General features: G+C 38.7%; 2 protein-coding genes and 1 pseudogene across 3 annotated transcripts; 1 reads left to right on the forward strand and 2 right to left on the reverse strand.

Moving 5' to 3' along the window:
• Positions 1–31,717: 31,717 nt before the first annotated feature.
• IL23R (interleukin 23 receptor) lies at positions 31,718–103,948 on the reverse strand (the record flags this gene model as incomplete). Its single annotated transcript, XM_081308352.1, has 10 exons — positions 31,718–32,638; positions 34,275–34,365; positions 37,062–37,164; positions 39,964–40,053; positions 52,822–52,978; positions 61,445–61,590; positions 63,529–63,689; positions 93,129–93,252; positions 100,481–100,777; positions 103,879–103,948. 10 exons carry the CDS (start codon positions 103,946–103,948, stop codon positions 31,982–31,984), a joined length of 1,896 nt encoding a protein of 631 aa, XP_081164478.1. The 3' UTR covers positions 31,718–31,981.
• LOC308656971 (trafficking kinesin-binding protein 2-like) lies at positions 84,382–90,508 on the forward strand. Its single transcript, XM_081308350.1, is given in 4 exon segments — positions 84,382–84,936; positions 84,939–86,266; positions 86,268–86,613; positions 86,616–90,508. Coding segments are annotated over 4 exon segments (2,625 nt in total). The 5' UTR covers positions 84,382–84,668; the 3' UTR covers positions 87,299–90,508.
• A 23,767-nt stretch (positions 103,949–127,715) lies between the features above and the next one.
• LOC308656767 (aldose reductase-related protein 2-like) lies at positions 127,716–128,322 on the reverse strand (annotated as a pseudogene). Its single transcript has one exon. The product of its transcript is annotated as an aldose reductase-related protein 2-like (transcript).
• Between the last annotated feature and the right edge of the window lie 8,954 nt (positions 128,323–137,276).

Raw genomic sequence — 137,276 nt, forward strand, 5'->3', positions numbered from 1 at the left:
TAGACACCGCTTATAGATGGACAAGCCACATGGAAAATGTCATGTCTTAAAGAGGAACAATGCATTTGCAAAAGGTTTTTAGATTGCCACAGGCCCTGCTAGATAAAAATAAAGGGTAAAGAGTAAACTGAGAGATTGAGACATATTTTAAACACCGACACCGGTTCCTGCACCATAAGAACTTGGTTCACAAACTGGCTCTGCTCCTCTCAGCAGCTCAGTGGAAACACAGGTGTTATGGGATTCAGGGATCTTGTGACCCAATGACAGTTATCTGGCCATTAAGGTAGAACTGTTGGTGATACAAAACTTGGGTAGGTTAACAAAGAGGAGAGCAATTCACATACAAGCAAATTTCTCACAAATAGTAAAATTTCTCAAAAATAGTAAAATTGTACATGTATTCTTTTTTTTTTTTTTTTTTTTTTTTTTTTTGCTTTTGTGGTGCTGGAATCAAACCCAGGGCCTCACACATGCTAGGCCTTTTCTAGGAAATACAAGCACCCTACCCGTGGGCTATATCTCCTGTTTTCTCTCTCCCTCCCCCATCTCACATCTCAGTGCAAGTGTGAAGAGTACTATGGGATGTGGGTTTTTGGTCAGCATTAACATCCTTTTCTGCATTCCACTCTCCTAGACCCCAACTATTCCTTTGCTCCATGTTTCTTAACCATAGTAAATTCTCTCTGATTTCCCACGTGAGACAATCCAGAGTCCAGTTCAGTCATTGACTCCAGCTCAGAGCCAGGCTTTATGAACAATGAGCTGTGGTAACTTCCTAGTCAGACAGGGCTCTCCTGGGTCCATGACCAAAAACTAAAACACACTTGTTACCTGCACCCCATCCTCCACCCAGCATGTGAAACGGTGGAACAGGGATAATGAATGTTCTGCTTAAAACAGGAGGACAACGTGAGGCACCAGATGTCACTGTTACAAAGCACTGCTATCTGTGTGAGACATATGCTAAAATGTTTTGATTTGGGCCTGTAGGACCTCAGCTAAATTGAATACAGGAAGAAACTCATTTAAGCACCTCCTTCTACCAAACACTATAAGTAGCACCAAATTTCAACAATTTTCCTTCTATCTCCTTTATGCCTTTCCAGATACACAAAAGCATATAGGTTTTCCATATTTAAGTAATATAGAATATATAAATATTCTATATGTAAACAGATGGAGCTATTGTATCTCTGTGTCTATCCATACATATGTCTTTTCCTTTACCACATAATAAACTTCGTTGCATTAACATGAACAATAACTATAACTCTACAAGTATTCTACACAATGTATTCTATAGCTACATAGAGTGCAATAGCAATAAGTATTCTATATGATGTATGTACTAGGATTTAGTCAACCATTCTCTTACATATAGGTTTTCAGGTTTTTTCCAGTTCCAAACAATGCAAATACTCACCAAAATCAAAATATTCTTGCATATACATATGCATAAATATATGGTGCTCTTACCTGTGTATAGCAGGATCTCACCAGTGCCTTGTTGGATCAAGGGTAGGAGTCTCTTCACTAAAATGGATTATGCCAGATTGTAACCCACACTCCCACCAGCATGCCACATAATCACTGATAGTAAACACTACTTCTTCTGTAATTTTTACCAAACAGATGACATATGGCATTCATTTTGTTGTTTTAAACTGTATATCTTGCAACATCTTTTCTTGTGTCTGATAGTTTGCAAATATGTGTTATTAATACATTAGTCTATCTTCAAATAGTTTTGTACCAATTCATATATAATCAAATAATTTTGCAAGAGTACACATTTATTCATATAGTTTTGTGTTATTTTTATATATTTACTTTCATACGTTGTTAAGTTCTATAAAACATTATTGCTACTTTTAGTTAGCCAATTATGTGCTATGTGTGTGTGTGTGTGTGTGTGTGTGTGTGTGTGTTTTGGTACCAGTATTTAACCCAGAATTGCTTAACCAATGAGCTTTAAATTTTTAAATAACTGATATTGATGGGTTTCTGGGTTGTCTTCAGCTCCTTGCAGCTCCTCTGGATAATCTATCTCAAAGTCAATTGATTAGCAACCTTAATTCCACCTGAAACCTTAATTCTATTTTTTTAATTGTTGATAGATCTTTATTTTATTTATTTATTTATATGGGGCTGAGAATTGAACCCAGTGCCTCACAAATGCCAGGCAAATGCTTTACTGCTGAGCCCCAGCCCCAGCCCCTTAATTCTATTTTTCATGTCACTTAACACAGTCATAGTTTCCGGGAATTGGAAAGTAGAATGACTATATTTATATAAGGATACAGTTTCACATGGGACAAAGCTTGTTCAGGCTTATAATTTGAATTGGCCTTTTAGATGGGTTGGGGATGTAACTCAGAGTACAACACTTGCCTAGCATGTGTAAGGCTCTGGGCTCAATCCCCAGCACCACCACCAAAAAAAAAAAAGCCTTTTAGAGTTACAAATTTCCTTTGCATATACCCATTCCATGTGCTGATCAGTTTCATTTTGATAGGGCCTATGTGTAAAGAAGTCGAGATTCATTTGCTAGACATGTGGCTGGGATAACTCCTTGGTATTCTCAAAACTCCCACCATCCTCTACTTCACTAATCCAGCTGGTTTTCAAGATGTTCATGGGTTGGGACATGGTACCACCCTTCTTCAAGCCATCCAATCTCTTAACTGTAAAGTACAGATCTGTAAATTTGAATGGAGGATGTTTAAGAAAGGAATCTCCCAATTTAATATGAAAAAAAGGTTTTGTGAATGAGTATATGTACATTTTTTCCCCACAGTAAATGTTCTTATTTTTGGATTTTAACAATATAATTGAACAAAATTGATTTAGAATTGGGTTGTTTTTTTTCTTCTAAACTTCTACTTGGTCACCAAATCCTTTTAACCTTTTCATCTTGATATGCTTAGTATTTCTATTGTCACTACTAGTATCCCAGTTTAGAATTCATTGCCTTTGTACTATACTCCTGATCACTCTCTAGCCAATTTAATCTTCCTAAAGCCCATCTGTGACATTTGTTTAGCTGTTCAACCATTCATTCAGCTAACAGTGCCAATGGCAGAGAATGTCAATATGTGTGGACATTTCATGTCTAAAACCAGCATGGCATATGCAAGAGTAAGTTATGTGAGAAATAGAAAGTCTGGCGGTCCATTTTCAGAATATAGTATTCAGCCTTAATTGGAGCCATTTGTAGTCATTTTAATTATAGCCCTTCCCTATGCCCGCCCTAATTTTAAAATTAGCCAATCGCCTAGATTGTACCTGGAGTCCTCCAATCAAGGTGAAGGGCAGAGCTGCGCACTGCGCACCCACTGTAAGCTTGCTAGGCAGGTTCTGTAGCACACCCTTCTGGCAGAAATAAAAGGTCCTTCTTTGTCTTGCCTACCCACTCTCAAGCACAAGTTTGATTTCTTGTGGTACCTCAGTATTTTTAACAGTTATAAAATGTAAGTACTGGCCTGGGGATGTGGCTCCGTGGTACAGTGTTTGCCTAGCATGTGTGAGGCCCTGGGCTCAAGCCCAAGTACCAAAACAAACAAACAAACAAAATAAACAAATAAATAAATTACAGCACTGCTACAGAATTAATCCAAAGAGATGTGATTTCTTGAGATCAGGGAGTCATTCTCACAAAATCAAAATCAGCATGACACAGATAGCTTAGCTGGGTCTGTGAGGATGGACAGGAACTTTGCATGCCCAAAGAGGTATAGAGAAAGATGATGCATGGAGACAGGGATTGTATAGAAAGAAGCAAGAGAGAGTCGATGTGCAGTTGAGCTTAGGGGAGTTTTGAGTAATTTCTGTGGAATAAGGATTCATATATATTTAGTTATAGGCATTAAAAAAAAAAAAAACACCAGGAACAAGAAGCATATTCTGACTCTCCATTTTTCTTCCTGAAAGCAAGAGACAAAACCCCATATGGAAGATGTCCTTTCTATGCCAGAAGAAAAGTAATATCCTCATCATCAAGGAGGGGAGGTTGAGAACAAGAGACTTTGTCAAAATAGAAGAAACCTTTTCTCTTTATCAGCTGATAATTTAGGCATTTGTTATATTAGCAGAAAACTAACACACCCTTCCACCTAAGAACTCCGGTAGTTTCTTGTCCATGTAATCATGCAATTAGCTTTGAGAGTTTGATATAGAGAACAACTGAGGGACTGAAAAAAATTGACATAATCCTCTTTTTAAAGTAAGTCACTCTGGAACTAAAAAGCAGAATGCCTCAAGGAAGAATATTAAGAAATTTGAAGGAGAATCATGTCCCATGAGGAAAATAACGAGTTCAGCTTTGTATGTGTGGAGTGTGCAGCAGTGTGGGGCTGTGAGGTAGGGATGTCTCCTAGGTGGATGACTACATGGCCTGAAACTCTGAAGAGTGATCTGGCCTAGACACACAGAGGTGGAAGTCATCTGCATGGCATGGTGACTGAAAATATGAAAATGGGTGAAATCACACTCAGGAACATTTTATAAACTTATTGGAACCCTTAGAAACAATAGCCTTTAATGGACCTAAAAAAAAAGTGAGATTGATAAGAAGCTATAAAAGGAAGGGGGCAAACAGGAAGAGAAAGACCAGTGAGGATGAAGGAGGAGGTGTCCTTGGCAGCCAAGGAGCAGAAGACAGTTTTGCTTCAGAGGAGAACCTTCATCCACGTACATCATTTAAACGAGATTTACTGGGAACTCACTCCCGGTTCCATTCTAAACATCAAGGATGGAAACAATTTAAACATCAATGACAAAATTCATGGTCTGGCAGTGTGCATTCTAGTAGAGGGAGTACACACTTGGGCAAATGTTTGCAATGAAATATTTAAGGTGTTGGATCCAAGTTTCTATCAGGTACAAAAAGAGCATCGATGCCCACGAGACCAATTCTACCATGTAGAGCAGGTGGAAAGGAAAGGGCTCCTGGGGAAGGCAGCAGAAATGCAAGTACAGGCTGGATCTGGCATCAGGAGGAGAGGGAGAAAGCCAAGCAGTACGTGAGATGAGGGGAGAACATGAAATGTGAGTTATTCTTTCAAGAAATGTGGCTCTGGAAAAAAAAAAAAAAAGCATTTCCTATTCTTTCCACTACTTCTGCTTCTCCCTGCATGTCCGTATTGACTGTGTTGTTTTCTGTATCTTTATGGTTGACATCCTGGGGCTGAGGGAGACACTGTTCCTCCCAGGCTAGCTAATCCTAGAAATGGTAAAGGACTTGCCTCTGAATATGTCTTTCACACACAGACCAAAGTCCCCACATCCCCAATGAACCTCTGTATCCAACCCTCACCCACCAAGCCAGGATTTCCCCTGCCTTAAATCATCCCAGGGAAAGGTCCTGGTCAACTAGAAACCATCTCAGTAACCCAAACCCAATACAATTATTCAGACTGTCCCATCCTAAGCCTGTTCTGACTTATCTACCATGCTTCACCCATTGATTCTCATAGAACCACACAAAGGTTCTGGGTTATGCTCTTCCCTTGCTCCTTTTCGGCCTCCTAACCAACTCTGGCACCCGTCCATGAGGCTCTGTGTGGTGCTATACCCCATCTCTTGGGAAATGTGAGGAGTAAAGCATTCAATGGCACTGACTTCTGCATGTGGTCACTCGGTCACCTCTATAAATTAAACCCTTGGTTAAATCCAGACAGTGTCTCAGCTTTAATACTATAAAGAACAGAAGTTATGATTAAGTGTGTAGTCATTCCTACAGCTGCCATAACAAATTGCCACAAATTGTGTGGCTTCAAATGACAGAAACTATTCTCTCATGGTTCCAGAGGCCAGAAGTCTGGATTCAAAGCCAGTCGTGCTCTCTCTGAACCTTTTGGGGGACATTTAATATCTGAAGTCCCTCTGAAGACTTCAGGGGAAAATCGTTTTTCTCTTCCCAGTTTCTGTTGGCTCTCAGTTACCAGCCCTTGGCGTATGGCTCCATCTGATCTATGCCTGTGTCCCTTTGTGGCTTTCCTATAAGGACACCTGTCATCATATTGAGGTCCCACTATAGTATGGCCTCATCTTAATAATTATATCTGAAGGACCCTCTTCCCCAATAAGGCTACATTCTGAGATCCAGGTGGACCCAAGTTTAGGGGTGACTTCCCCCAATGAAGTCACTCTCCAAGCTGCTGTTGTGCAGAATTTCCACACCAGGCTGCTCACAGACGTATTCATGCTGTTAGCTGAGCTCTGTCCCACAACTCAGCTTTAAGACAGAGCTCTTGGTCTAACTTAAAACATACAGATTTGGTGGAGAAGTCATGGGGAAAATGTCTTCAAAGCAATAACTCTTCAGAGGACATATTTTTAAGTATGAGAGAGTCAGCTTTCTGTCGTGATAACAAAAATACCTGAGATAATTAACTTATGAAGAGAAAAGGTTTGTTTTGGCTCATGGTTTCATAGGTTCCAGTCCATGATTTGGCAGACCCATTGCTTTTAGGCCTGTAGTGACGCAAGAAATCATGGGGGTAGTGTGTGACAAAGTAAAACTGCTTGTATCACATGTCAAGGAATAAAAACAAGAGAGGAGGGAAGAGACCAGGTTCCCACAGTCCCTTTCAAAATCATGCCCCCAATGACCTAAAGACCTTCTGTAAGTCCCACCTCTTAAAAGTCCTACTACCTCCCTATGGTATCACTTTGGAACCAAGCCTCTCATACCTGAGCCTTTGGGGGGACATTTAAGATCTAAATTATAGCCGGGCATGATGGTGCACACCTGTAATCCCAGTTGCTTGGGAGGCTGAGGCAGGAGGATCTAAGCTCAAAGCCAGCCTCAACAAAAGTTATTTAGCAAGGTGCTAAACAACTCAGTGAGGCCCTGTCTCTAAATTAAAAAAATAAATAAATAGGGCTGGGGATGTGGCTCAGTGGTCAAGTGCCCCTGAGTTCAATCCCTGTGCCAAAAAAAAAAAAAAAAAAAAAAAAAAATCTAAGCTATAGAAAGGCATGCTTGTCCCTAGTAGACTCCTGCCTGTTAGAGAAAACCAAGATTGGTGATGGGGCTCTGTGTTCAAGAGGGAGTAGTAAGAGGCATTCAAAAGACACCTGAGTATAATTTACTGTAATTAGGATTCCATTCTTAAAGTAGAGTTTTGCTGGTGATGTATTCACATATGAACCTAGGAAAGTTATGTCCGATTCATTCTACTCCACATACGTATAATATGTCAAAATACACTCTACCATAATATCTAAAAAGAACAAATAAAAAAATTAAAAACAAACCAAAAACAAAAGACAAGCGGACCAGTCTGTGTGTCCTGAGAAAGTCGGTATCTGAGAAGCTGATTCTGATTTCATATTTTCGCATCCAAACTTAACTGACAGATGATTGGGGAAGACAGTGAGAACCTGCAGGACCAAGACTTGGAAAGAAAAGAAATCTTAGATATGAGCCTGGCTTTTGGATTCTCTTTCCCCTCAGATATCTCATAAATGTGGGGCTGAGGAGCTGAGAGTCCCCTGAGCTGAGGGCACAAAGAAATGAAGCTAAATACTAGAGGCTCTCAGCTGGGCCACAGGGCTTCATCCTGGGGGTAAGTGTGAATGAGACTAGACTTCACAAGAAATGGGCCTAGGGCTGGGTTGTTCAGACCCAGATGGCATTAACAGTCCACCTCTAGTTCAACTTCCTGCCAGAAACGAAATTCAGTCCTGTCTGGAGAAAGAAAATAGTAGACAGAGCCTGAAATTGCCTTTGTAATTTTTCATATTCAAGGATGAGAGCTCAGTAAAACTTATTGAGACCTGTAAAAATAAGAATCGACCCAAACTTAAAAGAAAATGAAAGCAGAAGCCTAGAAGATATAATGACTGGAGTCTTTAGATATGGATTTAAAAGTAACTATGTGATTTTTAGTTCTTTTAGAACTGAAGAAATTTGTTTTTAAGAATTCAAATACAAGATAAAAAAAATTTGGGCAGAGAACTGAAATCTATAAAAACAAATCAAATGGAAGTTCTACAAAATACAATTACAAAGGCAGAACATAAAGGATTGCATTAATAGGGGATTAGATGGGACCTAACCTAAGGTAAAATAAGTAAACTGGAATATAGGTCAGAGGAAAATATCCAGATGGACAAATGATGAAAGAATTAAGGGACATATGTGACACAATAAAAAGTTCTAACATGAAACTAGAGTCCACAGAGGGAGAAGAGGACAGAAGCAACATTTGGAGAGATCATTTCTGATAGTTTTCCAAAATAATAAGAGATATCAAGCAACAGACTGAAGAAAGATAAATACAAAGAAGATTATATATTTAAAAGCTCAATATTATGAAAATTTCATACAGAAAGTTTAGACATCAAATACAAGAGCAAAGAGGAAAATATTTTTTTTTCCCAATGATTGGTGTTAGGTCAATTAAATATAGGTATGGAAAACTATATATTGATCTCTTCCTTATACCATACATACAAAGAAATTTCAAGTGAGCTGTGTGTCTAAATATGAACTGTATAACAAATAATGATTTTTAAAGATAACATAATAGAAATATCATGACCTTGGAGGAGGTAAGGATTTTCCAAACAGTAAATAAATGCATAAATGCATTTATAGTTACTATAAAAGAAAATTGGACCACATTAAAATTAGGGACTCCAATACATTAGCAAATACCATTGGGAGGGTGGAAAGGTATTTGTAACATATTTAACCAACAACAAAGAGCTTGAATCCAAGATAGATAAGGAGTTCCTATTAGCAGATAACTCAAAAGAAAAACAAGCAAGAGACCTGAACAGACATTTCTGCAGAAAGACTGTATTAGGGGCTGAATCATGACCCCCTAAAATTCATATGTTAAAGTTCCAACCCCCAATACCTCAGAATGTGGCCCTGTTTGAAAATAAAGTCTTTAAAGAAGTAATGAAGTTAAAATGTGAACATTAGGATAGACCCTGATTCAGTATGACCAGTGTATTTATAAGAGCATATCAGGACACAGAAGTGCCTAGAAGTCCACGTGAGGACACAGGGAGAACACAGCCACCCATCTGCCTGTCAAACAGAGAGATCTCAGAAGAACCAACCCTTCCACACCTTGATCTCAGACTTTCAGCTTCCAGAACTGTGAGAAAATAAATTTCTACTGTTGAAGTTACCCAGTTTGTGGTAGAGCTTTGTTATGGCAACCCCAGCACATGAATATAGAGGGTATTCAGGAGGCCAAAAAAATACAGGAAAAGGTGCTGTACTTCATTAGTCATGAAAGAAATGCAAATTGAAACCATAGTAAGATACCACTCCTTACCCACCAGAATGCCTAAAATGCTCACTATTACCATAATTGTCTACTTGGCTAATAGATACATGTGAAACCTTATCCCAGGCACTGTGAAAAGGTCACGAAGGAAAGCAAGACAGACTGCCCCATCTTCCCCTAACTAATAAGCCAGGAAGGAGGACAAAGAGACTAGTTAACAGAAATGCTATGTGCTAAGTGATGTGATTGTAAATGTGGCTTTGGGGACACACAAGAATATCTCACCTAATATGGGGGCAGAATCAGCAGCAATTGAGGGAAGAGGAGGAAGCATTTCAGGCCTCTCCTGATAAGACTGAACGGAGATACATGGGCTCCACAATAGGCCAATCACTGGTGCTACTGCTGGATCTGTCTGGGAGAAGGACCCAGAGGGTTTGATTTTCCCATACTGTGCAGAGTAATCCTGCTTTGACCCAACTCAGATACAGCAAAGCATAAGGCTTCATGGCCATGTGAGCTGTGAAGTTGAACTGGCCATAGGCTGAGAAGACCCCTGTGCTTGGTTTAATGCTCTGCTGTGAAATGCTGAGCATTAATTTGATGCTTTTTCTTGAAATTCTCAATTTTTGCACAAGGGGCTCACTTGGCAGTAGGGCTTCATACTAGGTAACGGGTCCAGCCTGCAACTGAGAACATTTGCAATCCTTAGCACTTCAGCAGACTCCCTGGGAGTCTCATCTGGTTATGCTGTAGGTAGCTCAAGGCCCTGTATAAAGAATTTTCACAACATGTGCTGAAAGGATTGTTGTAAATGCAGCCTCTTTGGGCCTAGTCTAGACCTACTGATTCAGAATCTGCATTTTCAAAGTTCTCCTGGACAATCTGGATGCATATCAAAGTTTGAGAAGTTTGTGCTGAGTAGAGATAACTCCACTGCTGACTCCTCTGAGAGGCATGTGATTTGACTTGGCCAATGAGAGCCATGCATTCCCTGGAAACAGTGATTAATTAGTTCAGGAACAAGCATGAGACTCAGATTATGCCAAGCAACCTGAATATTAGAGTTTGTGTAGGAACTACTTAGCTGGGACCATCTCTTTTTCCATGGAACTGGAACAGCAAAGGAAGCCTGAGACTAGATTTGTGGCCATCATGTGAAGCCTGGAAATGATGTTTATATTGCAGAAGAAAGCCCAAGAGATAGAGAGAGACAGTCTTGGTGCCGTTGTCCGAGTTCTTGCTCAAAGCATAGCTTGAGGTGAAGTCTATCTTTGGATTTGCTTGTTTCATTTGAGTTCATTTGAATCAGAATTTCTGTTCTTTGGTACCAAAAGAGCCCTGATGGATAAACCCCTCTTCTGTTCATATTTACAGAAGGTGACTCTCAGAGGTAGATGTTTTGTCACAAGAGTATATGTATCACTAGATGAACTTTTGCTTTAATTATCCAGTTTGGATATCAAGTTGCAGATACTACCAAATTTCTATTTTTCTTTTTAATTTAAATGATACCAGTTCTTGATTTTTAAAAATATATTTTCTATTTCTATATGATTTTCTGCTATGGCAGCATATGCAATTCAATCCTAGCTACTTATGGAGAACCAGTCGATTCCAATGTGCAATAATATGTTTCCTTCTGGGATGTCACTTCCTTCAGGCCATTCTCTGAGCCAATGAGCTAAGAATGGAAAGCTCCTGTTTTTATCAGGAATACATGGCTAAAAGCACATCTCCAACCAAAGTTAGCTTTTCCCACCTGTGTTCATCATCTCCTTTAATTGTAACTTAAATACTATTATCTCAAGGAAATGATTAACCAAGTTTTTTTTTTTTTTTTTTTGTAAACACAACTCCAAGTCCTTTTTCCTCAAAGCAGTCCAACTGGTGTTTCATTCATCTCTGACCATCCTGGAGGCAGCTCCAACACGCTGCATAAAGAATTTTGTATGTGCTTGTTGACTTCTGTTCAAGTGTCCACACACTCATAAACAGGCTAACAAATCTAACTAGAAGGTAGACCATTAGAGCTGGAAGGAACTTTCAAGGTTCTTTACTGAACCCCTTTTTACTGTGAATTTCTCTCTTTAAGCCCCCTCCAAGACATAAACATTACAGGTACAACTAATGCTCACCTCAGCCCTTCTGTTCCCTCCCTGCCCAGAAGTTAGCTGTATGATCAAGTTGGTAAATATCACTCCTGTTGCGTGTGTGGGAGACCCTGCCTTTTGGTTTTATTTTCCCCACTGGGTTTCTCCCCGCTGAAGTTAAGTTTCCGTCTCTTGAGAAGAGCATCACATAATCCCTTACCCTTCCCCTCCTCTCCGAAGGGTTCCAAGCCAAAGGGCGCCAAAGTCAATAGTTTTCTTGACCAATCCCCACAGGACACACTGTCTGCTTGCCGGTTCCTGAGTCACCCTGCCAATCAGCACCTGCCACATCCCCAAAGCAACCCTTCTTAAGCTGAAGCTGCTCTCTTCCTCTCCTTTTCTTCCCCTTCCAGCAGCTCCCCAATAAAATCTCTTGGTTGAATCTCGTCTCAGGGGAGTCACTCGCCTTTCATTGGTGCTGTGGCTCAGATGGGGCTCCCCTGCCTTTAAGCAGGACCCCCATCCTACCGTAGATCACTACCTGAGTGGAGACCAACCTGCACCCATCTTCTCGATGGCCTCCTTTGCATCCACCATCTGTCTATAAATTGGTGAATCTCCCTCTCCGAACTCCTAAACCCACTGAGGCATGGTAACAGGGAACTGGCCACCTGTCATCCAGCAGCCCCTGTGGTGTCCCACGGGGAGGAATACACCCCACCCAGACCTTCACGGTCACAGTGGTCCTCTTGGAGCCTTTCCCCTTCCTTATGGGTCTTGGCCGGCTTGAGAACTGGCAGCCCCCCCACACACCTCCTTGAGCTTGGGTCTTCTGCTCCCCTCTAAACCTGGTGACCCATAGCTGGCACGGCCCTCCGAGTTCCCTCACTGGCGGATATTGGTGATGACCGAATCATCCCTCTGAGGTCTCGTTCTGATATTTGGCTCGACTAGGATGCCTCTCCAGTCAACATAGCATACCCTTCCTCATAGTCCATGGGGGGCACCGACTCCCCTCTCAAATGCCTCCTCAACAATTTGGACACCCTCAGTCTAACTCCGGAGATCAAACCCAAAAAATTGATAAAATTCTCTACTCAGGATTGGCCCAATTATCCCTTAGATACCCAAAAGGCAAGGTCTCCCACACACCCAATAACTCCACTGTAAATTTATGAACTTTTTAAAGTATCTGAAAATATTACATAAATAAAATTATATTAAATATTTTATTTTGTGGTGTGCTCTTCCACTCAATGTTTATTTTTTTTTAAATATTTTTTTAGTTGTAGATGGACACAATGTCTATTTATTTTTATGTGGTGCTGAGGATCAAACCCAGTGCCTCACAGGATGGAGGCAAGTGCTCTACCACTGAGCTACATACAGCCCCAGCCCAATGTTCTATTTTTGAGCTTACCCACATTGATGCCTGTGATATATTTCCACATGAGCATTAGAGAACATGGAAACAGCTGTTCACTGCAGCACTGTTTTTAACGGGAAAGAAGCCGAAACTGTAGAGGAACCCCCTCCTCCACAGAAAATCTTAATTAAGCTTCTCCAGAAATCTTTACCATAATTGCTCTTAGGACTATCAGCAAAAGAATCTCTACAAAAGAGTTCAATGTAGTTAAGCTTCCCATTTCCTGTTACTCTATCTTACTTGGCCAGGGGCTTGAAAGAGATTAGCACTCCAAATGCTGAACACTCCTTAACTAGTTTTTCACATACATTTGTGGACTATCTAGTATAACAACAATATATATAATAGTTTGTGGAAATATGTTTGCAAATGCAACTTGTGTTAAGAAAGACAGATCCTTCAAAACATTACATAGTTCTTGATATATCATATTTCACAGTTTGATTTCCACTATTGTTATGTATTAAAAATAAATAAATAAAAATACAATAAATAAAAAAAAAAAAAGAAAGACAGATCCTTTCAGGCCTCTGGCCTTGGGCCTGAGCTTCACAGAGATGTTTACATTTCAAAGATAAGATGTTACCAACTGGCTCCATGGTAACAGCGGGCAGTGGGAGGGAAGAAAGGGGAGAAGAAGCTCTCTCCTTCTCAGGTGTTGTCCTTGAAGGGTTAACTTGCCCAGAACAGTGAAAGAAAAAGCTGCTTTTGTGTGAACTTCTGCAGATTGTGAACTTCTGAGCCCCTCCCCTTATACACTGGGTATAAAGTTTTGAAACCGTCTGAACTCAGAGTTCAGGGGAATTGATTGATTACAGCGAAAGCTTTGCCCTCTGAACCTGGCTGCAGCCAAATAAATCTGTTTCCTTCTGTCTTCAGTGTCTTGCCTTGTCTGTCCCCTACAACGGAACCACCCAGTGAAGAGGACTGGGATATTTGAGGCTTGTGTGTATAATGGAATGCCAATCCACGTTTAAAACAAATAACTCTTATTTTTTGATGAAAGAGAGATGTGGTACAGAGAGGTTATATGAAAGAACAAACATCACTTAGATGGATAATAGGAAATTTGAACCTGAAACCAGGACTCCTGGGTCTAAGCCTAGAGTTCTTTTTCTATTAATGTCATATTTTGAAGCAGTTCAGATTTCCAGAACAAATGTGAAAATCATACAAAGAATTTCCAAATATATGTCACCAGATTATCTACTTTTAACATTTTGTCCACTTGTTTTATTCTCATTCTCTTTCCTCCTCCATATAATTTTTCTGCTAAACTTTGAGACAGGTTGCTTGTTTGTATTATGGCACTTTAGCTGTAATATTTCAGAGTGTTTTCATGTTAAGAAAGACATAAAAAAAAAGATATACCTTTACAATCATCAAGCCTATAAATAAATGCTGGGAGGGAAAGGGTATGCTTGTACATTGTTGGTGGGGCTGAAAATCAGTGCAACCACTCTGGAAGGTAGGATGTAGATTTCTCAAAAGGCTAGGTATGGAAACACTGTATGACTCAGCTATCCCACTCCTTGGATTTTTTTTCAAAAGAACTAAAATTAGCATACCATAGTGATAAAGATACATCAATGTTTATAGCAGCAAAATTCACTACAGCCAAGTTATGGAACCAGGTCAGATGCCCTTCAACAGAAGAATGGTTTAAGAAAATGTGGTCTATATGCACAATGGAGTTTTATTCAGCCATAAAGAAGAATGAAATTATGGCATCTGCTGGCAAATAGATAGAGCTGGAGAACATCATGCTAAGTGAAATAAACCAGATCATAAAGTCAAGGGTTGAATGCTTTCTGTCATATACAGTAACTAGAGTAAAATAAGGGGGAAAAACAGTGTTGAGGGCATCTAATATAAGGATAGAGGGAAGATCTGTGGAGTAGGAGTTTGAGGGAGAGGGAGGAAGAATGGGAGGAAGAAATGAAGAATGACCTTGACAAAAATTTGCTATGTACATGTCTAAATGTACCACAGTGAATTTTATATATATATATATATATATATATATATATATATATATATATATATATATAAATTTTAATTTTATTAATTTTTTGAATTGATTATATATATAATCAATTCAAAAAATTAATAAATAGAAGAAAAGTCAGTAGGTTAGGGAAGAGTACTGGGTAAGGGAGGATAGAAGGGAAAGAGGAGACCTGGGGACTCAAATGGAACAAATTAAATTCTATTCATGTATGATTATGTCAAAATGAGCTCAACTATAATGGATGACTATAATGGACTCATAAAAGCATTAAAAAAGATGTGCCTTTAAAGATTCAGAGTAAAGATCTCAAATGTAGGAAATTTGACATTGATAGCACATTTCCTTTTATGATCTAAAATATTAAAATTTTGTTGAGTGTCCCAATAGTATTCTTGGGAGAAAATCTGTCACACTCACCCAGGCATAGGGCTCGGTCCAGTATCACATGTTGCATTCAGTGGTGAATCCTTGTTTTCAGATGGTCTACTGTGTAGATGGCTAAATCCAAATGTGTGTAGCAGGGGTGCCTTTCCCAATGCCCTATCACACATACCTGCTGACTTTCATACCCTCTTGGTGTAACTGCTATTAGTTTCCAGGCTTGCAGGGCAATTCAAACCAATAGTTGAAGCAGCAACTCCCCTGGCTTGAGGGATTCCTGGCACTGATGGGTGCCGGGTGCCATGTTGGTCATGTTCAGTGGGAGGGAGGAGACCTATGCTCAAAAGCCAGCTCCACTGCTGACTGGTGATGCTAGGCAAGGGGCATCATATCTCTGACTCAGTTTCCTGAGCTGCAAAATGGTGCTGATAACTCCCACCTTGCAGATTGTGAGGAAGATTAAATAATGAAAGAACTCAGTAACAATTCGTGCAGCCCATTTATGGCAGATGCATTTTCTTCCATCTGTGCACTGATATTTAGTTTGTGGGGTTTGTGTGTTAACAGCTATGACACCCGGTACCCCTGAAGCCTATTCACAGCAGATGTGGGAGTTGACACTTGGGTCATTTCTTCCCTAATTTTATAACAGAGTAATCTGGTTTCTGTGCCAACCCTTATGAAGGTGCTTCCTCTTTTGTATGATCCATCTCCTCAAACTCGGTACCATGCAGAAGAGCTTTGCTTATGCAGCCATAGAAAGGAAGTTTGAATGGATTTGCTTGTACATTTTGGTTAGCCTTACTTTACTCACGCTCTGAAATTCAGACATGTAGTTTAGAGTGTTGTTCCTCTTAAATGATATCAAATGCTTTTATCCAGGAAAATTGTTGAGATTAAAATATGGCAAATACGATCATTTATAAAAGTAAAAACACTGAACCTTTAGTTCTATTTTAGGTTTCCAGGTAGAGTGCATAAGAGTGGATAATGTGATCTTGTGAAAGTGTGGTGCTTTCTTCAAGTTGAATTGTATTTATTGTCAATTCTTCCATCTACCACTGCAAAGAGGTTTGATGAAAGAAAGAGTCATCAGGATGACTAGAGGTTTAACCTCAGCAACACTTTGCTAAAAACAGCATCTTTTTGTGAAGATGTCCCTTTTCAATTTCAGATTTAAGATAAATGAATTTATAATTTCAGATAAATGAATGGATAAAACAAATACTGTTAAGTCATGGCTAATCATTAAAATCATGTAGCGGAACACATCTGGGACACTTAAAAAAGATAAAAACCTTTGCATTTTAATTCTAGGGAGTGGTATTAGTTAAGATTCACAATCATAAATAGGAGAAGCCCAAGTATAAGTAGCTTAAGAATAAAGACTGAATGATAAGTTTTTCACGAACCATCCATCATGAATGTGATTGAATCTTATGAACAAAGCCAGGGACTCAATGCATTTAAGACTATCATTCCAACTCTCCTCTCTTCCCTTTTCTGTTTACTGTTTATTCTTTTGCTCTGACTGCAGACCCATCCTTTTATTCTGGCCACATGGAGAAAAGCAACAGATTCTAAACCAGGTATTGAATATTCTGTCACTGGAGAGAGTCAGCCTCTCTTTCTCAGATCTCATTCCCAAATTCCGATGAAAAGGCTGTTTTAGTCAACTTTTTCACTGCTGTGACTAAAAGATCTGACCAGAAAATTTTAGGGGAGGAAAAGTTTATTTGGCTCATGGTTTCAGAGGTCTTAGTCCATAGAAGGCCGGCTCCATTCCTCAAGGTGAGGCTGAACATCATGGAGAAAGAATGTGGCAGAGGGAAACAGCTCACATGATAAGAGAGCAGAGAGGTATCTTTACTTTTTAGAAAGAAATATATTCCCCATAGCCACGCCCCAATCCCACCTCCTCTAGCCACACCCTAGCACTTCAGTTAATCCCTATCTGGATTAATTTACTGATTGGGTTAAGGCTCTCACAACCCAATCATTTCTCCTCTGAACCTTCTTGCATTGTCTCACACATGAGCTTTTGAGGGATACCTCACATCCAAACCATAATAAAGGTTTTGCTTGGTCCAGCATGTGTCAAGTGTATATGCTCGACTCTACTGGGGTTTCCAGAAGCAGGTCCTGGAAAGGCCTTTGATTGACCTAGCAGGGAGCAGGGTATATATGTTACCTGTGTGTACCAGCTGACTGCAGCTGGCTGATTGGGGTGACACTGATGATCATGTAGACAGGAAGTAAGAGCAGTCCCTAGAAAAGAGGGACTAGGGTAGGGTGTAGTAACACAAACCTATGATGCCAGCCACTTCCTGGGAGGGTAAGGCAGAAGGACCACAAGTTTAAAGCCAACTTGGGCAATTTAGTGAGATCCTGTCTCAAAATAAAAATTAAAAAATAGGTTTAGGGATGTAGTTTAGTGATAGAGCACCCCTGGGTTCAATCCTCAGTGAGAGAGAGAGAGAGAGAGAGAGAGAGAGAGAGAGAGAGGGAGAGAGAAGAGGAACTAGGGAGAGAATAGATGAACAATATTATGGATGGAATGTGTCCCCAAATCCATATGTGGAACCCTATCCTCCAATGTAAGATATTTGGAGAGGGTCCTAAGGGAGAGAATTAACTTTAAGTGAGAATATAAGGGTGAGGCCCTATTCTGAAAAGACTGGTGACCTTCTAAGAAGAAGATGAGACATCAGAGTTGTCCTTCTTCCTCTCATTCCCTTTCTCCTCATAAGCACGGAGGAAGGCCATGTGAGGACACAGCAAGGAGATGGTCATCTACTAGCCAGGAGGAGAGGCCTCAGACACCAACACTTGCAGCACCTTCATGCTGGACTTCCAGCTTCTGGAAAATTGTTGTCTAAGCCACCAACCTATGACATTTTGTGATGAAATGCTGAGCTGACTGCCGTAAGCACTGGAGAGGCATACTCCTTCCCTTCTCTGTAAAATGTACTTGTTTACCTATTACCACTAAGACTAATTCAAATACAAATAGCAAGACTTCCAATAACAGTGATTTATAAGCATCAGTGGCTCTGGGCATTATGGTGCATGCCTGTCATCCAGCTACTCTGGAGGCTGAGGCAGGGGGATTGCTTAAGCCCAGGAGTTTGAGGCCACTTGGGCAAAATAGAGAGAATCTGTTCCAGAAAACTAACAACCCCAAAATGCTGGTTTCAGTTAAAAGAAGTTGAGATAAGTCATCTGGGGCAGCTCCTCAAATCATCAGGGACATAGGCTCCATCTGTCTTTCTGTTCCACCCTCCTCACTGCATGACTTCTACCTCCAGATTGCCTTGTGGGCTCAGACGGCTGCTGAAGCTCCAGCTGTCAAGTCCTTTTTCTAGTCAGCAGGAAAGAGGAAGGGAGAGGAGATGATATTTATTTCATTGTCCATACTCCTCTTAGAAGGACTCCTTGGAAACCCTCTAACCATTTCTATGCACATCTCCGTGAACAGAACTTAGTCACTTGACCACCTTTGCTGCAAGGGAGGCTGGGCCACTTTGGGACACTTGGCTGCCATCAGTAACATAGTAGTTCTGTTAGAAAGAAAGTGGGAATGGACAATTCATCACTGCCATGGTTGTTTTGAGCCAGTCAATGGAAAATGCTGGAAACAAGTGTGGCATACACATAACCATAGCCAGTCTCTGAAGAGACACCAGAGCAGAAGAGGGTCCAGGGCCAGGTGGAGAGATTTAGCCTGGCAGGGGAGAGGCATTCCTCTTTTGTGTTATGGAAGTAAAGAAGAAGAAAGGTGAAGATAAGCTTGTAGATTGCCTTGTGGTGGGGTAAGAGGGCTCCTCCTCCCCAGGTGTGGTGGCTCATACCTGTAACCCCAGTGGGTTGGGAGGAGGAGGCAGGAGGACCACAACTTCAAGGCCAGCCTCAGCAACTTAGAGACCCTAAGCAATGTAGCAAGACCCTGCCAAAAAAAAAAAAAAAGATAAAAAGGGCTGGGGGTGTGGCTCAATGGTAAAAGTGTTCCTGGGTTCAATCCCTGTACCAAAAGGGGGAGCTCCTACTGATTGGCATCTATTATCCCTGAGGAAAAGAGGTGATGAAAGCACTGGGGGTGAAAAATCATAATGGACTAGAATGAAAGCTCCATTTTTAAAATTTAATTCTACTTTTTTTAAACAAGGAGGAGCAAGCAAGTTGGTGGTTGCCCACCCTGGCAGTGCATTAAAAAAAAAAAAAAAAAAAACCCTGATGAGCTTCTAAAAAGTACCTTCAGGCCTGACAGTGGGGCTCAGGCTTTCGTACTTTGGTTATCATACTTTGGTGTTTTTAAGTTGTTCTTTAAAAAGGTATCTGAGTAATTTGAACATTCAAGTAGGATGAGAACCACTGATGGGTTTCTAAGTGGTTAATTGAGCGTGGTTTGTAGCAGAGCCTGGTCTGGGAGTCAGAGAGATGTTTTGTCCCCAGAATGCCCTGCACACATCACCAAGCCAACCGCAGCTTCATTCAGAAAATGAACAGGCTGGATCAAAATAAAATTAGAAGGCATTTAAAACAGTAATATGTAATAAAATGAATCCTTGTGGATTATCTCCTTTTGACTTTTACCAGTAAAATAATCTATAATTTGGGGACCTAGCACATGGGAAGGCACAGATTCGATCACCAGCACCAAAAACAAAAACAAAAACAAAAACAAAAATTATCTGTAAGCAATACATTTCCTTATGCCAAGTTTCCTATTAGGTACAAGAATGTCCTTTTAGAATTCAGCTGTTTTTTTTTTTTTAAAGTAAGTTCTTTAATTAATGTTCTGGAAGGTGATTATACCTGTTTGGCCATTTTCTTTAACAAGCTGCACTATTACACTGTCTGTCCCTGATTATCCACCAGAGAGCTATCTAATTAGTGTGGCAGATAGATTTGCTCCCCCCAAAATGAGGAATATTGTTTGCTCATGGAGGTATTATTAACTGTGCCATATGAAGCCATTTGAAGAAGGGTTTCAGCCAAAAGCAAAAAAAAAAAAAAAAAAAAAAAATAGGTGAAAATGAGTGTCATGTTGAAATGATCTAAAGAGATAAAAAAAGACTGCATTGCTGAGAAGAAAATTATATACATTAGATCATTGCTTTCTCATCAATTATACAGTGGCAGTTTATGAAAAAGCAACAGTGATGATAAAATAATGCAGTGTTATGAAAGAGCTTCAGAAAACATACTGTTTCCATCAGCTTTTTTGCTTCTGTGACTAAAGGACGTGAGCAGGACAATTGTAGAGAAGGAAAAGTTTATTTGGGGGCTCATGGTTTCAGAGGTCTCAATCCACAGACAGCAGGCTCCATTCCTCAGGGCTTGAGGTGAGGCTGAACATCATGGCGGAAGAATATGGCAGAAGGAAGCAGCTCACATGATGACCAGGGAGCAGAGAGAAAGACTCCACTTACTAGATTCAAATATATACCCCATGCCACACCCCCAAGGAACCACTTTCTCCAGCCACAGTCCACCTGTCTCCAGTTACCACTCAGTTAATCCCATCAGGGAATCAATTCACTGATTAGGTTAAGGCTATAGCCCAATCGTCTCTCCTCCAAACCTTCTTGCATTGTCTCACCGGGGAGCTTTGGGAGCACACCCTCACCTGCAAACCGAAACGCACACTGAGGTCTGAAAGCTCTTTGATGCCTTCACGTAATATTGTTTCCTTCTCATAAGTGGCAGATAGAATTAACAGATGAGGCCATTGTTTTGGACTGAGTTCCTACACTGGCCCCAGCAGATCAGACCAAACCAAGATGGAGTCACTCAGTTAAATGCCACATCATCAAACCCAAACTTTAAGGAAGACCTGAAGTCTGATATCTGAGTCTGCTTTAACCCTTACAAAAAATGATCTAAAATAACCTAGTGTTAACCAATCAGTTTTTCCCCCCTATTCTGTATCCTTGTTCCTGCCTTACAAAACCCATTGAACCCACTGTTTTACCCACCTGGTGGAACTCTCATTCCATTTCCCTCAATGGAGGCAGTCCCTATTCATGAGTAATAATTCAAAATCCAATTAGATCTATAGTTAAACTTGGTGATTTTTTTTTTTAACAGAACAAAGCAGACAAAACTCCTGCCTCCTGGATCTTATATTGTAGGGGTGACAATGAACAATGTTAGTGGGTATGCAGCATATTGTGTTTGAGAAGGTAGTGTTGCTGCAAAGAAAGGAGAAGCTGAGGGGAACTGGAATAATGAGAGTGGAGGAGGCTTGCAATTTTAGAGAGGCCTGGGAAGGCCTGGATGGCGGGGCAGCAGCAGTTACTGAAGGCTGCATTCTGGTGAGCTATGCAAAACCCTGGGGAAGTACATTTCAGGAGGGAAATGGCACGTCCCCTGTGGCCAACGTAGTTGGAGCTGATGGGAGGAACCTGGGATGGAAAACCAGGGAGGTAAACCAGGGAGGTCTCATAGGTTGCTGAAGTGATGGAACTCCTATTGTGTGTGAGATGGACATCACTGGCAGGTTTTCAATGGGATCATTCGGTGACTCTGTTGAAGATTGACCTCTGGAGGCTTTTACAGTCCCTCAGGCAGGAGCTGATGTGTTTGAATGAGGGTGGTTGCATTGAGATGGTAAGACATAATCCAATTTCTGAGTATATTTTGAAGGTATGATGGAGAGGTTTTCCTGACAGAGAAGATGTGAGAAGTGAGAGAAAAAGTCAAGGAAGACTCCAAGATTTTTGAGCAACTGGAAAAGTGGAAATATTATTTTCTGAGATGAGGATGAAGGAGTTTAGGAAATATGATGCTCAAAATATGATGCTGTGGCGTACTGAGGGCTTTGAACTGGGGACTCTTGGGGGACAGCAGATGCAGCCACAGGTGTTCTCAGAGCTACACTTGTCTGCCTGAGGACAGAAAAGACTAAAGATTAGTATGGCACCCAGACTAGATTCCTCACAGGCTGCCAACTATTCTTGTCAAGGCTGCACCCAAACAATTTTTTTATCACCTAAGAGGCTTTTTATCTTCATGACAACTTTTATTTATCATTAATTTCTGCTCCCCTCCCATGGCTTGAATTGCCATCATCCCCCAGAAATCCCAAGTCCCTCTTCCTTTCAGGGTGCTAGGGAACTTTCACACACTGAATCCTTCCTCCAGCCTCCTGTTTTGTGGGACTCCCATATGTACATCTGTTATCTAATGTCTTTTCCCCTCTTAATCTGCCTTGTGTCAATCTAATTCACAGCCCAGACGAGGAAACTGAAAGGGTGGAAAGGGTGGTGGAAAACCATTTTTTTTTCTCCCCTACAGGGACATGTGTGAGGTTAAATCTTACATGCTTGATGATGTATGAATGAAGATGTCAAGGAGACTGTTGAATGGATGAGTCTGGAGTTTGACATAGAGGCTGGGCTAACCTGTTTTCATAATGTGTGGATTGCATTTAAAGCCACAAGAATGGGCAAGATCACCAAGGGAGTACTGTGGGGCCTTCATCGTTTCAGTGAGTAGGAACTATGGAGAAGCCATAAAAGGAGATTGAGAATGATTGGCAGAGAAAGGGGTCCTGGCCTGTGAGGTCCCTGGAGGGAAGAAAGTATTTCAACGAGGAAAGAGTCATTACCTTAGATAATTATAAATTATTTTGAAAACTTGTACTCCAATAAAAAGAAAATATCAAAGGCATCAATATTTAATTCTTAAGCCATATTATTTGCCCAGATTGAATCAGGATGATACACACAATTTAAACAGACTGATATCAAACGATGAAATAGAAGATGCCATCAGAAGCCTACCTACCAAGAAAAGCCAGGGACCAGATGGATACACAGCTGAGTTCTACAAGACCTTCAAAGAAGAACTAATACCAATACTCTTTATTTCAGGAAATAAAAAAACAGGGAGCACTTCCAAACTCTTTCTATGAGAACAATATCACCCTGATTCCAAAACCAGGTAAAAACATATCAAAGAAAGAAAACTTCAGACCAATATCTCTAATGAACATAGATGCTAAAATTCTCAATAAAATTCTGGCAAATCAAATACAAAAACATTTCAAAAAGATTGTGCACAATGATCAAGTGGAGTTCATCCCAGGGATGGTAGGTTGGTTCAACATATGGAAATCAATAAATGTAATTCATCACATCAGTACACTTAAAGATAAGAATCATATGATCATCTCAATAGATGCAGAAAAAGCATCCAACAAAATACAGCACTCCTTCACATTCAAAACACTATAGAAAAATTAGGGATAACAGGAACATATCTCAACATCATAAAGGCTATCTACACTAAACCCCAGGCTAACATCATTCTAAATAGAGAAAAATTGAAGGCATCCCCTCTAAAAACTGGAATAAGACACTTCTATTTAACATAGTTCTTAAAGCACTGGCCAGAGCAATTAGACAAAATAAATTAAAGGGATACAGATAGGAAAAGAAGAACTCAAATTAGCAGTATTTGTAGATGATATGATTCTATACCTAGAAGACCCAAAAAGTTTTATCAGAAAACTTCTAGAATTAGTAAGTGAATTCAGCAAAGTAGCAGGATATAAAATCAACACCCAGGGCTGGGGATGTGGCTCAAGCGGTAGCGCGCTCGCCTGGCATGCGTGCGGCCCAGGTTCGATCCTCAGCACCACATACCAACAAAGATGTTGTGTCCGCCGAGAACTAAAAAATAAATATTAAAAAAAATTCTCTCTCACTCTCTCTCTCACTCTCCTCTCTCACTCTCTCTTTAAAAAAAAATCAACACCCATAAATCAAAGACATTTCTGAATATCAGTGACAAATCCTCTGAAAGGGAAATGAGGAAAACTACCCCATTTACAATAGCCTCAAAAAAGAAATAAAATACTTGGGAATTAACAAAAGAGGTGAAAGACCTCTACAATGAAAAAGAACTCAAAAAGCTAAACACCAAGAAAAAAAATAACCCAATCAATAAAAGGGCCAGGGACTAAACAGACACTTGTCAGAAAGTGAAATACAAAGAGTCAACAAATATATGAAAAAATGATCATCATATTTATCAATTAGAGAAACGAAAATCAAAACTACTCTAAGATTTCATCTCACTGCAGTTAGAATGGCAGCTATTATGAATACAAACAACAATAAGTGTTGGTGAGCATGTGGGGAAAAAGGCACACTCATACACTGCTGGTGGGACTGCAAATTGGTGCAACCAATATGGAAAGCAGTATAGAGATTCCTTGGAAAACTGGGAATGAAACCACCATTTGAGCAGCTATCCCTCTCCTCGGTCTATACCCAAAGGACTTAAAAACAGCATACTAGAGGGACACAGCCACATCAATGTTTATAGAAGCACAATTCATAATAGCTAAACTGTGGAACCAACCTAGATGCCCTTCAGTAGATGAATAGATTAAAAAATGTGGCATATATACACAATGGAATATTACTCAGCAATAAAAGAGAATAAAATCATGGCATTTGCAGGTAAATGGATGGAATTAGAGAAGATAATGCTAAGTGAAGTTAGCCAATCCTAAAAAACCAAATGCCAAATATTTTGTCTGATATAAGAAGGCTGATTCATAGTGGGGTATAGAGGGGGAGCATGGGAGGATTAGAGGAACTCTAGATAAGGAAGAGAGTTGGGAGTGGAAGGGAGGAGCATGGGGTTAGAAATGATGATGGAATGAGATGGACATCATTATCCAAAGTATATGTATGAAGACACGATTTGGTGTGAATATATTTTGTATACAACCAGAGATATGAAAAAAATGTGCTCTGTGTAATATGAATTGAAATGCATTCTGCTGCTGTCATATGTAACAAACTAGAATTAAAAAGTTAAAAAAAAATTTAAAGAAGATTAAAAAAAAAGAATCATCAGCTTGGTGAAATCTTCTGCAGCAGGGCTCCCCTGACAGGGAAAGTAGGATGAGGAGAGCTTGGGGGACCCCAGTGACACTGCCCAGCACCACACACTGGGCCTGCGGTCAATTTGAAATTCAAAACCCTGTTTGACCTTAATCCAAGCTCCTAAGGGGAAAAAGCTACTTAGTCCATGTATTGGCAATGTTGATTATATTTGTAGTACTGTGTTCTTTTCTGGAACTTATTTTGCCAGATAGGAATTTCTACTTTTGAGTAAAACAAAAGAAATGAAAATGGGAAAGACAGCACAAAGGTTTATAAAGCGCTTCTGGAAATCACTGTTTGTTACCGCATGGAGGATGGGTTGAATCTGTCTTCTTTTGTGCTTGCAGAACGTTTCTGGGGTTTGTTGTTTGCATTAAAATTGCTTTTCTGCAGTGCTCTGGGCATCAGCACGCGCCTTCCCATCCCTCACAAGGTTGCATATGTTGCCTCTGTGCAATCAAATGTAATCTCCAAAGTAACAAATCAAATAGAACGTGCAATGAATATTAAAGAAAGAAAATGAACCTGCAAATGCTCGGCAGCTGGCAGTTTCTTAAAAATCCTTATCTCTTCATTTGATGAAATACAAGTGATTTCCAATTTCAGCAATTAAGATAAAATAAATCTACATTAAATACCAAAGTAAAATGAGTGCTGAACTTTGCTTAAATCTAGATAAAAAGTGGTTTGAAATAAGTGTCATTTACCATTATCATATGGATAGCAAATTTTGCATATTTACTATGAAATCCCAAGGAACACTCCAAAACCAAGGATCAGGAGTGCAAGGAGAAATTCAGGTTGGCGTTCTTTGATAGGTGGACAGGAGCGGCCCTGAGCTGCCTTACAGTGTGGGTCTCCAGAGTTTTGCAGCCCTGTTTTCTCAGTGCATCTTCTCAGCTCAGCCACTCATCCATCAGCTGACATTCTCAGCCTCGGCTCTCAGACTTCCTGTTCCTTCCCTTCCTGCATCGGATCCCTTTCCTTCCTGCATCGGATCCCTTCCCTGCCTGCTATGGGTCAAGTACTCTGCATGTGCTTTCTTTCGTATGTGATATTGTTTAATCCTCTCAACTAATGACCCTTTTTAAAGGCAGAACTTGAAACTTGAACAGATTTAGGGTTTACAGCCAGAGTCTGAGAAGTGGGATTCTAATCTGTTGGTGTATAATGCCCACAAGTCCCAGTGCTTGATATTACCACTAAATATTTTAGCTTAAAAATATACTTTTGGGTGGATGTGGTGGTACATGCTTTCTCCACCACACTCCTGCGCCATGATTAGTTTGTTGGGAGGCTGAGGCAGGAGAATGGCCTGAGATCAGACTGAGCAACATAGCAAGATCCCATCTCAAAATAAATAAGTAAGGAAGTAAATAAATAGAGAGATAACCAAATGTGATATGTAGCCCAGAAATCATAAAAGAAAAATATAAACAGATTTGCTATGTATGACTTTAAAGCTTTTTTAATATAGCAAAAGAAAATAAAGAAAAAAACAGGCTGGGAAAAATTATTTGGAGCTTACATAACTGAAAAGATTATATATAAAGCTCTCCTGCAAACAACTAAGAAAACAGCTCACAACAGAAAAATGGCCAAAGGTGAATAAAAAACAAGGAATACAAAAGAGTAATGAACATATAAGAAAATGTTCCACTTTGTGTCCCCCCCCCCCCCCCCCCGCCAAATGCAAACAAGTACCCACCACACTGACAAACATTTTAAATACAGATAATGTAGGCAAAGTCTTTTTGGAGAAAAAAATTGATATTTACCAAAATGTAAGTTATTATTTCTTGACTCAGCAAGTCTACATGTAGGCAACTGTCTTCTCCACACTCTCACACCTTATAAAATCTACATATATGTCTAATGATATATAGAAGGGGATTTATTACAGGAATGGGTGTAATAGTGAAAAGTTAGTAACAACCTAAATGTCCATTCATAGAATAGGTAAACACATTACATGCTGTATGGAATACTATGCAACTGTTTAAAAGAACAAAGTAAATCGACTCAGAATAAATCTTCACATGGACTTCCAAGATACACTCTTAGAATAAAAATAGCAAGTCACAGAACAGTACTATATTTTCATCATTTAAATTAAAAAATTAGAAAGAAAAAACACCAGCTTGTTGAGCATCACTAATTTTTGAAGACAGAGATTGGGAAGTAGGGATGTAAAATGAAATTGTCACTTTTCACTCCATTCACATGGGTATTACTTTGATCACTGAAAAATCTATTTGCATGAATTACTATGTAGCTTAAAAGTAAAAGCACTTTCTCTTTAATTCACTATTATATTATTTCTTTCTTATGCTCTTCTAATAAAATTCTCAGGCAGGATGTGAACAGAAAGAAAACAGTAAGGTTTATTGACTTCCTATCTCACACTTTGGTTCCAGTGTTTGACTATTTATGATTTCCTTCCTGTTCTCAGACAGAGTCACTAATTTTAGGTATGCCTTTATGGTTAGAGACAGCACTTTGTTTTGCTTGAATTTTTAAAACAATGGTCTTGGGAAAGAACTGCGCTTCACCTGCACTGCTGCTTAGCTCTGTGGGGCATTTTTGGTTTTGGTTTTGTTTCTCCTCTTATGAAACTAGGTCAGAATACTCTTCCTGACCCAAATAAAAATGGGTTATTTGAGACTAAGTTCTTAAATTGTTGCTAAAGGCTAAGTATGATAATTTAGATAATAATTTGTATTCCCAACCATAAGCAAAAAGAGAATGCATCTTCAGAACATTGATGGAGCTTCTGCATATAAAAGAGTTTCAGTGGTTATCCTAAATGAAGTTGAAAACTGAATTAGAAAAAAGGGTAATCGAGCCCTAACATGAAACATTAATTGGGATTTAATAGTGTAATCTTAGCCGTGGGAAAGAGACATAATGACATTCTATTGAGTCTTTGTTAGAGTCCCTTATAATTTTGCTTTAACTATGGCATCCGAGACAGTTGTGCACAATTCATTCTATGAATCAGAATCCAATTATTTTATATTGGTTTCATGCTTTTTACCCAAGAGAGAATCATAAATTGTTTTTAATCACTTCTTTTATTTTTAAATCAATAGTGTCTGCCAAGTGGGTAACATTTCCCATTAAAACATAAACTCCTATAATGGGTATAATTACTTCCTAAGGAGATAAACAGCAGCAGGAATCGACAATTTCTAGGTTTATAAAATCTAATTATGGCCACAACACAATATTTCATTCCTACTGATCTCAAAAAGAACATAAACTTGAACAAAGCCCAGATATCTATGATAAAGTAATTGGGGAGAAGCAAGACCATTATTGCATACAGTTTAGCCTCTGCTAATAGTCTCTGGGAGGAAGTCCCTTTCCAACTCACCATTCAGGGTCCAGGCAGGTTTGGGGGCATTCTGGTTATCTGTGGCCTGGGTGGCACCCTGGAGGCTGAGATGAAGACTGAGGCTCAGTTCAGAGGCTTAAGCTTCTTGAGGCTGGGCCAGGACCTGGGATGGAAAAGCAGCCCCAGCAACAGATTTTCATGCTGCTTCAGAAGAGGGGGGAAAAGGAGAGGCCCTGGTCTGGGCCTCCAACATCCCTGTTTCAGCAGGAGATTTGTCTGTATCTGCTCTACATTGGAAGACTCTGCAACTCACTGTGTTTGGAGAAAGTGGATGCAAAGCTAAAATTTATTTTTGAAAAATATCTGTCCTGTGGCAAAGTCATGTGCTGTCTCTATGTCAAAGGCAAGATGACAAAAAATATAAGAAAAGAAGAACCTGGGGACACACTGGGACAAGGGACAGCGTCACCTGATAGCTGTGTCCCAAAATGCATGCACCTTCTCATATTTTCAATATTTATTTCTGACTCTGGTTTTTAAAAAAAATTGTCATTTAAAAAAGAAAGTGTATATATATTCCAAGGATACACCCCCAAACTCAACTTCACTGATGCCTCTCCTGTTGCTTCTATGTAAGAAAAAGAAGATAGTGGACAAGAAGCTGGCAGAAGATATCATTGGATATTTCTCAATGATCTTCGTCCAGACAGGGGCTCTCCATTTTGTTCCAACTTTCCTAAGTATTAATCTGTCTCTCTTTGTATTCCTCTCCCTTTCCTCTTGCTGAATGGTACCATGAGGGGGGTTTTCTCTCCCTCTTTCTCCTTAACACACACCAATAGACAGGACATGCCCCTTTAGAACTCAGCAACTTACTAATGTTGCAATACTTACAGAAAGAAAGTTAATAATAGGCCCAAGAGCAAAATGGGAAGAGGAAGAGACTCACACCTGTCCCCAGCATCTACAGAAAATTCTGGCTGAGGAAGGCAAAGGTAAGGAGGTGAAAGTCTAGGAGGGAAACAAGGAAAGGCATTAGCCACTCAATTCTTCCTCAGGGACTTGTTAGTAGCAAGCTGATTTTCACATACTGGCTCCTGAGTTCAAACTGCAAGGTCAACGTCAATTCCAGAGAGAGCTCTTTCCTGACCAACCGCTATAAAGTGGCCACCTGGTCACCCTCCATCACATTACCCTATCTTACCTCTCTACACCACACTTATTTTCTGGCGTTCACCTTCTTGTGTTTTCTGCCTCTTTCCATTCCCTACCTCCACACAAGCTCCTGAGAGCAAGGACTTGTCCTCACTTTGTCTCGTCCCTAGGATATACGTCCCAAGGCTCTAGGGACTTGGCTGGTTTTGATAACCTCCATGTCCCCAAGGTGAATTCCACATAGTTGGGCATTCAATAGTTCAATGAATCCTTGTTAAATAAAAGAATTATAGAAAGAAACCCCTTGATTCTTTGCCAAGTGTCATGGTTAGATATTAGGTGTCCCCCAAAAGCTCATACGTGAGACAATGCAAGAAGGTTTAGAGGAGAAATGATTGGGTTGTGAGAGTTTCAACCCAATCAGTGAAATAATCCCCTGACAGGGATTAACTATGTAGTGACTGAAATCAAGTGGGGTATGGCTGGAGAAGTGGGTGACTGGGGGTGTGTGTGCCTTTGGGGTCTATATTTGGTGAGCTGAGCTCAGTCTCTCTCTGCTTCCTGGTATGAAGTCTTGATCTGCTTTCTCCACCACACTCCTGCGCCATGATATTCAGCCTTAACTCAAATCCCAGAAAATGAAGCCAGCCGTTTATGGACTGAGACCTCCCAAAATCATGAGCCCCCAAATAAACTTTTCCTTCTCTGAAACTGTTCTTGTCAGGTCTTTTGGTCACATCGATGAAAAAGCTGACCACACTAAGATTGCATTGTGATAAAGCAACTGAAAATTCCCCCGTGAATTGGAGTAATAATCTCAATTTCCAGTCCATCTGGAACAAAAGGGTCTAGAACAAAGATGGAATCAGAAGTGCTTCCTCCATGTGAATAGCAGCGTGCTTGTGAGGGACACCACAGAAAGGATAGCAGCTCCCTTCCCACTCCTGGGGCACCAAGAAGAACTCAAGGAGATGCTTGCTGTGGTGGAAGCATGTGCTGAAGATCAAATAATGCTGTCATCCTTGAAGCATCACAAAAGCTGCTTTGATATGCATTAGATAACAATTTTGGTGAAACACAATGAAAATATTTTTCACATGTTATCCGATATTTTCATCAGGACTGGTAAACATCAAAGACGAATATTAGCCAGAAGAAGGAGTACACGCTTGTAATCCTAGAGATTTGGGAGGCTGTGACAGGAGGATCATCAATTTGAGGCCAGCCTTGGCAACTTAGCAAGATCCTGTCTCAAAATAAAAAATAAAAAGGACTGGGAATGTAGCTCAGTGGTAAAGCACCCCTGGGTTCAATACCCATTACAAAAAAATAGTACCCCAACTTGCTTCATTATGATTCTCCCTTTGGAGAAGAGTAAAGCAAAGGCATATGATAACTTACAAGTTAAGATATTAAACAATAGCATTTTATTAGTGATATCATATATATGTATATGTATATGTGATATAAAATATATTCCTTTTAGAACATGTAAAGGGTAACATATTTGTACCTATATGTTTTAGGATAAACAACAGAACTTCACAGCATGGGATAAGCTTTTTTACACTGTGAGTAGTAATGTTTTATTTTGGAGGAAGTAAAGTAGGTATGTAGTGATCAGCTCAGGATGTCTGCAGGAGATATATAATAGGGGGCAATGGCAAGTATGACCAGTGTTTGCCATTCCAGATTTGGACACATATCATTTAACAATCATTTTCTGGCATGTCTAATATATTTGATCAATGTATCCTGGTGATTCTGCATCTGATACACCTCATGGATTCTGCTATAGTGTAAATAATACATTGACTATGCCACAGAAAAACAATGCCACCACTCAAACTTGAATGAAAAATATACCTTCATGGTTTCCATCATCATTCCTATACAATTCTTTTAGTCCAAAACACACTATGTGAAGATCAGATCTCTAATACCTGAATTCAAAGTAGTCGGGAAAACCATATAACAAATATGCTAACACACTGTTCCTCTGTTTCTTTTGTTTTATTAATTTTGTTGTGTGGAGCTATATCTATATATACGCAAGAGAATTTTAAGTGATCAACTGAAAACTAAACTTGCTTTTCCCCCTTGCAAGTGAATAACGTTTTAATTTTAGAGAACTGTTTTCCCGGATTTATTTCACTACCACATCTTTTGTATTATTTATCCTTTCTTCTTACAAAAGAGCTGTTCTACACCTTTCACTGAAGGAAAATATAAAGAGGAAATAGTTGATATTTAAAAAAAAAATAACCCACAGTGATATTCCTAATAATGCTGCTTTTTTTTTGTGGCCATCAGGCAGGTACTACCTTTGTGCCTTTGAGGAAGAATTAAATTTCAGTCGAGGAAGGCTCCAACTTGCTACTGCAGGACAGGTTTCCCACATGGATTCTGACCACCCCACTTACTTTTCCAAGAATGAAATCCTATTGATGTGATTTTCCAAGATATTTTGTGGAAAATAAGAGTTGATAGATGGCAACTCCTCCTCACCCATGATCCCCAAACAGGAAACGAATTCATCAGGCAGCAGGGTCTGTTCCAGGACCAGATCACTGGGTGACTTGTTTTCCAAAAACATGCTGGTTTCCCCCTCCGCTGGGTTTTGTAGGTCAGGAGGACTGCTGCGTTCTCCCTGATTTAAAATGAGGCTTGATTCTTCCAGAACCAGCGTGCCGCTCAGCGAATTCACACTTGACACAGAAAAACCAAAGTTAGGATATTTTTTAAATCTCATATTCCTTTCCAGGTCCAAGGAATCGACTTGTGTAGGGGTTGAGAAGTCCTGTTCATCGCTATTGCTAAGATGTTGTTCCTCAGGGAGAAAATTTGAAATCTGGGGTTTATATCCGGTGTGGAGGTCAGGAAGGTACACAATGGGATTGCTGGTGAACGGTGACTTTGGCAGGCCGTCTCTTGTCTCCAGGGACTCTGTATTTTCCTTCTCGCAATCCCTGCGCTTGTGCTCTCCCAGGAAAAGGAGTTCCCTTATTTCTGTAATCATGGGATCCACATAAAGGACCTGTTCGCTGAAATTGCTAGTCACACATTCACTTTTTTCCTAAGGGGGGGGGGGGAAAGACATGGTTTTATTTTCCAAAAAAAAAAAAAAAAAATTTAAAAGGAGCCAGCTGGATAATTGAATAAGCTCTGGAATGTTCTTTCCCTCAACCTCTCTCCCTCCCTTTTCTCATATTGTTTATCTTCCTGTATGATTTCCTCCTTTTGTCTTTTGTTCTCTTACTTGCTTCCAAATCCTTATGAAATCCTCCCCCAAGAGGTGACAGAAAGAAAGGAAGAAAAAAAAAATAATCCGTGCCTCTTAACATATTTCCCAGTTTAAAAGTGTTAAAGAGGAAGATGGGACTTGATGATTAACTGGCATATTAACGTAGGGCTTTGGAATATATAGGAATAGTTCTTAATATTATGGAGCCCTACTACAAGGGGGAAAAAAGCCACTTTGTTGTTTAAATAAAAGAAAGGGGAGAGACTCCTATTTTGTTTACATATTGAGAGTGAGGCTGTGGTGTGTGCCTGTGCTGAGGCTCTCCAGGTGCACAGCCACTCACAATTCAGGTATGTGGGACCATCAGGAAGGTGGGTGAAGGTTTCAGCCTGCTGACTTTTGAGGGAAGGACTTGAGACCTTCCAGTTGAGTGCCAGCCTCCCAGGGCAAATAACTCTAGCCAACACAATTATAAAATTAGTGCCATCTATCACAGACTGAGCATTTGTGCCAACCCCACCACCCCCGTTCGTATGTTGAAGCCAAAGTGATGTTATTTGAAAGTGGGGGCCTTTGGGAAGTAAGCGAGTCATGGGGGTGGAGACCTCATGAATGGGATTCATGAACAAGAGACATGAGAAAGATGATCTCTTTGCCAGGTGAGGAGGGCAAGGAAATCCTCAACAGGAACTCAGGTGCCTGGCACCTTTATCGTGGATTTGCCAGTCTATAGAACTGTGAGAACAAATGCTTGGTGTTTAAACCCATCCGGCTATGCATTCTGTCACAACAGCTCTGAGCAGACCACTCCTTAATCTCTTGAGCACTGCAACGCTTGGATGACATGTCTGTCCCACTGACAGGGCTTCGAGGCCCTGGCTAGCTGAGCAGATGGCTGGAAACACACAGAGACCCTCTCCCTCTTCCATGGCCAGCAAAGCCCTATCCTCAGTCTTCCTGGTGCACACTCTTCTCTTTGCTGAAATGGAAACCTGCCTACCCCCTGGGGACACCATCCTCCACTCCCCTCATATTAATTGCTCATATTCCCCTGGGTTTAAAATAGAAAGGGGTGTCCTCCATCGGCTCCACCACTTCTCTACCTCGAATGAAACAAAAGCCTTTTTGAGTCTTTGAAGCTCATTCAATTGAGTTTTCTTCCCTCCATCCTTTTCGCCTAAAGACATCTGCCAGTTTCTTGGTCTAATGACCTCAGTACCTGACCCACACTCTTCCACTTCACATTTCTCTCTTGAATAGTATGGTTTCTTTCTTCTTTTCTCCCCTAATCCTATTCCTTCATCTCTTTTAAGTAGAATTTGAAAGATATACGATTTTGTTTCTTTAGACATGTGTAATTATGTTAATATGTGGAGCCACATATTTGAATGGAAATTCTACTCTAATCATTAGACCCCACTCTTGGTCCCAATTGCCACTCTGTCTTTATTTGATGGTGTTTGGTTACCTGAAGCATTTTTACAACATTACTGTTTTCCACATTCGGTATATCTTCATAAAGCCACTTTGGTATCAGCAATAAGATTTTTCTTTTAATTCTAAAAAAATCAAACATGACATATTAGAAGCAGCGTTTTACTTTCTGATTGGTGCAGGCAATCATAGGAGATGAGGTGGTCAACTAGAATGGAATGCATCATAAAAATCAGACTCCCTGATACAGGGACAAAGGTTTTCATCTCTTAAAGTTAAGGGAAAGCTGACTCAGTATCTTTTCAGGTATTCCTCTGGTCTCTATTGTTCTGCTTCTTTCTAATGAGCAGGAACATTTCAAAACACATTAGATTCAAGAGAACTGGGAGAAACCACACACATGTTAAACACAGCAAACCACTCTAAGCAGATCATGCGGGTGGGAAAGTTTGAAAAAGTGACGGATATTTTGTAGAACTTTCTAAGGCAACCATAACTATTAAATACAAAAGAAAAGACTGTTACATTAAAAAACCTATAATTCAAGCTCCCCTAATCTAGATTTTGTAATTATTCCAAATACTATTGAGGCAATTATGAGGCCTTCAAATTTTCTTTACTTGGTTGGAGTAGGAGGTAAGGGAACAACTATGTGGCATGGTGAGCACTGGTTTTCACCTAGACTATGTGCTTATTAAGTATCCTAGGGATGAGTTGATGGAAAGAAGAGAGAGCTTCCTGCCCCTCCAACTTATTCTTGGTGATGCCATTGAGCTTAAAACAATTCACATGTTGAAAACTCAAATCTATAGGGTGGAAAAGTTTCACCAGAAACATGGAAGAGACTAAACTCATCGCAGGCTTATTTTTACATGTTAACAAGGACCTGTAAACAACAGATAGGACTTGGTTATCTGTCTTAAGCAGATTCTCTAAAACTTTTTATTAAGTAACAACCAAAATGGCTGCATGAATGCCACAAGCAAGCCCTGTTCGATCTTGGACTTTGGGGTAAAAATGACTGCTTTACATATATTTAAACAATGTTTTATGATTCAGTTTTTTTACACCTTCTATATTTAAAATTCAATCAAACTAGTAAATTCTTGTTATTGTGGTAAAGTTTTTATATAGCACTTGATATAGTGAGAATGTATTTATATATATTTACTTAGTTTTGGTTTCATTATGTTTAAAATGTTTTGTCTTCTGTTGTCCAGTTCTGTTTCTGATGTAGGGATTTTATAAATAATGTGGTTTTTAAAATATATCTTTATTTTATTTGTTTATTTTTTATGTTGTAACGGGGATCGAACCCAGTGCCTCACACATGATAGGCAAGTGCTCTACCACTGAGCCACAACCCCAGCCCATAAATAATGGGTTATTATATAAATTAACAGTAACTGCTCATATGTAAAATAGCTATATTGAAATTATCTTTGTTTCTTTTATCTTTTAAAAAAGTGTACTTATTAAACTAATTAGGTTAATCAAGAATTTCCTTATTTGTCATTACCAACCCACAGTTAATTTTAGCTTTTTTTTTAACTTGACTTGTTGATGGGCCTTTCTTTCTTTCTTTCTTTCTTTATTTATATGCAGTTCTGAGAATTGAACCCAGTGCCTCACACATGCTAGGCAATGCTATACCACTGACCTACAATCCCAGCTCCAGTTTTTAGGTTATTTTTAATAGTAAACCTAAAGTTATTTAAAATTTAAAACTAAGTAGGACATCTTTGGATAAGAATACAAAATTTAGAATCTTTATGTAGCATTACTTTGAAATTAGGATTAGATTTCAAGGGGCTTTATGATCAAGCATATTTTAAAACTATCTAAAATGAAGTTCCACATTAGTTGCCCACCTTGTCAGGGTATTAGGGATATGCTCATTAATGTGTAATTTAAATTTTGAAATATTACTTAAATTCTAAGGGAGAAGATATGCAAATAAGAAGTCATTAATATACTTTATTTAGAATAGCTCACTTAAAATCTTTCTACTGCATTTTGATAACAAGTTTTAAAGAACGATTATTTCACGAAGCAATTGATGACAAGAAAGAGAAACTCAGTGCCAATTTGGCAAAGAATGCTCCTATGTGTCAACATCTGTGTGTAATTGGATATACTGGGAAACTGCTACATGAAACGACCTGTCTATGAACACATTAGAGATACTCAAGGCATCCAGTAAAACTGAGAGGACCAAAGACCTTGCTTTTCTCAAAATCTCATAATAATCTCAAAATTTCAATAACTAGGCACAGATCTCCACTAACACCATATAGTAGGGAGACAGATTGAAAGAATCAAGAAGGGGCTGGATCCCTCACCACCAACACTACTGGTAAAAAAGTGACAAATGCAAACATCCATACTTCTTTCCACACTGATTCAGCTGATTTCTTTGGGTAGAATTCAAGGTTTGCTTAATGGTTACTCAGAGGAATCCAGGTGCTATGGATTGCTTGGGGTGCCATGGAAAGGCTATGGGGGTTGGGGAGCACGGGTATGGATGTCAATGCTGTCTAGCTGGACTCCTGGCCTAGTGCTCTATGACCCCAGGCAGAGGACAACCTCTCAGCCTTGTTCAGGTCTTCTGAAAAATGGGCCATGGCGCTTTTTGGTAGGTCATTGTGAGGATTAAATGAACAGTATTTGTAAAGAGCTTGGCACTAAGCATTGGACCTTTAATTTTCCTTTTGCTGAGTAAAAAGGTTAATGGGTTTTTCTAGTAAATAACTGAATTGACAACAGTTTGATAGCACATATATATGGCCTAAATTAGAACACAGAAACTACAAAAACCTACCCAGTTCGGAGCGATCTGTTAAATATCCCAATCAAAGAGAGAATTGACAACATAACAGCAAAGAAGACCATGCCCGATAAAAGTCCAATGTCTTGCCTGTTGTCTAATGAAAGGAAAGAAAAATAATTTTAACTAAGCATTAGCGTTCATCTGATGCCAGCAGTATTGTTCTCTCTACTCTGTTCAAAGTGAAGGTCACTGATCTCAAAGGAAGAGGAAAAGCGGAGGCAAAGACCACCTATGTCTTGGGCTATGAAGCGACTGCTCTTTCAGAATGCATGACAAGACCCCAGGAAACAGCCTTATTGGTTTGGGAAAATTGGACTGATGTCTCTGGTATCAGCAGGTTTGTAGAAGTGCATCTCCCCAGCAGATGTGGTCAGCTTGTGCATGCATATTTCATTTAAAAACATTTAGTAATGAACCTCATTTGTTTTGTTTGACACAGGTGAGAATTCCCAATTGCCTGTGACAAGGTCTAATGCCACCATCACAACTGGGATTGTTGTGTTTTGTTTTGTTTTTTAACCTTTTATGTGAGACAGAAAATCTGTGTGCAACTTCTCGTCATTCTTTATGAAATTTTTCCTGCTGAGAAAGGACATTCACTCTACCTAGAACAATAGATGGCATAAGAAAAAAATCAACATTGCTATAGTCCTATACTTATTTTAGAAACAATGCTGTTCTTGCATTTTGGCATTGAGTTAATTTCCTTTAAATAATTAAAATAACTTATTCAGCATGTGTTACCCACCACACTTATCACATTTTTCTCCCTAGTACATGAGAAAACCTGATATTCAAATATAGAAGATAGCTAAGACATGACTTAGATTGGACTTTTCTCTAGAGCCATGCTGGGTTTTGGCCTCCCTGTGGTCCTCTGTCCTCCCTCATTACCTCTTTTCAAATACAAACCAGGAAACACATACTATATTGCCCCCACCCTAGTTATTGCCCTTCTGTGCTTGCTATGCCTTTTGGGATCTCCAGACTGACCAGCTTCTCTCTTAAACCCAATTGGCAAGCAGGCACCTGTGTAGCTTTATCTTCAAATCTCAATGGAATAGGACACTGGTGTTTTCCCAGAGCTAAAGATCCATGGATGAATATTTCAAGCCACTAAAGGGATTATGGACTGCCGCATTCCTTGGATTGAGAGCTCCCCAATTATCATGATGCTGGAAGAAGGGGTCTAAGAAGTGGGGAGGAGAAACCAAGAGCTGAGTTGAACTCTGCCATTTACCAGTTCTGGGACTGTGGGGCATAATTGTAAACATGTTGAGGCTCAGGTTCCCTCTTCCATAAAATAGGGATTTTAATACCTATCTAGTAGAACTGCCTTGAGTTCTTGGCCTCCACAATTCTAACAAAACTATCAAGTTGCATGTCTGTATAGACATCCATAATTAGGAATCTGCACTGAACTTGAACACTTGGCTCATGACTGATTTGCATCTACAAATTCAGGGTGCCTTCACCCTGTCTGGTGTTTCTTTGTAACACTTAGCCACCACCTGGTTTTCTTATTGTTTTTGTTGGTTATTTTTCTCCTCTATCTAGAATGGAAGCTCCACGAAGATTGGGGGCTTTGATATTCTTCTTCTTCTTCTTTTTTTTCACTACTAATTTCCCATCACTCAAACTAATACCTGGCACTTAAGAGTTGTTTACTGAATATTTATTGAATGAATCAATGAAGGTGCAAGGAATATCAACAGAAGCTGTAGAAGTTCTTACACTGGTCCAGTCAGATCTCTATGCAAAGAGATAAATGGTCTACCATGTTGAAAGAGTCATGCCAAAGTTTTTCAGTCTGAAACTTATATTTAGAGTTTTACTTGCCCATGGTTACAGTTTGGATGTGAGGTGTCCTCCAGTAGTGCCTGTGTTACTGCAGAAATGTTCAGAGGTAAAAAATGATTGGATTGTGAGAGCTGTAACCTAATCACTCCATACTAGTTTGAATGAACAGACTGGGTGTAAATTATAGGCAGGCAGGACATGGCTAGGGGAAGTGTGTCAATGGGGGCGTGCCTTGGGAGGGAGCAACTTACTTCTCCTAGGCCCTTCTCCCAAGCCTTATCTTAGGCTCAGAGCAATGGAGTAGGCCATCTATGAACTGAGAACTTCGAAACTATGAACCCCAAATATATTTTCCTCCTCTAAGTCATTCTTGTTGGGCATTTTGGTTATAGCAATGCAAAAGCTACTTAAAGTACCCATTACACAACCTAATCTAATATTTTTAAATATTTTATTTAATCTGATATTTTAAAATATTTTAAAGCACCCATTACACAACCTAATCTAATATTTTTTTCACGCCGAAAACATTTAATTATGCTCATCAGCAGAAACATACCCAGTCATATCAACAAATTAAATGGGAGCTACTTGTGTACGAGAAAGAGCACAGATTTCAGGATTTAAAAGAACAGTATTTGAATTTTTATCTGTCCCTTAGAAGCTGTGTGACCTTGGACTCATTCCTCCATCCCTCAGAGCTTTGTTTTTTCTCATTTACAAAATAGATCCATAATACTTATCTCACCAGATTGTTTTGAAGATTGAAAAAGATGATGTATATAGAACTCTTAGCACATGATAGACAGAGAGTGGTATATTTTTAGAAGTTTTTGGGACTTGAGACCCAGCACCTACCTACTGAGATGAAAATCTGTTCAACTCACTGTAAAAGTTGGCAAAATCCACCTAAGCCTCTCCTTTACTTTAATTTTAAACATATTTTCGTACTTTGCCGAGTATTTTTCTATAGAAAGCATATGGCATATCTTATTGCCCAGAAACTCATGCCTGCCATGTGAATTTTTCAGTGTGGGGGTTAAAATGGGTAGTTATTGAAGACTCTGAAAAAGCCTCCGTGTTGTTTTCTTACCAGAAGTAAGGTGTCCTTTTAAGGTGGAAGAAATGAGAAGGTCAGAATTCCGAGTATCAGGTTGAAAGGATTTTTGTGTGACCTGGGGGACTTAAAAAGAAAAGAACATCAAGAAAAGAACACTCAGGTGGCTCCGTGTCTTCAGAGACTTTCTTCCCTTGCTCAGAGATGATTAAAGTCAACCAGTAACTTTCATAGGCTTGAAGGGTGGAATAAAAGCAATGGCCTGCAAGTGTGTCTTTTCTCTTTTTTTATTTAATTTGGTAAATCTCCAAGGAGGAAATATTGAAAGGACAATTAGAAACCGCTGAGGGTTTGTGAAATTTCAGGGTGTGTCCACTAATTTCATGAGGCTTCTAGGCAACAAATACCAAGGAGCTTTATTTCACTGAGCCAGAAAAATGCACAATAATTGGTTTCTACTTGATTCCTTCCAATAGATGATGCAATAAGGTTTAAATTTCCTTAAGGGCCTTGGAGATGTGTCACTTTGGGCCTTTGTGCAATCTTTGGGAAGCTGTTCGCCCCCTCTTGGCTTCCCACAAGAAGCTCAATTTTGATTAGCAGACACTTTGGGGTTGTAACACAGGGGTGGAATGTCATTAATGACTCCTCTCTGCTCCTTTCCCAATGGCAAGGATCCTGGCCGGCCCTGCCTAGTCATGAGGGCTGTCTGAGGCTTGTTAATGAAGGCCTCCAACCAGGGATGGGTGAACAGTCTTGGCAGCTAACTCACTTTAAGTCAGAACACAAGAGTGCGAGAGAGATCTTGCCAGTCCGGCCCTTTCTGATACTTAGAAGCTGCCAGAGGTGACTTCAAGGACACAATTCTATCAGTTATCCGAAGACATTTCTGAAGATGGTTTTAAGTTCTGCATCTCCAGGAGCCCCTCAAGCCCTTATTTACTCAGTCAGTATTCACATTTTTCTTTTCAAAATATTCTTCTTGGTCCAGGCAGGAATCACAACTTAAGATATCCTTAACTGTCACTGAGATATCACAGGATTATATAATAAGCTATGTGGCCCACAAGATTTTTCTTTGAGAAATAGAGCATACATTTTTAGTGAAAAAATTCCTATGGGTTTTTGGAAATTTTTGAGAAAGGCTAATTTGGGTGCAGGAACAAGCTCTATTGAAGGGCTGTTCTCTAAGAACAATAGGGCAGGGAATTTTAGAAGATGAAAACATTGTAAAAGCCAAAAGTTCTTTCCTGTGTTTTTATTCTGGCTTCTCTACAGCAAAAGAAAAGTGTTTCCTGTGAATATGGCTTCTCAATACTTTACTAAATTTCTTTTTCTCCCTGGTGTAGGGCTCCATCAAACTCTGAAGGGTTAAGGTTGTACCTTAACCGTGGGCAGCCAGGTTCACGCATCTAAATCTCCGGTTAACAAGCCAATGTTCATTCTCGGAGAGCACAGGCTGGAGTCTGTATTTGCCTTAATTTGAAATTTTAACAGTAGAAATAATACCTTAAAATGCAACAAGATTTTCAAGTTGGCAGCCTATAAACATATAAATAAAATAAAAATAATTCTGCAACCTATAAACATAGGTTGCAGAATTATTTTTATTTTAACTTTTGTTATTTTAAAATTTGTATTTTTATTTAAAAGTGATAAATAGTGTTGTTGGTTTCCAATTCAATCGAATATAATTCTGCTTTATAAATTACAGGTGATTATTTGGCGTTGAAACTTCATTTAGTTATTATTTGGCATCATATAAAAATAATTTTCACATCTGACTAGGGCTTTATTAGCCCTAATAAAGAATAAATGTAATCTTCCTTTAGGGTCTATTTGCTATCAGACTTTCAAATCAACCAGATGCATTCATTTAAATTAGATTAAATTAAAGTTACTTAAAAGAGGTGCTTAATTATCAGAGGGTAATTTTACAAAGAATCAGATATATGAAGTAACATAACTTGTAAACAAGATTATCAGAGACAAAATCAAGTCAATGACAAAATTTTTAATCATGGGACTGAAACAAAGCCAGAGACCGTATTCTTCATGGCATACTGCCACCAAGTGGCTAGGTCATTTCTTTTTAAATTATACTTAACATTTTTCATTAAAAAGCAAAATTTATAACAGAGAGAAATATTTTTAACAAGAAAAAAGGAGAGAAAAAGAAAATAATTTCATATCCTCAGTTTGCCAGTTATTTTATAGTATTTTCAAACATTTTAACATATGATGAAAGCATTCCCAAAAATGATGTGCCCAGGAGCATGCACACACATACACAAAAAGATTCCTTTACAACTGAAATACATATCAGCTGTAATGGTCAGGATATTTTCTAAAGTGCTAGAAAAACCCGGAGATATTTTCATTATTTGTGTAGTATGTGCAGTGTTAAGGTCACAATTGGGACAATTCTATTTATGCCACAGGAAGTTAAATATGCCCATTACTTTCACAGGAGTGTACTCAGAAAACCTACCTTATCTCTAATTTGGGGAATCTGGGAAAATTTTTTATATGGTTTATATGCACTGATATTGAACTTTAAAGTTAGCCTTATAGAAGACCATGTGTTTGAAGGGAATTTAGAGTGGTTTCAAACAAGACATGTAGTTTCTTATTTATGGACAAAACTTAAAGCATATCATAACTATATTCTTTAGCCCAACAGATACCAGGCTAAATTAATCAAATCCATTCAAAAGGACCTGGTTTTAGTAATAATGTATTACATTTATTTCTTAGAGGCAATGCCAAATCATCTCCATGGCTTTTCTCTCTGTCTAGTGAGGGGCAAAGTGTGATTTGTTATCCTTTTGAAGCAACCATTTAATGAGTACTAATTATGTTCTAGGTAACATATTATTCTTTACATGCTGTCTCTCATTTAATCTTCATAGCAACTCAATCATGTAGATAATGCTATTGTCTCATTTTATGGATGAGAAAACAAAAACTCACGGTAAGTAACTTGCCTGATGTCACTGAGGTAGAGGTTGAAGAATGGAAATTCCCATCTAGTTCTGACATGTAGTTTGTTTAATTAATAACCTCGGTTCTGCAGCAGGATAGCTCAGGGTGTGGTGCACAGTCAGCCCTCCAAGCAGCCTTCCCAGGCTGGAGCTTAGCATTGCTCTTCTGGGGCCACTCATGGTGGGTAGAGCTGCTGGCCTCTGGGGCTCCAGACCCCACCACTATGGGCTACAATTTTGGGCTAACCCAGTTAGCACTGATTCTTTGAATCTTCAGCCCAGGATTATTTTCTTCCTAAAATCAACTGTTTGATTGTACAAGTAATATGTACTAATTATAGGATGCTCAAAAATATAGAAAAGTATAGAGATGCATTAAACAGCTTTATTTTTACTCTCCAACTAGAAGTAATCATTTTTAATATTTGTTAACAGAATTTTTTTTTGTGTATCTGTACCCTGGTGGAGATCATACTCATTAATAAATGTTGTGCTCTGCCTTTTTCATTCAACATTTCCTTATTTTATTAAAAATTGTTTGAGGGCTGGGGCTGTAGCTCAGTGATAGAACTCTTGCCTAGCATGTGTGAAGCACTGGGTTTGATCCTCAGCAACACATAAAAATAAATAAATAAAAGGTCCATCTACAACTAAGAAAAAATTTTTAAATTGAGACATTATCATTATCATTATTATTAGTATTATTAGGGATATTTGAGATTTTATCATGTTTATACTGAATTTATTCAGTTATAGTCATACTGAGAAACTGTACACCATGGTAGTTTCAAACACCAACTGTGAACTCAAATGAAACTAGATCAAAGTCCTGCATCCACTAGTTGGAGGAGTATGGTTCTGGCAAATTGTTTAACCCTTCTATGACTCAGTTTCCTCATTTGTAAAATTGGATAATAGCAGTGCTTCACATTTGAGGTTTAATTAGATAGTTCATATCTAGCAACTCAGTACCATGTTTTATATCAATTAAAACCCTAATAAGCATTAGTTATTGCTATTGTGAGACTTACAGATTGTTTTCAAATTCTTACTATTATGATTAGCTTTAGGATAAATATCGTTGTACATAAACTTCCTTTCCACATCTCTTGATTTCCATATCTTGGATTATTTCCTTAGGGCAGACTTTTAAAAGTAAAATTACTGGGCCAAAGAGTCTTAACACCTAAGAGGTTTCTTTATTTACCTATGTCTTTGCCAACTTTGTGTCAAAGCCATGGTAATCAAGGCCTGCCTCATAAATGCTTTGATTAGAGATAAGACATGGATCTTTTTAAGACTTTCTTTCAGAAGATTCTAGATGTTCAAGAAGAGGAATCATAGTAAAAATAATAATTAAAGACAAAGGGTGTGTTTTCAAAATCATTGGAGTTTTTTGCTCCCATCCTACTTTTGTTAAATACAAACATCTCTTTCTGGCTTCTCTCTAATCTTTTTCTTTGGTTGTTATACTGTACCACAGTATTTAAGAAAATAGCAATTTCTCCAGGCCAGACCAGTTTAGCCCTGTGATTGGAATTCACCATTATTGTTCAGACAGTGGTCACACTTATCAAGTAGGCACCACAAGCCCAGGGCAGAGAAAATGAAATGTCAGCAACACATTCATTACCACACCTTGAAAAACAAGTCAAACAGTGAATCATGGAGTAGATGAATGGATTATGTCAACCATATATATTAAGGATGACAAGGTGTGCAGAGAAATATTCAAGGGACTATCTTCATTCATATATTCCTAGGCTGTGAGCTCTTTTTATCTTCAGAGAGAAGGGGGTACAAAATGTACAGATGGCAGTTATATTATTAAGGCAAAGAATAAAAGGAGGAAAAGGTAAAAAGCAGCAATCATCTAGAAAATTTCCCTCAGTGGTATGGACCATATATAGATGAGGGCCTGATGTTGAGGTGTAGCAAAACTCAATGTGTGAGAATGGGGAGCCTTCCACACCTACCAGTAGTCAAAGATCTTCCAAAAGTACAGCCCTGCTCTCCAGAAATGCTTGTCCTAATTCCTGAGTCCAAAGAGTCTGATAAATATTTGCCATTTTTTGATTTGCCCAACACCAGGACTTACTTCCTTGTGGACATTCTAACATAGGTCAGAGGCAAGTAGGGCTTTTCTCTTCAGAAGTCTTGGGGAAATAGATACTCCCTCTCTGCACAGCTGGCAAATAGCTTAAGCAGATGACCTAGCTAGTCAGAAGCTAGCTAGTCAGAAGCCAGCTCCCTCAACTCCCAGACTTTGAATGTAGATAGGAAACATGCAGCTTCAGGAAACCACATAGTACCCAATATGTATGCAGTAGCTATAGCTATATCCAGGGGCTGGTGATAGCAGCAGCAGTGGGCTTCACAACACAGGGCAGGCACACGTGCCAGCTGTAGGGTTCTCACCAGGTTCTTCCTAGACTGATTCTGGCTCCTGCTCACACATGCATCTCCTCATGCCCTTTTCACCAGCCTTTCTACTGATTTTCAGCTGTCTTTCCAATGATTCCCTTTCTGCTTAAGATAAGCAGAGTTGATTTTTTTTTTTTGCTTGCACCAAATCACCCCTGGCTAGTCGAAAGTGCAATTGTCAGTGGTGGATGGATTGGTGAGATGTGGTAGAACAAATCATGGCCTCCTAAAGATGTCCATATCCTAAACCCTGGAACCTATGAATTGGCTACCTTATCTGGCATGAAGGACTTAGAATGGGGTCACTATCCTAGGCTATATGGGTGGATTGAATGAAATAATAAGTATCCTTGTAAGAAGGAGGCAGAAGGATGAGAGTCAGAGAAAGAGACTGAAAGATGCTGCACCTGTCACATTGAAGGTGGAGGATGGGGCCACAAGCCAACAAATGCAAGCAGCCTTAGGAATCTGGAAGAGGTAATGAAAATGATCCTGTCTAGAACTTCCAGAAGAAACACAGCCCTGTTCACACCTCAATTTTAGTCCTGTGATACTGATTTTGGATTTCTATGAACTACAGGATAATACAATTTTGCTGTTTTAAACTATTCAGTTTGTGATAATTTGGTACCACAACAATAGGAACCTAAAACAGGAGGTTACTACTTCATCATGGAAAAGCTTAATCTTTATCTTCTGTGAACAGATGGCAAACCTCAGAGAAATTGTGGAACTCTTCTAAGTTGTTTTTCAGTCTCAGAAGCCTGGTGATTTATTAGATTCAGGATCCAAAGAAATTTAAATAAAACCCAAATGGAAAGTCTCAATGTATTAGTATTTCAGGAAACAATGTGTGTCTATTTAACACGTTTAGCAACCAAGAACTACATATTATGCCAATCTTGGACAAAAGGTCTCAAAAGGAAAACATAAAAAAAAGCTGTGGATGTAGCTCAGTGGTAGAGAGTCCCTGGGTTCAACCCCCAGTTCTGCAAAAACTAAATATGTAAAGAAAGAATCTATAAATTTATTGTTCATCTCCATATGAATGAATCACCAAACCTCTCATTACGAATAACAGCACTTTTGAAAAACACTTCATCTGGGTGAAAATGGGAGTTCAAAACACAATTTGAGTCAAATGTATGAAAGATGATATATCATGAGCTATGTAATGCTTTAAATAATCAATAAAAAAAGAAAAAAAAAGAAAAACACTTCATGTGCCACCATCAAATTCATATTGTATTTAATATCACCGCTATTTTGTTCCACTGACATAATATTTGGTTTTTCTCTTCTAGCCACAAACACTCCTGAAGTATTAATGAGAGCTTTCAAGAGTCACTGCTAAGCAGCAACCAGTACTTTGATGAGAACAAAGTACAATGTGGCATATAGCTCTGCTCCTACTTGCCTTCCTCTGGAAAATTGTCAAAAAAAAAAAAAAAAAAGCATAATATGATTTCTCTGGGAAACTTCTGCAACTTGCAATTCGAGCAAGTTAATTAGTCATTATGAAATGTGAATGCCCTTCCCTCAGGCCTAAGACTTATTAAAGGGATCAAAGGCCAGTACCCTTTTTTTTTTTTCCCATTACAAAGGGTTCTGTGTTACAGTGCAGAATTGAAAACCACTCCTACCTAGAAGTGGTTGTTTCACCTTTTTATCTTTGGTTATGGTGAGTTTAGGGAGTTGACTTTCACATTCTCAGTATTGGTTTTCTATGCACTGACAAAAGAATCTTTTCCCCTTTGGGGCATCTTCTGCACTACTTCAAGACCCCAGGGAATTTTATAGTGGCTGACGGGTTGGTGGGTTAGATAGAAGCTCCACCTGCCACAACTCTTCATGGTCCTCAGGATCAGCTGCATTCTCACCTGAAGAGGCAGGGCAGGGTGTAGGCTGAAGAGGTCATTTTACCACTGGTTAACTGGAGCAGCTGACCCACAATTCTGTGCCTCTGAAGATCCTGCTCTGTTGAGGTGAGCAGCGGTGATAGAGACTCAGGAGAAACAGGAAAGAGAGAAGTGGCCAGTTGGCAGCAGAGATAATTACCTTAGATTCTCACATGACCAAATTTTTCTGCTTCCTGAGTGTCCATTATTTCCAAGGGGATGAGTTTGGCAACCAGACCTCCCCATTTGGACCCACCTTTCCTGCCTGTACCCTGCATTATCTGTAAGATACTCTCTTCCCTCTTATATGGTGTGTCTAACTTCTAGAACAGTGGTTCTTACACTTTCCTGAAAAAGTGTCACTTGGTAAGAGGCCCAGGAATCTGCATTTTAAGCAAGCTTACAGGTATTATAATGCAGAGGGCCCATGGCTCCCACCCTCAGAAACACTATGTTCTAGATATTTTACTGGACCAGGACCAGATAGAAAACCACATGGTGAATTGCCTGTGGCAATCTTGTCATGGTCAAGGTCACCTTCTCCTTCACCTCTACTACATCCTCATCTAATTTTCCTTCCTGTGCCTGATTCAAAGTTCCTGGAGTCCTGTGCTTCATTCTCAATGCCTCAACCCAGAGCTGCTTCCACATGTATTCACGACAAAGTAGAAATAGCTGATAACATCTTGAGATTCTTTTCTCATGTTTCTGCATTTTTCATAACAAATCCTACATTAGAAGTGAAGTTCTATTGGCATAGTTTAATTATTAGGTAATGTGTAGGGGAGGATTTGGTTAGGTGGTTTGGGTGGGGTTGACATAGAACCTTCCTAGATCTCTTAGGAAGGTGACCAGCAGGGCTATAAATGATGTGGGTGCTGGAGTCCCACAGACTGAGTTATACCTTGGCTTCACTGTTTACCAGCTTTACAGGTTTGGTAAAATTTCTCAGGTCTCAACTACCTTCCTCCATACTAAGGAATAATAATTACAATCCTTTTATAGGATTGCAGTGGTAAACAGCAATCCACACATAAAATACTTATCATGATGCCCAGTACATAGTTAGCATCCAATAAATGTTTGCTATTATAATTTATTGTCTTGGAGATACCTGGAGTCCAGTCCATCACTTAATTTGGCCTCTTGTTGTTAAACCAGGATAGAATAAAATGGATGTCTAAACCAGAGAAACCTTTTCTTTTTTTTTTTTTAGGGTGGGACAGGAGGGAAATTCCCGGTGTTTATTATATAGGGGTCCAGCTCAGTCATTAAGCTGGAACAGGGATGTGCCTAGGGAATTTCCTGGGGCTTATTGTATTGGCATCAGGTGACCCATTAGGGTGGGGGATCAGGTGCCAAACAGGTAGAGTTCCTTTTTTTTTTTAATTTTAGAATTTTTTTTTATTGGTTGTTCACAACATTACAAAGCTCTTGACATATCATATTTCATACATTAGATTGAAGTGGGTTATGAACCCCCAATTTTACCCCAAATGCAGATTGCAGAATCACATCGGTTACACATCCACAATTTTACATAATGCCCTATTAGTAATTGTTGTATTCTGCTACCTTTCCTATCCCCTACTATCCCCCCTCCCCTCCCATCTTCTCTCTCTACCCCAGCTACTGTAATTCATTTCTCTCCTTGTTTATTTTCCCATTCCCCTCACAACCTCTTATATGTAATTTTGTATAGCAATGAGGGTCTCCCTTCATTTCCATGCAATTTCCCTTTTCTCTCCCTTTCCCTCCCATCTCATGTCTCTGTTTAATGTTAATCTTTCAGAGAAACCTTTTCTGTGTGTTTGCTAAAACCTGATGGTCTAAGGGATTGATTCTCTTTTTCTTCTTTAGTTATAAGATTTTGTTTTCCATTAAAGACCAAATACTTTGAGGAAGAAAAAGACATTAAGTCTTGTAAGTTACTTTACTCTTACTATAAATGACTGGTTTGGTTTTTTTATTTTTATATTATTTTTTAGTTGTGGATGGACACAATACTTTTTTTTTTCTTATGTGGTGCTGAGGATGGAACCCAGTGCACCATATGTGCTAGGGAAGAGCTCTACCCTGAGCTACAACCCCAGCCCCATTTGGTTTCTTTCTGAAACCAAAATTTTGCTTTTTTTCCCCTACATTTTTTATTGGTGCATTATAGCTGTACATATGCTTTTAAATTTACTCCCTGTACCCCTCCCTGAGGATTGAACTGAGGGACCTCTGCCACTAAGCTGCATTCCCAACCCTTTTTCTTTTTTCTTTTGAGACAAGATCTTCAAAAGCTGCCTAGGCTGCCTTCGAATTTGCAATTCTACCTCAGACTCCCAAGTAATCACAATTACAGGTATTTTTTGGTCTCTTTTTCTTTTTTTAAATATTACTGTGTATCAAACACAAAGCTTTTGCCATTATAGGTAAGTGCTTTACCACTGAGTTACATCCCCAGCTTGAGACCAGGTTTTAAAGACCAAAAAATAAAAAATAAATAAATAAATCTTTTTCCAGAAGGAAAGCAATACAGAAGAATGCAGGGGCTGCAGAACAAGTCATTCCTCCTTCAGAATTTGTCCTGCTCTCCTAGCTGGATGTAATTTTGAAAACATGCTGTATTGAGATGAATCAAATCATTGATTTGCAAATAAGAATCTTAGAGAATAAAACAGGAAATTACTGCATGGAGGAAACATTACTGTCTGGATTGCATTTCTTCACAAATAAATTTTATTACTGGGAAAATTTGGTTGGTAAAAAGAGCCTCATTCTCAAAGAAATTGGTCAACTAAAGTAATATAGGAACTATATCTTTTTAGTGTTTTTCAATCATAAGGCAATTTATACGTCAGATGTGAAGTTTGGTTCCTACTGCTTCAATTTATATTTTTATTTATAATGCTATGTAACTTATGCAATTATTATGCTTGATTTTCATTTTCTGTCTTCTTTAGAATGAGACTTCTTCAAGTCAGGGATCTTTGTCTCCTTTGTTTGCTGAGGTTCCCAAGCACCTAGGAAGTGCCTGGCATGCAGCAGAGGCTAAATGAGTCCTTCATGAATAAGTGGATAACTGCCTTTCCATGGATATCTTTTTGTAAAAACCAATAACTACTAAAGATGTGCTAAAAAGCCATTGGTAGCATGCATCAACATTTCAAAACGTGCTTAACTCTTAATTCAAAAATTTCTTTAGACCAAGAGAAATGGGAGTTTATATGCAAATCTATTCAAAGAAGTTTATTGAAAATAAAAAAGAACCTAGATATTGTTTAAATAAAGAAATGATTAAATGAATTACAGTACATTCAAAAACTGTATACGGGGTAAAAATGGGAGTTCATAACCCACTTGAATCAATCTGTGAAATATGGTATATTAAGAACTATGTAATGTTTTGAACAACCAACAATAAAATAATTTAAAAAAAAACTAGAATGCTGTGCAGCCATTAAATAGGGTTTTAAAAACTCTACAAGGGTTTTAAAAACTCTACAAGATGAATTAAGTGAGCAAATCAGTATACAAAACAGTATGTACACCATAGCACCAACCATTAAAAAATAGGTGCATAGAAAAAAGTTAGTATTAAATTCATTAAAATGTAAATAGCAGGTACTTCTAAGCTGTATATTATGATAGACTTGCATTGCTTTTACAAACAGAAAAGAAATGTTTTCAAAAAGATTTAATATTTGTACTTTCCCTGACACATTTTCATTGTTTCTAATTTAATATGTCTTAGAAAGAGATTGTGTCAAGAGAATAACTATGGTTCCCCTCAGCCAACAGGCAGAACTTGTATGAATGAAAGTTTTCAGGGATATTTAATTTTACCCCTTGAGTGATTTTTCTTCTTAGGAAACAAAGGATTTTAAGTTTAGATTGTTGTAGGGTAGCTTTGGTATTCTTAGTCTCTTGTATCTCCAATTGAAAATTTTACCCTTAAAGAAAAACATTTGCAGCCTTTTACTGAACTTGTAGAATATTCATATTGTTTTCCCTTTCACCTTGATGTATGTGCTGAAAAATCTGATGAGGCGGCTGAGGGGTGGTGGGGAGAACACACATGTTTGAGTAATTAGGTGCTATCATGCTATTTAGCAAGCCATGCCTCAGTTTTTGCATTTGCAAAATGGTGTGAATTACATGGTTGATGTAAAAATCAAACAAGCTTATATACAGTAGTACTTTGTAAGTGGTAAGTAAATGTTAGTTATCAATTTGAATAATCTTGCTAAATAATTCTTGATTTCACTTAAAAATATTAAATTATCAACTAAATTATATAAGTTGGTATCTAAAGTTGTAAGAATTCTTAGAAATATCAACTCAAAACAGAATACTTGAAGTTATAAATTAACTTTCAAAAGAGAACTGATGATTCATTATTGAAAATAATTCCATTGATAATGTATTTCTGTATTTCCATCATCTGGGCATTAGGGGGCGCCAAAAGAACTGTTTGGTTACTTTGGCTCTTGGCTCCCTCTACTTATTTGGCAGCCATGAATATTTATAATGTATGTCAAAGTGCTTTGAAAATATAAAACACAATTACAAGACGTTAAATAAAGATGATGTTAACAGTACTGTGATTATAATTAAAGCCTTTTTTTTTTTTTTTTTTGGTACCAGGGATTGAACCCAGAGGGGCTTAATCACTGAGCCACAATCTCCAGCCCTATTTATTTATTTATTTATTCATTCATTCATTTATTTATTTATTTTTATTTTTTGAGACAGAGTCCCTTGATAAATTGCTTAGGGCCTCACTAAGTGCCAAGGCTGGCTTATTAAATTGTGATTTTCCTGAGCTCAGTCTCCTGAGCTGCTGGGATTACAGGCGCACGACCAAGCCTAGCCAGTCCTTCATTTCTGAAAAGAAACATTATAACCTAACATATAAAGTACCTACAGTAGGGAGACAGCTTCAGTTTATGGGGCCATTATGGACTATTACAACAACTATAATAGATTTATTTTATTATTTGCTACCATTAAACTCCATTTAATTATAAATTGTTATTGAGTGACATGAATAAATGTATATGAAATTAAACTAATAATCTTTGGAATAGGAAAATTTCTAAGGATCATCTAGACCTTGTTGAGAACTAATTAATCCCATGTTTAAGTGCTTTATCTCCCAATTGCTTTGCATATAGTAGTATTTATCAATACTTACATTGATATTATTTGATTTGTGTCTCTTTTAGAAGAATATGTATTTTTAATTCTTAATGTTTTTCAAAATAAGATCTTAGATAATTACATGCTTTGCAATCACCCAGTGTTTGTAAGAAATTCTGACCTGTGAGAACCTCCCACCCACTACTTGTGGATCAAACTCTTGGGGGTGCAGGGATTATGAACACCTTCTTAAACAAGTGCCCCCAGTTAATTCTTATGCCCAGGAATATTCAAGAACCAATTTGTAATTTGCTGTCAAGGCAAAAGGATGATTTACCACTTACCTGGAATAGTTTGTCAATTTTGGTAGAAGTTAAGCAGAAAAAGTGTATGCACTTAGAAAAGAATCGAAGGACAGAAGAAGAGACTTGAAGAATTAAATATGTAAGTACACTCACCTGTTTCAGCTGTCTTATAAAAAAAGGGTGAACTCCAGGGTTGCCAGTACTTTTTACCTGTTGCTTGACATCTCACTTGAAATACATACTTAATGTTTGGCTCCAAGTAGAATTCTGATTTTTTTACATATGTGAAGTTGGTGTCAAATTCTTTAATCTGAAATAGATGTGCAATAATAACCAGATGATATATATCGTGTGCTTTTAAAACAGTTATTCCACTTAGCAGCAATGTATGGAGCTGTATTCCAGGACAGCCCCTACTGTATTCCAGGACTCTTCTAGACCCTGGGAAAACAAAGGATGAAGCATTTTGTATAAAATATATATAATCAAATATGTATTTTAAACATTAAGAGTGAAATTAACATTGCATGTGTTCAACAACTCTCTTTCTATATAGGCTCCTCCTAAATTTCATGAAAGTCCAAAATGTAATACATTTTAAATATTGGAATACGTGATTTTAATGAGGAGGGGGGGATGAAGGACCTGATAACTTTTGAAACTGCCCTAATTTAATTATTTAGATCAGTAGTTTTTTAAAAGATGAGATAATTTCACTTGCTCATGATTACTTTTAGAAAAAAAAGTTACTCGTAAGCTAAGCTATTAAATTGGCCCTTATTGCAGATTTATGCAAATTCTGGAAGACCTAGTGTATGTGCATGTGTATATGTGTGTATGAGAAAAGAGAGAGAAACATTTGAGAATGCTGAATTAGAAAAATCCAATGGAAATAAGAAACAAAATACCTGAGTAATAGATTTACAATTTTCTTTTTCTGGGGCATTACAACCAACAATAGAACATAATGAAAAATATGACCCCTGAACCAGTTGTTTCTGCTGGGAGAGAGAAGCCAAGGCATTTGCAGAGAATTTTCAGTGTGCTATAGTAAGTGGTTTACTGAAAAAAGTGAGGCATGATTGAAAGGCAGACATAAAATATGTCTAGAAATGCATTTATGCAATCACAAGAGAAAACAATTGCTAGAGCCTCATGAAAGAGAAAGTTAAAACCATCAGGATAAAAAATAAATACACAATTGAAAAAGGAAGAAAAGATGAAAGCATGGTTATCAACCTCACTCAGGGATTCTTCTTTCAAAACCCAATCTTAACATCAATCTTTAAAACTTGTAATGCATTGAAAATGTAAAATTCATGAAAATATGTTTTGAGGATGCCGGGTTCCCTGAAAGAGATAATTCAAGTTTCCATAACTCCTGGCCCTCAGAATTGTCTGTTGTACAAATATGCCTGGAACCTGGGGTCTCCTGGGATCCAAGAGAGATTTGAATTGTGCTGAAGATTTGACTTTCAAATGCGCTCTGCTTGGGACCAGCTAATCTTGTGAAGGAGTCGTGATTCTCCAATATGTCACTTACTATTTTGTTTTTAGGTAAGTCTTCCTGAAGAAAGAAATGCCCTTAAGTACAGTAAGAATAAATATTACTGTGTATATGTAAAGTATACATGATGTGATGGGATGTTTCACATAATAAAAAGCCTATAGTAAAACAAATTAACATATTCATCATCTCACATTGTTATCCATTTTTCTTGTTTTTATGGCACGAACAGCCAAAACTGACTCAGTTGGCACACATCTCATGTACAATACAATTTTATTACCCACAGTCCTCATGTTCTGTAGTAAGTCTCTAGACTTCTTTCTTCATCCTTCATCTCTGCTACTTAGTATCCTCTGAACTCTAATCCTCCCATCCCTCCATTCCTGCCCTGGGAACAACTGTTTTTGTCTCTACCTTTATAAATTTGAATTTGTTTTTATAGATTTCAATATAAATGAGAAAGAATTTTATACAACTGTTACCAGCTGTTTCTATAATGAGGCAAATCAGGTAACTGCTTAGGGACTTGCAAAGGAGAGATGATGCCTCAAGAGGCCAAAATGATCATCGAGAGAACTAGACCTCATCAGTGTCTATGTAGAGGGTCTACCTCAAGAGCACAGGAAATGTAACTTCATTTTTTAACAACAGTTCATTTCTATTTACAGCCTCATTTCTGAAGGTTGGAGAGTACTGAAACTTTGCTTCCATCAGTTTGAAGCACATCTTTTCTTAGGGTTGCATCTAAGTTCCTGAGAACATTCTTGGTAGGGTAAGAAGCATCTCCAACCTACCCAGAAAGTTCTATAGTCTCTACCTCCCATGAGTACAGACTTAGGACATGGCTCAGGGTACAGGGTCCTCCTCAGTAGCCCACCAGTGTCTGGTTCTTGGTTTCTTCCCTCTTCCCCTCATCTCTAATCTTCCCATCTCACTGACAAATTATTTTAATACAGGGTTTGATGAGGAGAGAAGCAGGGTGGTGAATGGGAAATTTAGCTGTGACTAATCACATGTTCTTCCAAATCTTCTATTTATACTAGCAAAAACTTTTCCCCCATGTATTTTTAAAAATATGTTTTAATTAATTATACATGACAGTAGAATGCATTTTGATATATCATACATAAATGCAGCATAACGTCATGTAGTCATATGTATATAGGGTAATAATGTCTGATTCATTCTACTATCCCTCCTGCCCACATACCCCTCCCCTACCTTCACTCTCTTCTATGTAATCTAAAGTACCTTTATTCTTCCCTTGCTCCTTCCCCCTTATTGTGAATTAGCATCCACATATCAGAGAAAACATCTGGCCTTTGGTTTTTTGGTATTGGCTTATTTCACTTAGCATGATATTCTCCAGTTCTATTCATTTACCAGCAAATGCTATAATTTCATTTTTCTTTGAAGCTGAGTAATATAGCAAAAGCATTTTGAAAAGCAAAAGTCAAGGGTTTGATCCTTTGCAATCTGTGTACAGTTCTATCAACCCTTCCAGGAAAAGAATCAATACTTGATTTTGTGCAGCCTGTGCTAAGAATGGTTTTTACATTTTTAAATGGTTGAAAAAAAATGAAAAGAATATTCCATGATGCATAGAAATTATATAAAATTCAGATTGTAGTTTCTGAAAATAAAATCATATTGGAATACAGTTATGTTCAATCATTTATATATTATCTGTATGCTTTCAGGCTATACAAACAGAGATGACGCGTTAGGACAGAAACCTTATGTCCTGTGAAAACTAAAATTTTACTGTTTGGCCCTTGAATAAAAAGTTTATCAATAGCCTGGTCTATCTTAATTAGATAATAATAATCCAGTCATTACTAATCCATTTACTTAAATTTATAATCTAGACCCCCTGCCTTACTATTACCGAGGTTAGGCACATTAAAGGCAAATAACAGTAATAGCTAATATGTAGAATACTATCCATATGGACTTATCATTATAAAAATAAACAGCAATACAAAAATGGTTAGAATAAAGGCACCCCCATAGGAGCTCATAGATTAAGCAAAAGGACATAAATATATAAACAGTATATAAAAGTATATACCATGTGGCAAATGCTCCTGAAATAGGGACAGGGAAGTGAGCGTGGATTACTGCTTATGAGCTCATCTTAACAGGAGCTTAGGTACAGCAACACAGACCGTGAAAATAACCAACAGGTTACAAGTGTAGGTTTGATGTTCTGAGAGCTGGTTGGGCTCCAAGTTCCAGCCTATAGGTGTGGCAGAGGCCCGGGGATGGTGTGAAAAGAGCTACAAAGTGAGGAGAGAGAGACTGTAGGCATAGAAGTGTCATGGAAGAGTTCTTGGAGAGCAGGACTCAACTTAGGATAAGTGGCATCCTTGGTGTACATGGTGGAAGAGAATTTCAGCGAATGCCAGTCAGAAGCAGACCAATCTATTTAGGAAAGCAGATACACATTCAAGGGAGAATTCGGACTATCTGAAGAGTGAGACATCTTTTGGGACAAAGCAAGTAATACACGTTCAAGGGAAAATGCAAGCCAGCTCCAAGGAGCCAGGTAGCAATGCCCTGGTCTGGGGTGTTACTATTTATAAAGGAACATAGCTAGGGATTGAACTAGAGGTAGAATCAGGGTAGTCACACAATATCACCAGTCTTCCCTGTACTTCCTTGCATATTGTCCTCCAGATGAAGTCCAAGGACATAAGCCAAGGATGTGAGCTAGGTTTCTCATGAGTTGCCTCCTTCGAGTTTCAAAGATTCATGGGCATTTCCTGCATTCCAAAGGTTCATAGGTGCTTCTTTTTTGGGATTCAGCATACCTTTCTTTTTCTGTATCCCCAAGTTCCTATCTCAAAGGGAGTGTTCATGCTTAGGGAGTTGGCAGAGAAGAGGGTTTACAAAGGAAAGGGCAGCTAGAGATATGGTTAGGGAACAAAGACCTTCCTGAAAACCAAGTGGCATGACCTGCTCAAGGAGCAGGTAGTCAATAGAGTCAAGAGCTAGTGCAGGGTGAGCACTGCCAAGATTCTCAGTTGTTTAAAGATAGTGGTGTCCTCACAGCAGCTGTTTCCAGCAGGGTAGAGAGAATGTGGACAACATTCTCCAGAGGGAGATTTCTGTGATGGCCCAGGCCTTTTCCCTGCGGGTTACCTCTGTCTTTGTCACATGGCCTCATGGCTTTTTACACTGAACCCGGGCTTAAATATAGGACTGAAAGGCAAAGCAGTGATTGGGCTCAGGTGCTCTTGTCCTCTGCCATCACCATGAGAAGAGCATGCCCAGGCTAGCCCACTGGTCCCAGGAGGAGGACTTGGAGAAAACCCATGTTGAGACATGTGAGCAAGCCAGCTGACCTGCAAACACATGTCCCATATCAGTGAAGCTCAACCTCGCCGGGCTGGACCCCATGACAGAGAGGAACAAATGCTTACTGTTGTGTGTCTCTTCAGTTTTTGTGGCAGTTTGCTATCCATTATTGTAGCAGTAGATGACTGATATGCAATTTAAGAAATAATGAAAACCCGGGAGAAAAGTACTAAAGTACTTTTTTTAGTACTAAAGTACTAAAACTTAGGTATTTAATTGGTGGAAAGCAGATCTCCTAAAATTTTGTAGCTTGTACTGGGGTCCAGTATTGATTGTCAGCTGATTAACAAATGTGGAGACGGCTTTGTTTAGCTGTACAATTTATAGGATACCTTTAGGTGACGCAAGATGACTTCACTGCTACTGTGCATGCATTTCTTTTAGGAGAGGCTGACTGTGTTGTTTTCTTCAAGACCCAAAGGTAAGGATCACATATACATGTATAACTTCCTTTTGAAGAGGATAATCAGTCCTGGTATAAAACACCTATGTAGGACAATTGTTCTTAAACATAATCAGAACCCAGAAGACAGGATTTAAATAAAACAGAAGCCTCTATTTACGGAAACTGCTCTCCCTATCCTACAGACTGGGAGGGGAGATATGTAGGAGGGAGCTCCTTGCTGTGATTGCTAAGGTGAGATCTACTGCACACACAAAAAGCTTGAGTTAGACTGAATAGAGCCTCCTAATTTTAGGAGCTGGTCTTATTTGGTAATCTAGATTGCACAGTAGCTAGTTTTTCTCAGAGATGCTTATTTTCCTTTTGCTATTTCTGAAACTTTACTTGAATCTTCATTACATACTCCAGCTTAGTCTCAGCTATACTACTTGAGAAGTCAAGAAAGGGCCAAGACTCTGGGCTGGGGTTGTGGCTCAAGAGGTAGAGCACTCACCTAGCATGTGTGAGGCACTGGGTTAGATCCTCAGCACCATATAAATATAAAATATTTTTAAAAAAAGAAAGAAAGGGCCAAGACTAATAAGGTGGGGCAAGATGTTTGTAAATGTTTCCCTCAAATGCAGTTCAATCTGCAAGGATGAAATCTGAGGCTTTGACTTGGATTGGAACCAAGTCATCAAACCAGTAGATCAAACTTCTGCCTGGCAGCCTGAGCCTTGCAGGATTACAGGAAGGACTGGCAGGTTCCTTTTGAGACCTCAGGGTAAGCAGCTTAACTTTAAAGAGGTGGAAAACACCTTCAGTACCCTGCTTTTTCAGACAGATTGCTTGGCACTAGCACCTCTGTAGCAAGGCTAACCTCTACAAGTTAAGATAAAGAGTAAAAATAACAGCTAGCAGGCACTGAATATTGACCCTATTCCATTCTGAACTAGTTTCCTACACCATTTGATCCCCCACCCCCACCCCACTCCACCTCACCACACCACACACATCCATACCAGGTAGGGGCTTTTCTTATCCCCATTTCACACATGGGAATAATGAGGCACAGGGTGGATAAGGAGCTTCTCAAGGTTGCACAACTACAAAGCAGCAGAGCCAGGCTTTGAACTGCAGAGCTTGTGATCTCAGCCACAAGGCTTTCCAGAGATGGCCGCCTGTCACTGGAAGGTAAAGAACAGCCCTCCAGCAATATCTGACAGGAAGCAATGTCACCGCAGAGCTGAGGTAGAAGAGGGACCTGCAGTCCTTTGAGTCCTCTCACTTCTTTTGGCTCTGGCTTTTCTATCCCTCCATCAAGGAGTCAAAGACAACACTTCATGCAAAACCCAGAAGTATTAATGCTATTAAGTGCAGAACAAAGCTTCCTCTTGGCTATTACTGAAATGATTTGGGGAATCTACTAAGAAATGGTAAATCCTCTTTTTCTGTGGCAGTCGTATTTAGAAGAAGCATGGTAGGAGGGATGAAGTATGGATTGAAACCTGTCCTTTCATTTTCCAAATATTCCTTGGGTGCCTAAAGGGATGTAGGGTCTGTGAGAAACACTTAGCTACTGACTCTGTCAGTTTGGAAAAACTTAGCTTGACTTTGAACAGCCTGATAGTCTATTACCTCCTCTTATTTATAGAAAAAAATGAGATTAAGATACTCAGAAGCGTCTTCTGACCATGATTTCTAAAGTCCTAAATGAGTAACATCTTATTAACTCAAAATCTAAGACTCAAGAATTTGGTGCAGGTAGTTTTGAGATTTACCTAAATTCCACAGATGTAATAGGAATCCAGTAGGATCTTCACTTCTTCATTGATCAAACGATGCAGAACATAAACTCAGCAGTCATAATGCCAAAAACTAAAAAGTTCACTTGGAGGATTTAAGCAAGCGTGGACATCAGGAGTTTATTTCTAAACAGGTATCTTTGGGATATGTCATGAAATTATATAGTTTTACCCCTATCTTCTTGACACTTAAAAAATATATCACACTACAGCAAAAATAATGTTCAAAATGATGAAGCTAAAGATGGTAGAAGGCTTGAGGTTATGCTAATGACCAAATTAAAACTGAATTGTGTTTTATGAATGTTTTGGTGTTAACTACACATCATTTTATTTCACTGCCTGAAAACTGGTTACCCAGAGCTGATACAGAACTCTTTCAAAGCCATAACTCCATCCCTTTTTTTTTTTTTTTTGGACTGAATGGCAATTTATTATATTTGAAAATAATGAAATATCATTCTTTTTGAATACACCAAAATTGGAACTTTCCTCTAAGTCATACAAGTTCAAATTAGTGAGTTTTAATTATATTGGTGCTGTCACATATGATTTTATTAAGGAAGCTTATATCTGTGCTTCTCCCCACTTGATAAATTTGCACTTGGTACTTAAGAATAGTTTGTTTTCTAGATATTCAGTTTTTGTTTTAAGTTAATCCAAGGCTGAGGCCTGTATTAGTAATGAGTTTTACACTATGAATTGTACATTTATTTTATTTTATTTTTTTTTAAAGAGAAAGTGAGAGAGGAGAGAGAGAGAATTTTTAATATTTATTTTTTAGTTCTCGGCAGACACAACATCTTTGTTGGTATGTGGTGCTGAGGATCGAACCGGGGCCGCACTCATGCCAGGCGAGCGCGCTACCGCTTGAGCCACATCCCCAGCCCCATGAGTTGTACATTTTTTATTTAAAAAGAGACATTCTTGGGGCTGGAGTTGTGGCTCAGTGATAAAGCACTTGCCTGGCATGTGTGAGGCCCTGGGTTTGATACTCAGCACTGCATATTAATTAATTAATTAAAAGATCCATTTACAACTAAAAAATATTGAGAGAGAGAGAGAGAGAGAGAGAGAGAGAGAGAGAGAGAGAGAGAGAGAGAGATCCTTAAGTCTAAGTTCTCCATTCTGAACAATTTTTAATTTCCCTGGATGCGTGTCAGATTTTAGCATAGAATATTTAAATTTTATATCCAGGATCATTGATGTAAATTTCACCCTAAGAGACAGTAAATTAATTACAAGGAGCTAAAATTAGATCCCTCTTTGGTTGGATATTTGGTTTGTTTAGCAATTTACAAAAGGGATGAGGATCTTTTTCAGGAAATAGCTCTCTGGAAGCATATGGCAATCATTATTAAAGCTAGAGTGGCTTGAGCCCAGTGAGATAGCACTATAATCCCAGTGACTCCAGTGGCTGAGGCAGGAGGATGACAAACTTGAGGCCAGCCTCAGCAACTTATTGAGAACCTGTCTCAAAATAAAATTTAAAAAGGCTGGGGATATAGCTCAGTAGGAAAGCACCTCTGGGTTCAATCCCCAGTACCAAAAAATCCAAATCAAACAACACAAAAACAAAAACTAGAGTAGTTTGAAAACCACACAAATAATCAGAAAATGTAAAATAAATCACTAATAAGTCCACTGTGAATACTGGGAGGTGGCTTTTCTTTTAAACCATTCACTCACATGCTAAAGAATAATGAAAATTTAGCTTACATTCCAAGTTTGGTTTGTTGTAGCCTTATGTCTCATTTCACAGGAAACCTTTTCAATTGTTGTTTCACTATTCCAGTGAATTATGGTCTTGGCTACTGTAGCATTTATAGTTTCAGCTCTTGAGATGATGGATGCAGAAGGAATCACTAGAAAAGGAAACAAAATCTTAGGAATTTAGAAATTGGCCTAGGGAGAAATTTTTATCACTTTTCCTCATCTATAAAATGGGACAGTACTATCATATATGCTTGTTTCCAAAATTAAATATGATATGTATGTTAAGTGTGTGAAACACAATAGGTGTTCAATAAACAGGTGAGATGATATTAAGATCAAAATGATAACAACAACAGTAATACTACTCCTGGTCATAATTTAGAATTATCATTTATTGGCTATAATTATTCCTAAAAAGGGCACCAGACATAACAGCCTTTCTACTTCATTAATCCATCAAGAGGAATCTGCTTTCGAAAAAAGGATATATTATTGCATTCTACCTCAAAATGCAAACTTGCAAAAACATGTAGATCATGGTCAAGAGAACTACAACTCCAAGAATATACAAAGAAATGGCTCTGTTGTTCATCCCCATAGTCAAATCCAGTATTCAGCACATGGGACAGATTCTTAGACAATCTAGTTATCTGAGCTTGTTGTGGTTAGTTGAGAAGTTGAGATATTACTTGCTATAGAAGACTGCAGTCATGCCCAAAGAGAATCTACCTGTGTGGTACCCTAAGAGAAGGTTTCCCATCCCATAGGCCATTCAGCAGGAAAGTTTTAAGACACATTATGATTTTAAAAAAAAATTATCATAAAGTCTAAGGACAGGATTCAAGAAGATTGGAATTAAGCATTCCCTAGCTCTGTAGTCTAAAAATTTTTAATGCCACCAAGCCTTGCTTTCCTTATGTATGAATTATAATATCTTCTACAAAATAGGATGTAAAAGCAATTAGCACATGAGGAGATGCTCAGTAAGTGTTAGCTTATTGAAGTTATCCTTAATAACCACAGGAATCATTAGTGCTAGGACCTTTAAAGGCAGAGCAATTCATACTTGATGCTCTGCGTTCTGATTTTAGGGCTTGGGTATAATCGTAAGAAGCTTAAGGATGATTACTTTTTGAAATTTTTTTAATGTATAAGCATTGTATGCTTTTCCATACTTTTATTTATTTAGTTAGTTATTTTTATGTGGTGCTGAGGATTGAACCCAGTGTCTCACATGTGCTAGGCAAGCACTTTATCACTGAGACACAACCCCAGCCCCACTTTTTGGAATTTATCTTTAGAAAATAATAAAGAATCATGTAAAAAATTAGCAACAAGGTATTCATGGTAATATAGTTTATAATGGTAAAAAATTGAAAACACCAGAAGCCTCCACAAGAAAGGATTAAACTATGTTACACTCAGACAACACTAAAAATAATATTGTAGATTAAGTTGATAGAAATGTTTATTATATATTTTATGTAAAAGAAATAGGATCTAAAATTATATGAAGCAAAACATTCTAACATTTGTTATATCTGACTGTCAGCTTATGGATGTCTATAAAATTTGCTGTAATTGTCATTGTATTTTATAATACGTAAAGATGAAAACAAAATCCCCCACGTAAGCCCCAGATAGTGTGTAGAGTATAACTTCCTAGTATGCTGTACTTCTCACAATATAAGACACATTATAATTTATTGTAATCCTTGTTTCTCCTCCTTGGTAGATTGCAAATTATTACAGAGCACATTCCTTGTCTATCTTACTGTCCCTGGCCCTTAGAAGAACACTTGGAAAAAGGAAGTTCCCAATAGAACTGTAAGCACAATTCACATACATGTATGTGAACTGTAAGCACATACACCTAAGCAGAAATCAGACAGGAAGGGTGTACAACAGCATGGTTGGCTTGCTGTTGGCAACTTTCATCTCCAAGTTGCTTTGGGGAGGAATTACGGATGATTTCTATTTTATCCATCACGATATGCAGAATCTTCTTTCAGATCTAGACTTCATTGACTAGGTCAGCACAAGTAGTTGTCTGTTATTAAAGACACTATGGATTGCTTATTCTTTACCTATATCATCCAGATGGATCTGGAGTGGTTCTGACTCCTCCACGCCTAATGCATTTGCAGCTTGAACCCAAACCAAATACTGCCTGCCTGCTTGCAGTGAGTCCATGGAGATGTTAATACAGTTTGTGGCAAGATACTGTTGCTCTTCTTCTGTCTCTAAACTTAAAAAAAGAAGAAGAAAAAAAATCACCAACTTCTATTCAGTTTGAACTCATTTTTTCAGATTTTTTTTTTGGTAGTCCTGGGGCTCCATCCCACATCCCAAAGTTTTTGATGCCACCATTTAAAATCTGCTTTCAGATATATAATCTTTTACTGATATTAAGCAAATTTGATTTCATTTTCTGAATTTTTAAAAACAAATTCAAATCTGGCAAGGGCCATGTTATGACTTCATTTGGATCTAAACACTTTGGCCTTCATAAGACCTTTTTTTCTCCATTAAAAAAAGTCTGTGTAAATAGAAATATATAAAATACATATAAATACACATATATACAGGTATACATGCATACATACACATGCTTATATTCACAGATTATTATTTTAAAACTGTTGATATAGACAAATATATTATTATTATATATTAAAACATTTAACCTAACAGTTCATTTTTCTCTTCCGATTTTAAAGGAAATTAAATATTTTCATGGACTCCCAAAGAGCATGTGAGGCACACACAGGTAGTGTGCCTACTGTGCCCATTGATCAAGTCAGTCCTGACATGGCTTGGAATAGAAGAGCTGCCCCTTGGAGCAAGGGTTGCACGGGTTCAGTACAGGGATTCTGAAGTCAGACATTTCTGCCAGGAGTAGGGTGAAGGGTGAGGATGACTTTCCTATGTTCAAAAATGGTGTAACTCTACATCATTGGAAGAATGGGAATGGGAACTACAAGGATAGGAAGTTACTCTCCATGTATGCATTCTATATCAAAATACATTCTATTTTCATGTACAACTAAAAAGAATAAATAAAATAAAAAGAATAGGGGGTAGAGATAAATATTAAATGTCATTTCAAATTATATCTTAAGTATATAATTGAATGACTGAAGATCTCTAACGGGCCATTTCAACTTGGAAATTCCACATGTTATACATTCAGGCTAAAATTTAAAATTAGATTAACTGACACTGTCTTTGGACAGAAAGTTTGAACCTGTTTTAAAATCTCTACTCCCAAACAATCACATGATATTTTTAGGGGATAAGAAGTCAAGTAGTGGAAAAGAGAGTGCTGGAAAATTGTTTCTTCTCTCCTTCTGTGTTTTCTGTGATGATCAATTGTCCTTAAACCCCGGCCCCAACTTGTCTCCTCCCTGCCTCTGGAAGGTGGGAGTAACTCTACTCAGCCACGTCAGGGATGGAGACCCACCAGGCATGTGCCGCTCAGTCCCTTCCTCTCTCCTTCTCTTGGGAGCCAGAGACCCTGGGGATGGGCTGCTCTGGTCTGCTTCTCTCATCTCTGGAAGAATAGAGGAGCAAGACTGTGATGGGAACAAGGTAAACCTGTCTATTTTAGGAGGATCAGTATTAGAAAGCTCACTGTGACCACATATCCAAGCTGAACCAGGAAGAGAAGACTTCACAGTTCTTGGCAATATATATCATTCAATATTTAAGTATTCCAAATTATTTGGATATTTGAAATAAATTATTTAACTATTAAATCCAATATTTTAAGTGAAATGTTTTAATATGTTGAGTTTCATCTGCTTATTCCTTTTTTTTTTAAAGAGAGAGTGAGAGAGAGAGAGAGAATTTTTAATATTTATTTTTTAGTTCTCGGCGGACACAACATCTTTGTTGGTTTGTGGTGCTGAGGATCGAACCCGGGCCGCACGCATGCCAGGCGAGCGCGCTACCGCTTGAGCCACATCCCCAGCCCCTTATTCCTTGTTTTTTTCTCAGTTGATTTAGAACTCATAAGGGATGTCTGCAGAGATTAAATGTTGGGCCCCCTCAGACTCAAAAAAACCAACAACTATTGTCTATAATCAGATCCATTTGTAGCATGAAAATGTTTTCAGTGAACTTCCTTTATTTACATTTCTTGAACCTTTTCAACTACCAACTCTTTAGATTTCCTCTTCTTAAACTTCTTATTCAGTTGTTATATCTTAGGTAACTACATCCAAGCTATCACTTCTACTTGGTCTTTAATCCTTTTGCTGTGAATTTTGCTTTTCCCAAGAGATCACTCTTAAAATGGCATCCTTTCCAACACTGAAATTCTCTGAGTCATCATTTTAGTATTTGTCCCTCCTGATTACTTCATATTCATACTGCCCCCAGCTGTCTGAACTCTGTCTTCCAGGTTTAAGCTTCTCCATCTTTTTCTCACTTAGTGACTTCTTGTCCCTGCAACCCTTCATCTGGGTTCCCCTCTCTTCTGATCCTCCCCCCCCCCCCCCCGCCCCAACATTCAGAGTCAACTCTGGCACTTGCTTTTTCCCTAAGCCCTTTTCTCACCTCACTCACCTTCCTGGCTTCAAGTCTATTCCACATACATGGCTCCCACATATCTGTGTTCTGACTAGGAGGACTGGGACCAGAACCAGAGTATATTAACCAACTCTGTTATTTTTTCTTGCAAATCAATACTTGTTGCCAGTTTCTTCATCCGTGGAAAATTCATGCTGTCCTTATTTCTTACCTCACCATTCTTAATAATTTTGTTACTTGTAAGAGCCAACCAGTTACCAAGAAGGGTAAGCATGCTTTAAAATATTCTTATTTTATCTTTCCTGCCTGTTTGGGGAGCTATGGTGATAGTTTAGGCTTTATATTATCCATTTGACACATTTTTTATAGACTTCTAATTGTATTACCCTGTGAAATCTAATAATACATATATACTAATTTAGAAGGAAAATTGCCTTGGAATTTGAAAAACAGTGAAAACTGAGTATCCTAAATTCTTACTTTTAATGAGTGGAAATATTTCACAAATTTGCATATCATCTTTGATCACAGGTCCTGTGCATGGTCTTTGTATTGTTCTAATTATGGTGTTTGTGGGACTGAAGCAGCTCCAACCCTATTTCTTTACCTAACACTGTCAATTGTTCTCTGTCCCAGGAGACTGGCTTGATAAGATCTGTGGGGAAGATAAACTTGAAAATCACTATCATCTCATCCCTAGGGTTCCTTCCACTCTGGGTCCTGTTACTACTGTGTTCTTTTCAGTAATCCCAAATTTCTTCAGCCCCACAGTATCCCAGCCACTTAACTTACATCTTTCAGAATTCAAATGACATTTTTGCCTTAGGCTACCACCAACAAAGTCATCTATGAATTAAAATGCTTCAGAAATTAAATCAATCTTTATCTATAGAGGAGCAAGAGAACTTCTCAGGTTGATAGTCCTTGGGTTGTGGGAAGGGGCTACATACTTGCAGGTACAACAACTATTCTTGTGCCCTTAGGTCAAGTTCAAGTGCATTTTCCAGTACTGCCTCTTTCCTCACACCAGCAGTGAGGTGACTACCAATGCCATGGGGAAATAAGAAAGACATATCATGGTAATTAAAAACATAGGGCTTGGGTTTTAGAGATAGCCCTAATTTCAAATGCCGGCTAGGCCCTTTGATAAGTTGTAGGACTTGGGGCAAGTTATTTAACCACTATATACTTCAGTTTAATCATCTGTAAAATAAGGATGATAGAGTAGCGTTGTTGTTATCCTGAATAAATGAGTAAATGAGAAAAAAAAGCAAGGAGCAGAAGGCTATTGCTTGTATCTAAAGTTAAACTATGGCTGGGTATAATGGTGCACACCTGTAATCCCAGCCAGGAGGCTGAGGCAGGAGGGTCACAAGTTGAAGGCCAGCCTTAGTGAAACCCTATCTCAAAATAAAAAAAATAAAAAGGAGGGGATATAGCTCAGTGATAGAGAACCCTGAGCTCAGTACCCATACCACAAAATAAAATTAAATTATGCTTTGTTTATATAACTGCCTTGTATTCTTTATGAAATAAAAGGGAGCATAAATACACTAACAGGGCTTCAGTTTTAAAGACAGATGTAGGTTCAAATGCCTGTTAGGCCCCACTAACAGAGAACTTATTAGAAGATAGGCTAACCTTATATTAAATAAGAATTCAAGGGGCTGGCGATGTGGCTCAAGCGGTAGCGCGCTCGCCTAGCGTGCGTGCTGCCCGGGTTCGATCCTCAGCACCACATACAAACGAAGATGTTGTGTCCGCCGAGAACTAAGAAAAAATAAATAAATGTTAAAATTCTCTCTCTCTCTGTCCCCCTCTCTCTCACTCTCTCTTTAAAAAAAAAAAAGAATTCAAATGTGAAAATAAGGAAATGACAACTATGGGTAATAGGTAAGTGGGGCACCTTTGAATATTTTCCAGTTAGAGAAAACCACATCCATGTTCTTAATTGGTTTGTGGCTAATTCTTTTATCACACATATTAAGACTTCAAGTCAAAATGGAAATGTATTCTCAAATTGACATTAACTTCGGTTACTAGGTGATTTAATTCTGCTTTTAAATTCTTCCCCATGTTAGCACTTAGACCACAAAGCAGTGTTTTAATTGAAGACTCCACTAATAATGACGGATTATACCTTAGGACTATCATGATATTGTGATGTGGTAAATACTGTGCATATTTGATCTCGGCTTGTTTTCTGGAACATAGCTCCTGAAACCCTTGAGATTTCTAAAGTAATAAGTGTCTTCCTGTGTGCTAATGAGATGACTGAAGAGGGTGCTCCTGGGCAGCTTCAGGAGGGAGGCTGGTTATGGGGGCAGGAATAGGGGACCCACCAAGGGACATCAAAGATGAGAGGCTGGAGCTTTCAGCAACCCCTCCATACCTCCCACCTCTGGGGAAGGGAGCAGGGCTGAAGGCTCCGTAGATAACCAATGGCCAAGTAGATAACCAATGGCCAACAGTGGAGCTTCCATATACCTTCTCAGATGTCTTTATTGCATCTTTTCCATGTGGCTATTCATCCATATCCTTTGTAATATCCTTTATAATAGTAAAGGATATTAAGTAAAGCATGACCCTGAGTTCTGTAAGTCACAATAATAAATTAAAGCTGAGGGTATCCTGGAAACCCTGATTTTTAGCCAGTCAAAAGCATAGGTCAAAGCCAGGTGCAGTGGTGCACACCTGTAATCCCAGTGACTTGGGAGGCAAGAGGATCATGAGTTCAAAGCCAGCCTCAGCAAGAGAGAGGTCCTAAGCAACTCAGTGAGACCATTGCTATAGGCCATATAGCAGAGCTGCTCACCTCATGGCATGGGGAGGAGTGGGGTGATGCCATGAGGTGAGCAGCTCTGCTATATGGCCTATAGGGATGGGGATGTGACTTAGTGGTTAAGTGCCCCTGAGTTTAATCCCTGGTACCAAAAAAAAAAATAGCACAGGTCAGGACTTGGGGCTTTTGACTGGCATCTGAAGTGGGGGCATCGGCCTGCTGGGAATGATCTGGTGTTATCTCCAACATAGGTGGTGTCAAAATGGAATTGGAGAACACCCACCTGGCTCTGCTGGGGAGATAGTTGGTGTATGGAAAGAAGCCTCCTCCCCTATAGATGTGGTGTCAAAACATTGTGCTGGGAGTAGAAAGTAGGAAAGAACACTCTGGTTTGTCCTTGATTGCTCATAGAACTGTACATCACAAAGTTGTTGTGGTTTGGATCTGGAATATTTCCCAATGGCTTACGTGTTGAAGGCTTGGTTCTCCATGCAGCAATGTTCAGAGGTGAAACTTCAGGGAAGTGAGTGGCTCACAGGGGAACTCTAACCTCATCAGTGGATTAATCTACTGATGGATTAATTTGCTGACATTATTAAGAGATGATGGAAACTATAGAAGGTGGGCCTAGTTGGAGGAAGTAGCTCAGTGGGGACATGCCCTGGAAGGTTCTATCTTGTTCCTGGTGCTTGCATTCCATCCCCACTCCTCCCCATGCCATGAGGTGAGCAGCTCTGCTATATGGCCTGTAGCAATGGATCCAGCTAGCCATGGATTGAAACCTCTGACCTAAGAGCCAAAATAACTCTTTCCTTCTCTAAGCTGTTTTTCCTCAGGTATTTTGTCATGGTGACAAAAAAAAAAAAAATGACTTACAGAAAAGTTTTTAAATTTCTCTATTTCTTTCTCTGTGTGTATGTGTGCTAATGCATAGCAGATTACTCTTTGAAGGGAATTGGTTTGGTTTTCAGATATTCCCCATGCACCTAGCCGTAATCCTAATTAATAATTTTCAATAAACACTGTCAAATTATGGCAATAGTGATGGATAACATCATCTGTTTATAGTTAATCACTCATTCAACACACATTTATCTAACACTAACTATATTCCAAGGACATCTTTATACACTGGGGCTACAAAAAAACAAAACAAAACAGATGAAGTTGCAATTCTCATGAAGTACACATTCTGGTGAAACAAATATGTATAAGATACTCTGAGATGGTAAATGTTCTGAAGAAAAATAAGGCCAAATAAAGGTGCTAGAAAGTTCTGGGGGTAAGGGTGTGGATTTATATATTTAGGGAGAAGAGGTAAGGCCCGTTTGAGAAAGTGACATTAGATCAGTAAAGGAACAAACACTGTGGCTCTTGGGAGGAAGGGCATTTTAGGTAATAGTCAAGGGCCCTCTTTACAGTGTCCCACCTTATGCCTTGAACATAGCCCTTGCTGCTCTGCCACTGCAGCTTATTATTACAATGGACATGTTTCTTTCTCTTCCTCTCTTCCTGCTCCTCCCTAATCTCCACCCCCCACCCCCCAAATCTCAGGGGAAACAGGATTACCTTTCTTCCCTATTCTAGGCAGAGTTATCTGTCCCTGAGCACACAACCACCTTAGGAATGAAATTATCCAGACTTTGGGGATGGCACCAGAAGATCTCAGAAATGAATATCTATCTCCCAAATTAACAAGTGAATCACAACTCCAACAGGGAACACATGGAATGTAGCCTTTGAGTCACCTGTTATAAAAGCCCCTTATTTCTACTAATGGGCAGAATCACAGTCTTTGGGACAGGAGTCCCCTATTTCTCCTTTGCTAGCAAAGCAATAAACTTTCTTTTCCCTTTTTTCTCAAAATTATATCTTTATTATTGGATTGGCACTGGGGACAAGGACCGAGCTTTCTGCAACACTGCGAGGCAGGACCTTTGCTTGGCCTGCTCAAGGAATACCAAAAGAGGTCAATGAGGTTTCAGATGGAGGGAGCGGGAAAGGGATTAGACATGAGAACAAAGAGTTCTCCAGGAGGGAGGTATTTAAAAGGAATGTAGAGACACGGAAGTATTCTGGCTTTGATTTCTGAAATGAGATGTTCCAAGCAGAAGGGCAATAAGATCTTAGATGCCTATAAAAAGGATTATCTACTTGTGAATAAGGTGTTACCAGCCTTTGTTATCTACTGCCTAGATGACCTAACTGAATTTCTATCCCATCCTAACTCTGCCCTCTTTGAGGACAGCATGGCTGAAAGTCAGTTCCGCTTCTGGTGGGCTGGCCAAAACTGGTTGGATCTAAGATGGCTGCCAAAGTGACCCCTTGACAATCTCTAACTTTATTATAATAAAATACATGAATAGTCCTCCACCCTATTAACCTGTCTCTGTTCCTCATTTCTTTTACCCTATTGATATAACCTCCTGGCCATGAGCAGGGAGAAGTTGATTTTCAAGTTTATCATCCACTTCTCCTATTCTTGACCAAGAATAAAAGTCTCTTTCACTGCTCAGTGATTCTCAGTCTTCTCATTGACTCCACAATTCCTCGAAAGAAAAAGAATGCAGTCTTTGGGCTCAAAAATCAGTAACAAAGGAACTACATGGGACAAGGCAGAGAATAAGGAACCAGTTAGGAAGCTCTTGGATTGACTGGGTGAGAGGTGACACGGCTTGGCCTAGGACTGCAGTGCAGGTGGTAAGAAGATGTCAGATATCTACAAGGTAGATCCACAAGATTATGGTGCTCAATTAGATGAAAGGCAAGATAGAAATCCAGGAGGACTCCAATCATTTTTATATGAATAATGCTAACGATAGACATGTGGTTTACTAAGATGGAATCAGCAAATCTGGGGAGAGGAAGGCGTTTGGTTTAGAAAATGGTAACTTTGTGATACCTTTTGGATGCCTAAGAGAAAATGCTAAAAGAGATGTTAAGATATATAGCAGCTGAAGCCAGGAGAGATATTTGGACTGGACATATAAATTGGGGAGTTTTATGCTATAAATTTGGATGAGATATTTAAAGTAATGAATGTAGATAAAGATAATAGGAGGTCCTAGGGCAGAGCTCTGGGTCTTTTATTACTTTACTGGAAATGAAGAGGAATCAGAAAAAGAGACTGAGAAAAAGCACTCAGCAAGAAGAAGCAAAAGGGAGCAGGTGCTATGAAAGCCAAAAGAAGGTGAAGAGCCAAGGTAAGTGCTCCTGATATATGAGATAAGGGTGTGAATATACCACTGGGTTTGGCAATGCAGAAACCCTTAGTGACTTTAAAAAGATTTTTTAGTTGTAGATTGACACAATATTTATTTATGTGGTGCTGAGGATCAAACCCAGAGTCTCATGTGTGCTAAGCAAGTGCTCTACCACTAAGCCACAACTCCAGCCCCCACCTTAGCAACTTTGATAAGAGCTATTTCAGTGGAGTGGTGAATGAAGGTGAGAAAGGACCAAAGAAAGAATGAGATGGGACAAAATGGAGACAGTAGAGACAGCTCTTTGGAGGATTTCTGTCATAAAAGGAAGCAGAGAAATAGTATGGTTCTGGGGAGGCATTTAGGGAATATTGCATTTTTCCAAAGAGTAGATGCTGTAGATGCTCAAAAGCTGATGGGAATGACCCAGTCAAGATAGAGAAGGTAATGATGCAGACAAAAGAGGAAAATGGTTGGAGCAATGTCTTCCAGTAGGCAGATCCAGTACACAAGTGGGGAGGAACCACAAGGATGGTTTATCCAGAGTAACAGAACAAAAGATTAAGTCTGTGGGTACAGATGTCAGTGTGTACATAGATGAGGGAAGTTGTGGTATTTCTCATTGGTCTCATTTTCTCAGTAAAATAGGAAGCAAATCATCAATAGAGGTTAAAGAAGGGAAGATTCTCTGGCTTAGCTGGGGCTTGACTTGGGCAGTGAAATGTAGAAGACTAGTGTGCTGCTCTCTGGACCCAGTTGAGATTAGTGGTTACAAAAAGGAACAAAGGAAAGATGGCGGCCGGCGAGGAAACAGCACGTTCAGTATCTCTACAGTAACGGGATCAAAAAGATCCATTAATACACCCAGATTCTACCTACTGATGAACTTCGAGCAAAACTCCGCTGAAAAGAGACCTGCCGGAAATTAGGAGAATTAGTGGACTGAAATTGTTGGCTGGGCTGGGGTTTCGGGGCCGAAAATCCACTCCGCGGGAGCCGCCATTTGCTTTCGGCATGCTGCCTTGAGGGCCCTGTCTACTCGGTCTAACTGCAGCAGCTAGAGACTAAAACGGGGCTGCGTGCCGAGCCCTGTCCTCCGAAGGCTGGGTCGTTCGGCATCCCCCTGCGAGAGGACCCGTGCTCCGGAGGAGGCGGTTGGAGAGCCGCGGCGGCAGCCGCTTGGGCCCCGGGAGCTAGGCACCGGGCCGAGGAACAGCGGAGGCCGCGGCGGCGCTGCTATCTAAAGCCTATTTGCTCAGGATCACTAGGCAATGCTGAGCTGACGTGGAGCTAGGGCGTACACTTTGGGCCCCTCAGAAAACGCACACTGAGCACGTATCTGCGGCGTTTAAGCCCCGGATCGCCTGCTTCTCGTGACTCAGCACTAACGACCCAGCTGAAATAACTAGTCGGCCCACATGATCTCACAGAGGTAAAAAAAAAAAAAAAAAAAACAGAGCACCATAGCCAAACCCAGGGAATCGGGAGTGATGTGGGACTAGCGGCACAGAATTCCCGGCTATCGCCCCCACCAGGGCCGACAACAGAGGTCCCTTGCACCACCTACCAGGGGAGTTGCTACCTGAGGGCAAACAAATTCGCTGGGGGTCCTCAGCCCCAAACCCTACAAACTTAGGGCCTGAGGGAGGCAAACAGAAAGGGTGTGCCCAGACATCCATGAAAACAGGGATCCCAGGAGCAGCAGACCCGACGTGTAGACAGTAATGCGATAAGCATCACAGGCGAGTGGGGCCCGGATTGAGGAACCACAAGAAAAGGACCCAGGCATTCAGGACTGGAGACCCGCACAGTCTGGGAAGAAGAGCTGAGGCACAGTGATTGGCTCCCACCTATCAAGAGGAGAAGCCTGGCCCAGTGGGCATAGCTCTGGAAGAGAACTCACTGGAAGAGAACTCAATCGAGCTTTATGACTGCATTTATTATTAGTAATTTTTTTTATTTTTTTAAAGATTACTATTAGTATTTTTTTTTTTTATTCTCACTTTTTGTAGTTGACGTTGTTGTGTTCTTTAACTTTCTTACTAATGGTTTCAATTTTTTTTTGTTAATTTTTCTTATTCTATTATTATTACTATTATTTTTTAAACTTCAAGTTCCATTTTTTATTACCATTATAATTTTTTTTTCGTTTGTTTTAAATTTCTATTTTTTCATTTTTTCTCTCTTTCTTCTCACTTTTTTTTTCTTTTGTCTTTTCATTTCTTTTCAACTTTCTTATTCCCCCTCTCTTGAACTCCACCTGCCTACACTTGCTCTCTTTAGTGACTTCTTCCCTTCCCTTCTAATACCTCTCCTCCCAAGCATCAAATAAACTTATAAGAGTAAACAGTAACTCAACAGTCAAACAGAACAAGAAGTATCATGAGCATAAAAAAGCAAGGAAGAAAAGGAATACAAACAATGAAAGACAGCCTAAATATTCAGGAGGACCTGGAGTCATCAGAAAAATGGCCATATAAAGAACTCAAGGAACACCTTAGACAGATGGAAAGGAACCTTAAAGATCACATTGAAAATGAATTACAAAAACAGATAAAAGAGGAAGTTAAGCATCTTTATCAGGAGATAGAAATTATAAAAAAAATCAAACAATAATTCTAGAAATGAAGGAAACGATAAACCAAATTAAAAACTCAATCGAGAGTATCACTAACAGAGTGGACCAAGTAGAAGCCAGAACGTCAGATAATGAAGACAAAATATATCACCTTGAAAAGAGTCTAGCCAACTCAGATAGGCTGGTAAAAAACCACGAGAAAAACATCCAAGAGATTTGGGATAACATAAAAAAACCAAACTTACGAGTCATCGGGATAGAAGAAGGTACAGAGATTCATGCCAAGGGAATGGGTAACTTATTGAAGGAAATAATTACAGAAAACTTTCCAGAAATAAAAAAGGATACAGATATACAAATTGTAGATGCATACAGGACACCGAGCACACAAAATCACAACAGACCAACGCCAAGACACATTGTTATGAAGCTATCCAATATACAGAACAAAGAGAAAATATTAAAAGCTATAAGAGAAAAGAGGCAGATTACATTTAGGGGTAAACCAATTAGGTTGACAACGGATTTTTCATCACAGACGTTGAAAGCGAGAAGATCCTGGAACAATGTATTTCAAACACTGAAAGACAATGGATGCCAACCAAGAATCCTGTATCCAGCAAAATTAAGCTTCAGATACGACAACGAAATAAAAATCTTCCATGATAAACAAAAGCTAAAAGAATTTGTAGCCAGAAAACCAGCATTGCAAAGCGTCTTGAGCAAAACTCTACACGAGGAAGAAATAGAAAACAATAACCAAAACCATCAGCGGGAAGTGCCTCAGTAAAGACAGAGGATGGGAGGAAAGCTAATCATGGAGAAACAAACTAAATTAGGGAAAAAAAAAAGAGATAAATAATCAAACATGGCAGGAAGTACAAACCATATATCAATAGTAACTCTAAATGTTAATGGCTTAAACTCTCCAATAAAGTGACATAGGCTGGTAACATGGATTAAAAAAACAAATCCAACGATATGCTGCCTCCAGGAGACACATCTGACTGGAAAAGACATACACAGGCTCAAGGTAAAAGGTTGGGAAAAAATATACCAAGCACACGGTCCTCGTAAGCAAGCAGGCGTGGCCATTCTCATATCGAATAAAATCGACTTCAAGACTAAGTTAATCAAAAGGGATAAGGAAGGACATTATATACTGTTAAAAGGAACCATTCACCAACAAGACATAACAATTATCAATATTTATGCACCAAATAATGGTGCTGCGACGTTCATAAAACAAACTCTCCTCAAGTTCAAGAATCAAATAGACCACAACACAATAATCACGGGTGACTTCAACCCACCTCTCTCACCATTGGACAGATCCTCCAAACAAAAGTTGAATAAAGAAACTATTGACCTCAATATCACAATCAATAACTTAGACTTAACTGACATATATAGAATATATCAACCATCATCAAGTGGATATACTTTTTTCTCAGCAGCACATGGAACCTTCTCAAAAATAGATCATATATTATGCCATAGGGCAACCCTCAGTAAATATAAAGGGGTTGAGATAATACCATGCACTTTATCAGATCATAATGAATGAAACTGGAAATCAATGATAAGAGAAGGAAGGAAAAATCCTACATCACATGGACAATGAACAATACGTTACTGAATGATCAATGGGTTACAGAAGACATAAAGGAGGAAATCAAAAAATTCTTAGAGATAAATGAAAATACAGACACAACATATCGGAATCTATGGGACACAATGAAAGCAGTTTTAAGAGGGAAATTCATCGCCTGGAGGTCATTCCTCAAAAAAAGGAAAAACCAACAAATAAATGAGCTCACACTTCATCTCAAAGCCCTAGAAAAGGAAGAGCAAAACAATAGCAAATGTAGCAGAAGGCAAGAACTAATTAAAATCAGAGCAGAAATCAATGAAATTGAAACAAAAGAAACTATTGAAAAAATTAACAAAACAAAAAGTTGGTTCTTTGAAAAAATAAATAAGATCGACAGACCCCTAGCCATACTAACGAAGAGAAGAAGAGAGAGAACTCAAATCACTAACATACGGGATGAAAAAGGCAATGTTACAACAGACCCTTCAGAAATACAGAAAACAATTAGAAATTATTTTGAAAACCTATATTCCAATAAAATAGAAGAAAGTGAAGACATCGATAAATTCCTTAAGTCATATGATTTGCCCAGACTGAGTCAGGAGGAAACTCACAACCTAAACAGACCAATATCAATAGATGAAATAGAAGAAGCAATTAAAAAACTTCCAACCAAGAAAAGCCCAGGACCGGATGGGTATACAGCGGAGTTCTACAAAACCTTTAAAGAAGAATTAATACCAGTACTTTTCAAGTTATTTCAGGAAATAGAAAAGGAGGGAGCTCTTCCAAATTCATTCTATGAGGCCAACATCACCCTGATTCCGAAACCAGACAAAGACGCCTCAAAGAAAGAGAACTACAGACCAATATCTCTAATGAACCTAGATGCAAAAATCCTCAATAAAATTCTGGCGAATCGGATACAAAGGCATATCAAAAAAATTGTGCACCATGATCAAGTAGGATTCATCCCTGGGATGCAAGGATGGTTCAATATACGGAAATCAATAAATGTTATTCACCACATCAATAGGCTTAAAGAGAAGAACCATATGATCATCTCAATAGACGCAGAAAAAGCACTTGACAAAGTACAGCATCCCTTTATGTTCAAAACGTTAGAAAAAATAGGGATAACAGGAACTTACCTCGACATTGTAAAAGCTATCTATGCCAAGCCTCAGGCTAGCATCATTCTGAATGGAGAAAAATTGAAGGCATTCCCTCTAGAATCTGGAACACGACAGGGATGCCCCCTATCACCACTTCTATTCAATATAGTTCTCGAAACACTGGCCAGAGCAATTAGACAAACGAAAGAAATTAAAGGCATAAAAATAGGAAAAGAAGAACTTAAATTATCACTATTTGCGGATGACATGATTCTATACCTAGAAGACCCAAAAGGGTCTACAAAAAAACTACTAGAACTAATAAATGAATTCAGTAATGTGGCAGGATATAAAATCAACACACATAAATCAAAGGCATTTCTGTATATCAGCGACAAAACTTCTGAAATGGAAATGAGGAAAAACACTCCATTCACAATATCCTCAAAAAAAATAAAGTACTTGGGAATCAACCTAACAAAAGAGGTGAAGGATCTATACAATGAAAACTACAGAACCCTAAAGAAAGAAATAGAAGAGGATCTTAGAAGATGGAAAAATATACCCTGTTCATGGTTAGGCAGAATTAACATCATCAAAATGGCGATATTACCAAAAGTTCTCTATAGATTTAATGCAATGCCAATCAAAATCCCAACGGCATTTCTTGTAGAAATAGATAAAGCAATCATGAAATTCATATGGAAAAACAAAAGACCCAGAATAGCAAAAACAATTCTAAGCAGGAAGTGTGAATCAGGTGGTATAGCGATACCAGACTTCAAACTATACTACAGAGCAATAGTAATAAAAACAGCATGGTACTGGTACCAGAACAGGCGGGTGGACCAATGGTACAGGATAGAGGACACAGAGACTAATCCACAAAGCTACAACTATCTTATATTTGATAAAGGAGCTAAAAACATGCAATGGAGAAAGGATAGTATCTTCAACAAATGGTGTTGGGAAAATTGGAAATTCATATGCAACAAAATGAAACTAAATCCCCTCCTCTCGCCACGCACAAAAGTCAACTCAAAGTGGATAAAGGAGCTAGATATCAAATCAGAGACTCTACGTCTGATAGAAGAAAAAGTTGGTTCCGATCTACAGATTGTGGGGACAGGCTCCAAATTCCTTAATAGGACACCCATAGCACAAGAGTTAATAACAAGAATCAACAAATGGGACTTTCTTAAACTGAAAAGTTTTTTCTCAGCAAGAGAAACAATAAGAGAGGTAAATAGGGAGCCTACATCCTGGGAACAAATTTTTACTCCTCACACTTCAGATAGAGCCCTAATATCCAGAGTATACAAAGAACTCAAAAAATTAGACAATAAGAAAACAAACAACCCAATCAACAAATGGGCCAAGGACCTGAACAGACACTTCTCAGAGGAGGACATACAATCAATCAATAAGTACATGAAAAAATGCTCACCATCTCTAGCAGTCAAGGAAATGCAAATCAAAACCACCCTAAGATACCACCTCACCCCAGTGAGATTGGCAGCCATGATGAAGTCAAACAACAACAAGTGCTGGCGAGGATGTGGGGAAAAGGGTACTCTTGTACACTGCTGGTGGGACTGCAAATGGGTGCGGCCAATTTGGAAAGCAGTATGGAGATTCCTGGGAAAGCTGGGAATGGAACCACCATTTGACCCAGCTATTGCCCTACTCGGACTATTTCCTGAAGACCTTAAAAGAGCACACTACAGGGATACTGCCACATCGATGTTCATAGCAGCACAATTCACAATTGCTAGACTGTGGAATCATCCCAGATGCCCTTCAATAGATGAATGGATAAAAAAAAATGTGGCATTTATATACCATGGAATATTACGCAGCACTAAAAAATGACAAAATCACGGAATTTGCAGGGAAATGGATGGCACTAGAGCAGATTATGCTTAGTGAAGCTAGCCAATCCCTAAAAAACAAATACCAAATGTCTTCTTTGATATAATGAGAGCAACTAAGAGCAGAACAGTGAGGCTGAGCAGGAAGAAAAGACTAGCATTAAACAGAGACATGAGGCGGGAGGGAAAGGGAGAAAAAAAAAAGGGAAATCACATGGAAATGGAGGGAGACCCTCATTGTAATACAAAATTATATATAAGAGTTTACGAGGGGAATGGGATAACAAACATGGAGGGAAATGAATTTCAATAGGTGGGGTAGAGAGAGAAGATGGGAGGGAAGGGGAGGGGGGATTTTAGAGGATAGTAAAGGTAGCAGAATACAACAGTCACTAATATGGCAGTATGTAAAAATGTGATGTGTAGCCGATGTGATTCTGCAATCTGTATTTGGGGTAAAAATGGGAGTTCATAACCCACTTGATTCTAATCTATGAAATATGATTTGTCATGAGTTTTGTAATGTTGTGAACATCCAATAAAGAAAAAAAAAAACAAAAAACAAAACAAAAAAAAAAACAAAAAGGAACAAAGTTGTATTTTTCTACAGTCTCAGCTCTCTGGGCTCATAATTGGTGAGGAAATGGATTTTAAAATATGAACTGCTTATTGAATCCTGAAAGACTTACTGAAACCTAACACCACAGTCTTATAAATGTTTGGGATCATATCTAAGAATTCTGCTTGTTAGAAATAAATATGCGGAGAAGAAGATGTGGCAACTATAAGCAGCCCTTATGAACTGGTAGAGTAGGCAACTGAATTTAAGGGTCTAAAATGACGTCCAATCTAAGCCAGGCATGGTGACACATGCTTGTAGTTCCAGTGACTTGGAGGCTGAGGAAGGAGGATCACAAGTTCCAGGCCAGCCTCAGCAACTTGGCAAAACCCTGTCTCAAAATAAAAAATAAAAAGGGTTGGGAATGTAGCTTAATAGTTAAGCCCCAATTCCTGATACAAAAAAAAAAAAAAAAAAAAAAAAAAAAAAAGAAAAGAAAAGAAAGAAAGTTTAAAATTAGAAAGTAAATAAAATGGCATCTAATCTAAAAATATTTGCCCTATTGGTCTTCCATGGTACCTGAAATTCCCCCATTGGTGGCCTTGTAAAAATGTATAAGCTTGCCAAGCACAGAGATGGTGTGTATCTTTTTTTGTTTGTTTGTTTTGCTTTGTCTTTTGTTTTTGTCTCTAGAGTTTAACATGGTGCCAGGAAGACATGAAATATTAAATGAATATTTGCTAAACTGACTTGCATGGAACAGAATGGAGTGTCATCCATTCATTTCTGTGCAAAAAAATATTTATCAATTATAAGGCACTGCAGGAGACACTGCATGAATTCCTAAGATAAAGAAAGAGCACACGTACATGAAGCTGCTGAGGATAGTGGGAGAGCAGGAGGTAGACGCCAATGAGCAAGTTTAATTTTTTTCTATCGCCACCCCTGACTACTCAGCAAACAAGAGGAAGAGGAAGGTATGGGAATAGCCATTCGGCTGTATCTGATGAAGCCACCACAAAGAAGCTGGATGGTGGGGAGAAAGCTCTTGCAGCAACATAGATGTAATTCTTCTACTTAACACTTCAACCCAACACCAGTAGGCCCTGATGGCCCCTTTGCTGCCAAAGAGGGATCCCCACTTGTATGCCACTGGGTGAAACCAGTGTGTGGGCTGAGGTGACAGGTTTCTCTATGTGACCTTACTGGAACACAGAACCACACGAATTGGAAGTGAAACTTTGCCAATGCTGATCTCTCCCTTTGACCTGAAACTGTACCAACTACCTTAACCACAACATTCATTCTAAGTCAACTTTTTCCTTGAGAGAAAAGATCTTCTTGGTAGTTTGCTAGTGAAATTGACTTTTTCTTTCTCTAGTTGCTTTCAACTCATGAGTTTGTTTTTCATTAATTGGAAGATGAATAGATGTGTGTTTCCTTTTCTGATTTGTCTGTACTTTCAGGCACTCGTGCTTTTAATATGCTGGAGGAAAATGTTCATTCTTATGATAATTTTTCCCATTCTTTAAAATATGATAAAATCTCATTAATCTGGACTCCATCAATTCAAAATTTGGTTAGGTTTGTCAGAGTTCAGTTACAGTTTACAGGTTGCACACGCCTTACCCAAAATGCTTAGAACTGGAAGTATTGGATTTGTGAATTTTTTCATATTTTAGAATATTTGTGTATATATATATATATGGGATATCTTGGCTAAGGGACCCAAGTCTAAACATGAAATTCATTTATATTTCATAAAACTTTTATGTATACAACTGAAGGTAATTTTATACAATTTAAAAAAAAATTATTTTGTACATGAAACAAATTTTCATGATGTGGAATTTCCCATTTGAGATATTATGTTGGAATGTTGAAAGTTTCAGATTTTGGAGCATTTCAGATTTTTGATTTTCAAATTAGAAATGTTCAACCTGTACTATTGAATTTATAGAAAGACAGTGGAATAGATAATTTTAAAAATACATATGACTTTTTCTTATACTTATTTAACTAGACAATGAAGGGGGAAATGTAAGAAATGTTTATTTCAAGTTATTAGGTAGCTAATTATTCTACAAAAATATATGTATCCTCACATGGCAGAAGGGGTAAGGAGAAAGAGATGAGGTAACGAGGTGAGCAGTTTTTCTCTGTCATATGCTTCCACTATGATATGCTGCTGCCTCAGAACAGGCCTGGAGCCACAGGGTTAATTAGTCATGGTCAGGAACCTCTGAAACTGTGAGCCCAAATAAACTTTTCTCCTTACAAGTTGATTATATCAAGATTTGTTGCAGAAATTGAAAGCTAACTAATGCACTGCACTGGGGTTTTATGATATTTGCATCATAAAAGATACCTAAACTAGAAATAAAATATAAAACTCTAACTGGTGCTCTTTCCCATGGTTATTTCTGAACGCATTCTCTTTTGTAAATCTATACTTTATATACTTTTTGAGTGACTTTTTGAGTCTGAAACAGCCTCAGTACTCATAACTACTACGGGTATTCTTTATAAAGTAGATGTGTCCTTCAAAAGCCATGGGCAAATAATTTAAACACATATAATTTTGAAGCATTTAAGGATCTCAACGAAATATATAATTAATAGTCATAAAACACTTAGAGACTATTTTAATGATACTATATAGAAATTAGGTGGTGATCAACAAGTTTGAAATTTTCTCTAATGAATATATTTTCTCAAGTTGTGATATGTCTCTCACAAATTTACAATGCAATTCTATTGTCAGGAACCTGAGAAGGCAGGTGAGTGGGGTTTGCCAGAATATTAGCCTGTTATGGTTTGGATATGAGGTGTCTCGCCAAAAATCTCCTTTGTTAATAATGTTCAGAGGTGAAATGATTAATTATGGGAGCTCTGATCTAATCAGTGATTTATCCATTTGATAAATTAATAATTTGAAAGGACTACAATACTGGGTGGTAGCTGTAAGCAGATGGGGTGTGGCAAGAGAAGGTAGATTTCTGGGACTGTGCCTTGGGGATTATATCTTATTCCTCTGGCTTCTCCTTTCTCTCTGCTTCCTGGCCTCCTTGAGCTGAATAGCTATTCCCAGCCAGGCCCTTCTACCATGGGGTCCAGAGTTGGCCCACCTTCTACTGAAACCTTTGAAAGGATGAGCCTAAAATAAACCTTTCGTCCCCTAAGCTTTTATTTTATTTTATTTTATTTTAGTTGTAGATAAGACAGCATGCTTTTATTTTGTTTATTTTTACGTGGTGCTGAGGATTGAACTCAGTGCCTCACCCATGAGAGGCAAGTGCTCTGCCACTGAGCTACAGCCCCAGCCCTCTAAGCTGTCCTTGACAGGTATTTTGGTCACAGTGACAAAAAGTTGACTAACCTATACCTAATAGGATGACAATAACCAATAAGACAATAATAAGCATTGGCAAAGGCATGGAGATTTTGGAACACACCCCCCCCCAAACATTGTTAGTGGGAAGGTAAAATATTGCAGCTCCTTTAGAAAACATTCCGGAAGTTCCCCTAACAGTTAATATATACACACAGAAATTCTATTCCTCAGTATATGCCCAAGAGAAATGAAAACATATGTTTGTATAAATGTTAATAGAATGTTATTCATGTAGCCAGAGCATGGAAATAATCCAATGCTCATCAACTAATGAATGGATAAACATAATGTGATAAAACTCTAGAATGGAACATTATTCAGCTGTAAAAGGACTGAAGTACTGGCACGTGCTGCACATGGATGAACCTTGAAAACACTGTGATAAGTGAAGAAGCCAGTCACTAAAGACCATCTACTGTAGGATTCCTTTCACATGAAGTATCCAGAGTAGACAAATCCACAGAAACAAACAAACAAACAAACAAACAAAATAGTAGTTGCCAGGTGCTGGGAGGGTTGTGGAGAAATAAGAAGTGACTGCTAATGGGCATGGGGTTTCTTTTTGGCATGATGAAAATGTTCTAAAATCAACTGTGGTGATAGTTGCACAACTCTAGGAATTTGCTAAAGTTGATGAACCCAGCCTAATTCCACCATAAGATTGGGAGCCATCTTGTCACAAAGTCATGAAAAGTTAATTTCTGTTTTACTATAAATTACTGCGATTTCTAAACTCGCTTGGAATGCCTGCCCATGCCTTGAACTCACCCATGACTGGCTTTCCCTGACCAGATAACAACCCTCTCTGAAACCTTAGCAGCACTTCATAAATTCCGGTGTGGGGATCTAAATTTACTCCCTACCTTGAAATGCTGAACCACTTAGATCATTAACCTACTATCTGCCTTTGAATTATACTTGTCAAAATACTGTTATCTGTAAGTTCTCAAGGCACCCCCCACCTTTTGTAACTTTTTATGCTATAAAACTATGCTCCTAGAGAGCTGGGGTACTGTTCTCTAACCCAAGGATTTCGGGAGAGACAGTCCCGGCCAGAATTACAAGCTTGTTTTAATTTGATTTAAAATTGGAGTCCGTGGTCTTTTCTTTGCATTGTGATTTAACAAAAATCATTGAATAGTATACTTAAAATAAGGTGGATTGTGTGGTAGGTGAATTATACTTAATAAAGCTGTTATATAAGATAGAAGATAGAGAAAGAGAGCAAAATGGAAAGAAAGATGAACAAGAAGATGAGGAAGTCCATGAGATACATCAAGTTTCCATAAAATAGTAAAAGTCCTGGGCAGCTTGGGCTGCTGCTCTCAGGCTGCCGCCACTTCTGGGGCTTATTCCTGAGGTATTGGGGGCGGAGGACGGCAGACGCCGGGCCATTCCAGTCATGACTGTCCAAGTGATGATAATCACATGAGAGCACTCATTGCTGCAGATGCTGTTTGACTCATCAGAGAAAATCTGTGCAAAAGAAAATATCCATATGCCTACTTCTATTTCTTTATTAAATGGCTTGATGGATTTCCTTTACTCTGATTCATACCAAAGCTGTCCTTTTCAACCAAAGCAAGAAAGGATCCTGCATGAGTCAGTCGCAGAATGCCATTTTTACATCACCAACAGGTGAAGAAAACCTCATGAGTAGCAATCACAGAGACTCGGAGAGCATCACTGATGTCTGCTCCAATGAGGATCTCCCTGAAGTTGAGCTGGTGAATCTGCTAGAAGAACAGCTACCACAGTATAAGCTAAGAGTAGACTCTCTCTTTCTGTATGAAAATCAGGACTGGACACAGTCGCCGCAGCACCAGCACCATGCATCTGATGCCCTCTCTCCAGTCCTTGCTGAAGAGACATGATTCTAGGTACAGACAGAGTGGAGCAGATGACCAAAACTTACAATGACATTGACATGGTTACACATCTCCTTGCAGAGAGGGATCGTGATCTGGAGCTAGCTGCTCGAATTGGACAAGCTCTCTTAAAGCGGAATCATGTCTTGTCTGAGCAAAATGAAGCCTTGGAAGAGCAATTGGGACAAGCCTTTGATCAAGTTAATCAGCTGCAACATGAGCTATCCAAGAAAGATGAATTACTTCGAATCGTCTCTATTGCTTCTGAAGAGAGTGAAACTGATTCCAGCTGTTCTACACCTCTTAGGTTCAATGAGTCCTTTAGCTTATCTCAAGGTTTGCTACAGCTGGACATGCTACAAGAAAAGCTCAAGGAACTGGAAGAAGAGAACATGGCTCTTCGATCCAAGGCTTGTCATATAAAGACAGAAACTTGTACTTATGAAGAGAAGGAACAACAGCTTGTGAATGACTGTGTTAAAGAACTTCGAGAAACAAATGCTCAGATGTCCAAAATGACTGAAGAATTGTCAGGAAAAAGTGATGAACTGATTCGATACCAAGAGGAGATCTCCTCGCTTTTGTCTCAGATTGTAGATCTGCAGCACAAACTTAAAGAACATGTGATTGAAAAGGAAGAACTAAGACTTCACCTACAAGCTTCCAAAGATGCCCAGCGACAACTGACAATGGAGCTACATGAGTTACAAGACAGAAATATGGAGTGTTTGGGAATGTTACATGAATCCCAAGAAGAAATAAAGGAACTTCGTAGCAGGTCTGGCCCTGCTGCTCATCTGTACTTCTCCCAATCTTATGGAGCTTTTACTGGGGAATCTTTGGCAGCTGAGATTGAGGGGACCATGCGTAAAAAGTTGAGTTTGGATGAGGAATCTCTCTTTAAGCAAAAAGCCCAACAGAAACGGGTGTTTGATACTGTCAAGGTTGCAAATGACACACGGGGCCGCTCTGTCCCATTTCCAGCTCTGCTACCCATCCCAGGCTCAAACCGTTCAAGTGTCATCATGACAGCAAAAACTTTTGAGTCTGGTGTACAGCAAACAGAGGACAAAACACTCCCAAACCCAGGGAGCAACTCAGAGGAGGCTCCAGGGAGCTCTCAGTCGGTGAGCCAGCCAGAACCTTCAGAAGACAGTGATTTGGCTATAGCACTGCATCGCCTCAGCCTGCGTCGACAGAACTACTTAAGTGAGAAGCAGTTCTTTGCTGAAGAGTGGGAACGGAAGATCCGGGTTCTAGCTGACCAAAAAGAGGGGGTTAGTGGCTATGACACCCCCACAGAGAGCCTTGCATCTGTTTGCACCGACCGAGTCAGAGATCACAGACCTCAGCAGTGCCAGTTGCCTTCGAGGCTTTATGCCAGAAAAATTACAAATCGTCAAGCCCCTTGAAGGATCACAAACTCTACATCACTGGCAGCAGCTTGCTCAACCAAACTTGGGAACTATTCTTGATCCACGACCAGGTGTCATTACTAAAGGCTTTACCCAGTTGCCCAAAGGTGCCGTCTATCACATCTCAGATTTAGAAGAGGATGAAGAGGAGGGCATCACTTTTCAGGTTCAGCAGCCTCTTCATATGGAGCAGAAACCTACAGTATCCAAACCAGTAACAGGGATCTTCCTACCACCCATTTCTTCAACAGTTGGACCAGTTGCAGCTCTGGATTCCCTTCGCTATCCTGTGGAAGTAGTGGGAATAGTTCATCGAACACAGCTATGAATTCTCCTGCCATGTCCTATAGACTCAGCATTGGTGACTCCATCACAAACCGACGAGATTCTACTGTAACCTTCAGTAGCACCATGAGCTTGGCCAAACTTCTTCAGGAGCGTGGCATCTCTGCTAAAGTGTACCACAGCCCAATTTCAGAGAATCCCCTTCTCACGCCTCTTCCAAAAGCCCTTGCTATCCCTTCCACACCTCCAAATTCCCCATCTCATTCACCATGCCCCTCTCCCTTGCCCTTTGAGACCCGAGTGCATCTCTCTGAAAATTTTTTGGCCTCCCGTCCAGCTGAAACATTCCTCCAGGAAATGTATGGCTTGAGACCTTCCCGGAACCCTCCTGATGTTGGCCAGTTGAAAATGAACCTAGTGGATAGGCTGAAGCGACTAGGGATAGCCAGAGTCGGCAAGACCCCTGCCAGCCAGGAGAATGGAAAAAGCCAAGAGGTAGAAATCAGCCTACAAAAACCAGACTCTGCTGTTTATTTAAATTCCGGTAGCAGCTTAATGGGTGGACTGAGAAGGAATCAGAGTCTTCCAGTCATGATGGGTAGCTTTGGTGTCCCTGTTTGCACATCCTCACCCAAAATGAGTATCCTGAAGGAGGACTGAAACTCATCATTAACTGAACCCTTGTACAAGATTAGCACATGAAGGATTGATATGCACTGATACAAGCAATCTAGTCTGACTTGAGAGAAAAGGAATGTTGCAGAATGGTTGTGAATGTGGAGAGGGCAGTGGAGGTGTGGAAACAAGATTGGGCGGAGGTCCCTGTGGATGAAGTCTGGTAAATTGAAAGTAGAAATGAATGAGCCATGAGTGTTTGGAGAAAGAAAAGAAAGGTTTAACAATCTTTCAATTGAGTTTTCTTGTCTTGAAAATAAAAAATGAATAGAAATTCAGTAGTATTAGAACACACCAGAAAACTGAACTTGCTGATACCTTTACTTCTGATGAGCATAGCAGGATGGGAAGAGAAAAAGAGCAACTTTGACAGTCACTCAGAGAAAGCTCTTCCAAAAGGTTGGTGTGGTGATTTCAGTCTGTTACTCGGATGGTAGCGAGATGCTCAGATGTTACTCTGCTAATGTCTGGTTAAATCATGCATCCATCTAATGGTGTGCTCATAGCATTCGCAAAACAAGGAATTTTATCTTTTTAGTTAGATCATAAGTTTAGACTCCTTTTTTCCTGTTTTCAGGCCTTTGAGCCACTGTGAGCTCAAACGCCATCCAAATTCCTTCATATTAATGATTATTGAAAGCTCATTTCTAAATTTGTATTTTTATACAATATCCAAACAACAAAAAAAAAATGTGGGCAGGGGTTGGGAGGGATTTTCTTTAAGAAGGAAAATATGGGTAAGTTGGAACCAAGGAAACTTGTTTTTAGAATATTTTTGTTGGATAATACAGTGGCCAGGAAAGACAAACATCAAGTTCATTTCTCGAATTTTCTTGGAGGCTAGAAGGGGTTAAACCAAAAGTGCAATCAATAGGAATTAGGTTATGTTGTATATTTACATGCGTAAAAAATTTTTTGTAAGGAAAGTTGACCACAACTTTTTCCAAAGTATGCTATGCATATTTTTCATGAAAGATGATGTGTATTTGCACAAAAATTCTCAGGCACATTAAATTATTATAAACTGAAGTAAAACCCAGGTGCTTGCTTTGAGACTATATTTTGTTGGTGGTGGTGGTGTTTTTTTTTCCTAATAAAACATACCTGCCTCGTACTTAGTATCCATAGAATTAGAGGACAAACTTTATCATGGAAAAGTTAGCTTCTTTTCTCTGGGGTTCTTTTTTGACAAACTGAAATAGTAAAGTGAGACCATGAGATTAGGTTTCAGTATTCAGCAGTGTGATGAAAGCCTGTGAATTGGGAAGAAGTCTTTCTGTTTTGTGAGTGTTGCTGATCAGGGTCTGTCCCTCATCAGGTGGCATAGCTTTGTATGACTGGGGCTGGAATATAATTACATGAAAAATATGATAGGGAGAAGGTGGGGGAGGAGACTTATTACTTTGTTCATGAAAACAGGAGATGCATCACTTGATCTTTCTGGTGCTTAATTTTCAATTGCTTTGTTGCTTTGTCCTGAATTAACTGAAAGACAATTTTCAATTGCTCTGTCTCCTGTGGTACCACTAGTACACCTATTCCCAGGCCAGGGATGGTCCTTCCTCTCTCCTTTTGAGGTGCCTCCCCTATATAAAGAGCTACAAGCTCCAAATAATTAAAAAACCAACATGCATACCCAGTGGTAAGAATGTATGAGTTTTTCATAATTTTTAGAATCTTTTAATAAAACTTTTCTAAATAAATTCCTCAAAAACTAAGGGTGGAGAGAGAACTCTTCCCATTCTTTCCCCTTCGCTCAGCCGTGCTGATGTCAGCAAGCATACACGCACACAATCAGAAAGGATTCCAGGCAAGTCAGTAAGGCATTAGAACAGAATTGTTGAATTTCCTAAATACTCCAACTCACTTTTTTAAAAATGGCATTTGAATTTCTACTCTGTAAAGTAGCTCTGGGGTGCTTACTTTAGCCAACTCTTAAAGCTTTTTATTTGTTTCCTAAGAAAGTAATCTTCCTGTTGCCTGGACATTTATAATTTCAAAGCAACATCAGGAAGTAGGAAAACATAAGGTTAGGAAGTAATAAAGAATGTTAAATTACCAGATTTATATGCATATTATATAAATCCCTTTAAGTTAAGCTAGATTTTGTAGTGTTCTGTGTTGAGCATAATTTTTTATAATCAATGCCTAAATGATCACTGGAAGCAGAGTGGGTATATTAGCAATCAAATAAGAACATCTGATTAAAGAAAACCAGACCTGGGTTTTTGAAAATTCAATTGATACTGATGTCATCGGAAACCATAATTATATGCTGGTGCATGCTTGTCTCTAGAAATGTATCCTATCTTAAAACTGGGTTTTGCTATTTTTGAAGTTTCCACTAAAATCATTTTTGGTACAGCCTGAGAATCTGCAAAATATAGTAAGAACTAGAGCCTCACAGCAAGTTCTTCCTCAGTTTATCTTATATGCTTTGGTTCTATTTGTGGTTTTTTTCCTCTGGTGTTAGCTGTATCTGTAATTTCGTGCTAGTTTAGGAAATCCCAATCTTTTTTTTTTTTTCCTTCAACAATGTTTTCAGTGATTAATACCTCAGGTATTTCTGAGTATCCTGTTATCTAGTAGGAGAGATAACTTTCTTGAGCTCAGAATTAAAAGTTCTCCTGAATTAGGAAGATCCCAAATCTTAAGTAAATAGCTGAAGGCATGGATCTTTAGGGAGAAGTTAATGATTATTGTTAAAAGTCATTTTTTTAAAACATTTTTGTGCTGTATGCTCTTGATTTGACATAAATGGTCAGACTTTGGCAAGAGAGGAAATAAATTAGAGATGCACAACAGAAACCTATTCTCTTTTATAAAAGGTATATTTTGCACAGTATTCAAAGTTTGTTTTTTTCTGACCATTCTAGTACATAGTTAGTAGTGGGTGGTTCTAACATCTTTGGACATCTGGAACTAGGGCTGTCAGTATTTAATGTGCTGTCCCTTGCACAGGGATCTGTTCTCTATGTGTACAACAGCAACAGCACAGTGTTGTAACTGAGCTGTTGCATCACAGAGCACAGACCCCTGGGAGTAGGCACAAGTACCCTCTGTTTGGGACAGCCAGAGAAATACCATTTTGTGATGTCTGGGATTTGACTTTGTCAAACAACTCTTTGTGCACCTTCCTTTGCTTTGTAAAATGTAAATCAGATAATAAACATGAGAAGCTTCTTAAAAAAAAAAGTCCTTAAGTTACCAAGCTTTTTCTGTTAGTCTGCTATTACCTAGCTTTTCTGTGAGCTTAAAGTATGGGGTTTGCCCTCAGGCACCTCTCATTTTCACATTTCTAAAATTAACTTGGTAATGAGACTCTAGTTTTCTTGTCCTCCTGACTTCTTTGCATCTCAGAGCGACTGCTTTGCATTGAAGCAAGGATACAGGTTAAGTATCAGACTGTAGAGCCAGAGAGAAACTGTTAGAATTCCAGCTCCCCTACTTCTTAGCCAAATGACTTTGGAGGGGCAATGTCTACTCTTCAAGCTACTTATAAAATGAGAACAAGAGTTTCCGCACAAGGCAGAGCTGAGAATTGAAGACACAAACATGAAGTATAGTACTTAGCACATTGTATGTTATCCATCACTGCTATCTACTTCTGATCCCAGGGTTTCATGGTTTCTTTGACATCTGACCATCCTGTTTAGCCCCTGCTCAGAATAAAAAGCAGGAGCTTCCTGCCCATGGCAAACAGTTGGTAATCCCGGGCTTAGTAATGTATTTATACAATCTGTCCAGGTTTTACCCAGAATTTCTTGAAGAGGTGTTCCTTTTTATTTTTCATTTAGTTAAAATTATTCTGAGTACCTAACAGGAGAGAGACAGACACACACAGAGAGAATAAGATTCGAAGGTTATTCTCTTCTCTAATGGTGAGACCTGGTAGCATCTCTAAAACATGCCCTTGATCTGGTCACCCACATCCTTTGAGCAGAAACACGCTAAGACAGGAAGGAGGCCATCAGGTGGCCCAGTTTCAATTCCCATTTGCCCCTCTATGTGGCTGCCTGGGTCTGGACATATCACCTAACTTCTCTAAGTCTCAGTACCTTATCTATAAAAGTGGGAAAAATAATTGTATGTATCTCACAAGGTTGTATAGGGGATTAAATGAGGTTATGAATATAAAGCTCTAGGCCCCAGTGCTTGGCACATAGTAAGGGTCCAGTAAGTCCTTTAAAAAATAAGTAGCTCATGAAAAGTTTGAGGATTACTAATACTTTGAATTCACTACAGAAGGCATTGCTTCTTTAAAAATAAATAAATAAAACAAGAAACATGGTTAAGGTTGCCAACTTCTCCCCAGTTTGCCCACAACTTTCCAAGTTTTAAAACTGAAAGTCCTATGCTCTGGACACCCCTAAGAAAGACTGATTGGCCTACACTGACACTAAATTCATATTTGGGGGTTACTACTGAGGTAGGATAGAAGATTTAAGGGTAGGTAGAACAGAGACAAACAGGGAAGGAACGAGGGACTGTCATTTAAATCTAAAAATTCCACAAAGGTCCTCACCTTCACTCCCAGGCCTGTTTTTCCTCCAGGCCAGAATACTTAAAAAGTCCAATAAATCTTAGAGTATTCTAAGTCCAGTTAATTAGTGCTAATGTGTCTTGTTAGCTTGCAGGATATATTTTTAGACTAAAAGAAGCCTAGAGAAAGATGCTGTTAAAAACCCATGATAAGGGAACATCCAAGCGCTCTTAACTAGATCATGTCAACCTGAAGATTCTGAGAAGAAACAGACCACCATACCCAGCTCTGTGCTCCATGATCTAGAAAGTCAAACTCATTAAGATGACTCCACCCCAGTACTACGCATGCTTACCATTTACAAAGTTTCCTCTAAAAAAGGAAGCTTGAGACCACAAAAGCATGTCTGAACCCCAAGTGCCCGTAGTCCCTCTCCCCTCGAGCACGCATCCTGCTCTATTGCTTGTTTCCCTGAACAAATCTCTGCTTGTGCCTCTATGTCCTGAAATTTCCTTCTACAATGTGTGTCAAGAACCTGCAGGGGCTGAGTTGACATTCCCTTTCTTTTGGGGGGAACTCCTTTGGAATTCCCCTGGGTAGCGTCTCAGTACTAGTTGGCTCAGTTTTTGTCGTGGGGACAAAAACATCTGTGAATCTAGTGCCAACTATGAACATGGCCTCGTGTACATACTTTAAAAGCCAAATGCTATTTATATAATTAGAACAAACGCACGCATTAGGTTCTACTTGAATCCCATGTTGAAGAATCAGTACTAGGTGCAGGGATGCATACCTGTAATTCCAGCAGCTCAGAGGCTGAGGCAGGAGGATTATGAGTTCAAAGCCAGCCTTAGTAACTTAGTGAGGCCCTAAGCAACTCAGTGAGACCTGTCTCTAAATAAAATACAAAATAGGGCTGAGGTCAGTGGTTGAGTGCCCCTGGGTTTAAGTCCCAGTAACCCCCCGCAAAAAAAAAAAAAATCAGCAAATTTGAGAACCAAGTAAATTGTCCTAATCCTAAAAGGAGAATGGGGCTAGGATTAAAGCCAATTTAAAGCTTTGCTGAGCTACGCCATTAGGTGCTATCTACCAGTTATCTACCAATGAATAAAAAGGATAGAAAAGTCAGAGTATACACTGCCCCACAGAGATATTAAAATATGAATGGCCCAAGACAGGTGTTGTTAGTTTCCTTGATCATAATTAGGAAGATGGGGATAATCAGAGCATATGTTTAATGTTTGAAGTTGATTTCTTGAATCTCTGCTGCAGGCTGAACACAGGTTGAATGGAGTGGAACTGCACATGTGAACCCCCTCAGAAGGAACCTACCTCTTCAAGTAGACCACGTATTTGGTGTCTATGTAGGTGAGCTTCCCAGTATTCCATGTACAAGTCATGTTGCCTGAATATTCATAAATGACACAGGTGACCTCCTTGGGAGCATCTGGTGGATCTGCAACAAAATGTATCACTTAGGAGCATCCACAAAAAACATAAAGTTCTTTGCAAAGTAGTTAGCTGATAAACTGTCTGTTTTATTTTGGAAACTGGGCCAGCCAGCACTGAGCACCTCTCTGTTCCTCATTTCATCCACCTCACCTTGCAATCCACTCTGCCATCAAACATTGCTTCTCTTCTTCCTGTACTATGTTCCCCGCTCCTTTGGCAATACCAACAAGGTCAAGTTCACCCCAATCCTTGTCCACTAAAAAAAATCTTCTCCCAAATTCTATATTCCTTCAGTTACCACTGTATCTGTCTCCTCCTCTTCACAGCAAAACATCTGAAAACAGTCCATTATTCTTCATCTCCCATTTACTCTTGAGCCCCAAATAATCAGGACTCAGTTCATACAATTCTATTAAAATCAGTGTTGCCAAGGTCAATAATGACTCTATTTCCCAAATCCCATTCTCTCTTGTCAGTTGTTATTGAACTTGACCTCTATAGAACTTGAAATTTTGGTCACTCCCTCCTTGAAACCTCTGTTCTTAGGCTCTTGTGGAAGGGTTCTTTGCAATTTTTTTTTCCTGCTACTTAAGCAGCTTATCTCCCCCTCTGGGACATATTCCCCCACTTGCTTTAAAAGTTCAGTGTTCATATCATCGCATATTACTGAGCTGTAAAAGGAAGGAAATTTCAACACATGCTAAAACGTGGATGAAACTTGAAGACATAACACTAATAAAATAAAAAAGTGAAAAGAAGAATCGCCTTATGATTCCACTTACATGAGGGATTTAGAAGAGCAAACTATTAGAAACAATAAGCAGAATGGAGGTGGCCAGGGGCTGGGATAGGGAGAATGGAGAGCTACTGTTTAATGGAGGAAAAGTTTCAGTTTGCAAGAAGAGAGTTCTGAAGAGAGTGGGGTAATGGTTGCACAACAATGTGAATGTATTTCATGTCTCAAAACCTTGACCTAGGCTGGCTAATATGAGAATGCCCCTTGGAAATGAGCATATGACTCCAGGAATCAATCAGAATTCTCCAAAGGTCTTTTTTTTTAAAGCCATTATAAAAGAGGCACTTAAACATGCTAAAAATGTGCATTTATGCTATGTGTATTTTGCCACCAAGACCACATCAAAAAGAGTTTTTAAATAGTTCAGTTTTCACAGATCTCACCCCCCACCTCTCTCTCTCGCACACTCTCCATTCCTCTTACATTCACCTCTGTTCCACTTTCTTCCCAGTGGCCTTAAAATTGCTGTGTGAGTAGCAGGTGAGCTGAGTTGCTGGTGGCCATCTTGTCTTAGTGGACAGTCCTTTAGCTGCCTTAAGTCTGCTTAAGAATGAAGCCAACAAGGGAAAAACTAAACCCAAGGGATGGGAAAAAATGCCAGTTCTGATGCCACCTTTTCAGCCCTTCAGCCCTCTGAAGCCTAGACATTTCCAACAACTACAGAATGGCATTTGGAATTTTCAATTGTATCATCCAATAATAAGTAACCAAGATCAAGTTAAAAAAAAAGAAGTATGGAAATATTGAGTGCTAATCATATACCCACTTTTCAAATATGGCTCTCAGTTTGTGGCTACATGGGAAATACCGTCTGGGGTACTTGATTATCCAGAGAGCACAAGGCAAATGCAAGATTGGGGGAACCATAAAAAATAAAGATAGAGATTTGTACACTTGAAGTTATATCCAAAGATTTAAATACAAATGTACTCTTTCATTTTACCTGCAAGCCATCTACCAAGAATGTTACTTATAAAGTAATAAAAATATATGAATTCTATCCTCATTGCAAATCAAAACAATAATAGATATCATTTAGATCTATCCAACTGGCAAGGATTTTGAAATATGTAAATACACAGTATTGGGATGGACTCAGGGAAATCTTCTAAAGCTCTTCTAGTGAGAGTACAAATTGGTACAATCTTTATGGAGGGCACTTCACATATCACAATCTTTAAAAATGGAAATAATATCTAGGGAATGCGCTTTTAATGAATTATTCACCGATGTATAAAAACATTTGGTTAAAAAAAATATGCCCCTAAAGTATTGGAAACTACATTAATACTCCAACACAGGGATAAATAAGCTATAGTATATTCCTAAAAATACATCCAAAAATAATGATGTAAATGACAATTTAAGAATTGAACCTTTGGGAGACATTAGAAATATATTGATTAAGTGATTGAAACAGAAAGATAGGCAATCCATAATCAGTCAGAAAAAGGGTCTAAGAGAAGAAAAGGAGGAAGAGAGAATTGAGAAATTAAGCTTCTTACCCCAGTTATTCCTAGCCACGAGGACAGTTTCTTAACAGCTTTAGATATTACCTACCTCCAAAAGTACTTCCTCTTGCTCCAACAGACCCCACCCCCACACTTGTGCTGATTAAGGCTTAGAAATCACTTTTATCCAAATTTGCTGAAGAAGACAAAATAGAAAAAGAGTTGATTGGCCCCTCTGTCCAAAATCCTATATCCCACCAATCACCTACAGGGACAGATCAAGCCCATAAAAATCCCTAGATAACAGACACCCATGGGCACCCCTCCTTCTTCAGGAGCTCTGCTTTCTCTTACTCTAATACATCCTGTACTTTGCTCTCACCCTTGTGTCCATGGATTTCATTCTTCAAATTCACAAGACAAAGAACCCACCTGAAATTCAACTTCTGTGTTACACAATGACCATTTGATAAAGTAAGAAAGCATGTTGCAAAATAGTTCATATAGTGATTTCATTTGAAAGAGAAAAAGACTGAAACTCAAAAAACATGTTCCAAATCATTAAAGAGAGATTATGTTATTGGTAAAATTATGGGATTATGGAGATGATAAGTATTTCTGGTTTTGCTAGTCTAAATTTTTTAACTTTCTGTATGAATGCAATTGATGTTACAGTTTTAAAAAACTGTTAGGAGCATACCAAAGTACTTCAAAACATTCAGGTGAGTTGTAACATTGAATTACAGTGAGGAGAAATTGGGTTCCAAGTAGGGTAACTAAATCTTTCCGTTCTTTTTGAGCTTTAAAGGAAGTAGGTATGGAAACATAACTTATTCTTAACATTGCTTGCAGTGTGATTCCTTGTTGATTACAATAATTTCCTCTGCTTTCAGATACAGAATGTCATTGATTGGGCAATCACAAAAGACAAATGTCATTTTGTGGACTATGTGTCTCCACAGCATTCTATATGAAGAGAATGCTCAGGATTATAAATGCCCGGTGGTTAATTAACTTTGCAAAAGACAACTCTACACATATAAAAATAAGCCCAGCTTTTGATAATGTGAAGCGACATACAGACAGCCTATGAGTAGAGTTATGAGAGTCACATCTGCTGATTGCCAGGTTATTCAATAACCAAGAATACAGATCTGCTGTTCAATCAGATTCTAGAGAATATCCTGAAATACACAAGGAGACGGCCTAAATGCTCTTTCCAATTAATCCTACCTGTTCTCTATTATCTGGACAGTCACTGATCACCAACCAGAATTCTTATTCATTCAGAGCCTAGCCAAAGATCCTTTCCTTTTGAAAGCAGGGTCTCTGATTTCCCTCTTTGCATTTCTAGCATTGAGCACATTTTAAAGCATAGAAAGCACTCAGTGAAGTTTATTCTATGAAGTGTATGACTTGATTAATAAAATGTCAATGAAAGCTATTAAAATGAAGAGGTCTGGGGGTGATAGAGCACTTGCCTAACATGCAGAGGTCCCTGGGTTCCATCCCCAGCACTGCCAAAGAAAGAAAAAGAAAAAGAAAAGTACCCTGCAATTCCTTATTCAAGGAGGGCACAGGCCAGGCCTGATGTGCAGTAATGATATAAACCTAATAGTAATGTTAAACATGAATATTCCAGGGTTTTTATTGGGTAACAGTGAGCTTTCTTTGTCATAACAAGAAGTAAAAGTGACAATCTCAGTCAAAGATGCCTAAAATAAATGATTAAGTGGAAACGACTGTATATGGTTTGGTATTTTTAAATGAAAAGACATCTCATTAACTTTTTAATCCTATGATTGGTGTGGCTCTGTTAGAACAAAGTTTCCATAATATGTGTGCATTTCATCCCAGATAAGAATCTAAGTGTTTAAGATCATGGCTTATGATGGAAATTGTGATAGTTTGTATTTCACAAATTATACACTAGAGAAACTTTTAAATATATGTGGATTTCCTTTCAAGGAAAGCAATGACTCACTTGTCTTCTATCTTTTATGGTTTGTCTTCATTCAAAAAAGGTGCATTATATCATTTTGTTCAAAACAGTAATGATAAATTGACATAGTAAAGCTCCCAGGACGAATATCCTGTGTTCAAATAGTTTAGTGAAAGCAACGTGATTTCTAGAATGCCACAAAACCCTCAAAAGCCTTATTCTGACCTACTTAAATAGGAAGTTTTGTTTGCTAAGAATGCAGAGCCTAAGAGCACATTCAGCTTAAATCCAGGGCCTTTTGTAAATTCTTACCTGGTAGTTGTGCTTTCGTGCTCATAACCAGAGATCTATGTAAGGAGCTATAACCCCCCAGTGAAATGAATGGAAAGCGTGATGTCCTCTCTCTAAAGAGCCATCAGCAGAGAATGAAAGTGTAGAAACAGGTCATCGGGAAGGGAGGCCTTCTCTGACCTGAAACAGTGCCCAGGGTTTGGGGCAGAGGCCCCTTAGCCAAGACTAGTGGGGTGATTAAGAGAATGTGTCACACAAACTGCCCACACAGGAATGGGGGTGCTAAATTAAATTTGTAAGAGGCCGTTGTTTTGGATTAAGCTCCCACACAAAGCCCCAGCAAACCAAACCAAAATGGAGTGACCTTGTGCTAAGTGCCACACAATCCAACTGAAACTTTAAGGCATCAGGCCAACCCCTAGCGATCAGTTTTTTTCCTGAAAACAGAAGACTCACAGTAACCAATCTGAAAAGGCCCAGTCAACCTGAACAAGCAGGTCAGGAAGTTCCCTGCACTTTAACCTTTAGGAGGAAAGTAATCTGAAGTAATATGATAGTAACCAACCCCGTGCCTTTTTTGTTCTGCTTTCTTGTTCCCACTTTATAAAAAATCAATTGTTTTATCACACCCAGTGGAGCACCTTTCTATTTTATAGAATGAGCTCCTGCTCCGTTTCATGAATCACAAAAGCCAATTAGATCTAAAAAAACTGTATTTGTTGAAATTTTGTCTTTTAACAGAGGTGACACTTGTTTACATCCTTTTTTCCCCCTCTAGCCCGAACTAACAACCAACTCTTTCCCATAACTGTGGAAGTTGCTTTCTTGTCCTCTGAAGAAATTGTACACCTCGTACACCTGCCCCGCAAAGGATAGATAGTGAAGTATTGAAGCATTGAGGGTTGATTATGTTTCCTGAGGATGTGAACAAGAGATTTCATACCTCAGATAAAGTATCTGCCTGTGGTTTAATTTCCACAATTTAGGGCAAACTTCACATGTGCGAGGCATTAGTTTAAGGCATATATTTACCATCTTCATTATTTGATTCCAAAACTTCCCTTCCTCAATTCTTCTGCATGTTTTCCCATAGTTCTCATTTGAGAAGCAGGCAAGATCACTGCCCAGAGTTAAGCAGCTCAATGGCCTCATTACAGAATGAAGAAGCCTCCTGCTTTTCGGGCAGCTGCAGTGGAGGCCATATTGGTACTCTGCAATGACCTCATGTGGAGGCCACTGGTCTGGCTCTTGTTAGCTGAGGAGCGAGCAGAGGGTAGGAGAAAGCAAGAACTCAGATCTGATTCTCAAAAGCATTGAGGATAGGAACATGGCAAAACCCCCAAAGCCCTTATCTTTCACTGACAATGGGCAACATTCTCTATAGAAAATGTCTGGATTAAAACACTGCTGATCTGATGTATCCTTCATAATAGTAGAACCAAGAACAAAGTATTATATAATTATATAAGTCAGCTCATCTTACTGCAGTAACTTCAAAACTTTTAGAATACTATGAACACAACTTAAATTGGCATATATTTTTCAGATTAACTTGACTAAATTTTTTCTTAATAATCACAGCAACAAACAGTGATTCACGATAGGGGTAATGGGATTAGAAGCAGGGGGTTGTATGAGCTACTACCTACATTGTATCAAAAAGACACATTTTTGCTGGGCATGGTGGCATAATCTCAGCTGCTCAGGAGGTGGAGGCAGAAGGATCTCGAGTTCAAAGCCAGCCTCAGCAACTGAGAGGCACTAAGCGACTTACTGAGATCCTGTCTCTAAATAAAATACAAAATAGGGGGCTGGGGTTGTGGCTCAGTGGTAGAGCGCTCACCTAGCACATGCAAGGCCCTGGGTTTGATCCTCAGCACCACATAAAAATAACTAGATAAATAAAGGTATTGTGTCCAACTGCAAGTAAAAAATAAATATTAAAAAAATACAAAATAGGGCTGGGGATGCGGCTCAGTGGGTGAGTGCCCCTGAGTTCAATTTCTGGTATCCCCCCACCCCAAGGCACATTTTTAAGGATTTAGGCACTGGTGTTTACATAAATTTTATAATATGCATTTAAGTAAATTATTGAAATTTAGTACTTAACACAGCTAGTAAAATTAGCTTCATCTTACAGATAAGCAACTGAAGTTCATATGGTTAAGAAAATTGCCCAAGGTTACACAGAATATAAGGAATATGATAATAACACAAAGCTAGTTTGTGAATCTTGGCCTCAAAATATTTGAATGGTATCTTCTTCAAGGGTATTTATGTTAGCTTGGAAATGAATGAAAAGCATAAGTGAGAAAAAGATGAAAAGGGGAACATTTTAAATCTGAGGCACTAACTTTCACATATGCCCTATCTGGCCAGGCTGGTGGTGAAAATCATTGTGTTTTGAATGCTTTCTCAATATTTTAAAATTTGGAGAGTTTGTATTAAACATTCATATTTTTGCCTTCCTTTGGAGAGTCAAAAGATCTAGGCATACTGGACCCCCATGAAGGCTGGATCTGGCAAGGGTCGTACCCAGTCCACAGGCCGTCTTCTCCGCACAGATCCCACCAGCATCCTTAACTTACAGTTCACTAACCTGACCCTGGAGATGTTTGCATTAAAAGCTCCAGTATTAAGCCCATCTAAGAGGTGAACTATGTCAATTTGCCTGTTTTCAGATAAGCCTAGCAATTACCAGTGCATTATTAGACTAGTTTGGGTTTGTTCGTGAATGTGCCCCAACACTTACACCCAGAAAAAACATCTTCTCCACATATCAGTGTCTCTTGAACACGTCCAGGACATTCAGCAGTGCAGTACATAGACGCATGTGGGTCCAGAAAGTTTTTGTACCAAAGCTGAGCTCTTGTGTTGTTAATCCTTGTGATTTGAGATCTTTCTTTTATGCCATTTTTATAAAAATTAAGTCTCCTTGGTTGGCAGTTCTTAATGGCTGCTTGGCAATATATAGAGATATTTACACCCATCTTAACAACCGTGGCTGGCTCTACCCAGAGGTGGCCAGAGCAGCGTATATTTGTAATTCCTGAAAACAAACAGATAAAATAATAAATTAGCTGTACAAGAAATATTACAACAAGAGACCCAGAAGAATATGCTATTGCACTTTAAATTTATTTTTCCCTAGTTAAGTGATTTCTATTGGAAAATACTTTTGTCAATTAGTTTATTCCCTGTGCTCCTGTTGGTGCTCAGCAGCATGACATAAGTCCTTTGGCTTCTCTATAAAGAGCAAATCAAATGAGCTCTCCTGTTTTATCATGGAGAACTGAGGCATTTTGAAGCTATGTCACATTTAAAAAATATATTTTAGTTGTAGATGTACAAAAATACCTTTATTTTATTTTGTTTTTTATTTTTATGTGGTGCTGGGAGCGAACCCAGTGCCTCACGCATGCTAGGCGAGTGAGTGCTCTACCACAGAGTCACAATCCCGGCCCCAAAGCTGTATCACTTTTTAAAAGCAAGATTAGAATAAACACTGGGCACTATAGAATCTGAACCCCATTCTAAAGCTACTCAACCAATCTCTTGTTCTTTTTATAAATAAAAGCTATTTTTTATCAGCAAATTATGAATATGATGATTAAAACCATATTCTTGCAAATGATAAAAATTCAGTGCTTAATAACCATATAACATTTATTTTTAATTTAATAATATGGAAAATGTTCACAATATATTGTTAAATTAAAAAGAAGGTTGCAAAACAACATATTTAATATACTCAATGTTAAAAATAAGTAAATAAATGTGTGAATTAAAGAGAAACGCACTAATATATTAACAACAATAACCTCTGATTTTTTTCATCTTAAAATTGTATATATCTGCATCTTAAAAATTACATAATGAACATATGACTTTTGTAATCAAAACTAAGTAAAGTCATTGGTTTGGGGTGTAACTCAGTGGTGGAACATTTGCCTAGCATGCTCAAGGCCTGGACAGATCCCCAGCACCACACACACACACACACACACACACACACACACACACACACAAAGAGTAAGGTAGTTTTTATAGAGTCAAATGACAATGAAATGCAATATTACTGAAATGAAATTCATATCAAGAAAAACAGCAGAGATTCTGTGAAATTTATTATCGGCTTTTCCTGAAATACTGCATTAAAATCTCTTTAAATCTTATCAAAAGAGTGATAATTAAAGGTCAATGTTTGATTTTAAAAGACCTTTATCCTTAGAACACAAAGCTTAAAGAATGAACTTGTTATATAATATAAATGTAGTTGACTATTTACATTTGTGAAATAAATATTTACATACACATTATAAATATTTAAATGTTGAAGTAGTGAAAAAAAATAATTCTGTCATCAGGGCCAGGCACAGTGGCGCACTCCTGTAATCACATTGGCTCGGGAGGCAGAGGCAGGAGGATAACTAGTTCAAAGCCAGCCTCAGCAATTTAGTGAGGTGCTAAGCAACTCAGTGAGACCCTGTCTCTAATACAATACAAAATAGGGCTGGGGATATGGCTCAGTAGTCGAGTGCCCCTGAGTTCAATCCCCGGTATCCCACCCCGCCAAAAAAAATTCTTTCATCAATAGGGAATTGAAACCAAAGACATGCAGAAGAAGTTTTAAGGAAATATCTGACTACCTTAAGTAAATTTAAAAATTCAAGTTTAGACAACAGCACCTTAAAGAATGTGTTCATAGTACCATGAAACCATGTTGAGAATACATTAAAAATGTCAGAACTCTTAAAAACTTCAGATTTAGCCAGATGCCCTCATTTTCATAAAATGGAAGAAAGAAAAACCCCAGAAACACAGGACCATTGGGTTTCACAACATTCAGGAGTGAATTAGTAAATCAATGGTTTTTCAGAATATGGGGAAAAAAGCCAGGCATAGTGGCGCACAAGTTCCATATTTCAAAATGACCAATGGTTGCTGGGCTCAGTGGCGTGCACACACACCTGTAATCCCAGCGGCTCGGGAGGCTGTCTCTAAATAAAATACAAAATAGGGCTGGGGATGTGGCTCAGTGGTCAGGTACCCCTGAATTCAATCCCCAGTACCCCACTCCCCAAAAAAGGACAGAATATGGAAGAAAAAAAAGAATCCAGTGATCCACAGAAGTCAACACTGATTGGATAAGTTATACAAAAATGTTAATTTCTCTTTTAAATAATGTTATTAGAGAAATTAATAACATTTAAGTGGAAATCAGAAAATTGTTCTCTATGTTCTTTACTTATCACTTGAATGTATAAAAAGAAATCCTACTTCTTGTTTGCCTATTTCAAGAAGCTGAGAAAGAGCAGGTGTTGTATCTTCTCCAAATCTTCTAAAATAGCTGTCCATCTGACTCTGGAAGTGTCTAATGTCATCCTGCTGGGTGAGTCGGGGGATCTAGTTCTGTTGATGGGGTTACATCTATAACTCCAACATAATTGTGTCCCAACCTATAGTTGAGGTCATTACTTTGAATAATCAGGTCAGCAAAACTTCATTCAAGGCCAAGAACTCTGCCTTGGTGTTGTCACCCAGTAACTAAATCCTTGCCACTTGCCCAAGACACTATTATTCCTAAGAGAAACTTCCAAGTGCCAACTGTTGCCCTGCTGAACTTCTGAAGATCCCCTTCTTGGATTCCTCAAGATCACCTATGCCTGTCTCATAGGACTCTGGTCTCCTGAAGAAGACCAGAAGTTTGTGTGGATTAGGAGACAGGAATAATAATAGCACCTAGTAGGACTGCATGGGTTTTGTGAGGAATGAAAGACTACCACAAGAGCCTGACACAAAGTGACCATCAATAAATGGTTCATAGAATTGAATTAAATTCAAACACTTGATTGGTCATATAACAGTTATAATAAAATAATATATTAGAATTAAAAAATAGAATATGCCCACTCACATAATAGCCTCCTATTTAACATCACGGGCTATTCATTAGGGATATTTAGGAAAGAAATCCTGCACTTGGAGGAAGGTTAGACCACTTTTATTTTGTTCTATATATATTTTATGTACATATAATTTTCCTAATTTGATAATTTTCATATTCTTCAATGAGTCTGGCAGAATAACTGAAAGTAACAATCACTTGATAACCTATTTGTTGAACAAAAGATGTGCCAAATACTGTACCTCCATGGCACCAGGTGAAGAGCAAGTGGAGAGCTATTACCACGTCCAATTGAATTGTGACCTGATTCATGCCCGAAAGCAGGAAAAAGCTGTTTTCCTTTCTCTGGGAAAAAAAAAAAAAGACATGAAAAATGTTTAAGTTGTAATATTTTAATGAATAAGAAAGCTTTACATTTCCCTAACAACTATTGTCTTTCATGGGAATCTTTGATAGGAAAGAAAAGGAGGAATGGAGGGAGGCAGGGAAGAGTGGGAGGAAGGGAAGGAAGAAACAGGGCAAATACATGTTATATACGGTATGTGAGGAGCACTGTAAGAGGTAGAGGAGGAAAGCCAAAGGGTGGAATTTGATGCCCTCCAAAAATCACTACGAATTATCTTAGAAGGACCTTTGACTCTTATTAAAAGACAGTTCCTCCTAATCTAGTCTCTCATCAGACAGTTCTTTCTGCTCTAATTTCTGATGATGAATTCTTCTCCTGACTGGCGTTAGGCACCTACCATGCTCTAGAAATGTCAGTCTTTGATGAGCACAACTTGGGAAAAATTTTAAAAAATCTCAGAACTCCCAAAGAAAAAGGATACAAAATAAAGAAGAATGAAAGGAGCCAAAGGCAGACATGCCTGCCGCCAGTTAAACTAACAGAGCTTTCCATCTGCGGAGCTCAAAAGAAACAAGTTATGGAAAAACCAGACTGCCATTAGTTCACAGCCCGAGTTACGCTATCCAGTTGACCTTAGTGGATAATTCAGTTACTTAAAATGCAACATTATTCAGTGATTATGTTTTTATCTGTTTTGAGAAACTTGAGTCTTAACACGTGAAATAGTAACTTCAAAGCACAATTCATGGCTCATGAAAAAACATAAAATATAATGATAACATATTTAAGAACAAGCATTCCTACGGCTTAGGAATGTAGATATCCCTTTCATAATATGTTAAAATAGAGCTTTTCTTGATAAATAAGAGGCAAAAGAAGACCTAAAGATTTCTGGTTAGAAGTTAACTACTCACCTAATAGATTATTTGAATATTAATGATTAAAAAGTGATGTGATATTAAAAAACATTAGAATCAGCTTAACATGGGAATTTATAAAAGAAAGTGTCTTTCCTTCTGTGTGTTTCCAGAAGGAAATAGAACTACCTTTAAGCATTTGGAGGATTCGTGTGTCTTCACCTCTCAACCTGCGTGAAGCACATACTTCCACTTCAGAGCTGGCCTGCTGCTCTCCTTGGCTGTTCGAGTCTTCTTGCCCCAGCGCCTGCCTGTCAATGATCACTTCAAACCTTGAGCTATGAGGCAAATGGAAAAGTCAGCAGAGCCCTGACCTACATTTCTGATTCTTGAAGAGGAAATCAAGCTGTCCATTTTGAAATGACTGGCTCGCATGTCACTATTTGGGAAAACCCAGATTACTGAAAGTGAACTGCTTTGTCAGTACTTTTTTTTCTCAACTTGATTTAAAATTGTCTCATCTAAGAAGTAGAACAAATACTGATGCTTAATTTGTCAAAATTATTGACATTGTCATTATGATACTTGGTTTTAATTTGTAATGAGCATTGATATGAATGATAAAAATTTTCTTTATAAAATTTTTTCCAGCTTGGAGGTAAAATTGACAAATAAGATTCTATATTTTATAGTGTACAAAATGATTCAATATACATACATTCAGGGAAAGAATTGCTACAACTAAGTTAATTAACACATATATCACCTCATTTAGTTCGCTTTTGATACATACACAAACCTTAAGTATACATTTCAGAATTGTTAACTATAGTCACCATGCTATGTATTAGATCCCCTTGGGTTATTCATCTTAAAACTGAAAGTTTTTTTTTTCCCTCTAACAGGGTCTGTCCTTCCCACCCCCTCTTCCTCTAGTAACCACCTTTCCACTCTCCGTTTTTATGAATTCACCACTTTTAGTTCCACTTATAAGTGAGATCATGCACTATTTATCTGTCTTGATTTGACTTATTTCACTTAGCATGTCCTAGGAGTTCATCTATGTTGAAACAAATGGAGAAGCTTCATTTTTTTTTTTTTTTTGAACTGGAGAGTGAACATAAGGGAGCTTAACCACTGAGCCACATATCTCCAGCCCTTCTTACATTTTTGAGACAGGTTCCTGAGGGCCTCGCTAAGCTGCTGAGGCTGGCATGTGCCACTGCTCCCAGAAAGAAGCTCCTTTTTAAAAGGCTGAATAATATGTGTGTGTGAATACACATACACACACAAATAAAACATAATTTCTTTATCCATTTATCCATCACTGGATCATGGGTGTGCGTTGTGGATATCTCTGTAGTGCTGATTTAATTTCTTTTTGGGTACATGCCCAGAGGAGGGGTTACTGGGACATATGTTAGTTCTATTTTTAATGTTCTTCCATACTGTTCTTCGTTATGATGGGACTACTTCCCATCAACAGTGTGTAAGGATTTCCTTTTCTCTGCACCCTAAATAACACTCTTATCTCTTTGATAATATTCATTCTAACGGTCTGAGATAATATCTCACTGTGATCCTGGTTGATATTGTCTGCTGATTAGTGACATGAGTACCCTCTCATGTACCTATTCACCCTTTGTTCTTCACTACCTGTGTGTGTGTGTGTCTGTGTGTGTGTGACTGGGAATTAAACTCAGGGCTTTGAGCATGCTAACTATCTGTCACCGAGCTACACCTCCATTGCCAATCTATAGGGTATGTCTTCTTCAGAAAAATGTCTATGCAGTCCAGCAGTCCAATTTGCCCATGGGGGTGGGTATTTGTTGAGGGTTTTTTGTTGTTGTTGTTGTTCTTTCTTTCTTTTTTTTTAAATTTGTCCTAATTAGTTATGCATGATAGTAGAATTCATTTTGACACATCATACATAAGTGGAATATAACTTCTCATTCTTCTGGTTGTATAAGACATAGAATCACACTGGTCATGTGGTTATATATGCACATAGGGTAATAATGTCTGTTTCATTCTACTATCCTTCCTACCCCCATATCCTCTCCTCTCCCTTTACTCCCCTCTACCTAATCTAAACTCTATCCTTCCCTAACCCCATCCCTTATTGTGAATTAATGTCCGCATCTCAGAGAAAACATTCAGCCTTTGTGTTTTTTGGATTGGCTTACTTAATTTAGCATGATATTCTCCAGCTCCATCAATTTACTGACAAATGCCATAATTGCACTCTTCTTTAAAGCTGATTACTATTCCACTGTGTATATATACTCCAGTTTATTTATCCATTCATCTGTTGAAGAGCACCTAAGTTTGTTCCATAGTTTAGCTATTGTGAATTGAGCTGCTATAAATATTGACATGGCTACATCACTTAAAATATGCTGATTTTAAGTCTTTGGGAGGTATAAACCAAGGCATGGAATAGCTGGGTCAAATGGTAATTCCATTCCAAGTTTTCTGAGGAATCTCCACACCACTTTCAATAATGGTTGCATCAATTTGCAGTCCCACTAGCAATGTATGAATGTGCCCTTTTCCCCACATCCTCACCAACATTTATTGTTGCTTGTATTCTTGATGATTGCCATTCTGACTGAAGTGAGATGAAATCTTAGTTTTGATTTGCATTTCTCTAATAACTAGAGATGTTGAACATTTTTTCATATATTTGCTGATTAATTGTATTTCTTCTGTGAAATATCTGTTCAGTTCCTTAGCCCATTTATTGATTGGGTTATTTGTTTTTTTTTTTTTTTGATGTTAAGTTTTTTATATACCCTGGAGATTAATGCTCTATATGAGGTACATGTGGTAAAGATTTTCTCCCATTCTGTAGGCTCTCTTAATATATTTTTATTATTTCTTTTACTGAGAAGAGAAGCTTTCTAGTTTGAATCAATCCCATTTGTTGATTCTAGATTTTACTTCTTGTGCTTTAGGAATCTTGTTAAGGAAATTAGATCCTATGCTGACATGGTGAAGATATAGGCCTACTTTTTCTTCTATTAGTCACAAGGTCTTTGTTTCAGTGCCTAAGTCTTTTTTTTGGGGGGGGGTACTGGGAATTGAACCCAGGGGTACTTAACCACTGAGCAACATTCCCAGTCATTCATATATATATACATATATATATACATACACACACACACACACACACACACACACACACTTTATTTAGAGACAGGGTCTCACTGAGTTGCTTAAGACCTCGCTAAATTGCTGAGGCTGGCTTTGAATTCATGATCCTCCTTTCTCAGCCTCCCAAGTTGCTGGGATTACAGGCATGTGCCACTGCGCCCGGCTTAGTGCTTAAGTCTTTGATCCACTTTGAATTGAGTTTTGTGCAGGGTGAGAAATTGAGATTTAATTTCATTTTGTTACATATGGATTTCCAATTTTCCCAGCACCATTTGGGAATAGGCTATCTTTTCTCCAGTGAATGTTTTTGGCACCTTTAATGTAACTATATTTATGTGGTTTTATCTCTGTGTCTTCTATTCTATTCCGTTGGTCTACATGTCTGTTTTGGTGCCAATACCATGCTGTTTTTGTTACCATTTTCCCATTTTTAAAAGTGGATTATTTGTTTTGTTTTGTTTGCTATTGATTTATTTGAGTTCTTTTGGATATTTTGGATATCAACTTCTTGCCAGATAAATAGTTTAAAACTATTTTCTCCAGTTTCACACATTTTTTTTTTCATTTTGTTAAGTGTTTCCTTTGCTGAGCAGCAGTTTTTCAATTTGATTTAGTTCCATTTATTTATTTTTGCTTTTGTTGTTTGTGCTTTGGGTGTCTTATACAAAACACCTTCAGGGGCCACTAACTACACAGAAGCTCCTTTACTGTATTGTTTCTGTCGATTAACTTACAGATGGGTACCTTTGAATCATTGTTCATAATTTGACAGGATTCCATAGTAAATAAATATTTACCAAATATTTGGTTGATTTTTACGAAGCATTACCAGGGTCCTTTCTTGTCAGACCTTTCTTTCCAATTCCTCAATATGTTTTGCATGCATTTGTTTTTTACTCTATGTACCCCATTCTATTGTAAATGACAATTCATTTATGTGTTTTCTCTACAATAACTCTCTTGAAGTAGGAAACTCCATGCTGTCTTTTCAATTTTTATGTCTTTAGAACCCTGTATATTAGATCGCTTTAGGGGAACATTTAAAATGTTCCTATGTTTGGACTCATTCTGGACAATGAAAAATGAATTTCTGTGGATAGAGGCTGAGCATGGGTATTTCTTCAAAGCCCCCCAGAAGATTACAATAAGTGGTCAGGTTGAGAACCACTAAAACCTATGGAAAAAGGTGTCTTTGAAGACCACACAGTAAAAATGAGTGCCAATTGGGAATTCATGATTAGTTATTATTTTTTCCAAGGAGATATAGGGAAACAGACAGTACAAGTGATGTAGATGTTTGAGGATGGGCAAGTTGTTTCTCCAGGTTTAGGAAGACAGGATTTAAACTAGAAAATTAATTCAATGGCAGCATGAAATAGTTTTGTGTTTCTATTAAACAGTTTAAACTTTATTCTGAAGGCTGAGAAGAAGTAGCAAAGCTTGTTACCCAGAGAAATAACATGGTCAGATGGGGCTTTAGAAAGATATTTCTAATTACTGTGTGGAGAAGTGATTAAAGATGAACAGCCCCTAGCAGGTGGCACAGGGCTGTAATCCCAGCTACTCAGGAGACTGATACAGGAGGATCTCAGGTTAGAGGCCAGACTCAGCAACTTAGCAAGACCCTGTTTCAAAATAAAATTTAAAAAGGGCTTGACAGTATGGAGATTCCTGGGAAAGCTGGGAATGGAACCACCATTTGACCCAGCTATTGCCCTACTCGGACTATTTCCTGAAGACCTTAAAAGAGCACACTACAGGGATACTGCCACATCGATGTTCACAGCAGCACAATTCACAATTGCTAGACTGTGGAATCAACCCAGATGCCCTTCAATAGATGAATGGATAAAAAAATGTGGCATTTATATACCATGGAGTATTACGCAGCACTAAAAAATGACAAAATCATGGAATTTGCAGGGAAATGGATGGCACTAGAGCAGATTATGCTTAGTGAAGCTAGCCAATCCCTAAAAAACAAATACCAAATGTCTTCTTTGATATAATGAGAGCAACTAAGAACAGAACAGGGAGGATGAGCAGGAAGAAAAGATTAGCATTAAACAGAGACTTGAGGCGGGAGGGAAAGGGAGAAAAAAAGGGAAATCACATGGAAATGGTGGGAGACCCTCATTGTTATACAAAATTACATATAAGAGTTTACGAGGGGAATGGGATAACAAACATGGAGGGAAATGAATTACAGTAGATGGGGTAGAGAGAGAAGATGGGAGGGGAGGGAGGATAGTAGAGGATAGGAAAGGTAGCAGAATACAACAGTCACTAATATGGCAGTATGTAAAAATGTGATGTGTAACCGATGTGATTCTGCAATCTGTATTTGGGGTAAAAATGGGAGTTCATAACCCAATTGATTCTAATCTATGAAATATGATTTGTCATGAGCTTTGTAATGTTGTGAACATCCAATAAAAAAAATAAAAATAAAAAATAAATAAAAAGGGCTTGAATATAGCTCAGTGGTAGGGTATGCTAGCCCTGGGTTTAATCCCTAGCACTGATAAAAAAAGAAACAAAAGCAGGGTCTGGGGATAGAGCTCAGTTGGTAGAGTGCTTGCCTTGCATGCACAAGATCTTGGGTTCAATTCCAAGCACCACCAAAAAAAAAAAAAAAAAAAGTGAACAGACCCATCCGGAGTCTGTTAAAATTTAAGAGCTGATTGGGGTTTGAAGCAAAGGGAAACAAAGGCAATGCCACGTGGAAGCAGATGGCATAGGCAGTGGTGCTCAATATGGGAACAATAGCCCAAGAACCAGGGATGCAGGAGCACACAGAACATCTCTGGTGGCTACTTTTAGTCACCAGATAGTGACATTAATTGAGGAAGAGAATGAATTTGGTTCAGACATGATGGTCTTGAGAAGCTTACACAAACATTTATACCATAGCAGGGCTCCTTGAAGTGGGTCGAGTTAGGCTCTCCTGGTTTAAGAACAACTGGACACTAAGATCTGGAACTTTAGGCTGCTGCCTAGAAATAGTGGTCTACTCTTGGGGGAGCAGGCCTGGAGGAATCTACCTTGCCTCACCATGTGGATAATAAGACAAACAAGGAATGGCCTGTTGAATCCCTGAATTATAATTTAGTAAATCCCTAACTCTAAATAGTGGTGGGAAACCTACCATATTTATGTTTGGGAAGTGACATGGCCACTCTACCCTTTTTTAAATGACCCTGGTTTTAGGGCTCATACTCTGGCTAGAGAAGAGGTCTAGGAAACTCATCCTGAATTTGTGCTTGTATAGTAGGCACAATAATCTTACTTAAATTACTGTTTCTTTAGCCTAGCACGGTACCACAACCTGTAATCTCAGCTACTTGGGAAGCTAAGGCAGAAGGATCTCAAGTTTGAGGCCAGCCTTGGTAACCTAATAAGACCCTGTCTCAGATTTAAAAATTAAATAAAAAAGGGGGCTGTGGATATAATTCAGTGGTAAGGTGCCCCTGGGTTCTATCCTCAGTATTGAAAAAAAAAATCACTGTTTTTTGGAATTCATTTTATTAGGGGACAGAATCTGTTGTATTTTTTTTTTTCCTTTGTGCTGGGGATTGAACCCAGTGCATTGTGCATGTAAGACAAGCACTCTATCGACTGAGCTATATCCTCCCAACACTCAGAACTTGAATATTACAGTGTATAAAGCTCTCAAGCCATCCCTTGGGAGGCACACCAAATATGCAAATCCCATTACAAAGACCTGATTTGGGAGACTTAAAATGTTGTACTTTAGGGATCAAGAATTTCTGTATGGAATGGGGAAATCAATAATAAACATTTGATATCTGGCTGGGGTTGGATGAATTGGTTTTGAAGCAGAGAAGATGACAACAGTTACATGCAGTGGCCACAGGGAAATCTCTAATGCATAGGTATGCTCAGGGAAGACACCTTCCACATCTGTGCACCATTCCTGGTAGGTTGAATGCTATGGGGCAGCCTAGTCTCTCTCTATACTTGGATACCAAACAGGTGTCCCGATTTAAATGGACCTACTATGCCACAACAGACAAAGTGTGGCTGGAACAATCCTCTCACCCTGCCTCAAAAAAGACACATATCTGTCCTCGTTTTTTGGATAGTCATAAATCAAACCAAGAGGACAGAATTGTAATTGCCAAGGCAGTTGCAAGAGAAGGCAGAAGGGCCTTTGGTTTTCCTACATCAATTAACAGGTGCTATGTTTTTCCTACATCAATTAACAGGTGCTATGTTTTCAAACAATTCCTCAATTCTTAGCAGAATGAAAATCTATTTCATAAATGTCTAGGTAAGAAAGTGGCTTCTGGGCTGGGGATGTGGCTCAAGCGGTAGCGCGCTCGCCTGGCATGCGTGCGGCCCGGGTTTGATCCTCAGCACCACATACCAACAAAGATGTTGTGTCCGCCGAGAACTAAAAAATAAATATTAAAAATTCTCTCTCTCTCTCTCTCTCTCTCTCTCTCTCTCTCTCTCTCTCTCTCTCCTCTCTCACTCTCTCTTTAAAAAAAAAAAAAAAGTGGCTTCTTTCTCCCAATTTCTTCTTTAAAGAACTCAGGGAAAGGCAACAGCATGGATGGGTCCCTATGAATTGAGGGTGAGATGAAAAGCCCCCTGTGATTATGAATGGACACATACAATGAGCCAGTCCTCATGACCTACTTAAGGAAATTCCTACGTATGGCTCTCAGGGCTCAATCCTTAAGTGGGGAACTCTTTTTCTCTCTCTAATATACTGTAGATTGCTTGTGCAAGAGAAGTGAAGACTTGCTTAGGTAACCGAGTGGACCACCCTGCCCTTCTGTTGTCAAAGGGCAAAGGGCTTATACACTCATTGAGGCTCTTCTACATGTGGACACACTGTTTTAGTCAACTTTTTTTCTCTGCTGTGACTAAAGGACCCAACCAAAACAACTGTAAAGAAGGAAAGGTTTATTTAGAGGTTCATGGTTTCAGAGATCTTAGTCCATAGAAGGCCTGCTCCATTCCTCAGGGCTTGAGTTGAGGCTAAACATCATGATGGGAGAATGTGGCAGAGGAAAGCAACTCACATGATGATCCAAAAGTAGAGAGAGAGAAAGACGCCACTTGCCAGATATAAATATATACTCCATAGCTACACCCCCAAGGCCCACCTCCTCCAGCCACACCCTACCTGCCTTCAGTTAACACTCAGTTAATCCCATAAAGTGATTAATTCACTGGGTTAAGGCACTTGTAACCCAATCACTTCTCTGAACCTTCTTGCACTCTCTCACATGTGAGCTTTTTTGGAAGACACCTCACATTCAAACCATAAGCATATACCCTGTTCCTAGGACTATGACTTAGAGGGTAATGTTAACAGCTACCAAGGACCCTGAAGTGGCAAAGAAGAGTCTATCTGAGTTAACCCTTGTCTAACTGATGGAGAATTGATATTGACAGAGGTTAAATAACCTGACTTGAGACCCAATCTGTGAAGTGACAATTCAAATCCAAGCACATCCAACCTCCCCCTGCACCAATACCAGCTCACTGAGCCACAGGGGTGCCAGCCAGTGTTTATGATATTGAACTGGAATGGAACAAACAAACAAAAAACAATTGTTCAACTGAAAAAAAAAAAAGAGTCTATCTGAAAATTACAATTCAAAACAACAAAATGCTCATGGAAAGATAAAAAAAAAACTTAAGAAAGAAGAGAAGAATAGATGGCAGCCGCAGGTCCACACTTTTGCAAGCTTCATCTCTGAATGGTGATGCCTGTAGGGCAGAGCTCCTCTAATCTGGGTCAGTAATGCAGGCTTTTCCTTTCCTGTTCCTCCGATCTGAATTGACATGACTGTGAACTAGATTTCGGCATCCCTCTTTCACTCGCCTCTCCTGCTACCCTCTCATCCTTCACTGGGCGTGTGCACCCCTGCCACACCCACTTTGCTTTGCCAAGGGTGCCCTGCTCACTGTCTGGGCCTGCCCTATACTGTTCAGTAGTCAACCCTGAGTAAGAAAGAAAAGTGCAACTTGAGTTGCACTGTTTTAATTAGGAAGGTTACAGAAAATATTGTACATTTCAAAAAATTTTTAATCAAAAATATTGAGATTATTGTGCTAGATTCATTTAACAGCTATGTACTTATTTTAGCATGTATTAGGAAAATTACAACTAGTATTTCCCACCGTTAAATGAACCTGAAGTTGTTAAGCATTAATTATCCCGAGGATTCTTTCCTTCATTTTTTAAATATGCCTGATAAATGAGGTGTGACTTTATCTTATTAATTTTCTCAACCACTGAACTGATAACCCTATTACTCATAAAAAGTTATGTAGATTCTTTAAAGAGTATAAAATACTGTCAACCTTTTGACTCATCCAAAGGGTAGTACTACCCAAATGCAGCTACTCAATTCTTAGCTGCAAGTACCTTCTAGCCCCTTCAGCTCTGTGGAAGGGAAGGGCACCTCGAAGACTGAATCACCCCCCCACACACATATACACACTTCCTGTAAGGTGTGGCGGGAAAGACTGACTTTGCCCTGTTTCCTAAGACAAGAACTCCAGACAAGAAGTCCAATAAGTGGATGTGAATTCAAAACCATCCATGGACAACTCCAGATCTTGGAGACTGCTCAAATCAAAAAAGGGGTCCATTTCCTGATTTTCGATTTCACACATGCCCTTTCTTACATTTGATTTCTCAGAGAATGAGCCTGCATTCACAGGAGTCATTCTTTCAATCATGAGGTGGAGTATCATTCAGGCTCAGCTCTCCGCACTGTGCCTCGCCCTGTGTATAATGGCTCCAGGCTACCAAAATTGGATAAATTGATTAGTTCTAACAAGGCCTCCTTGGGTAGTTAATCAGGACGCTTTAAACTTACCAGGCCTCTAGACTTTCCCCACCTTACATATGTATGCTTTAGAAAGTTGAAGTTCACTGAAAGACTTCTGTTTCAGCCCATGATTGAGTAGTCTGGATTTTAGAGAATTCAGAGGATATTTGGGCCTATTTTTGCATGGTTTGAATCTAGGGCATCAGAAGAGCATGGGTGACTTATATTTACCATTTTAAAAGTAAGTTGGATTTTTGATGGACTATCACATTCTTTCTAGATGTGTTATGCAGAATTCGTTGTAAAATTTTACTAATTTATTTCAGATTCAGTATACTTTATTCAACAATGTAATTAGAGACTATTGTATCAAATCATATTATGGAGTGTTCATATGATGGCATGATTTTTATTTATTTCATCTGATAAAATGTTCAATAATTTCAGTGGCATTTAAAAAGAAGGAACTTTATTTAGAATCATTTAATATTTTAGAAATGAATATTTATTTATTTATTTATTTGGTACCAAAGATTGAACTCAGAGGCACTCAACAACCGATCCACATCCCCAGCCCTATTTTGTATTTTATTTAGAGACACGGTCTCTCATTGAGCTGCTTAGGACCTCGTTGTTACTAAGGCTGACTTTGAACTCAAGATCCTCCTTCCTCTGCCTCCCAAGCCACGGGGATTATAGGAGTGTATCACCTTGCCTAGCTAGTAATGAATATTTAAATATGCAAGGGAGTATTTAGTTTTAAAAGCTTTTTTTTTTTAAAAGATACTCAAGGAAAACATTTGCAAGACTCCAGGACTAGAGCTCAACTATGAAAGCCAAACAAAAACTGTATGTAGAAAAAAAATACTAAAATATTAATAGTTGTTTTCTTTGGATTGTGGAAGTATGATTATTTTTACTTTTTTATAACATCTCTTTTTAAGGATTATTACATTACATGTGATAATCTTAAAATATTTTAAAACATTGAATTCATTAAAAGATTAGGAAAAATTTAAGGGAAGGGACATGCCTAGGAGGCTCCTTCCTAGACAATTGTAGACTATGATGCAGCTGAAGATAATTATTGACAGGTCTAGTGATGCACGCACTTCACCAATGCAAACTCAACTCTAAGTGGAGAAGAAAGTTTTTCTCCCATTGACCTCCCCTTTTCTCTTCTTCCATCTTTTTCAAAATAGACATTCAACTTTAAGTGATTCAAAGAAAAGACCATACCAGAAATGCACTAATAACAATTATTATTAATAATGAAACTTAGTATCATTTACTTTTATTATTATTATCATCATTATTATTGGCTTTAATGAAAAATTTGTAACAATTGCTATAAATGATAGAAATAATAGAAGAAATAAAATTTTCTTTCACTCACTTCTCACCAATCCATAGGGGAAAATACTTTGAAGTCTTTCTTAATGTTCAAAATATTTTCACAGATTAAAAAGAAAAATAGAACTCAGCATGATGGACCATAACAGTTTCTTTTTTGTTTTGTTTTGGGTTTTTTTTTTTTTTTTTTGGTACCCAGGGATTGAACACAGGGACATTTAACCACTGAACCACAATCCCAACTCTTTTTTATTTGTTATTTAGAGACAGAGTCTTGCTGATTTGTTTAGGGCCTCACTAAATTGCTAAGACTGGCTTTGAACTTGGAATCCTCCTGCCTCAATCTCTCTAGCTGCTGGAAATACAGACAGGGGTGTGGGACTACTTCAATTGCACACAAATTTGCTGAATGTTTATTATGTATACAACATGTGATAGGATACTTTAGGAAATGCACATGAGTAAACATTGTCCTTTTCGTTTTAATTTTTATTTTTAAATTATAATTGTTAATGCATGTTAATTGTACAACTTGACGAGTTTCACTGAAACAATACCATTTTGCCCATATATACTCTCTTCAAAGAGTGTCCTTAAACACTCCAAGTTAACATCTCTTTTTCTAATTGCTGTTTCTATAAAAGTAGGCCATTATTTAAACTTTTAAACTTTTTTTTTTTAATCTGTGAAACAGCCCATGGTTGAGAGAAACATTCCAGAGCCAGCTCTATCTGAGGTTAAATTCAGCTTGGCCATTTACAGGTTGAATGCCTTTAGACAAGTCACCAATCTTTTTCGTTATCAGTTTTCTTCTGTCAAAGGTGGATAATAATATAAACCATATAGGTGTATAAATTAAACATGACTACATTTATAAAATGTACATTGAAGGGCTGGGGATGTGGCTCAAGCGGTAGCGCGCTCGCCTGGCATGCGTGCGGCCCGGGTTCGATCCTCAGCACCACATGCCAACAAAGATGTTGTGTCCACCGAGAACTAAAAAATAAATATTAAAAATTCTCTCTCTCTCTCTCTCTCTCTCTCTCTCTCTCTCTCTCTCTCTCTCTCACTCTCTCTTTTAAAAAAAATGTATATTGAAGAGTCTGGCACAGAAGTGTTCAATGTTAGTTTTTTGGTTATGGGGATAATGTGAAATAGGGCAAAATTTCTACCTTGAGTTCAATGCTTTTCTCCTTTCCACACTAAAAATTGAATGCCATTATGAAATGGAAAAAAGCTCAAGTGAAATGGAGCAGAAGTTTACATAAGGAAAAAAAAGTATAACATTGAAGTCTTCAGCACTATACTTGAGACCAGACCAAAATTCTGTTGCGGGGGGGGGGGGGGGGGGGGGGCGGGGGGCGGGGAGCAGTTGTTTGTTTTGTCAAGTATTTCTCTCGGGAGAATCTTCTAGTAATTAATGTGAGCATTTCCATTTAATATTTCAGGCAGTAGTGGTGTCCATGTAGATCATTGTTAAATTCTATTAGAGTACAGCTTAAGCAACAAAAACTTGAATGTAATTTTCATCATTCACAATTTTCAGGTATGACTCCATGATTATAATGAGGAAGAGTTATTAACAGTTAGTAGCTGATTATCTTTTTCAGAATATTTCTCCCATGTGCTTTATTTTTCCTCACATAATTGGAGCCAAAATGGTCACATTTGTAAACATGTGTAAAGGCAATTTATAGTATAAATTAGGTTGTCAAATTGCTACTTTCTCATTTCATCGAGTAAATATTGAATGATGAATTTAATTTGTCTTCTTCAGACTTATCTGACATATTTCCTGCATGGTCCTTACTACAGCCTCATATATAAGAACCTTTATATTTTGCTCAGATTTTCTTATTAATATTGATTAGTTGTTAAATAATATTTGCTGTTAAAGAATCTTTCAATATATTAAAGTTAAATGCTTGTTCATGTTTCACTCTAAAAAACAATAAAGCATCATTAAATCCAGAGCGCAAGAGAATTATATTATTATTCAGTATATATATTTTTTCAAAGAATGTCACTACTTCATTTTATATCAGGTATCACTTCTTTTGTGGATTAAAAAATTTAGATATGTTCTCTTTTTCAAATTCCCAAATTTCAAATTGAAGTTGCAAGAGAAAACAGCAAACCTGAAACTTTTCCCCCCATACCAAGGATTGAACCCAGGGTTGCTTTTACCATGGAGCCACCATCCCAGCCCTTTTAATTTTTTTTATTTTGAGACATTGTCTTGCTAAGTGGCTGAGGCTGACACTGAACTTGTGATCCACTGGCTTCAACCTCCCAGGCATGTACCATTGCACCTGGCAAAGCTGAGATTTCTAAAATTGTCATTTAACCTCAATAAAGCGCATGTTTTTATAAATTTATTCCATTGTTTTAAAACTCTAAACTCTAATTTCCTTTTCTTGAAGAGTTTCTTAACCTCGTTAGATCACAGTACTGGAAGCTATGTATAGCATGGTGATTTCTTACTAGATAACTCCTTAAATATGCTGCAACTGCAGCTTTCGATATTTTGTCATTCTCCCATTTTGAATATTAGAGTCTTATGAGTAAAAAAATAAGAAAAAAAGATTTCACTATTTTGATGTGCTTGTGTTTACAATAGTCAGATTTTTTTTCATAATAACTGACAAAAATCCAACTCAAACCAAGTAAAAAGTGGGAACGAATGGAAGAAGAATGGGGTCTGTTATGGAATTGGTAGAATTTCTGAGGGGAGCAGATAACTTCAGTTGCCTCAGGGAGAGGAACTTCAAGTCTCACGTGACCAGGACTTGGCACCATTTGTACCTCATCCACTAAATTTCATTGTCTCCTCCAAGTGTTTTGTCCATGGAAGCCCAGGATTACAACTTTCTCATTCTATGCCTCAGGAAAGAAAGAGTCCCTTGAAAATATTTCAGAGAAGGATCAGAATGATCTATCTTGGAGACTTAATCACCCTTTAGAACAATCCCTAGAGAGATGAGGTGCTATGATTGACCAGAATAAGATCCTGTTCCTATCCCTATGGACCAGAGTAGGGTGACATACATAATCCTCATTGCCATCACAACTAATTGGAAAGTGGGAAGAACAATTTCCCCAAGGTGGGGAGTAGCTGTTAGCAGATGAAGGTGGGAAGGGGAGAAGTATTCTGCCCTGATAAAGATAGTAGATATCCTACTTTATGTACAACCAGAGAAGTGAAAAAATCTGCTCCATTTGTGTACAATGAATCAAAGAGCTTTCTACTGTCATATGAAACTGATTAGAACAACGAAAACAAAAAGATAGTAAATACCTCTAGCTTAGAGTGTGGGCGTGTTGAACACTTAGGTTACCGGCTTCTCTGGATACATCTGAGAGTCTGTTGGTGGTTCATATCCTAGGATTTGTTTATATGAAAGACCTTGGAGCTTCCTTGAAAAATCCTCAATCCAGGGCAAGGGATTGTCATGGCACAGAAGTATGCTTTAAGGATAATGAGCTAGGATAAAGGATAAATAATGGCTATGGATATGGAACTATTACAATCTGTTTACCACTCTGGCCCAGCCCCTGTGGAGTCACCTAAGTCCTAGAAAGTGGTACAATAAAACATGTGAGTCAATATGAAAGACTATTTCACTATGATCTCTGTGGGACTCTGAAATGAAAGAGGTCAGCACAGTTCATGATAATAGCTTCTATAGTGACCTGAGGTGAGGGTCAGCAGTGGGAATGTGTTATACAAAGTTGTGACTACCTGGAGGCGTGGCTCATTGGGAGCCCCCTTTATAAACCAGCTACCATGGCCAGAGAATGCAGCTTTGTAGCTATATTGATTCTGTTTTCCCAGCAGGCAATCTGGAAAACACATTAAAGCTAAAAATATTATTCACTTATTCATGTATTCATTAATTCATTGAACAGATGTTTATGCAATGTGTAGCAGACACTGTGCACAGTAGAGAAGATATTAAAAGGAACATGACATAGTCATTGAAATGAGCACAAACATAGGAACACACTACCACAATGCAGTAGTGTCAGAGCTAGAAAAGAGGTGGGTGGGGTGTGAGAGCACAGAAGAGAGGGAACAGGGTGTGAAAGAAGATTTTTTTCCTAAAGGGCAACAACTAACTTGAGTTTCAAAAGATGCATATGAATATTCACCCAGCATATTAGGTAAGAAGAGGCATTCTCAGAAGAAGCAGCATAGTAGAAAGCATAATACAGTGCATTTAGGGACCCGAATGGGATGAATGTTGGGTTGAGGAGAGTGGACAATTAAATAGTTCACTATACCAAACTTGTCAAGGATTTTGTAGCTCACTTGGACAGTTGGATATTATGGTGGGGAATGGAAAGCCTTTTAGAACTCTTAAGGACAGGATAGTAATAGAAAATTATTTTAGCTCACTCTAGCTATACTGTGGGTTATGGATTAGAGGTAGCTGAGAATGGAGGAAGTTCAGTTATTTAGAGATGTAGGTAGGGGTCCCAACTGAGACTCTGTGAGGGTTTAGACTAAGGCAATGCACAATGACAGAAGGGACAAAGAGTAAAGGAGGAATGAGAAGATTTGGTGATTAGTTGGATGTGGACAGAGGAGAAGAGATTTTTTTGGCATAGTGCTCGGTTAGGATAGGTGAAGCTACTCTGTGGTCACAACAAACCCTGAACTCTCTCAGGCTTAACCTCAAGGCTTTTTTTTTTCTTTCTAATGCAATCTCCTTCATTTGAAGCTATCTGCTTGGAATTCTTGCCCTCTAAGGATGCCACCATAGGAAGCCAGAATATGTCAACCCTAACTGACATGAAGATTTTTGAGCAGAAAAGCCCTCTGCCCTTCCTCAATTTCCCTAAAAGCAGAACATAAGCTTGCAAGGAGTCCCCTCCTCCCGTCTCTACCAGGAAGGGTAGAAGTTATCATATGGGACAACTCTCACTAGCTCAGAGTTGGTTTATCTTCATACGTCTACCTGCCCATGGTGTCCACCTCTGGAGACCTAAAACTGTTTCCCCTTGTTTGTCACTTCTCTTCATTGTTCTTTGTGGAAGATACTGTGTAAGGCAGAGTTCTGAGCCACTGTTCTGAGTTGCCTTTCGTTGAGGTTGCTCCTGTGTGAGGTGCACTGCGCACTTACAATAAAGTGGTTTGTCCTTCTCTTGTTAATCTCTCCTTTCGTTACAGGGCTCTGTCTTGACTATGAACTTATGAGGGTTAAGAGGAAATTGTTTCCTCTCTGACACCCTAACTAAGAGGAGTGGGGAGTATGAGAGGAGTAGCATTTCTTAACTACCATGTGAAAGAGACACTATCACTTCCATTCCCATTTTCCTGTCCATAACTAGAGGGACAATCCCAGTGTGATTGCAAGAGAGGTGAGAAAATGTTTAGAAACATACAAATATTTGATGTTGTTCTCATTAATAGTGTAAAGACTCTGAAACATGCTGTCTGGGTTTAAATCTCAGTTCCTATTCTTACTAGCTCTGTAGCTATGGGCAATCTTCACTTAATAGAATTCTTTTGAAAATTAAATAAAATTAAATGTCCATAAAATACAGAGTACCTAGGATGGTAGGAACTTAATATTTTATGTTATTATTAGCCATTATTAAGATGATTCCAATATTTCATTCTGAATGCGACATGAAAATGGAAAAAGGAGGGGAATGGAACAAGCTTAGGGAGGAGAAGTGAATGTGTAGCCATGTTGAGTTTGCAACATCTGTGGGACCTCCAAAGAAGATCCTTCCTAGGCAGTCACAAGATAAAAATGGAGTTTGGGAGAGACTGGTGGGGGCCAAGAGCTTAAACCCAGGAATCATCAACAAATAGGTGATGCTTTGAAACTTGGCCATGGGCAAGGTCACCTTGGGTAGGTGAATAAGTTCAAGGAAAAAGAATTTTGAGGATGGAACCCTAGAGAATACCAACATTTAAAAAGTGAGGGGGGGGGCTGGCGATGTGGCTCAAGCGGTAGCGTGCGTGCTGCCCAGGTTCGATCCTCAGCACCACATACAAACGAAGATGTTGTGTCCGCCGAGAACTAAGAAAAAATAAATAAATGTTAAAAAATTCTCTCTCTCTCTGTCCCCCTCTCTCTCACTCTCTCTTTAAAAAAAAAAGTGAGAGGGGGGAAAAAGAGTCCACATAGATATACTTGTTACAGGGCTGGTGCCTTCCAGGAAACTGAGGCAGCACGAAGACACCTCCAGCCTTGAAACCCTTTTTCTTGTGAGTAAGTCAGAAATATTTCAGACATGTCAATCAAAGTAACAGGCATGAGTTTATTGAAGAGACAGGAAAACAGAAAGGGGACATTGTCAAGGGAGAGAGTAGATTCTCTCAGAGAGGAGGGGGACAGTGTGCCTTTCCTGCACTCCAATTTTTTGTTGTTGTTGTTGTTTTATTTTGTATTTTGTAGATGGACACAATAGCTTTATTTATTTATTTATTTATTTGTGGTGCTGAGGATTGAACCCAGGGCCTCACACATGCCAGGAAGGCACTTTATCACTGAACCACAACCCCAGCCCCTGCACTCCAGTTTTATTAGGGATCCCAGAGAAGTTTCCAGAGAGTTCCACCCATATCCACCTCTTGACTTTTGACTGACAGCAGAATGACATCAGGCTTTAAAATCCCCACTGCCAGGGACTGGGGATGTGGCTCAAGCGGTATCGCGCTCGCCTAGCGGGCGTGCGGCCCAGGTTCGATCCTCAGCACCACATACAAACAAAGATGTTGTGTCCGCCAAAAACTAAAAAATAAATATTAAAAAAAAAATTAAAAAAAAAATAAAACTGTGAGCCCTTATTAAAAAAAAAATCCCCACTGCCAAGACAATTCTATGCTGCAATCTGGCTGGGCACAATTCAGGAGCCACTTATCAAAAGAAACTAACTTTATTTTTAGAACCACACAGGCCAAACAAAACAGCTCCTCAGGAAAAACCCTCAGAGCCCAACTGCCACCACCGGCTTCCCCCAAGCCTCTCTCACCACCACAAGCCTCTCCACCTCCCACAATCCTCCTGCTCTTGAGGCCAATTGGCTGGGTCGTGTGGGCGGAGCCAAAAAAGTCCCCCAATGAGCAGCTCTGTGGTCTGAAAGGGCAGGGAAACAGCCCAGTGAGCATCACCGCAGAGGAGCCAATCAGCTAGAAGTTGCTGGGGCTGCTGTGAGCCAATCATCAGCTGGCAGTCTGAAAGTTTGCTGGGGCCCATTCGGCTGTGGCTCTCAACAATTCTAGGTCACTTTGGCCTGTGTTGACTGATTTTAGTTGGATTCTTTGCCATAAATTCTTACATATTTTATACTAGGAGAAATTATCCTCATCTCCCTGTGTTTTAAGATCTGGTCTGTGAAAGGGTCACAAAAGTCTCCCACTTCAGTAACTTGGGTTCCTTTTATTGACATTATTTTGGACCTTCATTTCTCCTATAGATCACAGGTAGTTTGCTGAGGAATGTGACATAATCTGTCCACTTAAGCCAGGCAGGCTGCAGGTAACTTGCTTCTTGAAAAAAAGAATGTGGGGTCAGTACAGTGGGCCCATTTTATAGAATTATTCCCTTAACCTCATGTTCCCAACATTTGCATCTCTCTGTTCCTATCATAACCAAATTAGTAAGAGGAAAACAAAAGGAAATAGAAGGGGAGTTTGAGAGAGCATTAATCATTTAATAGTTAGTAACAACTTACCAATATTTAATTTTTCCTTTAGTTCACGATAATAATGCTACTTGATATTAACTTTTAATTGAATTTAGTTTATAGTTTTAAAATAAATCATTATTAAGCAAGGCACAGTGGCACACCTGTAATTCCCAGCGGCTTGGGAGACTGAGGCAGAAGTTTCACAAGTTCAGGCCAGCCTCAGCAACTTATTGAGGCCTTAAACAACTTAGCAAGACCCTGCCTCAAAATAAAATAAAATAAAATAAAATAAAATAAAAAAGGTCTGGGGATGTGGCACAGTGGTAAAGTGTCCCTGGGTTCAATTCCCAGTACAAATAAAGAAGAAATACAAGATAGAGTGGTGGTTCAGTGGTAGAGCGCTTGCCTAGCATGTGTGAGGCACTGGGTTCAATCCTCAGCATCACATGAAAAAATAAATGAATAAAATAAAGGCAGTTGGTCCATCCACAACTACAAAAAAAAATTGAAAAAAAAAAAAGAAGAAATACAAGCGTAACTGAAGTGGGAAAAAAAATCAGGTTATAATTATCAGCATTTAGAATCAATTTTTTTTTTTTTTTTTTTTGGTCAGCATTGAGTTAGGAAAGCAACTTTTCTCTTACCAAAGAAAGATCTTCTTGTTTCTATAAGGAATGCTAATGAGAAAGATACAAATCAGGCTTCAGGAGCCGCAAAAAATAAAGACACATACAAAGTAAAAGTGGTTCAAAAAATAAAGACACATACAAAGTAAAGTGTTAAGTATTAATCCAGTGGTTTCCTGCTCCATAGTAGCAATTGCATGAATCTATAATAGGTTCATTATAGATTGCAGAGAAGCAAAGTACTTGTACTGTTGACGGTGGGCCTCACACTTGCTGTCTATGACCACATGACTCCAGCCCAGCTCAATAAAGGGTATTTCTGAAAACTTGCTATCTATGACCACATGACTCCAGCCCAGCTCAATAAAGGGTATTTCTGAAAACCTACAACATAGTGATAGTAGCTTACCCTCTGACTGGAAAAGGGCACATCTGGGGGGAGTTGCTTTGCAGCTTTGATCATGAGCTATTTGGTGTCATTTCAAGTTATTACTATTTTTAAATTTCTAAAATTTCAACCATCTAAACTTTAGTATACTGCCATCAAGTGGTGGGAGGGTCTATAAAAGTAAGAGCGCATTGTATTTTTTATGCATTTTATTCTACTCAAACTGAGGAAGTTCCCAGGTCTGTGAAAGTGGAAATGACTGGAATTTGTTATAAAGTAGGTGTGAGGAGATCGTTGGTTTGAACCTCACAAGAGGTGACTTTTTTAAAAATAAAAAGCAAATAAAGGTGTGAAAAGGACAATCTGAAAGCTGAAGAATATTGTCACTTCTCCCAGACCTCATAATCTCTGTGGAGAAAGGCCAAAATAAACTGCCTTCTTCAGAGAGGGCACAAAGTGGGGGTTTTCACCATTCTGAGCTACTAAATGGTGGACCACATATAGAAGATGTTTAGTAAAGAATTTGTAGAATCACGTCGGTTACACATCCACAATGCAATCTGCATTTGGGGTAAAATTGGGGGTTCATAACCCACTTAAATCTAATGTATGAAATATGATATGTCAAGAGCTTTGTAATGTTGTGAACAACCAATAAAAAAAAAATTTGTAGAATAGAATTTCTTGCCCAGAGAGAAAGTTTGACCTTTGCCCTGGCTTTTGGGAAGTAAACTGGACCCTGGGGTTGTTGAGCCTGATAGGAAGATCTTTGTTTGCAGGGCACCTTGAGTCACACACAATAGCCTAGCAGTGTAATTCAGGGCGGGGAGCCGACCACACCTGCACAATCTTAGGGAGGGGACTGGCCACTGCAGAAAGATGAATAGTGTGACTTAAGGTGAGGGCTTTGGTCACGTGATATCAGTCAACCTAGAAACTCATTAACCTTGTGAGGAATCAACTAATCAGGACTTTATGATGAAATCCCACTAAAAACTTTGGTAACCTTCAGGTGAGTTTCCCTGGTCGCATGACAATTCTGGGACAGCCAGTTGTCCTGACTCCACCAAAGGAGCCTGAGGGAAACTCCGTGCTTGGTACTTCTTCTGCACACTCAATGATCTTTGCCCTATGAGCCTCCTCCCTTGGCTGATTCTCCTTTGTGTCCTTTTATGCAATTAACTATAATCCTAAATATAATAGCTTTCAGTGATTTCTGTGAGTCTTTCTGGTGAATTGTCAAACCTGATGGCTCTAGTCAGGGTTTGAGAACCCTGAACTTGGTGGCAGAAGTAATGACAGTCTTGAGAAGCATGCCCTCCAGCTTTGTAGTTGGCCTTTGTAGTTTTCCTCAAAGTAGGATTTGACTTTCTTTGCCTTCTGACAGAAAAAAAAGCTTATATTTTAAGGACTCTGTATGCTTTCTAAATGAAACATCCATTAGGCTCCTTTATCCAGTATTTTTCTAAAATAAGTTCATGAAATCATTTAGTAGATATCCTATTGAGTTTAATTGAGGTGTTTAAAGTAGTTAAAAAGGAATTCATTTCAATTATTTTTGTGTACATTCTACCAATTTTTTTTATTAAAGAGAAAATAGCATGTTATATTAATACTTAGTAATTGAATGATGTTTGGCAAATCACAATTTCTTTGCATTCGAGATAGGAATTTGAGACAAGGGAGAGATGCTGAGTCTCAAAGGAAGTGCCCTTGACCCTTGCCCTTGTAACATGAGGGCAGTATGCAAGCACAGAGAGCACTGACAACATTGTGTAACTCTGCCATGGCTTCACCTCTAGACCCAACTCCAGCACCATCTCACACCATCAGGCTGCTGTGTCTCCCTCTGGAGATGGTCCTTTTTCTTCCTTGATTATGTCTTTACCATCTTAAATAAGATGTGTTTATACCTTTGACATATGCTAAATTCTTTCCTATGGCATATGCCAAGAACCCCACTGGTCCTGAATCAAGTATCCCTTTTCAGGCCCTTCTTTGGGGATATCTCTTCTCCTGTGACAATGATTTCTAAAACTAAAGATAAAATACCTTTTCCATAGGTACTAGTTGGGGATTAAGGATTAGTGAAAATGAAGGCTGAAATGAGATATTATTAATTTTTATTATCTTTTTAAAATTCTTTTAATCTTTGTAGTGTTATCAGAGTCCTGGATGTTTAACATTTGATCAGATCAAAATTAAGTTGAAGAAATTGTCATTTGCTCATTTGAGTCATACTTTCCTGTGATAGTGTTCTCTTGGTTTAATGTGGATCTAAATAAAACCTTGCCTAGGGGGAGGGAGGAAGAAAGGGGAAAGGAATAGTATAGGGAAGGAGATTGAACAACTTATGTGCATGTACAAATCCAACTATTATGTATAATTATAATACACCAATAAAAATTTAAAAAGAAACCTTGCCTAGATTCTGAACTATGACAAGGTTGGGCACAGTATCTCACATAAGCTTAGCTAAACTAGGACTTAGGGGGAGCCATATCCACTTCAGTGAAGAGAAGAATCCACCAAATAATCCCCTCAGGAAGTTGAGCTGCAGTACTTGATATTGAAAGGATATTCCACCAAATAAGCCCGGTCAGCCAGGACACAGATCCTCTAGTTTCTGTTGAAGCTGACAATAATGCCATCTCCTCATCACTCAATTTGAAGTCAATGACCTGAAAGTTCTCAACAAAGCAGACTTAGGAATCACCACTGTATGCCTCTGAATCTAGAACAAGATCAGAGTCTGGGACAGGGATTTATTGATTGATTGATTGATTGATTGATTGATTGATTTTGTGCTTTGTAACAATCTCTTTAACCGGGATTCTCCAGAAGTGAAGGGTATTTTGGCTTAGGCCAAGGTCTATCTGGAGAGCCCAGGGGGTCCTAGACTGATACAGCAATGCCCTGGGAGTGGCAATACTGGATCAGTTTCTCCTGGGTGAGGTAAGGGTGACACACGACCTGATTAGTCACTGGTTCAGGTCTGAGTCCAGGCTTGCTCAAGATGAAAGTGATTGAAGAAGAAGACACCAATCCCTCATTTACCAGCTCCTCCACGACCTCCCAGGCATCTGAGAATGTTAACATACTAATGAGGCTATTGTCTTTATCATCTTTGGGGAATAATTCCTTCCCAGGCTGAAATCTCTGTGGCCAGTGAATAAGACAGATGTTCAGACAGTCCAGTTTCAGATCCTTGAAGGTCTTCTGACAGGCTTCCTTCCCGAGGTTTCTCTCAAAGAAGGTATACCACAACTTTCTAACAATAAAGAGGTCTTCCTATGGTATAACCTTCTCTTGGATCTTGAATGGCTTCTCCCACCTCATTCTCATTCTAATAGATGCATATACAATCTATCTGGAGATATCCTACATCAGTGTCCACCTTCACACCTTCTTTGATTTTGACTGGAGTAAACTTCAGGTGCCCAGTCTCAAAATGGGCACCTTGGCTTTGGTGCTGAGCTCCACAAAGGTGGCCATGGTGGTACAGAAATAGTTCTGAGAAAGCAGATAGATGTCTAGTGTCATATTATTTTTAAAAAAAATTTTAGCCAAATATCTGGCACATAGTAGGTGTTCCATTTATATTAACTAAGAAAATGACAATATTCTAAGATTTTTATATAAGATTCATGCTTTATAAATTTTACTGACTACAGAGTGATGAGTAGCTAACATTTTTACCTTAATTTTCCTTTAAGAAGCTAATTTTGCCGGGTGCAGTGGTACATGTCTGTAATACCAGAAGCTCTGGAGGCAGAGGCTGGAGGATCACAAGATCAAAGCCAGCCTCAGCAATTTAGTGAGGCCCTAAGCAACTTAGTGAGACCCTGTCTCAAAATTAAAAAATAAAAAAAGGTCTGGGGTTATGTCTCAGTAGTTAAGCACCCCTGAGCTTAATCCCTGGTATGAAAGAAATAAAGGAAGAAAGGAAGGAAGGAAGGAAAAAAAGAAGAGGTTAATTTCATCTCTGTATCAATTTATGAGCTGAAGGCATAATAATCTTAGGCAAATTACCACAATCAACTACATTGTAGTTACGAATTCTGAACAAATTATTGTTCTTAAATTAATATAGTTTTTTTAATTTATAGAATTAAACTACCTTATACTTTTTATTATTGTATTTTTATACATTAAATATGTGAAATAAACTGATTCCATTGTTTTTTTATGCATTATGACTAGCAACTTGTAGCCACAAATTTGTGTGTGTGTGTGTGTGTGTGTGTGTGTGTGAGAGAGAGGGGGGGGGATTGAACCTGAAACAAAAACTTAAACTTTTCACTTTTGCCTACAAATGTCTGATAGGTAACTAAAAGCAGGATTAAAGACTTGGCATCTTTGCCTCCATTTTATATGTTTCCTATAGTCTGAGTCACTTTAAATTCCAGAATAACAAGTCTGATGGATGAATATCTTGTGACAAGAGTCAAAACTATGTCCAAGGCAACAGCAATTTTCTCATAGTGACAAGAGCCTGATAGCCAAATCCTGAGATAAAGATGGAGACCACTGACCAAGATCATCTGACCAATATCATCTGCATCAGCAGCTGTGAAGAAAAGCCTCTAGCCGTGCAAACACCCAATCCTTGACCTTATTCTCCTTTCTACAAGATCTCAAAGTCATAGTCAGCCCCTGGATAACAGTGATAAGAACACAGTTTCCCTTGTCTCCCAGGATAACTACACTGATTAAAGTTTCTTTTATGCTTTTCACAATTAACTTTTTCTGTTTGTTTTTGGGGGCAAGTGTCCCAATCTCATTTGTTGAATTCCCAGAATCAGGGCCTCAACATTCCCAGCCCTGTCAAATTTTGATTACTACAGATCCACAAACACACTTTTTTTTTTTGGCCAAGTTTCTTGCATTGCCACTAGCACATCTTTTGGTAATTAATGCTATTTTTTAAGAAACTTTTTTTTTTATTTTGATGTATCAGACAAGGTTATATTCTTTTTTTTTTAGAGAGAGAGAGAGAGAGAGAGAGAGAGAGAGAGAGAGAGAGAGAGAGAATTTTTAATATTTATTTTTTAGTTATCGGCAGACACAACATCTTTGTTGGTATGTGGCGCTGAGAATCAAACCCGGGCCGCACGCATGCCAGGCGAGCGGCTACCGCATGAGCCACATCCCCAGCCCAGGTTATATTCTTAAAATGCTTACCAAGATAACTCTTTGAGTAAAAATGTAACCAATATTTTATAGAAATTTCCTGTTATTGTTGATCAAATAGAAGGTGTTTTCAAGTCAGTCGGTTTTGTATTATGACTCTGCGGGGTGTGTGTGTGTGTGTGTGTGTGTGTGTGTCCCCACACCTACTATACAATTTATATAATACTAATTAGATGGGTGCTTTCTTGGCCTTGTGAATAAGATATATTCTTTTTTCACTTCCTCAGTCATGAAAAAAAATCCTATAAACTATTCAAAAATAGGCTATCGACCTCCATTCGAACCTGCAAGCTGTATATTTACTCTTCTTTTTGAAATTCTGCCTTTCCAGGAAAATACAAGAGGAAGAAGAAGTGACAATAGAGAGAAGCAACCTTAACTGTCCCTCAGTTCTTTTCCCTTGCTCTTCTCTCTTCCTGATCGCTCTTCTTTCCACTCCTTCAGCATAATCGTCTTTATGCCCATAAGTAAGTATTTGGTGAATCACTTTGGCCTTTAGTGACAAAAGTATGTGGGCAAATGTCTCAGGACTTTTCGAGAGGGGACGAGCTCTGGAAACTGTTTCTATGGACACAGGACGCGTTGTTTTCAGATCAGCGCGGCGGGGAGTTCCGAGCCATCCGAGAAAGTAGACGGGCGGTTTGTCTGGAAAAGCTGGAGGTTAACATTTGTAGGGAGGTAGGAGAGGCTCTTTCCACCTCCTCCCGGCAGGAGGGTCTGGGGCAGAGCGCGGATCGGGGAGGCGCGGTGTCAACCTGGGTGGGGTGAGCATGGGACTGAGGGAGGGGGACAGATAGAAAACCCCTTCGCCTGTTCTTAACATTACCGAGCTGCCTCAATTTTGTCCCGGATTTTGGCTTCCCATAAAATCATTGCAGCATAAAGTGTTTCGACTTGTGCTCCCTACTTTCTGAATGGGGTGGGGAGGGGAAGGGGAACTGGGGGCGGGGCGAGGCGTGGGAGACGCCCTCAAGGGCGCATAATTGATGCATTCCCAACTTGCCCAAGACAGAAAATACTTGGAATGGTTGGCAGGAGTTCATCACTCTTGTGGTTGGTAATTATGGTTTTGTGATTTCGAGTTGGCCAATTAATTCATCGAATCCTTATCTGATTGGTTGCTCACAATATTACCAAAGCATGTATACCATACTTTTAAAATTCTTTGATTTTTTTTCTCCTTTGGAAACTTCTCTTTTAACCTCAAATTGGTGACAATTGTAGTAAAGGTTAAAAATGAAGAGTAAGCTTTCTCTCAATTTCTCTTATAACAAAAAGGGGCCAAGAAAATGTATGTTATGTCTTGAGCTGTCATCATATGTGAACAAATTTAAAACAAATAAAATTTTAATACATGTTTAAAAAAGAGAGAGAGAGAGAGAGAGAGAGAGAGAGAGAGAGAGAGAGAGAGAGAGAAAATGTATGTTATGTCTCTGAGCATATGGACCAGGTTTACAGTTACATCTTTTTACAAAAAATTTTTAACTAGTTCTCCCTATTCAATGGCTACCTTAGTTTGCAGGTCATAAAGGCTGGGAGGTAAACAACAGAAATTTGTATATTCACAAAACTGGAGGCTGAAAACCCATCAAGGTGTGGGCAGGGCTACTTCTTCCCAGATCTCCTGGCTTGCAGGTGGCTGCCTTCTCTCTGTCCTCACAAGGTCTTTGTGTGTTGTCTCCCACCCTAATCTCTTCTTATATGGCACCAGTCATAAGGACCAGAGCCCACCCTAACAATGTTATTTTAGCTTGACCTCTTTCAAGGTGGACTTTCCAAATACAATCACATTCTGAGGAACTGGAGGTTAGAACTTCATCATATGAGCTGGATGGGAGGTATAATTCAGCCTATAACATGGACCATTTATCAACATTTTAGATTTAAACGAAAAGAAGATTCCTTTGTGTCTGCATTTCGAATATGAAGTACAGGAATTCAACACTTTTTTTCATTTTGGAGTAAAAATTAACCATTTAGGAAATAAAATGAGGACTTACTATGGTCTCAGGGTAGTGTTTAGAGTCTATGTTAGATAAAAACATAAGACAGGGGCCTTGTCCTCAAGGAATAAATGTTTAAACTGATAAAGCCATAAAATGGAAGTAAATTTTAATGTCTCCATTTTCTAGATAATTGCTCACTTCTGCTCTCTAGATTGTGAGTTTAGAGATTTTTTTGGTTTCCCCGAATTATTAAGAGGAGACATTGAGAACTTGCTGAAGAAGCCTTCTCAAGGGAGCTTATTATATTGACAATCCTGGGTTTTGTTTCTTTTTCTTTTCAGTCCCCAAGGTGTACACTGTTAAAACAAAATAGTGACTCTAAAAGTAGATTTTTAAAAGCTGTATTAGTTTAGTAATGACTCATCTTCTCTTGTGCTAATATGTTGATGCTGAAATAAGTCCAATGTGGACAGACCTTTGATTTACTACAAGATTTTGGAAATTTATTGGGTCCTAATTGGCAAGTTCTCTATTTCACTATATTTTTTCCCTCAAGAAATGGTCATTGCTGATCCAGTAATTAAGAACATAAATCTGAGTTTCCTTTCAAAACAGTTTTACTGAGTTCAGATTTGGCAAGAACCACATTGTGTAATAATTCACTGTTTCATATTTCATCCTCTATCTAGTAAATCATGAAAGGACATTGTCATTACAGATAAATTGGAATGTTTATCCCTAAAATGTTATATTCAGGGACATCTCCAAATTAAAATCACATTTTTCAGATCCAGATAGTTCTAAAATGCTCTGCTTGATGCTGAGGTTCAGAGGTGGGTAATCCAATTCTTGCTTTAAATGAGCTTCAAGACAGTGGAGAAGAGGTGTCAAAGAGTAAATCTCTTTAACATGAAACAGTGTATGCTACGTGTGGCAATGGGGGACAGAGTGCAACAGGAGCTCACAAGAAACAGGGCAAGGAATGAGTAGACGCCAAGTAGAGTTCTTAAGAGGATACCTTTACACCAGGATTTGATAGAGTAGGCTTGCGACTGGAAGTCAGGAAGAGAGAACATTCTGAGTGGAAGAAAAAGCATGAGTACAGCACATGGTGGGAAAAGGGGCAGGGAATGTCCAGGGAAGGAGGATAGAATACGGTGGAAGACCAAACGCTGTGATGGGAGATCATTGGAAAGGGGAATTGAGCCAGACCTTAGGCTGTCTTTTCTTGAATGGCCTCACATGTCTTCTGAAGGTTTGGGGGATCACTCTGCAACTAATAGGGAGCAACCCAAGATTTGCACACTAGAGCTAGATCTGATCCTATTTAAGACAGCACAGATGGCATTTGCACTGATGGCATTTTGAAGGAGCAACATTTGAAGGATGCAGAGGAACTTTAGGGATAAGCAAATTAGAAGGGTAAGCAGTAGTCCAGGGGAAGAAAACCAGAAAGCTGAAGATTGGACAGGGAACAATGACAATGGAAATCAAAGCCAGGATCGGAAAGTCTGGTCCTCTCTGTGTCCATGCAGTCTCACTCTTCATGTGACAGACTGTGCACGTGTCTAGCCCTGAGATTCTATGAGGTAGGCTTCTATGACCACATAAGAACCCTGTATTCTAGATGGAAGCATTGCACCCTAATTGTAAGAACATATAAGAATGCTTCAGTGAGAATTCTTTAAGTGAGATCATCTCTCCCACCTCAGTTATTATATCAGTTGAAGGGGGATAATTAGATCTACTGAATACAAAACTAATTTTTTTCCGGGGGTGGGGGTATGGACACATATTAATGATTGGGCAATTTTCCTAAATAGTTCCTATTGATTCAAGTTCTACCCTTGGGTTTTATAGGACCATGAGTTTTAGTTTTGATTCACTGAACTCTAAATAAGAATTTAACAAAAAATTCAAAATGAAACCAGCAGGAAGTTAGGGAAGGAAACAAGCTAATTAGATGACATTGTACAGAAGATCTTAAATTGTTGGATTACAACACAAGATACCAAAGTGCTTAAAATTCTTAATGTTTCCTAAGTTCCAAAGTGATTTGGTAGAGGTATAGTTGAAGAAATATACTGAGAAGGAAACAAGTAGGAAATCAGACATATGGAGACCATTGTTGACTGCATGGTGGTGGGCATGGCGGAAAAACATAAAATGGTATACAACTGGAGAACATGCATTTTGCAGCATTTATAGGAAGGAAATCCCATTTTATCTCTAACTGGTAAGTGTATCTTCACTTAGATTATTTATTCTATCAAACACATGTTGCCATTTATATTTGCACAATTGAACCTCATAACAATCCCATGAAGAACTTTTATTGTATTTTATAGATGGACAACACAGCAAGTTAAACACAACTCACTACATTCACACAGCTGTTATATGGTGGAGCTAAGGAATCAGTGCAGGCAGTCTAAATCTGGAGACCATGTCCTTAAGCAGGATACTAGGCTACCTTTCTAAGTTTGAAAGTTGGGAAGAATCAATGTTTGCTATATTGCTTTTAAATATGAGATCTATTTCTTTAATTCTTATTTCCCTTCAACCAATTTTCTCCTTCTCCTCCTTCTCCTCCTCCCCCTCCTTCTCCTCTTCATCCACCTGTCTCTTCTTTAAGCTATGGCTTTATCCAGAAGAACCTTGATAGGACTGTCAAAGATTTGTACATACTCATGAAGTAAACTAAAAGCAAAAGCTTGAATGTAGGCTGAAAGCAGCAATAGCATTTATACCTGTGCATTTCTTCTGTGACTGATAGTTAACTCATTTATTTAAGTTGTTAGGCACACTTAAATATGCAGATAAATTAGGTTCCTACCTTCAAGAAATACATAGTGAGGAGGAGACAAGTATATGAAATAGTTAGATTAGGTAAGTGTAAAAAGTAAAGGAACAAATAAAGAGAGGTACAACATTTGAGGAACCACAGGTTGTTCATTTCATTGTGATAGAGTTATCAAGTTTATTTCAACAACAAGCAGGTTAGGTTAAAGACTTAGCCAGAGGCCAGACTATAAACCTCATATGATAAATTAAGGACCTTGACATTTGTTTGTTTGTTTGTTTGTTGGCGGGGGTGGGGGGTGGGGGGTGGTTGCTTTGTAATATAGGAAGTTGAACCCAGGAGTACTCTATCATGGAAATATATCCCCAGCCCTTTATATTTTTTTGTTTTGAGAAAGGGTCTCCCTAAACAACCCAGGCTGTCCTTGAATTTATGATCCTCCTGTCTCAGCCTCCCAAGTAGCTGAGAATACAGGTGTGTGCCATTGCACTTGGCCTAAAATTTGTTTTGAAAGCAGTTGGAGGACTTGGAGCTCTAAGCAGAAAGGCATATGACTATATATATATATATATATATATATATATATATATATATATTTTTTTTTTTTTTTTTTAAGTAATACAGATGTGAAGAATAGAATGGAGAATAGAATGGATCCAATGTAAAGACAATTTTTTTAAAATATATGAATGTTATCTTTTTATTTTAATTTGTTATATGTAACAACAGAATGCATTAGAATTCATTAAAAATATGGAACGCTTCAAGAATTTGCATGTCATCCTTGCACAGGGGACATGCTAATCTTCTCTGTATCGTTCCAATTTTAGTATATGTGCTGCCGAAGCGAGCACGTAAAGACAAATTTTTAAGCTGTGCAGTAATCCAGGAAAGAAGTTACGAATCCTAAATGAAGGCAGTAGCAATGTAAATGGGTAAGAACAGAAGAGCTAAAAAGGTATTTAAGATGTAGCATATACACATTTAGGTGGGGTGGGAGTAAAAGAGTTTTCCAGTAAAGTGAGGACCAAATTCTGTTTTTTTGAGAAGAGCTGCATCTCAACAGCATTAAAAACAGATCACCAGTCTTCACTTCAATCTATTCTAACTGAGAAGGTCTGGGGTGGCAACTGGGAATCAGTATTCCTTGGAGGTTTCTTGGTTTATTCTGCAGTGTAACCAAGGTTGAGAATCATTATGACACCTAAGAGTATGAGCTGGAAACCTAAGAGATGCTAACGTGATAATGAAGATTGGAAGAGATTTTTGGTTGGGGGATAAAAACAACAGGGGAAGTTTACTCTGAAATCTGCAGTTGAAGTTCCTATGGGAGATATAAGTTAGCTGGCGGTGTTGGTTTGGAATTCAGAAGGGAGATTTTGTTTGAATACAGGTGGCAGTAGATGAAGCCATAGGTCTTGAGAGGTTATTTTCCAAGAATTTATGGAAGGATGAGAAAGATGGTCAAGCCCTTATGAGCACCAATATTTAAGGGGTGAACTGAGGAAGAAGGAACAAGTTGAAGACACAAGTAAACTTCAGAGAAGGCAGGAAGATGTGACTGTTGTCAGAGAAACCAATATTAGCCAAAGTTACACCAATTCAAAGAAAGAGCAGAAAAGTATTCATTAACTTGCTAACATGGACTTTGGTCTCTCATTAAGGTTTGGTTTTGGAATGCAAATGAGGTTTTTCAAAGTCTAGCAAAATCAATCTCTTATAGTTTGTATATATTTATATTAATCATTTACAAGGACTAGGGGTCCATTGCATTACCAATCAAGAGGCTTTGGTGAATAACCAAATGTGTCCAACATAGAAAATAAGTCTTTATTAGTCAAAAGTATAAAAGGTTTGACCTCATTGGAAATATGAAAAAGCTCAGTACTTGGATGATATATGAAAATACTCAGCATGGATATTATGAGAAGTTGAATAACAAAGTAACTTTTTTTTCTAAAAAACTATTTTAGGCCACAGTATGTAATGGAACTTATTGCTAGTTGAAGTATCATTAGATTATGTTTCAGTAACACCTCTTTACTGATATAAAATAATAGATCCCCTTTAGAAGTCATACCCTCTAGAGTTCATTCCTAAATCTCCATACTGTTTCTCACCTTAGTTCTTTACCCGGTAGCTTTAGCATTACACAAAATCAGGTGGATCAGATTCTGATTAAATGTGGCAGGCGGGGTTCTGTGTGTACCAGTACTCCAGCAGGATCAAGTATAAACAGTTCTTGGGGGGGAAAAAAATTCCCAAATCTGCTCTTCTTGATGGTGAAGGTGAAGCCTTTTCAGATCACTTCCTGAAGGTTTCCACCTTCCAGAAGGTAGAAACAGATCTCAGCTTCACCTGCACACTGTAGAGCTGTTTTTTAAAACACACTCATGAATGATGTTTGGCAAGTCTTTTAAAAATATGTCTTTGGTTTTGTACAGTTCAATGAAATGGTGTTAAATTTTTTAAAAATGTAATTCATCCTAAGAAAATATTTAAACCAT

This window comes from Spermophilus citellus, assembly GCF_964194105.1.
Source record: "Spermophilus citellus genome assembly, chromosome: 9".
Lineage (NCBI taxonomy): Eukaryota > Metazoa > Chordata > Mammalia > Rodentia > Sciuridae > Spermophilus > Spermophilus citellus.